This window comes from Schistocerca americana, chromosome X, assembly GCF_021461395.2.
Source record: "Schistocerca americana isolate TAMUIC-IGC-003095 chromosome X, iqSchAmer2.1, whole genome shotgun sequence".
Taxonomy (NCBI): Eukaryota; Metazoa; Arthropoda; class Insecta; order Orthoptera; family Acrididae; genus Schistocerca; species Schistocerca americana.
Window position 1 is genome coordinate 857,525,926 of NC_060130.1, and position 144,179 is coordinate 857,670,104.

A 144,179-nucleotide genomic window follows, 5' to 3' on the forward strand; every position below is an offset into this window, starting at 1 on the left:
CGTCGTTGCGCGAAAGTGGTACGGAGACACGACTTAGAACAAACAGACACCACGCAGAATGTTAGAACACTAGTGTGAGCCAGTGATTGGTCTGAAGTGTTTTTTTTTTTTTTTTTTTTTTTTCACGCTGCTTTCTCTCTGGGTACTTGGGTAGCATGATGCTAGTTTGGCGTGCGTTTGGTCCGTTATGTACTCTAGAGAAATAGTATGAAATTTTATTCGAACTTCTTCATACTTTACATACAGGCCTGTACTGATTACACAACTGTAGTGTAAAAATCTCAAGTCACTATCTTTAGTACTCTTCGAGATGTAAACTTTTGCCTAAAACTCATAATAACTTCTGTATTACGAAATTGATCTACGCACTATAATATATTCATCTACAGTATCAGCTGAAATTATAGCAGAAAATATTTAGTTCATAGAAGTTATTTATCTAAATTTTTCTTTAGTTTTATTGCAGTAGCTTGTGACGTAACAGTAACCACTTTCAAAAATTATCATTTAATTATCTTTTGTTGTATGAACTCCGCAGAGAGATTGCGAGAGTGCATGGAGGACATCTACATCTACATCTACATCTACATCTACATTGATACTCCGCAAGCCACCCAACGGTGTGTGGCGGAGGGCACTTTACGTGCCACTGTCATTACCTCCCTTTCCTGTTCCAGTCGCGTATGGTTCGCGGGAAGAACGTCTGTCTGAAAGCCTCCGTGCGCGCTCTAATCTTTCTAATTTTACATTCGTGATCTCCTCGGGAGGTATAAGTAGGGGGAAGCAATATATTCGATACCTCATCCAGAAACGCACCCTCTCGAAACCTGGCGAGCAAGCTACACCGCGATGCAGAGCGCCTCTCTTGCAGAGTCTGCCACTTGAGTTTATTAAACATCTCCGTAACGCTATCACGGTTACCAAATAACCCTGTGACGAAACGCGCCGCTCTTCTTTGGATCTTCTCTATCTCCTCCGTCAGACCGATCTGGTACGGATCCCACACTGATGAGCAATACTCAAGTATAGGTCGAACGAGTGTTTTGTAAGCCACCTCCTTTGTTGATGGACTACATTTTCTAAGCACTCTCCCAATGAATCTCAACGTGGTACCCGCCTTACCAACAATTAATTTTATATGATCATTCCACTTCAAATCGTTCCGCACGCATACTCCCAGATATTTTACAGAAGTAACTGCTACCAGTGTTTGTTCCGCTATCATATAATCATACAATAAAGGATCCTTCTTTCTATGTATTCGCAATACATTACATTTGTCTACGTTAAGGGTCAGTTGCCACTCCCTGCACCAAGTGCCTATCCGCTGCAGATCTTCCTGCATTTCGCTACAATTTTCTAATGCTGCAACTTCTCTGTATACTACAGCATCATCCGCGAAAAGCCGCATGGAACTTCCGACACTATCTACTAGGTCATTTATATATATTGTGAAAAGCAATGGTCCCATAACACTCCCCTGTGGCACGCCAGAGGTTACTTTAACGTCTGTAGACGTCTCTCCATTGATAACAACATGCTGTGTTCTGTTTGCTAAAAACTCTTCAATGCAGCCACACAGCTGGTCTGATATTCCGTAGGCTCTTACTTTGTTTATCAGGCGACAGTGCGGAACTGTATCGAACGCCTTCCCGAAGTCAAGAAAAATAGCATCTACCTGGGAGCCTGTATCTAATATTTTCTGGGTCTCATGAACAAATAAAGCGAGTTGGGTCTCACACGATCGCTGTTTCCGGAATCCATGTTGATTCCTACATAGTAGATTCTGGGTTTCCAGAAATGACATGATACGCGAGCAAAAAACATGTTCTAAAATTCTACAACAGATCGACGTCAGAGATATAGGTCTATAGTTTTGCGTATCTGCTCGACGACCCTTCTTGAAGACTGGGACTACCTGTGCTCTTTTCCAATCATTTGGAACCCTCCGTTCCTCTAGAGACTTGCGGTACACGGCTGTTAGAAGGGGGGCAAGTTCTTTCGCGTACTCTGTGTAGAATCGAATTGGTATCCCATCAGGTCCAGTGGACTTTCCTCTATTGAGTGATTCCAGTTGCTTTTCTATTCCTTGGACACTTATTTCGATGTCAGCCATTTTTTCGTTTGTGCGAGGATTTAGAGAAGGAACTGCAGTGCGGTGTTCCTCTGTGAAACAGCTTTGGAAAAAGGTTTTTAGTATTTCAGCTTTACGCGTGTCATCCTCTGTTTCAATGCCATCATCATCCCGTAGTGTCTCGATATGCTGTCTCGAGCCACTTACTGATTTAACGTAAGACCAGAACTTCCTAGGATTTTCTGTCAAGTCGGTACATAGAATTTTACTTTCGAATTCAATGAACGCTTCACGCATAGCCCTCCTTACGCTAACTTTGACATCGTTTAGCTTCTGTTTGTCTGAGAGGTTTTGAAGTGTGAAGTGTGGATGTTTTACTTCACTACAAGTATTGCCGCACGGAGTGGCCGCGCGGTTTGAGGGGCCATGTCACGGACTGCGCCGCCCCTCCAGCTGGAGGTTCGAGTCCTCCCTCGGATATGGTTGTATGTGTTGTTCTTAGCATAAGTTAATTTAAGTAGTGTGTAAGACTAGGGACCGATGACTTCAGCGGTTTGGTCTCCTAGGAATTCACACACACACATATTCACACACACACACACACACACACACACAACCACACACACACTCAAAGTATGTTAAGTATATGAGTGGGAAGATCTTTTAGCGAGTCATCCTGATTTAGGTTTCCCTTGATTTCCCTAAATCGCTTCAGGTAGATGACGGGATGGTTTCTTTGAAAGGGTGCGGCCGGAATTCTTCCCGACCCTTCCCTAATTAAATAGTTCAAATGACTCTGAGCACTATGGGTCTCAACATCTGAGATCATCAGTCCCCTAGAACTTAGAACTACTTAAACCTAACTAACCTAAGGATATCACACACGTCAATGCCTTAGGCAGGATTCGAACCTGCGACCGCAGCGCGGTTCCAGACTTAAGCGACTAGGACGAATCGGCCACACCGGCCGGCCCTTCCCTAATCAGATGGGACCGATGAACCCAATGTTCTGTCCGTTGTCCTCAAGAAAAAAAGAGTTCTTATGGACTCACGGTCCATGTAACGTATATATTAGTGTGCATGTTTTGGAATAAAAGCAGCCAGCTGAAATGCTAGGTGTCAAATAAACTAGTATTTCATTTCTTGGTATAATCCGTAACATGTTTCATTAAAATTAAATTGGCTATGGTAAACATAGAATCTCTTTATAAATTGCTCTCTTTAACGCTATTGGATAGGTTAGGAATCACAAAAGCGAGTGTTGGAGTGCTGGAACTTTTCTGATTTGCTACCAAAATCATCAGCCAATATAAGTTAAGCACCTCCCACGCTCTGCGCAGTGTTTTGTGATACGGTTCTGTTTCTCTAAGAGTTGCTCGTGAAAGCTCTCATTGTATAGATAAATGTGGAACCACAGCACGCAAATTTTTAAGATGAAAAAAAATCTTACGTTCTATAGAGTCCGTTGTCAGAATTGTAAAGCTACTCTAATTTTAAATATCATACTGAAAGACAGGAAATTTTAAGTGGATTTGTTTGGACGTTATTTGGATGTAAACTTTCTGGTCGTATTTGAAGTCCGCGTAGCGCGTTTCACAAACATCTCGGAACATTTCGTGAACAACTTCTTTCTAAGAAGATCTCTGAACAACTGGATGCAGTAATTTGCGAATAGCTTTGGGTCAGTGACTGTAGAGGACGTGACAGTAGAGGACGAGAAAACAATTCGTTTCGGACTAGTGATCTTCACCCCCCATAAACCATGGACCTTGCCGATGGTGGGGGGCTTGCGTGCCTCAGCGATACAGATGGACGTACCGTAGGTGCAACCAAAACGGAGGGGTATCTGTTGAGAGGCCAGACAAACACGTGGTTCCTGAAGAGGGGCAGCAGCCTTTTCAGTAGTTGCAGGGGCAACAGTCTGGATGATTGACTGATCTGGCCTCGTAACACTAACCAAAACGGCCTTGCTGTTCTGGTACTGCGAACGGCTGAAAGCAAGGGGAAAAACAGCCGTAATTTTTCCCGAGAGCATGCAGCTTTACTGTATGGTTAGATGATGATGGCGCCCTCTTGGGTAAAATATTCCGGAGTTAAAATAGTCCTCCATTTGGATCTCCGGGCAGGGACTACTCAGGAGGACGTTGTTATCAGGAGAAAGAAAACTGGCGTTCTACGGATCGGAGCGTGAAATGTCAGATCCCTTAATCGAGCAGGTGGGTTAGAAAATTTAAAAACGGAAATGGATAGGTTAAAGTTAGATATAGTGGGAATTAGTGAAGTTCGGTGGCGGTAGGAACAGGACTTTTGGTCAGGTGAATACAGAGTTATAAATACAAAATCAAATAGAGGTAATGTAGGAGTAGGTTTAATAATGAATAAAAGAGTAGGCTTGCGGGTAAGCTACTACAAACAGCATAGTGAACGCATTATTGTGGCCAAGATAGACACGAAGCCCACGCCTACTACAGTAGTAGAAGTTTATATGCCAACTAGCTCTGCAGATGATGAAGAAATTGATGAAATGTATGATGAGATAAAAGCAATTACTCAGATAGTGAAGGGAGACGAAAATTTAATAGTCATGGGTGACTGGAATTCGAGTGTAAGAAAAGGGACAGAAGGAAACATAGTAGGTGAATATGGATTGGGGCTAAGAAATGAAAGAGGAAGCCGTCTGGTAAAATTTTGCATACAGCATAACTTAATCATAGCTAACACTTGGTTCAAGAATCATAATAGAAGGTTGTATACATGGAAGAATCCCGGAGATATTAAAAGGTATCAGATAGATTATATAATGGTAAGACAGAGATTTAGGAACCAGGTTTTAAATTGTAAGACATTTCCAGGGGCAGATGTGGACTCTGACCACAATCTATTGGTTATGAACTGCAGATTAAAATTTAAGAAACTGCAAAAAGGTGGGAATTTAAGGAGATTGGACCTGGATAAACTGACTAAACCAGAGATTGTACAGAGTTTCAGGGAGAGCATAAGGGAACAATTGACAGCAGTGGGGGAAAGAAGTACAGTAGAAGAAGAATGGGTAGCTCTGAGGGATGAAGTAGTGAAGGCAGCAGAGGATCAAGTAGGTAAAAAGACGAGGGCTAGTAGAAATCCTTGGGTAACAGAAGAAATATTGAATTTAATTGATGAAAGGAGAAAATATAAAAATGCAGTAAATGAAGCAGGCAAAAAGGAATACAAACGTCTCCAAAATGAGATCGACAGGAAGTGCAAAATGGCTAAGCAGGGATGGCTAGAGGACAAATGTAAGGATGTAGAGGCTTATCTCACTAGGGGTAAGATAGATACTGCTTACAGGAAAATTAAAGAGATCTTTGGAGAAAAGAAAACCACTTCAATGAATATCAAGAGCTCAGATGGAAACCCAGTTCTAACCAAAGAAGGGAAAGCAGAAAGATGGAAGGAGTATATAGAGGGTCAATACAAGGGCGATGTACTTGAGGACAATATTACAGCACTGAAAGACCTGAGCCGAAACAAGGCCCCGGGAGTAGACAACATTCCATTAGAACTACTGATGGCGTTGGGAGAGCCAGTCCTTACAAAACTCTACAATCTGGTGAGGAAGATGTATGAGACAGGGGAAATACACTCAGACTTCAAGAAGAATATAATAATTCCAATCCCAAAGAAAGCAGGTGTCGACAGATGTGAAAATTACCGATCTATCAGTTTAATAAGTTACAGCTGCAAAATACTAACACGAATTCTTTACAGACGAATGCAAAAACTGGTAGAAGCCGACATCGGGGAAGATCAGTTTGGATTCCATAGAAATATTGGAACACGTGAGGCAATACTGACCTTACGACTTATCTTAGAAGAAAGATTAAGGAAAGGCAAACCTACGTTTCTAGCATTTGTAGACTTAGAGAAAGCTTTTGACAATGTTGACTGGAATACTCTCTTTCAAATTCTAAAGGTGGCGGGGGTAAAATGCAGGGAGCGAAAGGCTATTTACAATTTGTACAGAAACCAGATGGCAATTATAAGAGTCGAGGGACATGAAATGAAAGCAATGGTTGGGAAGGGATTTAGACAGGGTTGTAGCCTCTCCCCGATGTTATTCAATCTGTATACTGAGCAAGCAGTAAAGGAAAGAAAAGAAAAATTCAGAGTCGGTATTAAAATCCATGGAGAAGAAATAAAAACTTAGAGGTTCGCTGATGACATTGTAATTCTGTCAGAGACAGCAAAGCACTTGGAAGAGCAGATGAATGGAATGGACCGTGTCTTGAAAGGAGGATAGAAGAACATCAACAAAAGCAAAACGAGGATAATGGAATGTATTCGAATTAAGTTAGGTGATGCTGAGGGAATTAGTTTAGGAAATGGGACACTTAAAGTAGTAAAGGAGTTTTGCTATTTGGGGAGCAAACTAACTGATGATGGTCGAAGTAGAGAAGATACAAAATGTAGACTGGCAATGGCAAGGAAGGCGTTTCTGAAGAAGAGAAATTTATTAACATCGAGTATAGATTTTTAAGTGTCAGGAAGCCGTTTCTGAAAGTACAGGGTGATTCAAAAAGAATACCACAACTTTAAAAATGTGTATTTAATGAAAGAAACATAATATAACCTTCTGTTATACATCTTTACAAAGAGTATTTAAAAAGGTTTTTTTTTCACTCAAAAACAAGATCAGAGATGTTCAATATGGCCCCCTCCAGACACACGAGCAATATCAACCCGATACTCCAACTCGTTCCACACTCTCTGTAGCATATCAGGCGTAACAGTTTGGATAGCTGCTGTCATTTCTCGTTTCAAATCATCAATGGTGGCTGGGAGAGGTGGCCGAAACACCACATCCTTAACATACCCCCATAAGAAAAAATCGCAGGGGTTAAGATCAGGGCTTCTTGGAGGCCAGTGATGAAGTGCTCTGTCACGGGCTGCCTGGCGGCCGATCCATCGCCTCGGGTAGTTGACGTTCAGGTTTCATAACGAACCTTTTTCGTAGGACTCTCCATACAGTTGATTGTGGAATTTGCAGCTCTCTGCTAGCTCTGCGAGTCGATTTTCCTGGGCTGCGAACAAATGCTTGCTGGATGCGTGCTACATTTTCATCACTCGTTCTCGGCCGTCCAGAACTTTTCCCTTTGCACAAACACCCATTCTCTGTAAACTGTTTATACCAACGTTTAATGCACCACCTATCAGGAGGTTTAACACCATACTTCGTTCGAAATGTACGCTGAACAACTGTCGTCGATTCACTTCTGCCGTACTCAATAACACAAAAAGCTTTCTGTTGAGCGGTCGCCATCTTAGCATCAACTGACGCTGACGCCTAGTCAACAGCGCCTCAAGCGAACAAATGTACAACTAAATGAAACTTTATAGCTCCCTTAATTCGCCGACAGATAGTGCTTAGCTCTGCCTTTTGTCGTTGCAAAGTTTTAAATTCCTAAAGTTGTGGTATTCTTTTTGAATCACCCTGTACTTGTATGGAGTGTAGCCATGTGTGGAAGTGAAACATGGACGTTAAATAGTTTGGACAGGAAGTGAATAGAAGCTTTCGAAATGTGGTGCTACAGAAGAATGCTGAAGATTAGATGGGTAGATCACACAACTAATGAGGAGGTATTTAATAGGATTGGGGAGAAGTGGAGTTTGTGGCACAACTTGACGAGAAGAAGGGACCGGTTGGTAGGACATGTTCTGAGGCATCAAGTGCTCACAAATTTAGCATTGGAGGGCAGCGTGGAGGGTAAAAATCGTCGAGGGAGACCAAGAGATGATTACACTAAGCAGATTCAGAAGGATGTAGGTTGCAGTAGGTACTGGGAGAAGAAGAAACTTGCACAGGATGGGGTAGCATGGAGAGCTGCATCAAACCAGTCTCAGGACTGAAGACCACAACAACAACAACTAGTGAGCTTCTGGTTTTTTTGTGAAAAACTGTAATAAAAAGAGTAACTAAATTGCACCATTAATAATTTTGCCGCTAAATATGGACCAATAGCCATTTACAATTTGTTTTGAAAGTCAATAAAGCCTAATTAATGGAACTTTAAACCCGAGCACCCGAAATTTACGAACTTACGGATGGTGCTGCCGTGCTCGAGTTACACCGAATGTTCAGTCGCTGTTTCTCCAACGCTGCTTCCAATGGGATGAGTGAGTATCTGCTAATGCAGTGAGGAGGGGCAGAAAAAAAGAGCCATATCGATGTAGGTGGACACATACATCATACAAGAAGTAGTAATAACCCGCCCCGCCAGAAGATGATGAGTGTAACGTTCCAGAGGGTAATGGATAAAGTGCTAAGTGCCATATTAAAGCCTTCAAAGTTCATGCTATTAGATTTTAACCCTCATACGCTACGCGGTGGTTTCCCGAGCATGAATAATATGTGGCAGGTTTCAACAAGTAATGTCCACATGCTCTTTCCCTAGCACAGATGGAGGGCGTGGAGGAACCCCGCTTACTTCTTTTCTTGTAAACATGCCTCGTAGCCGTCGTCTCGGTTGGCTTCTTCTCTGTTGCCAGCAGGCTGTAACGTGCATGTAATAAACAGCGCATAACGAAGTGGCAAATGCCGAAGAATTAAGTTCGCTTATAAAATGGCATTACGAAACATTGGGATACCACTCGATTTTGAAGCTAATTATCGAATCAAAAAATCGAGAAGAAGGTTATGAGATCCAGTCACCACCATTCTTCGTGGCGAAGTTTCCAGATGCTAATTATTTATGGAGCACCGAAAAAGTTACAATAAAAAGCTCCACAAGATCTTAAAATACACACGAGAGTAACACACGCTCGCACGAGTACGTCATATGACGTAATTTTAGTAAATTATTCCGCGATAACACGTTTTACGCACGTATTCAGGTATTGTCTCCTCCGAAAACGATCACAGAGTAGTGGTGAGCTATGCTAACAGTTCAATCAGGGTGCGCCAGTGATTGGTCTGTAGTTTTCATCATTGACTTCCAATATTAAATAAATTTGAGTTTGGTTTTTACGTGTGGATTCAAAGTTACTGAAATTATTAATATCAAGCTACAAGTGTAAGTAACGTAAGAAGTACAGTTTTTTATAGTACAGGCAAACGTCACCAATTGATTAGAGAACTTAGTAGAGTAAATTTGAAGTACGTCTGAAAATCAAGAGATTGAAAAGAAAAGAAATTATATATAAATTAACAATGAGGACACGGCCAGTTAGTCAGTTCTTATATTCAGGTCAGTTGAAGACGGTGGTATGAACAGGCAAATATACTTTTAATAAACTCAGTAGAATATTAATAACCAAGCTCAAATGTTGTGCAAAATATAGTTTACAAACTTAATGTATTACTGGTTCTGTATGTTGCTCAGCGACCAACGAAGAACTGATTATAAAAAATTACTAGGAGGGAGTAGGAACGGTATAGATGTATGGGGAATAGATTGAAATTTGCGACGTCATAACAGCCGTAATCATAGCGAAATGGGGACCACCGTGGAGTTTGATCAGGCGAATAGATTGTTAATACACTGCAACAAAAATGTCGTTCGCTGAATGGCGAGACACTATAAAGCACTTAGACAAGGGCCTAATACAGGTGGGTAGATGACACTGTAAAATATGTCGAAGCAACTCGAATTAATTGTGGAAGGACATAGATGGAAGATGAGAATACTGTGAAAGTGAATAACAGCATCCGTCTGAAAACAGAAGACGACTGTTGGGAAACATAAGTGCTTCTCAAAGCTTCATTCGTTGACTGAGAGGTAGAGCCATGTTCTTACTATATCGAGTGTATAAATTCTATTGTCTGTATTTTCTAGCGTGAAAATATTAATGAAGTCTAAGAACGAGCAATGCAGTACATAAAATCTTCAGTGGCTGTAGAGTGAATACAGGAAAAGCAGATCTATATGTGGCCATACATCTTTGTTCATATTTCCAACAAAACAAGCTTGTTCTGATTCCAATTTCAACACTGAGATAAAGTAAACGGTTGTCTTCATTCAATAACTAACACTAGTGTGGGAGTCATATGTGTTACGGTACAGTATCATACACAAACGAGGAGGTCGTCTTTCAGACTGCCAATGAAAATTTGTCTATCAGAAAACCTCCCGAATTATCACAACATAGTTGGCACGAGATACAATATCTTATTAATCGTTCCCACTCCATCTCCGGCCTTCCTGTTTCAGAGTCAAATGGTTCAAATGGCTCTGAGCACTATGGGACTTACCATCTGAGATCATCAGTCCCCTACTGAAGAGCCCAGAACCGCTCGGCCACAGTGGCTGTCTGTTTCTGAGTCACGCAACCGTGTAGAGCCATATAACATTATCAAACGTGGTGTGTAACGAGGAGGGGGAGGAGGAGAAGTGGTAGAACACGCAGAAGGAAGTCATGTTATACTGTTTCAAACCTGCGCACTATGGGATGAGGGTAGAAGTAGAGAAATTTTGGTACATGTTGGAAGAGAGTACTCTGGTTCACTGTAAATGCAGTTCCGTTTTCAACATACAAAAATTAGCTAATGTTGAATTTTCTGCCCTATTCCCATTGAGCAGCCACGATATTTCCGTAATCTCATGTTTATTCTCGACTTTGTTCTCTTACATAGGACTAATGGCAGTATTATATTGAACATATGAATTTATGTGTTTCCATATGGGAAGCAAAGTGTGTATGAACTCTACCGATACTTCTTGTCAGTAAGTGGAACTACAGACATCTCTTTCTTCAAAATATGTTTCTTGTTGTATTTTTATTTGCGATGAGAGGTTATGAGCAGTTTCATATGGCACTTTTCAGTGTTTTGACGACATCTGGCGTGAGGGAGAACAGTTTTCCTTTAGTCCTACGTTTATTTTTCCAAAGTATATCTAGAATCTTCCTTCATCTCTAAATTGAACAATTTCACTTCATGAAGAATAAAGTGAAAGAACATACGTTTACCGCAAATACTCGCCTGTGCTCGTTGTTATAATAGTAAACTTAAATATGCTTGCTTACAACGTTTTTCGCACCGTTCTGGCCATAATGTGTGGAAAAAGCCTGTCCTGTAACATAGTGCCGACATGCCAGTCGTTCCTCGGTATTTCCATTACACGGCTTTGCTTTATTAAAAACGTGATTTCGACTTTCTGAGGCTGCAGACGCTGCACGTGGGGCAACATTTCTTTTCCTCGGCCTCAGTAGCCTCCATTCTTCCAGAGCTGGAATTCCTGCCAACAGCATCAGCGTTTCTGCCATGTTGGCATCCCGTTCCTATATCAGCTATTTGATTATACATCATCCGACCGTGGCTTAAAAATATGCCCGTTATCGATATTAAATACTTGTTAAGACCGGGAAAACAAAAAGGATTAGTTTTCAACGCAGACTTAAAATTGCTTCCTTGAATATAACATAGGTGGAACCGCACCTAGAATTCACTTTCAAAACGACAATGCAATAACATAAGAAAAGGTCGAGTCTTACGTATTGCCTGTGTTGTTGTACCTGCTGAATAATTTAAAATACATTATCTATCCGAGCTATAAAGGAATGTTGTCCAATAAAACCTTTACCTCCAGAACTTGTAAGAAAATTGCAGTACTTACTATGACTGAAAATAATACTGAAAAATAAAATCAGAGTCCATGAAACTTTCTCATGCACATTCTAAATCATCAGTTTCATCATTACAAACTGTCACTGTCGCTTAGGATTTTACTTCCTGTCAATAACATGGTCGCAATAAATGAATAATTGCTGTAGTGTTCATGTAAAAAAATGTTGAAGGACAGTGAGGAACAATCGCCTGCTGCTAGTAACCTCCGTACTCACAAAATCACAAAAATCGTAGATAACAACCTCAGAAGGTCGTATAGAATTTATTAATGGCTTGATTAACTTCGATTTACTGTTCAGATACACAACAGCTCTTCATAAATCCGCATACTAACAATTTCAGGTATTCAATATTACACATTTTCTTATAGATATTTTTTATTTACAAGTACTTTTAATTTCACTTACGAAACATATGCACCTTATAGTTGTAAAAATAGTTGTGTTAGGAGCGTGAAGAGTAACGAATTTCCACACATGAGTGACATATGAGAATCAGTCAAAGTGCAATAAATTTCGCCATAATGTTAGGTATTAACACAGAAATTAACTACTTTCAAGTTATGATCCCTTAAAAATATAGTAAGGACTAAACGAATCTTGACATTCAAAAGTTAGTTAAGAGAGAGTTCAACAGTGGAAACGATTTACACAAATACCACAGTTGTTTTAACAGGCGTACCGACTTACACGTTATGAAGATGACTATATTTCCACCAAGACGGACGACTAAACTTTTTGGCATGTAGGAGTGAAAAAAAGTATGTAATGAAACTATTGATCGCTTCTGTCGGCTTCCTGAAGGCTTTGAACCGGTTTATGTACCTAATTCCACGGTGAACGAACGGTAAAACACCTTCTAGCTTTCTGTATTATTTCAGTTAAACGAAGATTGTCACGACCTTTACATCGGGCGTACACTCAGTACTCGAAATGAACTATGTAAACAGAAATAGAATTTCTCTGCCTACAGATATTTAGTGGTACCATGCCTCAGCAGACGCTAAATAATAACTACTGTAATATACAAAATGAGACAATCTATGTTCGGATTTTTTAAATCAGATTCACACTATTGTTGTAGGTCATTTAGAATACACTGTATGATTCACCAGAGCTAGTTCAGTTTCAGTTTCAATTTATAAGCAAAAATTTTTGCCTTGTTATCTGGAAACTCTAAATACGTCGAACATATTCAATAATCATGTTGACATAACAATTATTTACATTTTGTATGTATGAGGGGCGTTGAAAACGAAACGAGCCGGAGTCTGGAATGCGCAAACCGGTGACAGGAGGGTAATATCGTGGCGTGTGTAACGAGGTATGGTTCCGTCCAGAGCGTGGAAGTTCACAGCCCGTCGCTAGAGGGCACGCGTGCACATCACGTGACGATACTGCCAGTCACTTTGCAAACAGTGATATGGAGGCGTCAACAGAAGAGCAACAGCGGAAGGAGTAGGAGGAACGGACATTCATCGACGCATGTCGCAAATGTACGGCGAACACTGTCATGTCCCTTGCAAGGGTCAAGGCGTGGCACAAGCGTTTCAGGAAAGGAGGGGTGTCGTTAGCCGATGATGCACGGTCTGGAGCATCACACTGCATTACCGATGACATCGTCTAGCTGGTGGATGCACTCATTACCCAGGACCGCCGAGTAACAGTGAAAGCCACCGCAACCGTGATCGGACAAGCGTCGGAAGTGTTCTCACCATCATCAAGGAATGACTGCACATGTGCAAAGTGTGTTCCTAATGGGTGCCCCACAGTCTTGAACCACACCAGGAAGTAGGTCGAATGGCCCACTGTCTTGCTCATCTGCAGCGTTATGCTCGGGAAGAGAATGGCACGAGTGGTGGCTGGAGATGAGGCGTGGCGTCATCACTTCGAACCAGAAACAAAACGACAAAGTCTCCAGTGGAAGCATCCAGTTTCACCACCACCAAAAAGAGCAAAGGCCATGCAAACGAGTGCAGTAAAGGTTATGCTGACGTTCTTCTTTGACCAAGATGGCCCCTTTCTGATTCACTTCCTGTGGCACGGGACAACAGTGAATGCCCAACGTTACTCGCAAACCTTGACCGTCCTCCGCCAAGGGATCAAACCAAAACGACCAGGCAGTCTCACCTAAGCGGTCATTCTGCTCCATGACAATGCAAAGCCTCATACGGCAAACACAGTAGCGACAATCCTGCAGAAATTCAAATGGGAGGTTCTCGGCCACCCTCCATACAGTCCGGACCTCTCTCACTGTGATTACGACATTTTTGGTCCCCTAAAAAGACTCTGAGAGGCAAACGATTCATCTCTGACGACGATGTCCAGCTGCATGTACGGAAATAGTTAACATCGCTGCCCTGGGAATTTTATGAGACAGCCATTCACCGCCTTGTATCACAGTGGGGCAAGTGTCTCAACAGCCAGGGTCAATACTTCTAACATACAGATCCTGTAATTATGTCTTCGGCTCGTTTCTTTTTGAATGCCCCTTATAGTCATAAATTATGTTAATAGCAACCATCTGAAATATCAGTGTAGAGATAAAACAGAAAATACAAAATAATAATAAATTAAACAACATAAAGTTAAAGCAGTTAACTCAAGTTACAAGTGAATAACTTCCAGCTTATATTATTAGATGCGTTACTGGCAGCCTCGGCCGGCTGGAGTGGCCGAACGGTTCTAGGCGCTACAGTTTGGAACCGCGCGACCGCTACAGCCGCAGTTTCGAATCCTGCCTCGGGCATGGATGTGTGGGATGTCCTTAGGTTAGTTACTTTTAAGTAGTTCTAAGTTCTTGGGGACTGGTGACCTCAGAAGTTAAGTCCCATAGTGTTCAGAGCCATTTGAACCATTTTTGAACTGGCAGGCTCGGAATATCTTGAGGTTTGCCGACTAACTTCAGTTATACCTACCGCTAAACCTATGCCACACATTGCCCACACTGGTATGTGAGTGCCTCAGCAATCCTCGAGTCTAGCCATACCTGTTTGGATGCCCATGGCACCCTTTCTATCTTTCTTTCTTTCTTTCTGTCCTTCCTTTTTATAAAAAAATTTCTTCTTTATTCATATATATCTGTATTTTAAGTTTTTCTTAATTAAATTTTTTGGTGTCTGTCATTATCTATAACAGAAGAAACGCTTTTGTGATCTGTTGACATTATTTTGATATACAGAGGGTCTACTTGATCTTATAGACTAAAAGTTTATCAGCTGACTTTTAAATGTTCAGTGTGTAATCACATATTAACTATAGTTCACAAGTTTTGTTCACTTACAACTGTTTGCAAACCGCAGCGAACTGTCCGCAGCCGGCCGAAGTGGCCGCGCGGTTCTGGCGCTGCCGTCTGGAACCGCGAGACCGCTACGGTCGCAGGTTCGAATCCTGCCTCGGGCATGGATGTGTGTGATGTCCTTAGGTTAGTTAGGTTTACCTAGTTCTAAGTTCTAGGGGACTAATGACCTCAGCAGTTGAGTCCCATAGTGCTCAGAGCCATTTTTTGAACTGTCCGCAGTCTCTCTGTACCTGGAAGAAAGGAAAACTGAAAACGACATGATCAGCGGAGCCATCTTCTCCACATTCAGAGATTGGTGTTTTACTACGTTCTACTCGACGCAAATGTTTGAGATTTGCACCGTAACCTGCTAATAGGTGCAGCATACCTCGAGTAGGGTAGACGTCTCGCAGTTTGAGCCTGTTCCTGGAGCTTGCGAAACTACTGTGAACCCACCTTGCAGTCAGACTGTCATTCAGCTGACTTCCAGGCTCTTCCCAGTGGTATGAGTTTCTGTGACCTCGAACACAGGACCATATTATCCACGCCCCAACCAATACGGCGCTGCCATGTAAGGTACTACGATATCCGTCGGATATTTACCGACTGGGGTATTGCGAAGGCACCTGCGGGCCGCAGAAGTAGGCTCCGCTGAATTCGTCGCAGTGTTGTTTTATAGCTGCCTAGTCGACGGCGATATGCCCAGACGCTGGCAGCGAAGCCCACAATGACATTCGTGGTATCAACGCAACACAGTCAATGGTGATTTGTAGTCAGCAGTGCTAGCACGGGCAATCTTATGCATAGTTTTAACAGCTTTCTGAGTAGCAGATTGTACATGTTCTAAAAAGTTTCTTTTCTCGTTTAGAAGAATGCCTAAATATCTAAAAACAGTGTTTCGTTTGACTGGGATTTCGTCAAGTTCTAGGGAGAGATTCTTGGCAAGAGATAGTCGTCCCTACAGAAGTATGGATGTTGTTTTATCAACCGCTTTAGACAGGTTGTTGCCCTTGCAGCAATGCTGGATCTGAGCAAGCACATCATTCGTAATTTTCTCATGTCTCGCCCCGGAGATTGCAGACAGAATTATTAGGATGTCATCTGCTTATGCAGCAACACCTTCAATAGCATCTGCCCTGTCTAACAGATATAATAGTGATCCAGTACTAAGAACCAAGAACAAGGGAACACTTACGGAACCTTGAGGACGGCCCTTGGTAACATTTCTCGTTACCTTCTTCTGCCCAGCAGTAAACTGTACGCTAAGTCCGGTATAATATTCCACAAAACTCTTATACAGACTTTTGGGAACACCAAGACCACGGAGGCGTGCGAATGTCGCTGGCCACCAGAGATTATAGAATATACCTGTGATGTTAATCACGAGCGTGACTGCACACTTCGCTGTGAAATTTTCTACAATATGAAGAGCTCTGCTAAGCGCATCATTTCCCTTTTCTGAATCCATACTGTCATTGGTTTAGCCCCAAGAGGTCCCTGTGGGGCTGAAACTGGTCACAGAGCAGACGCTCCTGAGCTTAGTCCAAGATGCTTTACAAGAAAATAGGTCTACAGTTTTTCCGTGACGCCAGGTCTTCATCGTTTCCCTTTTTAATCACTACTGATTTATCTGTTTTCAGTATCGCCGGAAATCTACCTATTCGCAATTCCTTGTTTAGTAATGCAGCCAAATGTGGCACTGTCATTGGACCTACCATCCGCAAGACCTCAGGATAAACGCTAGCCGGCCGGAGTGGCCGTGCGGTTCTAGGCGCTACAGTCTGGAACCGAGCGACCGCTACGGTCGCAGGTTCGAATCCTGCCTCGGGCATGGATGTGTGTGATGTCCTTAGGTTAGTTAGGTTTAATTAGTTCTAAGTTCTAGGCGACTGATGACCTCAGAAGTTAAGTCGCATAGTGCTCAGAGCCGTTTTTTTGATAAACGCTATCCTGATCAGGTGCCTTAACAGTTTTGGGCTTGGAAATTGCGAGAGCAACTTCTTCTTGAGCGTCTAACAATGCCACAACTTGCTAAGTAGGTTAGAAATCAGATTAATAATGTTGCTCATGCAGCATATGTTCGCTTTATCGGGCAACAACAAAGTCATTGACTGTGGATGGTATCGTCAGAATGGAAATAATGAAGTCACTGTAAAAAATTCATTAATTTTGGCACTTATCTTGAATGGATTCCCACGTAGATTTCTTCGAAGTTGTTATGGCTCAGCTTGTTTATTCTAGGGTGATTCCACTTTGACTGCTAGAAGGTCGAGTTCTGTATTTTAGCAATATTTGAAGACCTAACAAATGCGTTTTTCAGGAAATTCTTAATGATCAAACAATCCCAGATCGGAACAATGGTATGGTAGAAATAATTTTTGACTTGGTGTTCACGATCCACATTTTTATTAAATTTCTTGTTAATTCACATATAGTTCTTCTTCACTGTCACATCATCAAGAAAACAGTTTTGTATCAATCTTCATATATTAATTTGCCACTTTAACTAAACACAAGACTTGACTGCTCTTTTACAAAGCGAAATAGCAACTGAACTTCTGCAAAGTGAAACAAAGACTGCCCTGTGCGCATTCGCGCCAAAACGGTTACAAGCAAGTCAATGATTATGACAGAAATGAATACACACAAGAAACATATCACTATAATATATCGATACATCGGAGTACCTATACATTAATAAAAACAAATGTGAATATTGTCACAAAAATATGACTGTTACTTCGCAGAAATGTATTACGATATTACTGGTATCGAGTAATGGTGTTGGAGTGCCGTAATGGTCACGTAAATAAAGAACCATTACAAGCGGAAGGCATCATCAACATCCGATTGTCGTATCTAGTTCACTTCTAAGTTGTGCGTGTATTTCAGTATCTGAGTTAGTAGACCAAGTCGAGCTATTCAATCTCTGGGAAGGCTATGCACAGCACTGGTGGTGCAGACCACTTGAGCAGTCACTGCAGAAGTCTGCCACTTCTTCGTAATTCTACAATGACAAGTTTAAGCGACACCGCTATGAGAAACGCTAGTAATTGTATACGTGCAGGCACATTTTCATTTTAAATTTAGCTGGTATTCCTGTTCTCACTTACGTTTCGGCAATTGATGGCTTTGCCATGACTCAGTTACTTGGATGTCCTGCATGTATTTTCCTAAACCCTATCAGATCAATTCCGTTATAACGATCATTCCAAAACACTGTAGTTGATAAATTTAAATTACACCACGAGTTAACTTACAGGTATTTGTCTTCTCCTCCCTGCGACCTTTACTGCTCAGTTTGTGTCAACTGTTTAATTATCAGGGTTTTATGATCCGACTTTACTAATCTCCAGTGTGTCAGATGGGGAGGTTTTAGGATTTTTTTTATCATGTGCTGCCTCTCCTATGGAATATCTGGTAATAAGCGAGGTTTTATGTCACGGATATTTCTATACAGTAAACTCAGGTGAACCCCTTGATCCTCATAATCAGTACTACTTTCAACAAGAACCACACCCATGACTCACTTGTCACGGCCAACTCATTTCAGTCCATTTCCGTTGTGCGCCATTTATTAGATACATCTGAAATGTAGAGGAGCTATCAGCATATCGAACGGGTTCATTCAAATTACATCAAAGGCACTGTGTATGTTTAGCCATACCCGAGCGGTATCTAGCATTCAATTGGTGACCCTGCCTAGGATCTTGCCACCGAGTAATTTCCAGATCAGGTCAGACAAGTATCGCCTTGCATTAAACTGGCGGGGATACTGTTAAAGTTTTGGACCCAGCTACACTATGCGCAATTGTAGAACTTTCTTGGCGTGATTTTTAATCAGAAAATCTAAACATGTATCCCAAGAACGATGCAGCGTAAGCCTACACTAGTGAGTAACTCAGCACAAGACTGGAAGCCTTTCTCCCAACTCTTCGGAAACCCACCAGTGCCGAAGCGAGCAATTGCAGAATGCACACCCTCTGCCACCCCCTCCCCCCTCCTCGCCCGCCCGCAGACACCATTTAGCTTACAACGAAGTGCGTTCAAATTCCTTATACCAAGTGCCACCTCACAGGCCACAGACCTCTTAATTTATATAGTCAGTTACACAATAGCCACTACCATTCACCGACCACGCTGCGCTGTGTCTAATGCGCTTCTTCTTCTGATTAACGTTGGGATGCAGGATCTACCCTGTGACCCCCATACTCATGATTGAGAAATCCAAAGTCTCCTTCAGAATTTCCACATCGTTAACACATCCTACGTTGTGACTTTACACAGTAGTGTTGAGTATAGCCTGGCTGACTATATATACACTGAAGCGCCAAAAAAACTGGTATACGCAAACATATTCAAATACAGCATATGAAAAGAGGCAGAAGACGGCTCTGCGGTCGGCAACGCCTATATAAGACAACCAGTGTCTGGCGCAGTTGTTAAATAGCTTACTGCTGCTACAATGGAGGGTTATCAAGCTTTAAGTGAGTTTGAACGTAGTGTTACAGTTGGAGCACGAACGACGGGAAATAGCATCTCTGAGTTAGCGATGAAGTGGGGATTTTCCTGTACGATCATTTCACGAGTTTACCGTGAATATCAGGAATCTGTTAAAACATCATATCTCCGACATCACTGCTGCCGTCCTCAACTTGCTGCAAATTTCAATGCTGGGCCATCAACAACTGACAGCGTGCGAGCCATTCAATAAAACACCATCAATATGAGCTTTCGGAGCTGAAGGCCCAATCCTGTACCCTTGATGACTGCACAACACCAAGCTTTCCTTCTAGACTGCGCCCGTCAAAACCGACGTTGGACTGTTGATGACTGCAAACATATTTCTGGCTCGGACGAGCCTCGTTTCAAATTTTATGGAGTTGATGGAGGTGTACGGGTATGGAGACAACTCATGAATCCATGAGGCCTGCATGTCAGCAGTGGACTGTTCAAGCTGGTGGAGGCTCTGTAATGGTGTGGGGCGTGTGCAGTTGGAGTGATAGGGGACCCCTGATACGTCTAGATATGACTCTGACAAGTGACACGTATGTAACCATCCTGTCTGATCACCTGCATCCATTCATGTCCATGGTGCATTCCGACGAACATGGACAATTACAGCAGGACAATGTGACACCCCACACGTCCACATTTGCTTCAGAGTGGCTCCAGGAACACTCTTCTGAGTTTAAACACTTCCGTTGGCCACCAAACGCCCCAGACCTGAACATTAAGCATCATATCTGGGATGCCTTGGAATGTGCTGTTCAGAAGAGATCCACACCCCTCGTACTCTTACCGATTTATGGACAATCCTGCAGGATTCATGGTGTCAATTACCTCCAACACTGCTTTAGACATTAGTCGTGCCTATGCCAAGTCGTGTTGCAACACTTCTGCTTGCTCGCGTGAGTCCTACACAATATTATGCAGTTGTGCCATTTTCTTTGGCTCTTCGGTGTATACAGGGTGTTACAAAAAGGTACGGCCAAACTTTCAGGTAACATTCCTCACACACAAAGAAAGAAAATATGTTATGTGGACATGTGTCCGGAAACGCTTACTTTCCATGTTACAGCTCATTTTATTACTTCTCTTCAAATCACATTAATCATGGAATGGAAACACAGCAACAGAACGGACCAGCGTGACTTCAAATACTTTGTTACAGGAAATGTTCAAAATGTCCTCCGTTAGCGAGGATACACGCATCCACCCTCCGTCGCATGGAATCCCTGATGCGCTAATGCAGCCCTGGAGAATGGCGTATTGTATCACAGCCGTCCACAATACGAGTACGAAGAGTCTCTACATTTGGTACCGGGTTTGCGTAGACAAGAGCTTTCAAATGTCCCCATAAATGACAGTCAAGAGGGTTGGGGTCAGGAGAGCGTGGAGGCCATGGAATTGGTCTGCCTCTACCAATCCATCGGTCACCGAATCTGTTGTTGAGAAGCGTACGAACACTTCGACTGAAATGTGCAGGAGCTCCATCGTGCATGAACCACATGCTGTGTCGTACTTGTAAAAGCACATGTTCTAGCAGCACAGGTAGAGTATCCCGCATGAAATCATGATAACGTGCTCCATTGAGCGTAGGTGGAAGAACATGGGGCCCAATCAAGACATCACCAACAATGCCTGCCCGAACGTTCACAGAAAATCTGTGTTGATGACGTAATAGCACAATTGCGTGCGGATTCTCATCAGCTCACGCATGTTGATTGTAAAAATTTACGATTTGATCACGTTGGAATGAAGCCTCATCCGTAAAGAGAACATTTGCACTGAAATGAGGATTGACACATTGTTGGACGAACCATTCGCAGAAGTGTACCCGTGGAGGCCAATCAGCTGCTGATAGTGCCTGCACACGCTGTATATGGTACGGAAACAACTGGTTCTCCCGTAGCACTCTCCGTACAGTGACGTGGTCAACGTTACGTTGTACAGCAGCAACTTCTCTGACGCTGACATTAGGGTTATCGTCAACTGCACGAAGAATTGCCTCGTCCATTGCTGGTGTCCTCGTCGTTCTAGGTCTTCCCCAGTCGCGAGTTATAGGCTGGAATGTTCCGCGCTCCCTAAGTTGCCGATCAATTGCTTCGAACGTCTTCCTGTCGGGACACCTTCGTTCTGGAAATCGCTCTCGATACTAACGTACCGTGCCAAGGCTATTACCCCGTGCTAATCCATACATCAAATGGGCATCTGCCAACTCCGCATTTGTAAACATTGCACAGACTGCAAAACCACGTTCGTGATGAACACTAACCCGTTGATGCTACGTACTGATGTGCTTGATGCTAGTACTGTAGAGCAATGAGTCGCATGTCAACACAAGCATCGAAGTGAACATTACCTTCCTTCAATTGGGCCAACTGTCGGTGAATCGAGGAAGTACAGTACATACTGACGAAACTAAAATGAGCTCTAACATGAAAATTAAGCGTTTCCGGACGCATGTCCACATAACATCTTTTCTTTACTTGTGTGTGAGGAACGTTTCCGGAAAGTTTGGCCGTAACTTTTTGTAACACCCTGTATACACACGGTCTCAGCATTAAAAATTAGTTTACTCTCTCTAGGCTTGGTTATTATCTAAATCTCGGCTGAAGCTGGGGCGGATGTTACGTGTCTAGCTGTATTCTTGCTTATCTGTCTCACTCTCACTCTCTCTCTCTCTCTCTCTCTCACTCACTCACTCTCGAATCACCTAAAATTTGCACCGTAAATACTGCGAAAATGAAAAGTACTATTGACATCCCGTTTCCACATAATGGAATGGTAGTCAGGGACTCGCATTGTTAGCCAATGAACAGGTTGTAATAGTATTTTCAAAGTGTATTTTTGTGCAAACATACACTTTTTTAAAACTGAACAGTACCGATTGACATTAACAGACTAAAAGTACGGAAAATTATAATGTCAGTGGTGTTCGTTGCAGGATTATAGTGCGAGTCGTTTACAAGATTTCGTATTTTAAAAAGTTGCCACGCTGCCACTTGCACAATACCTGTGGTAGCACACAGTAAAGCGCACCACAAGTGCGTACACTAGTTATGTGGATTCTGACCAATAACGACCCGATTTACCTTACTGGTTGTGTTCAGAATAACCACCGGCAATGGCATTAGACGTTTCCAGTTTGGTGTGGAACGACTGCTGCACGTGCACTAGCATTTCAGTGCCGATGTTCGAGCAGGCTGCAGTAATACGTCATTGTATATCATCGGATGTAGTTTATATGTTTTTGTAGACAGCGTCTTTGAGCTTTCCTCACAGAAAAAAGTCTACAGGCGTCAAATCCGTGGTACGGGCCAACCATGTTGCAGGTCCTTTACGTCCAGTCGGACGATTTGGAAACAATTTGTGAAGACATGCTGTAGTACTTCGTGCGCTATGAGCTGGATAGCCATTATATTGGTACCACAGGCTCCTCCCAGTCTGTACAGGATCGTCTTATACCATCCGTGGAAGACAGTCTGTTAAGAGGCTGCAATACTCCTGCACGTTCAATGTTCAATCTGTGAAACATTGGCCTATGAGCTGATGGTTCACCATCCCACACACCACATTTACCTCCATGGACACCGACGTTCCACATGACAAGACAACGGGGATTGTCTACAGACCAGTAGTGCATGTTTCGGCGGTTTACCTGGACATGATTGTTAAATGTGGCTTCATCACTGAACAAGATACATGATACATCTCTAGTATACTGTCTTAATGCCCACGTACGATTCTCATAATCGTTTACATGCAGCTCTTCATGGAGAGAAAGATATGATAGGGATGGAAGCTATGTGGATGGAGAATGCGCAGGGCGCTTTCCTGACTCACATCACTTCCTCGTGCGATTGCGCAGGAGCTTGAGTGTGTGTGTGTGTGTGGGGGGGGGGGGGGGTTAGGATAATAACGTTAAAGTTGTTGGTTGTATTTTGTACTACGCCGTCTTCCTCACGCGAGGCTGGCAACTAATTTTGCGGTCAGGCATAAAGTGAAGGGAAACATACTGATCTTAGTTTCCAGTCTGTACGGCCACATTCTGGTCCAGCCCACTGAAATGAATGTTTCTATTCTTTTTCTCCTTAGCGGCACCAGGATTACGATTTTAAATGTAAGTATAAAATTCAAGTTAATACTTATATTGAGTAAACTTTCTGACGTACAGTACTTGGAAATTCACATTGTTCAATTGAAAGTAAATCTTGCTATTCTAACAACCCAACTAGCAGTTCAGAGGCGACCTCTACAGTACGTTCCTCCCAGAGTGTCTTTCGTTCTGACTAATAATACTAAAATGAAAGTTTACAATAAATGCTCTAAATTAATGCTCGCCACAAAAGTGGAAATAACAGTCACCACTTACCACGCGGGTTTGTAATTCCCACGGACTGCCCACCAACAGTTACTTAGGCGAATTCTAAGCGATCCAGGACGGTGTACAGTCCTCACGAGTTCACTATCCGTTTTTACCGCAAATACTCGATTTGAGACAGTCCGGCTCTGACGTCATCCGAGGCCGAACGCGATCCGACGTTTAACAGTGGCTGAGTGTGAAGTGAACCTTCCTACTGCCCGCTGCAGGAGTTGCTGGTGCATCTTGGGTTGCCCGGTCTGAAAGATAGACGTACAAGCCATGTAGCTACGCATTCAATAATAAAATGTATTGGAAATAAAAACATTGTACACATTTATACATCTTACACACACACATTCATTCATTTTTTACTTTTATTTTATTTTATTTTTGTATTTATTTTTTTATATATTAATTTTTTTAACTATATAAAACTACATAAAATATGAAAGATATGTACACAAGGTGTATGGTCTTGTTATTCTCGTAGGACATCTGGACGTCTGGTAGAGGCCTGGTAGTGGACCCTGTGTCCAAGTTCTCGCATAAGGTTGTTTTTTGAATTTTGTGTTCGTTAGTAGGTAGTTATGGCAGTGGTTCCCTCACGTAGGGCACCCCTGCGAGCTGGTGAAGCTCGTTCGTTGGGAACAGGTATGTCAGATGGAGTGCCCTTTTCAGAGCACGGTTTTGAATTCCTTGTAGTTGTTGTATGTGGGTAGGAGCAGCATTGCCCCACACAACAGCAGCGTAGTATAGGATTGGCCGCACCAGCTTAAGGTACAATATCAGCCCCAGTCTTGATGGTAATGTTGATGATGGATTTAGTAGTGGGTACAGCACTACCATCCTTCTCCTGGCTTTCTCTCGGATGTTTTCTGTATGGGGGCGCCATGTCAGACGCCTGTCAAGGATCACACCCAGGTATTTCGCTGGTTTTGACCATGGGACTGGAGTGCCCCTTATCTCGATGGGCTGGATGTTAGGTGGAGAAAGTCTTCTACAAATAGCTATTGCATGCGCCATCGTGGCGTTAAAGGACAATCGCCATTTCGTCGCCCATTCGCTCAGCCTATTACACACTTGTTGCAGTCTTACATGGAGGTAAGCAGCATTCATACTTCGAGAGTAGATGACTGTGTCATCGGCATATAAAGACAAATGTGTTCTGGCCGTCGATGATGGGTCAGATGTGTACAACGTGTATAACAGTGGTCCCAATACACTGGCTTGAGATATTCCTACTTTGATGAATCTGATGGACGCTGTACCATCCTGAGTGCGGACATGAAATGTCCGGTTTCCGCGGTTTTCGAGGTCGTTTTTCAGGAGTGTTGCGTGTGACACAGGGACACCCCGTCCCCTATCTAGAAGTTTATACAGGAGGCCCTCGTGCCACACGCAGTCAAAGGCAAGGCAGAAATACAGCCCCGAGGAATTCCTTCCTTTCCATGGCGCCGAATGCTTCCTCAACTAAGCGTAGTAGCTGCTGGGTAGTGAAGTGGCCTCGGCGGAAGCCGAACTGGACGTCTGGTATATCAGGTGCTCTGCTTCCACAAGCTGCTGAAATCTCTTTATATACAGACGTTCAAAGAGTTTCGATATAGCAGGTAAGAGACTGATTGATCTGTAGCTTGCTGGCGATCGAGGGTCCTTTCCTATCTTCGGTATGGCGACGACCTCAGCATGTTTCCATGTGAGGGGGAAGTCCCCAGTTGCCAAGATCTCGTTGAAAGTCGCCGCTATTAGTGGTGCTGCGGTGGGTGGTAGTTGTTTCAGCAGCTCATCTGTTAGGAGGTCTGGTCCTCCTGTTTTTTGTTTTCATTTAGTCCTTCGAGCTGTTTTGTTACTTCTGCTGTGGAAATCGGTTTGATGTGGTCGTCTTCAGCTCAGCTGGCGAGGAATCTTGGAAGGCGCTGGTTAACTAGGGCATTGTGGGCTGCGTCGGAAGGGTCGTTCATCGGCGAGGAATTTTTTGGGAATGCATCTGCCAGGGCACTAGCTTTGGGGTCTGGTTCGCTGATAATATTGTTGCCAACGTGTAGTGGGGGTAACTTCTGTCCTTTCCTTACATCTGTTGTCCATGACTTTCTGCATACTGCCGCAGCCTCCTAACGACCGCTTTCTCGGACACATAATCTTTAAAAACATAGTTATAAATTAATTTAGAAACTTCTTAATTTTTACATGTATTTAGATAAGGTGTTTGAAAGCAGAGAAAAAGTTTCAGTTTGCTTCAATAAAAACTTTGCCTTCTAGAATTTTTATAGTGGAACTAACGGTGGATAGTTATCTCTGAACCATACCTTTGCGAGAACTTGTATTGGCTGTTATTGATACTACAACTCTAAAATTTAGTACAGCTCTATTAATATGTAGGTTTTATTATCTGCTTTAACCAAAATTCTCTATCGTTAAAATTACAAGTACTTACTCTACTACAACTGGGTATATTTTAATTAGAAAATTGGTTTTTAATTAATTTTTCAAAAACTATAGGATTTAGCTTAGCGTGGTCTCTTAGTTATGATTTTTAGGGTGAACTGAAGTATAAAACAAATTTTTACGATTCTAAGTCCAATATTTAGCGCTTTTCATTTTTCCTAAAAATGTGAATTCCAGTGATAATTATCGTTCTTTGGTTTTGAAACTTGCACCACATTTTTATAAGCTCTGTAGGCACCTTCTGACTAAGTTCTGGCCTTCTAGCTCTATTATTTGGTGCCACTAAGTCTAGGTGCATAAAACGTGATATTTGGAACATTATTATACTAAAATATTTTTAACTAAGTTTTAAGCGTACATTATGATTTTTAATTTCATACTTAATTGTGGTGCAATACTTGCGTTAAGATGACGTGGCGCTACTAGCAGTGAACTGTGATAAGTCCCGGCCCACTCGCTCGCCTCTGTATGTTCACACATGACACAGCGCTCGCTTTGCTTCAAGCTAACGCGCGTATCAACTGCAACAGCAGCAAGAATATTAATATCTCCCTCTTCTGTCGTAACTTGTACCTTCTGTTACGTTGTCTAGGTGTTACACTACCGATTCCACATAACTTGTTGAAGAGGTTCATAAATAATTGCCGAGATGGTTGACGTCTGTTGGGACATCTTGCAGCATACACCGTACAAGATTGAACTACATTCTTCCTACACTCTCCATATACCATGTCCATGTCAGCTTTTTTGTCCATTGGTAAATCCCATCGTCCACTCACTAATTGCTGCTTGGAATGTCACACACAAATTGACGAGCAAGTCGCAGTGCACTTAAGGAACACCGAAGTACAATGTAAGCAAACATAACAACGAACACAAAGTGTTTGGAGAATGTGTAGTTAGCTCGACAAAAAATAAAGCTGAAAGATTTGGGATGAAGGTATGCAAACAAGAGGATGGAAATCAAGCAAAAGGAAGAAAGACAGATATCCAAAGCTGCAGAATAGAAGATAGACAGAAGAACTATAACACTTGCTTACAGTAAATCTTTAAATTTTACATCGAAACCATTGAATTTCATTTCAAAATCGTTTGGCATAACAGAATTATAGAAAGAAGTGCTCGGATTGAAACGGGTAGTTGTAAAAGTCAGCAGGATATGCATGTATAAGTATGATATAGACATCTGATATTTCCATGGGATTTTAAAATCATTTCAGAGGCAGAGAGATGTTCTTCACTAAACACGGACGTTTGTTTGGTAAGTGTTTTGGTGACGATTGTTGTTGTGAACAACCTCTATATCGAGGATCTGCTTTTGTGACTTATACTGCACTCCACGTAACAGTTTACGATTGTCGGTGGATTGAACATGCTACGTCGGATTCTTCTGGGTTTATAGAGGTATCTGATATCATAAGTTTATACATGATTCCCGATATTGCAGATGCATTCATATCAGAGGACTTTGATAGGTAATATACCACAAGAGTGCTCCTCAAACCAATACATTATGATTTGAGTCTTATACAGTAGTTTATCACACGGATGGTTATACAGTAAAATATGCTACAATAGTTACTGTAGACTTCTTGTCAATTTGGTGCAGTTGGTAGATTGATAGTGGTTGTTGTAGTTGTACATTAATTCCATAGACTTAAGCAGTAGGATCCTGATGGGGTAGTGTGACTTCTGCTTTCAAGCTTACATACGTCATCATCATCATGATCATCATCATCATCATTTAAGACTGATTATGCCTTTCAGCGTTCAGTCTGGAGCATAGTCCCCCTTATAAAATTCCTCCATGATCCCCTATTCAGTGCTAACATTGATGCCTCTTCTGATGTTAAGCCTATTACTTCAAAATCATTCTTAAACGAATCCAGGTATCATCTCCTTGGTCTACCCCGACTCCTCCTACACTCTTCTGCTGAACTCATGAGTCTCTTGGGTAACCTTGCTTCTCCCATGCGTGTAACATGACCCCACCATCTAAGCCTGACTGCTACATCTATGGAGTTCATTCCCAGTTTTTCTTTAATTTCCTCATTGTGGAGACCCTCCTGCCATTGTTCCCATCTACTAGTACCTGCAATCATCCTAGCTAATTTCATATCCGTAACCTCAACCTTATTGATAAGGTAACCTGAATCCACCCAGCTTTCGCTCCCATACAACAAAGTTGGTCGAATGATTGAACGGTGCACAGATAACTTAGTCTTGGTACTGACTTCCTTCTTGCAGAAGAGAGCAGATCATAGCTGAGCGCTCACTGCATTAGCTTTGCTACACCTCGCTTCCAGTTCTTTCACTATGTTGCCATCCTGTGAGAATATGCATCCTAAGTACTTGAAACCGTCCACCTGTTCTAACTTTGTTCCTCCTATTTGGCACTCAATCCGTTTATATCTCTTTCCCACTGCCATTACTTTCGTTTGGGAGATGTTAATCTTCAACTTTCAATCGAATCTGCCATCACAACTAAGTCATCTGCATAGGCGAGACTGCTTATTTTGTGTTTACATATCTTAATCTCACCCAGTCAGTTTATTGTTTTCAACATATGATCCATAAATAATATGAACAACAGTGGAGACAGGTTGCAGCCTTGTCTAACCCCTGAAACTACTCTGAACCATGAACTCAATTTACCGTCAACTCTAACTGCTGCCTGACTATTTATGTAAAGACCTTTAATTCCTTGCAAAAGTTTGCCTCCTATTCCATAATCTCGTAGAACAGACAATAACTTCCTTCTAGGAACCCGGTCATATGCCTTATCTAGATCTATGAAGCATAGATACAATTCCCTGTTCCACTCGTAACACTTCTCCATTATTTGCCGTAAGCTAAAGATCTGGTCCTGACAACCTCTAAGAGGCCTAAACCCACACTGATTTTCATCCAATTTGTCCTCAACTAATACTCGCTCTCTCCTTTCAACAATACCTGAGAAGATTTTACCCACAATGCTGATTAAAGAGATACCTCTGTAGTTGTTACAATCTTTTCTGTTTCCATGTTTAAAGATTGGTGTGATTACTGCTTTCGTCCAGTCTGATGGAACCTGTCCCGACTCCCACGCCATTTCGATTATCCAGTGTAGCCATTTAAGACCTGACATTCCACTGTATTTGATGAGTTCCGATTTAATTTCATCCACCCCAGCAGCTTTATTGCACTGCAATATATTGACCATTTTCTCCACTTCCTCAAATGTGATCCTATTTCCATCATCATTCCTATCCCATTGTACATCGAAATCTGACACATTACTGATCGTATTTTCACCTACATTGAGCAACTCTTCAAAATATCCCCTCCATCTGCCCAAGCCATCAACAGGATTCACAATATATATAAATGACCTAGTAGATAGTGTCGGAAGTTCCATGCGGCTTTTCGCGGATGATGCTGTAGTATACAGAGAAGTTCCAGCATTAGAAAATTGTAGCGAAATGCAGCAAGATCTGCAGCGGATAGGCACTTGGTGCAGGGAGTGGCAACTGACCCTTAACATAGACAAATGTAATGTACTGCGAATACATAGAAAGAAGAATCCTTTATTGTATGATTATATGATAGCGGAATAAACACTGGTAGCAGTTACTTCTGTAAAATATCTGGGAGTATGCGTGGGGAACGATTTGAAGTGGAATGATCATATAAAATTAATTGTTTGTAAGGCGGGTACCAGGTTGAGATTCATTCGGAGAGTCATTAGAAAATGCAGTCCATCAACAAAGGAGGTGGCTTACAAAACACTCGTTCGACCTATACTTGAGTATTGCTCATCAGTCTGAGATCCGTACCAGATCGGGTTGACGGAGGAGATAGAGAAGATCCAAAGAAGAGCGGCGCGTTTCGTCACAGGGTTATTTGGTAACCGTGATAGCGTTACGGAAATGTTTAACAAACTCAAGTGGCAGACTCTGCAAGAGAGGCGCTGTGAATCGCGGTGTAGCTTGCTCGCCAGGTTTCGAGAGAGTGCGTTTCTGGATGAGGTATCTAAAATATTGCTTCCCCCTACTTATACCTCCCGAGGAGATCACGAATGTAAAATTAGAGAGATTCGAGCGCGCACGGGGGCTTTCAGACAATCGTTTTTCCCGCGAACCATACGCGACTAGAACAGAAAAGGGAGTTAGTGATAGTGGCACGTAAAGTGCCCTCCGCCATACATCGAAGGGTGGCTTACGGTGTATAAATGTATATGTAGATGTAGGATTCACCAGCAGTTTTCCTGACCTGACCATTATACTTGTCATTTCCTTCTTGCCTCCCTTTCGAAGCCCGCAGCTCGTGGTCGTGCGGTAGCGTTCTCGCTTCCCACGCCCGGGTTCCCGGGTTCGATTCCCGGCGGGGTCAGGGATTATCTCTGCCTCGTGATGGCTGGGTGTTGTGTGATGTCCTTAGATTAGTTAGGTTTAAGTAGTTCTAAGTTCTAGGGGACTGATGACCATAGATGTTAAGTCCCATAGTGCTCAGAGCCATTTCCCTTTCGAAGACTGCTAATTACACTCCAGAATGGTTATCCAGCAGCTTGGCCCAAAGTCTCCAACCTGCTTCCGAAGTCTTCCCAAGATTTCTTCTTGGATGCTGCAATTATCTGTTTAGCTTTGTTTCTTTCTTCAACATACCTTTCTCTGTCTACCTGAGTTGTAGTATGTAGCCATTTTTGATACACCATCCTTTTCCTATTACAGGCTGCCTTGACTGTGTCATTCCACCAAGCTGTTTGCTTCATCCTACCTTTACACACTACTGTTCCAAGATATTCTTTAGCCACTTCTAGTACTGTGTCCCTGTACCTTGTCCATTCCTTTTCCAATGACTGTAATTGCCTACATTCAACTAACTGGTACCTTTCTGAGATCACTGTTATGTACTTGTGCCTGATTTCCTTATCCTGAAGTTTCTCCACTCTTATCCTCCTACATATGGACCTGACCTGCTGCACTTTCGGCCTCACAATACCAATTTCACTGCAGATTAAATAGTGGTCAGTGTCATCAAAGAATCCCCTGAATACACGCGTGTCCCTCACAGCCTCCCTGAATTCCTGATCTGTTATTATATAGTCAATGACAGATCTGGTTCCCCTGCCTTCCCAAGTATACTGGTGAATGTTCTTATGTTTAAAAAATGAATTTGTGATTACTAAGCCCATACTGGCACAGAAATCCAAGAGTTGTTTCCCTTTCCTGTTGGCCTCCATATCCTCTCCAAATTTAGCCATAACCTTTTCATACCCTCCTGTTCGATTTCCAATCCTGGCATTAAAATCACCCATGTGCAGAACACTTACATACTTCCATATGAATTCTAAATCATTTTGTGATGAATAATTGTACAATTCCTTCAACAGGGGTGCTGTTGTACAAGGTCTTTCGCTGTTCATGGCAATGAGTTTCAGGAGATGTGATCTGAGATGATCATAAATACAGATCTGGAGAAATTCTGCAAACCTGATAGGTTGTAGGATATTTAAATACACTCAAAGACAAGAAAAAGGTGCACCACAAAGGAATTAACCGAATGGGACAGAAATCGGTAGATGTGACGTACGTGTACAGACAAACAAATAATTACAATTTCAGAAAAACTGGATGATTTATTCAAGAGATAGAGCTTCAAAAATTGAGCAAATCAGTAACACGTTGGTCCATCTCTGGTCCAACAACTAGGAGTGATGATCTGGGTCGCCATTTCTTTTTATACCAGCACCCCTCTGGTTGTTATCCGTGGCACTCTTACGTCTACAATATCCTTCACCCCACTGTGTTACCCTTTTGGCAAGCCATCGTGGACTTACACTTCAGTAAGATAATGGCCCCTCACGCATGACAAGAGTTTCTTCTGCTTGTCTTTGTGGTTGACGAATGTTACCTTGGCCCAAAAGGTCGCCACATCTCTCCCCTATTGAGAATGTGTGGAACATTATGAGCAGGGCTCTTCAACAAGCTATGACATTCTAACGCACCAGTTGGAGACAATTTTGCATGAGATCCCTATGGATGACATACAACAACTATATCAATCAATGTCAAGTTCAATAACAGCTTGCATAAGGGAAAAGGTTGACCAACGTGCTACTGACGTGCTTAATTTGTGAAACGTCTTCGCGTGAATGAACTATGCGATTTTTCTGAAATTTTAATTATTTGTTTGTCTCTACATGTACATTGCATTAATAGATTTCCATCCTATTAAGATAATTGCGTCGATCGTTTCTATTTTAGAATGTATGTTCAACTGCAGAGAAATATTTGAAACATAAATGTAACTTACAGATACTCAAGGTTGTGGGATTTTGATTTCATTATTTCTACTCTCACATGTTTCATACAAATATTGGGCTTTGAATAATGTATATGATGTGGGAATGTTGTGAGATGTTGAAAAATTCATTCATTGATCTATGGAAACAACGTAACACTCCACACCATTGATGTACATGTTACAGCGAAATTGTAACAAAATTCCCCAGTAACAACAATAATTGTGACACACTGTTCTATGTAACAGTGAAATGTAACAAATTGCTACATGTTATAGTGACAGTATAACAAATCTCTTCACGCTCCAGTTGAGCTGTAACAAATCGCTCTATGTTGCAGTGAAAATTGTAACAATTTGCGCAATGTTGCATTAAAATTGTGGCAAATTGCTGCATATTACAGATAAATTTGTGAAGAATTAACCCATGTCACAGTTATATTGTAACAAAAGATCCCATGATGCAGCCAAATTGTAACAAATTACCCAACACACCACCATGTTACAGCTAATTTTGCTGCTTGCTTGCAAGCAGTTGTGTTCCATGAGAGCTTCAAGGCTGATCACAGGCCAACCCGGCAGGTTGGTACAAATGTTGTGTCACACATTAATCGTTTTGGTATAGATGCTATGAATAGATGCAGCATCGTAGCTCCCACAAGTGAGAAAGTAGGTACAGATGAATCATACGCGATGTCTGCTGGAGGGAGGGAGACTGCTATAATCAAAAAGAAACACTGTGTCTGGTCCTCCGTCCCAAGGACCACAGGAGAGAACCAAGGAGCCTTTGAAGGATTAACGGCGTAATCGTATTAAATTTTGTCTACTTCCTCTGGGATTATCCGTCATTCAGCCAGAGACACTCGATATGAATGTTAGATAAGTGGTAGATGATCCTTAGTGTTTATAGGGTGTTGTGAGCAACATTCTTCATCGATAACACTAAGTGTCCTCTCCTGCACTGGTTCAGCTGCCCGTAAGCATATACCTTCAGAGATAAGTTCGGGGGTTTATAGTCATAATTACGTATCTCCAAAATTGTCCATTTTCACATACCTGCCTAACCAATGCCAATGTTGAAGCTGGGATATTGTTCAAAGAATGAAAACACACCCTGCGAACCATGAGGTATCATGATTATTAGCAACATGAATTTGGTGATGACAGTGTTTTCTCGATTGCAAAATTTCTTTAACCTTCACCTCCAAACACTATTTTGTAAATACGTCCTTATGACTCTAAGCCTCTGAGTTGTGGCTGTTCATGACAATTAGTGTTCTAAGTTCTCCTGGACCATCGACAATGCTTATCGTTGCTGGCATGTAGATATCCTTAGTGAGCCTGAATAGTTTTTAGCAGTCAATCAAACTCGTCTTGTTGGTGATGATGGGATGACTATGTCTTCAGTAGCTAACAACTGCCAAGAACATTTCTTTATGTACTCGTATGCTTCGTGGAATAGCTTTATCAAGTCCTACCCGACCATAATGTTATGAGTACATTTTGTTAGAGCGGAAAATTCGAAGAGCTCTGATATTGGTAGCTATTCTCGTAGTATGTATTTCTCACTTCCGACTTTCAGCAATATCACTTTTGTATCTTGGAACATAGTTCTCTTCAGATGACAGTCATGATAACTCAGCATCACAAAGGAGGAAGGCCCCGAGTCGACTAGTACACAGACAAGTTGGCTGTTGATGATGACGTAAATGAGATTTCCTGACCTCATGATGACGATCATACCATCCATGGAGGATTTCTGTCTGTGTGGCCTCACCTCCATAGATGATTGCTTCACTTAGTTTTCCTGAATTTGCTGCTAGGCTGGCAACTGTTGCCTCTGTACAGTGGCAGGGAATGGCTACTGCATGATGTGAAGAGACATCGTAGAGGCCATGGAGATTGGCTTCATCTAGTAGGTCTACTATAATTGTCTGCAGTTGACTGATGTGATTAGAACTATTGTGATGGTTGACGTTAGGTGGCTTAGTAGTCATCAAAAACCTCTTTCTCTCTCGTAGTGCACAATGTGTCCAGGGTTTCCACAGCAGAAACACACTGATGTTTTGTCCTCTGTCCTCCAAACGTCTGTTCATCTACGGGCCATTATACTTGCTATAGGAGTTGATTGGGCATGCGATGCTTGTGTGCTAGGTTGTCGTTTGACGGATGTTGCGTAAGTCCGAGGTGGCCAAGTCCATTCTTCCTGGTAGATTCAGCTGGTAGAAGAGACTGGTCCTAAAGATAGATACATCACTTCAGTACCTCTATTACCTCCTGTGGGCCGGCCGGTATGGCCGAGCGGTTTTAGGCGCTTCAGTCTGGAACCGCGATACCGCTACGGTCGCAGGTTCGAATCCTGCCTCGGGGATGGATATGTGTGATGTCCTTAAGTTAGTTAGGTTTAAGTCGTTCTAAGTTGTAGGGGACTGATGACCTCAGATGTTAAGTCCCATAGCGCTCAGAGCCAATTGAACCTCCTGAGGGTTCAGTTGGATGTTTATGGCTTTTATGTCTTGGTTACTCTCTCCAACATTTCAGACTGTCATAAAGTGTTGTATCTGTGACAAGCGAAACTCTTTCGTCCGACTCTCTCTCTCTCCCTCTCTCCCACTTTTTTCATTTCCTCGATTCGCTGGGCTGGAACCACATAACTAATTCCTCTGTTGTTGTGACGTCTCCCTCCAGGAGAGCCTGATACATGTCTGTTACAGTTTCCTTCATTAAATATGAGATTTTGTTAAGCGTCTGTCCTCTTAGGATTTACAATTTGGTATAGAGCCAAAACATTATGAATGTGCGACTGCGTCGTTTGCCCACGACAGTGGTCTCTATTCTTTCATTGTTCTTTAGCTAAGCTATTTCGCTGCTGATTGTCGCCAATCATTCTCTTTATTTCAGCCTAGAATCTGTCGCAGTAATTGATCTTCCCTTCGTCGTTGTTGAACCATTGATGTAATGTCCCACCCAAGTAGATGTACACATCTCAAATATGGCATCTAACCAGCAGTGTACGGTAACTCGGCATCTCCAGAGAACACAGAGGGATGCGTCAAGTGCAGCTGACTTAGTGCTGACTTGGAATCCATTGGTCTCATGAGTACACTGACGAGGGAAACGATGCGCTGCCTGTTTTCTGGTTCCTGACCGTCTAGGTGATGCCTTTTACTTTGCCTAATTGGAGTCACAATGATGTAGACTTTCTGAAGCACCTGTTGTCTATATCAGACAACGTCAAATCAAAGCTGCAATCAAGTAAATATTCTAAGGTAGCATCTGAAATTACAAACAACTTTTAATACTGGAAACACGATTATTTGGAACACTAACGTTCAGCCACAACAGAACTGAACTTCTGTACGGAGAATTTGTGAAAACGTCGAACATGCCAGAACGCTGCTATTTATATAAATATCGAATTTTCCAGAATATACCAACATTAAAAAATAATTTATTTCAAGAACCTATCACAAATGATAAATTCTAAGCAACAAATAAGTGCTGGTGGTCGGATTTGAGCCTCAGATCAGCAGCCGATCAGCCAACAATGCTAACCACTACGCCACATCGCATGCACCATAGCTCACAAAATATTCTGAACTATATCGAAAGCATTATAAAGCCGTATTATCATCAGCTTTTAATAACTTAATGCATTGTTCCGCTTAAATTTTTATGAGAATTGTTGAATATTTGTCTGTCGTATGTATTCTTGAACATGGCCCATTCCACTTCTAGCATTTTAAAGTTACTGTGCAATATTTCTTAGTGACAGCGAATAACAGTTATTTTAATATCTAAGGAGAAAATATTAGTTCGTTACCAGAATATCATCCATTAAAAGTGATTATTTTGCACGTGTATGCTTTCTGCACACCTCACCTTCTTTTCTTTTAGGCCATGGACCAAGTCGTAGGCCACGGTAACGTGGCTTGCGTCCCTGCACTAAAGATCTTCTCTATACGTACCTTAGATCCAAATACGTTGGACGGATATTTGTTGACATTCCAGATTTACATATGATTCCTGAAGATGGGTGACACACTTTCCAGTATCTGCAGGGGCTAATTTCTGAATGATTGAGTGATCTGCCATTGAATCACTAGCCAAACTGGCCATTTTATGTTGGTGCTATGACGAGCTAAAAGCAAGGGAAACTTCAGCTGTTGTATTTATTGAGGACTTTTACGCCATTGTACGAATTCAATATGATGACATCCTCTTGGATAAAATACTCCGGAGGCAGAATGGCCCTCCACTCCGATACCTGTGTCGGGACTCTTGAGCAAGCAGTTGTGATTTGAAAAGATCTCAGACGTTCTACTGATAGAATCGTGGAATTTCATATCCACTAACTGATACGCTGGTCACAGTGCTAGACCATGGAGAGAAGGAAAAAGTATAGGACAATATGGAATTGAAGAAAGGATTGAAAGAGATATCTTTCCTCTAGAGCTCTGCACAGAACGCAATTTAATAGCTGCAAACACTTTGTGTAAGTTCTTCATTTGTGTGGCCATATTGTCCGTAGTTGCTTTACAATTCTTGAAGCTACTTTTGTTCTGTCGTTGCTACTACAAAAATTCGTGATTTTTCACCAGTTTGGCGAGAAAAAACAGTTTTGTAGTTGTAACGACAGAATAAAAATACCCTCAAGACTTGGTGTAAGAATCATAAATGAAGCTGAAGAGACCTGGAGACACTAGTGATTTTGAGGTAGACTGTATGATGATAGGATGCAGATTGCAAAATCAGATTTTGAGCTGAGAAATACTTCCAGGAACTAATATGGACTCTGTCCATAATTTATTTGAACTAGGATAAGAAAGAAGAAATTGGGTAAACATATAAAATTGAGAAGAAGGAACCTCGATGATCAAGTAGGCAAAAATACAAGCCCAAGAAGATATTCTTGGATATCAAGCACTGAAAAGCACCTCAGTGAGTCAACATGCTATCGGATATATTTGGCAGAGCCAGTCCCAGAAAAGCTATTCAATCTGGTGCACGATTAACACGAGCTAGGCAAAATACCGGGAGACTTCTGTAATGATGTAATAATTTCAAAAAGGCTTGTGGCGACATGTGGAAATACTACCGAGCTATCAGTATAATAAGTCACCGATGCAAAGTACTCTAACGAATTATTTAGAGAGGAATGGAAATATTGCTAGAAGCTGATCTCGGGGAAGGTTAGTTTGGTTCCCGAGAAATGTAGGAAGATACGAGGTAATACTGCTACTGTGATTTACGGTAGGAGTTAGACTGAAGAAAGACAGACCTATGTTTATGATATCTGTAGTGTTAGAGAGAACCGTTGACAGCATTTGACAGTGCTGTCTAGAGGACAAAATGGTTCAAATGGCTCTGAGCACTATGGGACTTAACTTCTGAGGTCATCAGTCCCTTAGAACTTAGAACTACTTAAACCTAACTAACCTAAGGACATCACACACATCCATGCCCGGGGAAGGATTCGAACCTGCGACCGTAGCGGTCGCGCGGTTCCAGACTGTAGCGCCTAGAGCTGCTCGGCCACTTCGGCCGGCATTTATACTACCTCATGATTATTTACTGTACAGCGTCGTCGCAAACAGACTGAACACCTTTAAAGAGTACTGCAGGACACGATGTGCCGGCTGTCTAGAGGACACTATTTTAAGTTCATAACGTAACGCGTGTAAAATACAGGGACCGAAGAATTATTTGAAGCTTGTACAGAAATCAGAGCGACGTTATTAGAATCGAACGGCATGAAAGGAAATCAGTAGTTGAAACGGAGGAGAAATTTCGGAAGCGAATAAAGTTGTAGGAAGAGAAAATAAAATTTTCAGCATGATGATAGCATTTTAATTCTGTCACAGGTGGTAAAGGGTTAGTAATATCAGTTTAATGGAATGGATAATGTCTTGGAAACACGCTATAACATGAACATCAACAAACGTAAAACATGGGCAATGGAATGTTGTAGAATTAAATCAGGCAGTGCTAAAGGAACTAGATTAGTAAATGAGACATTATACGTAGTACATAAGTTTTGCTTTTTGAGCAGCAAATACTAGGTAACGACCGAAGTTGAGAGGATATAAAACACAGACTGGCAGCAGAATTAAAACTTTTTCTAAAAAACAGAAATATTTTAACATCTACTTAATGCTTTTAATATTGGTAATTATGTTCTCTAAAAATGTGTCTGGAGTGTAGCATTGTACGGTGGACAGGAGGAAAACAGAGACTTTTTAAATGTGATGTTACAGATACAGTCGAAGATTATTTCTGTATACCGGTTAACTAATTAGAACGTGTTGAATTGAATTGGAAAGAAAAGAAATTTAGGACTTGAATAGACTGCAAGAAGGAATCGGTCGATAGAATGCACTCTGAAGCATATGAATGGTTAATATGGTAGTACAGGGAAGTGTGGGTGGTGAACGCTGGAGAGGGAGATTCGTGCTTAACTATGGTAAGCACGTTGCATCGGAGGTGGGTTTCTGTAGTCACATAGAGATGAAGAGGCATGCAAATTTAAGACTAGCGTAGAGAGTTAAATCAAATTAATATTTGATCTGCATATCACAAAATCGGTTAAGTCTAATATTCTTATATATTCAGTACTTTGCAATCAAGTAAGTTTTATAAAAGTTGAGGCGTGTAGTCGAAGATCGATGTAATTATGCTTAGGCGTGAGCTTTATACCTTTCTGGTAGAGAGAAGATGTATTTCGGAAATAGTTTAATGTGACTTCTGAAGTCTTCTTGGGAAGCTTCGAATAAGATATTGTAATTCCGAGAGCAAAAACGCTGAGGATTCCATTCTCCTGGAGTATAATCCCGAAAAGGGCATAACTGCCGTGGTCAATTGCTGCATCCGGTGGCCACAGACGTGCGTTAATTCTACCATTCTTACCTGACGGAGGTGATTAGGTCACCCGAAACATTATACACTAAAATAAAACAATCACTTTATGTGAACCCTGTAAAATATAACTTCTAGTGTGATGTCGTAACTTGCAAACTGGTTTGGACAACAGTGTACTTGCTTTCGTATAAATATTTAATACACTGTGCGGATCACCTATAAATTTCACTAACGACTGGTTTCAACTGAAAGACTTCCTGATATTGTTTTTCTATAATTATACAGCTATGTACATTGCATTTAGAAAATGTTTCAGTCCGTAATATCGACACAATATAATGAAACCTTAATTCCCAATTTTCCTATTTATTATTTATATTACTATTACTAGCTACGTACATTGCAGTTAGAAAATGTTTCCTCCGTAATATCGACACAATATAAAGAAACCTTAATTCCCATTTTTACTATTTATTATTTATATTACTATTACTATTATTATTTTTACTATAACCTAGTATCTTCAATTTTGCAAGAGACTAAATAATCCGCTACTTACACTGGTGCCGCATCTTCCTCGAAGTTACATTTCATAATCTAGCTTTTAGCAATAACTGGAAGTGGTTGCAAGGAAGTCGGCTTAAGCTCGGTTCAGCTCCAGCTTTAATCTAAATTCGCTCTGCCATAAGAAGCAACGCAATATTATGGGGCTTATTTTCTCCTCTTCCCCGAACAGCAAGCTCACGGACACGTCTACTACGTCCCCAACACTGCTCCCAGATCCTGTACTTGTTTTTAAAAATCTGTCAGTATCTAAGTCTTTGACAGATACTACACCTTTCGTCGACTACAAACCAAGATACGATAAAACGGAGTATCTTCTCAGATTTTAGGCTGTCTCGGTGAATACTAAATAAAGGGAAACTACAAAGCTATTCTATACATCGACTGTTCAACAGACAGGAAAGTAACAAAGGGTGTGACAAGGAAGCATGACAGGATCTTATGCATGTTATCAGTATAAGTAAACAGAATATGAGATGGGATTAGGAGAACTACGAGATTTTCCTCTGACAATGCTGTAGTCTTTGGGCGATCGAAAGGAAACGCGAGAAGTCATGAACAAAATTTCCACAGCAATTAGTGAATGACATGTCTCTTAAAACAAGAATAAATGCAAGGTAATGCCTACGATATAGTGGAAGGACCCGATTGTGTATGATTAGAAGATAGAGATCAGCATATTGAACACATCTCATCGTATAAATATTTAAGGGTATTAGGCCTACTAAGAATCGACCTGAAAGATATGATCACGAAAAATTAGTATAAGGGAAGCCGAGTGGAAGACTTGTTGGTAGGGTCTGGGAAAGTGCATTGCATGTATGAAGAAAAATACGAGAGCGTGCTGAAAGGTAATTCATCCGAAGTTTTGTACGCGAAAACTTTTAAAGCTTTTTAAGTGAAACGCCGGCCGAAGTGGCCGTGCGGTTAAAGGTGCTGCAGTCTGGAACCGCAAGACCGCTACGGTCGCAGGTTCGAATCCTGCCTCGGGCATGGATGTTTGTGATGTCCTTAGGTTAGCTAGGTTTAACTAGTTCTAGGTTCTGGGGGACTAATGACCTCAGCAGTTGAGTCCCATAGTGCTCAGAGCCATTTGACCCATTTTTTAAATGAAACGAACATTAATAACATTCTACATCCTTATTCTACATGTCTACGTATTTGCTTCCCAACACAGCCATCCTGGCGACGAACTTATTTCTCCCAACTAGAGACCAGTTTGTTGATTACGCTGCTGTAGAATGTTTAATTTTGTTGACGCACCCACAATCTAGCGGTGAGGTCTCACAGACCATTTTACTTAAATGCCTCTCAGCACTATGGGACTCAACTGCTGTGGTCATAAGTCCCCTAGAACTTAGAACTACTTAAACCTAACTAACCTAAGGACATCACACACATCCATGCCCGAGGCAGGATTCGAACCTGCGACCGTAGCGGTCGCGCGGTTCCTGACTGTAGCACCCATAACCGCTCGGCCACTTCGGCCGGCTTACTTAAATAGCCGTGAGACTTGCACAGAGCTGTTTAAGAGAAAAACTTCAGTTTTTTATGTGCGTCGCATTAATACCGTACAAAAAGCATATACAAATAAATTCCAAAGACGGAGAGAGGTGGCGCAGTGGTTAGCACATTGGACTCGCATTCGGGAGGACGACAGTTCAATCTCGCATACGGCCATCCTAATTTAGGTTTTCCGTGATATCCCTGAATCGCTGCAGGCAAATACCGGGATGGTTCCTTTGATAGGAGTCGGTCGACTTCCTTCCCAATCCTTCCCTAATGCGATGAAACCGAAGACCTCGCTGTTTGGTCTCCGCCCCCAAACAACCAAACCCAAATTTCAAAGCTTATATTTACGACAAAATCATGTAAACAGAAAATTGCACAAAATGAACATGACATTTCAAGATAATGTTAATACTATAAAAACTCCAGTAACTTGCATTCTAAATTTTACTTATTTCTATATTTTTAGTGTTTATTATATATATATATATATATATATATATATATATATATATATATATATATATCACAGTCAAAACAGGAAAAAACACCCTAAAACATCAAAATAAAGAAAAATACACAATTAATTGTTCGGTTTCTAATTTACTTCTCAATAGTTTTCTATGCACTCACTGCAAATTTTTTGGAGCATTAAAGGCAGAGTGGTCTCCTGCAACAATGCAAACATAAGACGTCTTCCTGTTTCTTGTTGGGTCACAGGAGGAGCATGCTTCGCATTTTTCCTATCGTTCTAAAACGAGTTCTGCTCTTGATTCCGTCACACCCAAAACACGGCGAATGGACCCACGAAGTTCAGAGGGTACGCGAGAGTTGTTCTCCCGGTTTCCTATTTGTGGTGTCACCAACGAACTTGGAAGCTAATTCAGGTAATTGAAGCGACTGACGTGAGTACCGTCTCTGTAGAAGTCCTGAAGGACAAACACATAGTTGAATAAAATAGTAAACCGAAAAATGTTTTTAGTGCTCATGGATCAGCCTCATACCAACTACATCGATCATTTTCAATCTTTTCTTTGGTTATTTTTACATTAGTCCATTTCAACGTGATTCTGAAAATTTCGTTAGTCATAAGCAAATTCCAAACGTTAAGATCTGGATTATTACCTACTTGAGGAAATGGTCGCACTGTTGGTAAATGAATGATATTATGTTACCGAACACGAGATTGCTTGAGAAGAGGCTTCGACGACCAGAGATATTTGTTTCGTCCAAATATATAAAGCCTTTAGCTAAAGATCAGTCTCTTCACTTCTGTCTATATCATATGTTCATTTTCAGTTTCATTGTCACAATCTTCTCCAGTATCACTCCATAAACTGTTCTCAAACCATTTTAAACCAATATCCTCAAAGTCGGGGTCTGTAACACGAGCAGTAGACGAAGACCTGTCTATTGAATAAATAACGCAAAGTCCCAGGTTCGGTCTCAGAGACCGCTAGCACGAAAGTAGCAGTAATAGTTTCAGCCCACATCACGTTCAAGTGGCTGCTGACAAAGGAAACCCCGACAACTTCGGGAAAGAGAAACTAGAGAAAGCTCTAATCTCCTACCGTGCCTCTATGCATTAGCAACAGCGTAACAGTAAACGCTAGCGGTGCGTGAGACTGCACCTGGGACGTTAAGGACCGAGCATGTAGCGCCTGAAGCTTTCTCTTGTTGATTTACTCTTAGGGCCACCTATTACAAGACACTAAAAGTAGAATAGAACCATCGGACGAACGCGAAATCCCCAAATCTGGCGATTTCTTATAGAAGCTTCAAATTTAGCTCGGACGTCTATGACAGATGCTTATAATAGCTTCCACAACCAAACTTTGTCTCGAAATCTGGCAGAAAGTTCAAAGTATTCAAGCAGCAATATACAATAAATACCTTCTCTGGGTTATAGCAATGGACATACTATCGATGACAGTGCTGCAAAAGGAGAGTTACTAAACGCAGACTTCCTATATTCCTTCACCAAAGAAGACGAAGTAAATATTCCAGAATCTGAATCAAGAACAACTGCCAATATGAGCAACTTAGAAGAAGATATCCTCTGAATAGTGAAGGAACTTACAACACTTAATAAAAGTTAAGTCTTTCGGCCCAGACTGTATACAAATTACGTTCCTTTCAGAGTATGCTGTTGCAATAGCTCCATACTTAACAACCGTGTTAAGCCGCTTAGCAGGTTCGAATCCTGCCTCGGGCATGGATGTGTGTGATGTCCTTAGGTTAGTTAGGTTTAAGTAGTTCTAAGTTCTAGGGGACTGATGACCTGAGAAGTTAAGTCCCATGGTGCTCAGAGCCATTTGAACCATTTTTTTTAAGCCGCTAACTCCACGAAAGATCCAGAGCCAAATACGGGCAATGGGAGTAATCCATTCAATTACAGTCATATATCATTAACGTCGATACGCAGCAGGATTCTGGAGCATATACTGCGTTCGGACATTATGAATTACCTCGAAGAGCACTGTCCTATTGACACACAGTCAACACGGATGTAGAAAATAGCATTCTTGTGAAACACTAAACACTACTAACTCTTTACTCACACGAAGTGCTGAGTGCTATCGACAAGGAATTTCATATTTATTCCACATTTATAGTTCTCCAAGATGGCTTTTGACACCTTATCTCACAATCGACCTGTAATCAAATTCCGTGCTTATGGAATATCATCTCTGTTATGCGACTGGGTCTGTGATTTCTTTTCAGAGAGGTTACAATTCGTAGTAACTGACGGAGAGTCATCAAGCAAAACGGAAGTGATTTCTGGCCTTCCCGAAGGTAGTGTTAGAGGCCCTTTGCTGTTCTTTATCTATACAAACGATTTAGGAGACAGTCTGAGCAGCCGTCTGCTGATGACGCTGTCGTTAATCGTCTAGAAAAGTCGTCAGAAGACCAAAAATTATTGCAAAGCGATTTAGATAAGATATCTGCATGGTGCGAAAACTTGCAATTGATCCTGAATAACGAAAAGCGTGAGGTCATCCACATGAGTGCTAACAGGAATCCGTTAAACGTCGAATAAACGATATGTGAATCAAACCTTAAGGCCGCAAATTCAACTAAATACTTGGGAACTACAATTACGAGAAACTTAATGCAAGAGCACGTACAAAATGCTGTGGGGAAGACTAAGCTAAGCTTGCGTTTTGTTGTCAGCACACTTAGAAGACGCAACAGATCTAGAAAGGAGACTGCTTGTCCATCTTCTTTTGGAAAGCTGCTGCGCGGTGTGGGATCCATAACAGATAGGATTAACGGAGTAAATTGACAAAGTTCAAAGAACAGCAGTAGCTTTTTGTTATCGAGGAACAAGGGAGACAGTGTCACGGGCGTGACACAGGATTTGGGGTGGACATCATTAAAACAAAGGGGGTTCTCACTGTGGTGGGATCTTCTCACGAAATTTCAATAATCAGCTTTATCTTTCGCATGCGGAAACATTTTTTTGACGCGACCTACTTATGAAGAAATGATAAACATAATAAAAAAAATGGAAAATCAGAGCTCTAAAGGAAAGACGCAGGTCTTCGCTTTTTCCGTGCGCTGTTCAATAATGGAATAATAGAAAATTATTGCGAATGTGGTTCGATGAACCCTCTGCCAGACAGTTAAGCGTGATTTGCAAAGTAGCCATGTAGGTATAGATGTAAATGCAGATACTAAAAGGGGCCTACTACTGCATGCCGTAACACGAAACTGATCACTCCTCACTATCTTATCAGTCATTTTTAATCATTTGTCTCTCATATTTTGTTTTTAAGGTTTACTGTTCGATAAATATGATGGGAGATGCTGTGTTAGTGAAGAACTTTGACGTGGCCTTGTTCAATGTACCATCTTGAAATAAAATTAGATGACAATAAGTGGATCTAAAGTATTATCCACGAATCTTAACGGCAGTGCCAACCTGCTCGAGAATTTACTCGATGCAAGGATGTGTAGATGGTATGTGTAGATACTGAAGAAATGAAGTTTATACTGCAAATGCTAGTGACAAAGATAGTGAACAACGCCATATCCAAATTCAGAATACAGAATGTGTGAAATCAGAATGGTAGAGTAATCATTAAGTGCCTAGGGAAAGCGAAAAATAATACTGAACTGAGAAACGTAAAAGTCTTTCCAGCCAAATATCAAAATTAAAATTACTTACTTCGCTTTTCATGTGTCATTTTAGACGCTACTACTACGTCTACATTAATGTATGTTTTTCTGCGTGTCTCTCTCATTTTAATAGTCACTAATGATGAATTCTTTGATTTTATGATACTGATGAGTGTATTTAGTTTCTTCTTGTGTGGCTTTTAATTACAGTAAGCCTATCGAGAATCACCTGATTTAGAAAGAAAAACTGACCTTTTAAGGTCAATCGATGAGCGAGTTCTTTAGAACGTTATGTACTTGCGATCAACTTCCGACCGCTCCAAAACATCAAAGCAATTCATGTAACTTGTATGAATAGTAAACACGAAGATAGATATGTTTTAACAGTGAATTGCTGAGAAATGGAGTGGTAACAAATAACCACGAAGCCACAATACATGGTTAAACTAATACAGCAACTAAACAACTTACAATAGTCTGCAAATATCACGCCACTATACACAAAATCCGAGTATGAACAACTTCACATTACTTTCTAACAAAGGAAAATAAACGAAGTAAGTTCTATGCTCAACTTCTAGTCGATGATGAGGTCGTTAGTGACGGATCACAGGTCAGATTGAGTAAGGATGTGGATGAAAATGACTTGTCATTTTCAGTGTAACATCGTGAAATTCATCTTAATCGATTTAGGGGAAACGACGGTAAAAAGATCAGTGTGGTTTGTTAAAACTTCCACCCCATTATTCGAAAACGCGAATCCATATAGTAGGCAGTGCTGATAACTGAAATACATCAAATAATGAACTACATGGATGCTAATTATAAACTTTTCAATTGAAATCCGTTGTCTATATGCTATGAATAATATAGCGAAACCCGGAACTGAGCTAAGTACAGTATGAGCACTGCAGAAAATTCGGAAAACTGTTTCCATTGGCTGCACGGATACGAATTCTGCTAGTATGTGGAAGAAATAGTAGTCTGGCCTTTTAAAATTAAAAAAAAAAATCCAAAATGCGTTTTGAATTCTCATATGACAGACTCTAGAATTTACTTTCGGCGCGTGTCAGTCCCCACGGAGCTATAAAATGAGACACACAGATTCGCGATACTGTTGCTTGGGTTGGTAGGGACCTCAAGATAGTCATGTGAGTATGGGATCGCCTGAGGGACGAACATATTTTTCGCTTGGCCGTACAATATCCTACAACCATGTCACGTACTTCGTCTTAGACAATGGGCTTGATTTCAACGAGACAAGTATGCACGTGGACTATGTGACGTAGATCGGAACACCAAGGAGTACCAGCAAGGGGATCCCTCTTGCGACTTCCCCTGACGTGGCAGCAAAGAGAGGTGCACCGAAAGTGATGCGGCAGTATACAATACTGGACACAACAGAGATACCACGCCGCAATTTCAGATGTGTCTCAGTTATGTGTACAGTATAACATTGGGCGTATCCACGAATCCAGACTCCGAGGAGAATGGGCTTTGCCAGGTTGCATTCGAAATCAACGTAAGTGCCCAGCACCAGCCTTGACGGTGTGTATTACTATTGAGTACACAACACTGTTACCTCAGGTGGGGTAACTTGGACAGCAGGACTTACATTTCTGACTTGTTAAGGCCAGTGGCGAGGCCCACGAGAAACACAGGTCTTGACGGTTACGTTACAGCACGTGACACTGCAGGTCTTACTAGTGCCAGCAACCGTCTTCCCCCGGGTGCGAGGTAGCGGTAGGAAGGGCATCCGGCCATCTCTTAATATTAACCTTGCCAAATCCGATACTAACCATTTCAATTACAAATGCGTCTGCAGGCTGTGTAGTACATCTGCTGGTTAAAGAAAACGGGAACGCGCTAATTTCAGTTTGGCTTATTCTAGTGACGGCCAGTGCCTCCTCACACAAGTAAGTCCCTAACCAACTATAACACCTAAATAATATTTATGTTAGCTGCCATAATTTTATTTCTAAAATTCCAAATGAGCTTAAGATATTCACATCTTAACTTGTACTACGGAACAGTGTAGGCCCTATATACACTGAAGCACCAAAGAAACTGGTATAGGCATGCGTATTCAAATACAGAGATACGTAAACAGGCAAAATAAGGCGCTGCTGTCGGCAATGCCTATATAATACAACGAGTGTCTGGCGCAATTGTTAGATCGGTTACTGCTGCTACTATGGCAGGTTATCAAGATTTATGTGAGTTCGAACGTGGTGTTATAGTCGGTTCACGAGCGATGAGACACAGAATCTTCGAGTTAGCGATGAAGTGGGGATTTTCCCGTACGAGCATTTCACGAGTGTACCGTAAATATCAGGAACCCAGTAAAACATCAAATCTCTGACGTCGCTGCGGCTGGAAAAAGGCCCTAAAAGAACGGGACCAACGACCACTGAAGATATTCCTTCAACGTGACAGAAAGGTTTCCGCAAATTGCTGCAAATATGAGTACTAGGCCATCAACAAGTCTCCGCGTAAGAACGATTCAACGGGACATCATCGATATGGGCTTTCGGAGCCGAAGGCCCGCTCGTTTACCCTTGATTACCCTTGATGACTGCAAGACACAAAGCTTTACACCTCGCCTGTGCCCTGTTGATGACTGGAAACGTCTTGACTGGTCAGACGAGTCTCGTTTGAAATTGCATCGAGCTAATGGAAACAACCTCATGAATCCATGGAACCTGCATGCCAGCAGGGGACTGTTCAAGCTGGAGGAGGCTCTGTAATGGTGTGGGGCATGTGCAGTTGGAGCGATATAGGACGCCTGACACGTCTAGATATGATTCTGACAGGTGACAAATACGTAAGCATCCTGTCTGATCACCTGCATCCATTCATGTGCATTGCGCATTCCGACGGACTTGGGGAATTCCAGCAGCACAATGCGACTCCTCACACTTCCAGAATTGTTACAGGGTGGCTCCAGGAACACTCTTCCTAGTTTAAACACTTTCGCTGGCCACCAAACTCTCCAGATTTGAATATTATTGAGTGTATCTGGGATGCCTTGAAACGTGCTGTTCAGGAGGGATCTCCACTCCCTCGTGCTCTTATGGATTTATGGACAGCCCTGCAGGATACATGATATCAGTTCCCTCCAGCACTGCTTCAGACAGTAGTGGTGTCTGTACCACGTCGCGTTGCGGCACTTCTGCTTGCTCGAGGGAGGTCCTATATTATATTAGGCAGGTATACCAGTTTATTTGCCTCTTCAGTGTATATTGCTTCTCGAATATATTTTTCGACTGTTTTCACATTTTATTTTTCACTCAGTGAACATGACTGATTCCACTATTGCACAACGTTATTTCCCACCCTGAGACTTCCTTAATTTCTCAAAATTCTAGATTTATTCTTAGCGTACACTTCCCATTGTTCCCACACATACTCTAGTGATATTGAAACTGTAATTAATTTTTAACTATTGAAATTTTATGTGTTTCTGCGTAACGACAAGCGCCGGCACGACGATAAAGAACAGAAGAGCAGAGAGGGCTGTGAGAAGACGTCAGCCAATAGTACGCTGAGTAGGATGACACCAACACAGGAACGGCATCTGTACGAAGAAATTACGCCGAGCCGCGTAGCCGCGGCCGGAGTGCAAGACCGGCTGTCATACAAACGCTACAGCAGTGACTTATAAACTGAACTGTTTTGCTTGCATTGAAATTATGTATACCGAACGACACTGATTATTTGCATGTTGCCCATTGTTTGCGACACACATCTGTGAATACGCAAAGTTATGTATTGGCAGCTGAAATAACTGTAACCAACTCGGTTAATTTGCTTGAACTGTTGTCTAGCGATCCGAGAAAACAGCTTCCTAGGCATCCTATATTAGATGAATGGGCAGGATGCTACATTATGTTTTAAAGAAAGTTCTATATCTTCAGAACTGCGGAAGAAATTGACTTGCAATTCATGTATCAAGCATACTTTCATATAATTGTACAGTACAAAGTTTCATTAATATTGGTTCATGGGAACGGACAAAAATAGAAACAGCCTGTAGTACGGCTAGTTTCTTGCTACATGTCAGCATGCTGCATCCCGCTAGATGCATTAGTAGCATAGGAATCTGCCACCTGAGACCCTCTCCACACTGCACCTGCAGGCGCTTAAAACTATCTCTAAGAACGTACTACGTACTGATACGCCACAGGATCAACATGAGTTCAAAAACCTATAGAACATAATGCTTAGTACATTATCACATGACGCACTTGGAGTCACACCTGCGTTGTTTTAAGTTCGCAAACCCTCTTGCTACCTTCTACAAACACAGGTTATCTTCTTTGTATCATAAAATACGATGTGGCAATACCTACCAAATTTTTATATCGCTGAAATCATTGTTCTGTTTTGTACTTTTTCCCGGCTGGTTCACATCTTACTTGCAGACTAGACGTAACGGTACGTTTCAGCTACATGGCGAATAAACAGAACGTTTACATAACGACGTGTCTTACGATACCATTTGGAGATACTGAAGCTTTAACTGCATGTGTTGAGACAAAAAGTGATGTTTTATGCATTTATTAAGTAAAATAAAGTACTTTAGCAAATGCACTAAATTCTTCAATCTTTTAAATGGGTTTCAGTGACTTACACTAATACGACACTACTATGACTCCAGTAGTACGTTAAATAAAGCGTATCACAAAAAAGTTCAGAGTAAAAAAACACAGAAGTAAATGTAAAAACCGTTTGCAAACAGCATAAATGATTTATTGTAAATGAGATACTCAGTATGATTTTCATCGACATAGATGCTAACATGTAAATTTTTATGGAGAGGGTGAAGAACTGACTGAAGAATTTTCGCCTGAACATGACTGCAGGCGTCGACATAAAATGTATTCATGTCAACAAGTTTCGTTTCTGATGCATGGCACACTGAAATTCTCAAAGTACCATATAGAAAAGAAAGCAACTGTCACAAAATCAGGGGTTCCTGCAAACAACCTAAACAAGGCCGAAACATCCTGTCCTTCTTTTTGGATGCCGCTCACACAGTAGCTGCTGTGGTACTGAAGTGAAATAGTTAGGTGAGCCATCATGCAGAACTAATGAGTTGTATTTTACGTAGTATTAGAGACATATTTTGAATAACTGCTGGATACATGATTTGACAACATTGGTCTAAGTTTGCGTGGTTAGAGTCTTTTCAACGTTACGTTGTCGAATGATATAGTCATTGAGGATTCCACACCACACATTATGCTCCACTGTCACTGAAATTCAGTTTTCTGGAGCGAGGAAAGCCTCTAAATGAAATAATATCTGGTTCAGGAAAGTTCTGTTTTTCTTCGTAAACGTCAACATAAATGCGTTGTACATGAACACTACCGTCCAACGAGGTAGGGAGCAGTGGTTAGCGTACTGAAGTCGGATAGTAAAGGGCAGTGGTTCAATTTTCCATCCGGTCTCTTTAATTTCGTTGTTTCATTGAATCAGTAGGTCAAATTCCAGGACAGTTCCTTTAAAAAGGTCACTGTCAACATCCTTCCGCACACTTCCTTATATTGTGCTTCTAATGACATCGTCGTCGACAGAACGTCAAACCCTCTTCTGACCTTTTGTGTATCTAACATCCTTACTCAACGGTATTTAATGATATTTACTGTTTCTGTCATTGGGCAGAACCCTACTGAGTACCGTGTTCGCCTTCAACCGCAAAGAACAACGTCTTGTCGCCTGCCGTGGCACCAGTAATTACAGAATTAAAGAATCTTGTTTTAAATTACACTGAAAATCGGAACAAATGGTGCATTAATGGAATAATTATTTCTAAAGCTTCGAACGTGGTTAACAAAATGTATCATTTCAGTAAAAGAACATTGTTGATTCAATCTTCCGTGGAATAAAAGAGCAACAACTACATCCCAAGAAAATAACAAACAAGCGCGCAGCATGAAGGAATTATTCGAATGGGATGTAAGTGGCTAGATGAAATTTACATGTGCAGACAAACAAATGATAACAATTTCAGAAAAATTGGATGATTTATTCAACACAAAGAGCTTCAAAATTTAAAAAGACAATAACGCCTTGGTCTACCTCTGACCACTATGCAAGCAGTTATTCCGCTTGGAGTTAACTGATAGAGCTGTCGGAATGCCTCCTGAGTGATACCGTGCCAAAGTACAGGGTGTCCGAAAAGTCTTTCCCTAATTACAGGCTAGAAGTAAGATGCAAATATGAAACTTGTGTCGAATTGTTTACAACCACCAAAGTTTTTTTTTGTGTTTTAGGTTCGCATTATGTAAGTAGTGGATGTGGTGCAGTGCCCAAGAAGCCATGTTAACCAATCGGGAGAAGACACAGTGTGTCCTGTGGTACCATGAGATACGATCACCAACCACAGTGTAGAGACGCTTCCAGACAACATTTGGAAGGAATCCACCTGATGTCAAGAGCATTAAAGCCTGGTATGAGAAGTTCAACATCACAGGATCGGTTGCTGACCTTCCGAGGTCTGGTCGACCAAGAACCTCAGCAGATAGTGTGGAAACTGTAACACAGTCTTTTCTGCGAAGTCCGAGGAAATCGGTGCGCAGGGCCTCATGTGAATTACAGATGCCAAAAAGCTCTCTCCATGACATTTTACACAAACATTTATTATTTCGTGCATACGAAGTGCAAATCGTTCAGGCCTTCTTGCCCAATGACTTTTCCGACGAAGCGACCTTTTTTGTCAGTGGAGTAGTGAATCGCATTAATGTGCGCATTTGGGGTTCACAACCCCCTGGCGAGGTCATGGAGTGCACCAGAGGCAGTCCAAATGTGAATTTTTGGTGCGCGCTATTGCACGATCGAATTATCGGGCCATTCTTCTTCGCTGAGGCTACCATCACATCTGCAGTGTATCTGGACATGTTGCAACTGTATGCTGTTCCTCAGCTGCTTCAGTATCACCCCAATGTCTTGTTTCAGCAAGACGGTGCACCGCCTCATTGGGGTTTGGACGTCCGTGCCTATCTCGATATGACCTTTCCAGGGCGATGGATTGGTCGTGATGGGCCAAGTCGTTGAATCGATCCCTCCAGTGATGTTGGCTAATGTGTGGACGGAAATTGAATATCGCCTAGATGTGGTACGTGATACCAAGGGTGGTCATGTGGAAGTTTCCTTATGTGTGAAAAAAACTTTAATAGTTTGGAAACAATTAGACACCAGTTTCATATTTGTATCTTACTTCTAGCCTGAGTTATCAATTTATGTCATCAGGGGAAGATTTTTCGGACACCCTGTACGTAAAACTGGTGCGTTAAACTGTCAAAATCTAGACTGGTTCGGGTGGCACTCCCCATAATGCTCCAAACGTTCTGACTGGGGAGAGATCCGGCGACCTCCCAGGCCGAGGTAGCGTTTGGCAAGCACGAAGACATGCAATAGAAACTCTCGCCGTTTGGTGGGCACGCATTACCTTGTTGAAATGTAAGCTCAGGATGGCTCCCCATGAAGGGATACAAAATAGGGCGTAGAGTTTCGCCCACGAACCGGTGTGCTGTAAGGGTCCCACGGATGACAGCCCAGATGGTCCTGTTATGAAAATAAATGCTATCCCAGACCACTACTCCTGGTTGTCGGTCCATATGGTGGGCTATAGTCAGGTTTGTATCCAACCGCTGTTCTGGACGTCTCCAGACATGTCTTCTGCTTGGAATGGCTCTGAGCACTATGGGACTTAACATCTTAGGTCATCAGTCCCCTAGAACGTAGAACTACTTAAACCTAACTAACCTAAGGACATCACACACATCCATGCCCGAGGCAGGATTCGAACCTGCGACCGTAGCAGTCCCGCGGTTCCGGACTGCGGTGCCTAAAACCGCACGGCAACCGCTGCCAGCTCTGCTTGGAATCTCATTGTCTTTTTCCAAAGCTGTTTCACAGAGGAAGACTGCACTGTAGTTCCTTCTCTAGATTGTCGCACAGATGACAAAATCGTAGATATCGAAATAGACGACAGAGGGATAGAGAAACAATTAAGATCGCTCAAAAGAGGAAAGGCCGCTGGACCCGATGGGATACCAGTTCGATTTTACACAGAATACGCGAAGGAACTTGCCCCCCTTCTTGCAGCGGTGTACCGAAGGTCTCTAAAAGAGCTTAGCGTTGCAAAGGATTGGAAAAGGGCACAGGTCATCCCCGTTTTCAAGAAGGGACGTCGAACAGATGTGCAGAACTATAGACCTATATCTCTAACGTCGATCAGTTGTAGAATTTTGGAACACGTATTATGTTCGAGTATAATGACTTTTCTGGAGTCTAGAAATCTACTCTGTAGGAATCAGCATGGATTTCGAAAAAGACGGTCGTGTGAAACCCAGCTCGCGCTATTCGTCCACGAGACTCAGAGGGCAATAGACACGGGTTCATAGGTAGATGCAGTTTTCCTTGACTTCCGCAAGGCGTTCGATACAGTTCCCCACAGTCGTTCAATGAACAAAGTAAGAGCATATGGATTATCAGACCAATTGTGTGATTGGATTGAAGAGTTCCTAGATAACAGAACGCAGCATGTCATTCTCAATGGAGAGAAGTCTTCCGAAGGAAGAGAGATTTCAGGTGTGCCGCAGGGGAGTGTCGTAGGACCGTTGCTATTAACAATATACGTAAATGACCTTGTGGATGACATCGGAAGTTCACTGAGGCTTTTTGCGGATGATGCTGTGGTATATCGAGAGGTTGTAATATTGGAAAATTGTATTGAAATGCAGGAGGATCTGCAGCGAATTGACGCATGGTGCAGAGAATGGCAATTGAATCTCAATGTAGACAAGTGTGATGTGCTGCGAATACATACAAAGAAAGATCCCTTATCATTTAGCTACAATATAGCAGGTCAGCAGCTGGAAGCAGTTAATTCCATAAATTATCTGGGAGTACGCATTAGGAGTGATTTAAAATGGAATGATCATATAAAGTTGATCGTTGGTAAAGCAGATGCCAGACTGAGATTCATTGGAAGAATCCTAAGGAAATGCAATCCGAAATCAAAGGAAGTAGGTTACAGTACGCTTGTTCACCCACTGCTTGAATACTGCTCAGAAGTGTGGGATCCTTACCAGATAGGGTTGATAGAAGAGATAGAGAAAATCCAACGGAGAGCAGCGCGCTTCGTTACAGGATCATTTAGCAATCGCGAAAGCGTTACGGAGATGATAGGTAAACTCCAGTGGAAGACTCTGCAGGAGAGACGCTCAGTAGCTCGGTACGGGCTTTTGTTGAAGTTTCGAGAACATACCTTCACCGAAGAGTCAAGCAGTATATTGCTCCCTCCTACGTATATCTCGCGAAGAGACCATGATGATAAAATCAGAGAGATTAGAGCCCACACAGAAGCATACCGACAATCCTTCTTTCCACGAACAATACGAGACTGGAATAGAGGGGAGAACCGATAGAGGCACTCAAGGTACCCTCCGCCACACACCGTCAGGTGGCTTGCGGAGTATGGATGTAGATGTAGATGTAGATGTAGACTGGATTAGAATTGTGTTCACTGATGAGCCCCACTTCAAAATGAGACCCCATGGCTAGTGAACACGTGTGTGGAGACGTTCTGCACAGCGGTAGGATACCAACCTGACATATTGCCCGACAACTAGGACTGATGGCTTGGGGAGCCATTTCAGTTCATAGCAGGACCTCTTTGGTACTCATCTGCTGCACCCTTACAGCATAGTGCGATGTCAAAGATATTATACGCCCCGTTTTGTTGCCCTTCATGGCAAGCTATCTCAGGCTTACATTTCAGCAAGATAACGCCCACCCGCACATGGTGACATGATGAGAGTTTCTACCGCTTGTCTTCGTCCTTGCCAAAGCTTAACTCCCCAGTTGAAAACGTTTAGAGCATTATGATCTGCGCCCGCCAATCAACTCGGGATTTTGACAATGTAGCGGGCCAATTGGACGGAATCGGGCACGACGTACCTCAGGAGGGCATCCAACAACTCTTATCAGTCAACGTCAACCCGAATGACTGCTTAGATAAGAGACAGAGGTGGACGCACACGTTATTGGCTTGCTCAATTTGTGAAGCTCTCTCTTCTGAATTTTTTCAGAAATTGAAATCATTTATTAGTCTGTACATGTACATCATATCTACCGATTTCCATCCATTTCGGATAATTCCTTCGTGGTGCCTCGTATTTCTTCTTTTTTCTCTTAGAGTTAATTAACATCAGAGTACATTACATGTTTCTCTACGTAGTATCATTTGTCAGATACGTGATTTCGTAACTTACAGCGGTTTACGTTGTGGCTATTACGTGTTTCAACCTTTACAGCAGAGATTCTGTAGCGGAGACCGCGGACTGGAAATGACTATCGCTACTGTTAAACCGCGCGAAATTCCTGTACGCACAATTCAGGTCGCGTGCGCAGCTAGCTCTGATTCACTGTTCCGTGTGGAGTGAGAATGTGGAATTTGGTCCGACCAAGTGCGGCGGCGTACTCTATAGTTATGCATGACTCACTTGCGCTTCACGTACAGGATCATTTCACCACTGCATACCCAAGTCAAGAAGAGAAGTCTGGTTCATTTTATGATATTGATACGCGTGATTATGATGTAGTGTGATTGACTGTTCCATGATACTGGGTATTGATAGCTGCAACATATAGTCCCAAAGCTGCAAAATCTCCATTTAGTTTACTGTCAAATAACAAAATTAAAATTACTAGCTTGATAATCGGTGCAATTTGGTAACTATCGAAATGGTGTACATTTTTTTAATTGGTGTCAAGCAAGTTAAATTTCACCCGTTACATATACGTGATATACTAATACATATAATACATTTCTCTGACTTCACTACAAAATATTAAAGAAAATCTGTTTCGTAAAACCACATTAGATGAAGGTAAGCAAACAATAATTTGAAATAAGTAGTATGACTACACCATTGTAATCAAAGACACGAATTTTTAAAGTTACGTCTTTGTAATATGAGCTTTAAGATTTGTCACTATTTCCTATATATTCGTCGCGAGAGATTCTTCAAATATATAGTTACCCAGCTTCTTTACGATATGACTAGTTTTGATCATAGTTGATCATCTTCAGACCCAAGTAGTTGTAAAAACAGCCCGTCATTTCCGTAGCGAATTATACATAAGAATTTCTTCTGCAACGTTATTCATAGTTCTAATTTCTATCCCAGCTTTCACAGATGATCTGGAAACACTACATCACGACAATGCGACACCAATTAAACAGACAGAAACTCTCAAGGAATGCGCTGAAAGAATTTCTCTCTTGCTATCCTTCCAAAAAATGCAGTACATCTTCCCAAACTATCATACTCAAAAACCGGTAGCAAAATATGGAGAAATGGGGAGAGATTCATATTTGAAATATTTATGCAAAATCCTTGAACTTGCAGGGGCAGAGAGAATGGCCAGGAAAGTCAGAGTGTAAGCATTAGGAGGAAATAAGGGTAAAATCTACTATATCAACAGCAAAAAATATATGTCCACATGCATGACAATGTCGCACTATAACACAACTATCAAGGCTCAAATCTTAAGCAGTAGGGAAACCTTTACAATTTACAAGAAAGGTAATCTGGAACGTATTCTGAAACAAGAAAGCATAATTCTAAGAAATGTACTCTGTCCCAAACAAACAGAAGAGGGATACAGACTACAATCCAGAAAAAAGTCGACAAACTATCGAATCTCTCTGTATACATAAAAAAGAACAATGTAATTTTGTGGAGATATCCTCAGTCTCCCAACAAGTATATCCACTCACAAAACTGCGACATACGCAGAATATCTCAAATCCGTTTTCTGAATCCAACAGGTCAAAAATGATCAGAAAACGCAAATATAAGCCCGTCAGACATTCTCAGCAGACACTTATACAAATAAAAAATTAGCAAATGGGAAGCACTTCCCGAGAATGGACTCTGCACCATACCTGGCCCAAAGTGGATTGAAGAAAGAAAAAGAATTCACAAAGAAAAACAAAGAGAACGTCTTGAAAACTTTGAAGTTTGAAGCCTAATATTTGTGTGTGATCCGATAGGATCCTTTGTATTTACTACTACTACTAATAAATAATAACAATTATTATTATTATGTGCGATTAGACTCTGTTGGATCACGCAAAGCTTCTAGATCCTTTTTTTCCATACTATTCTCATTTTTTGTGCATGGGCTCTCTTCCTTTGTTCTGTAAATTTTTTTCCTGCTTTCTTCGGAGCTTCATTCCCTGACTTAACTGCCCATTTATCAACTTTCTGCTTGAATACCTTTCTGCCCAAAATATCTGAATATTTTATCTGAGCTTTTTGTTGGTCCTTTTTGACCTCTTGAATCCAGGATATAGTTTTAGGTCATTCTATGTATTTGAGAATTATGTGAGTAAGTCTCGCTCTGGGAAGCCTAGAGACGAGCCCATAAAATTTTCCTTTTTCTAATGTCTGCTGCAAGGTTGGACAATTTAACAGTTGTTTGACGAGACTCTAGTCTATAGCCCTCTTCCGTTTTTTTCGGCCCTAGTATCTTTCTGATCATTTTACGTTCTTCCTGTAATGAGTTTTCCAGCTCACATTATTTGTGAGCTTTCAGGGTTTCACTGGCATACAGGACTTCAGCTTTTAATACTGTATTATAGTGCCTAATGTTAATGTTTTTGGACAAGTATTTTTATTGTACACCTTGTTGGTCCTTCTGTAGGCTCTCTTTACTTTTTGGAGGAGAATGTTTTCGCTGTTTTCTCTCGCCATATTGGTTCAAGGACTTCACATAAGTATTTAATATATGAGACTCTATTGATATGATCGTATTTTGTAGTCAAGCTTTAGGTGTCAGTTTTTGTGGAAATGAACTCAGACTTTAGGAAAGATATTTGCAGACCAACTTTCTCGGCAAATTCTTTAAGGGTTTCAACCTGTTCGATTGCTGTTATCTCATCCTCCGCTAGCCGTCAGCTGAAGCCAAACATGAAATTCTTATGTCATCCTAGACTCGCCCATCTGTATAGGTTTCGAGCAGTTTTTATTCTTCAATTCCTTTTCGCATTCGCGGATGACTACTGCATCACAAAGTGAACTATGCCTGTCAGTAAAGACTAACCGTTTTGTGTCCACATGTTCACACTTTAAAACCTGATCTGCTACCCTGGAGAAAACAAACTTTAATTGCTTGCTCTTGCCACATGTACTTGCCACATTTACTTGGAGGTGCTTACCAACCAAAAACATACTACTAGTAATGGCTGTAATTAGCAGTCGGATAATGACGTAAATACTGATGTAATGTTGCTCACTACACCGCTCTCCATCATCAATTTAAATATCTGCACTTGGACCCGTTACACCATGCGTACACCTGTAATCCCTACATATTCTATAGTCTAGTAATTAACGTACATTTTTATGTACACAGGGTGTCTCATAAATGTTGCAACAGACTTCGAGGAGCTGTAGAGGGTATGGTGAGGAGCAATTCGAGGATAAGAATCGGTTCCCATCAACGTCATTCAATGACACTACAGAGCGTCGAAGTTACAGGCTCCCTGCCAGAAGGCCACGCCTTTGGCAGCAAACGTGACTCCGTACGCTGACGGAATGTGGGCAGAACGTCTAGTAATGTTGATTGTTATTCAGAGATGTCGGCTGATGGCCGCTGTCCCCAGTGGAGAATATGGAGCTTGAAGCTGCATAGGAAGACATTGTGTCATGTGATTGCCACGCTCTGCTTTGATAGATGACAGTTTCGGACGGGGGCTCCATCTTCCGTTTATTTTTCTCCTTTATACCGAAAAACATTGGAGATTTTGGAGGGCTCCAGGGCAAATATACACTCTGAGCGGAAAACTATGTCAGAAACCATCATCCACTCAAGAAACAGAGGAACGCATCCATAGGAGACACGGCCTTTTTACGTAGCAGCTAGCTCCGTCTTCTCCATTGGCGATCGCGGCAATCAGTCGCATTTGCTGAATAGCAAATAAGACTGCGAGACGTTCCGCTTATGGTCTGTCAGCATACAGTCACGTTCGTTGCCTAGTGGTAGACGCTGGAGCCTATACCTTCGACATTCTGTAGCGTCGTTGGGTGATGTTTCTGAAGACAGGTTCCTATCCTTGTTTCTATTCCCAAGTCACCCTCTACAGCCCCACGAAGTTTTTCGCAACGTTTCTGGGATACCCCCATAAACGTACGTTCCACATCAACTCCTAAACCACTGGAGCGAATTCAACCAGACGTGGAACACAGATCACTTACTATCTGGAAAGAATTATTTGGTAGCCAGGATTAAAAAGAAGTGTAGCCCTCGACGCATGAATACCCAAACTTTATTCACCCAGTATTTGGCAATGAGAGCGCGTAGAACTTTTTCTCGCTGACAACCCCACAAAATGATGAATAGAAAAAGTTCATCACTTACTATATTTTCGCTGTTCATGCATAAAACAGCCGCATCAGACATGACGTTATAAAAGATTACTTAATTACTACCAAATGTATTCGTGACACATTTTGCAAACAATATTCAAATATACGAGTAAATGTAGATGCCAAATTATATCTCTGTATAATGTATAGTTGAGATGTCATAATCACTGGGACGCACTGGAAACTACCACATCATGCCTAACGTTTCAATCTATTACCTACTTTCTACTAACTCTATTTGCAACCCATTTCCCTCGAAAGTATCCCCATTTGCCTCTGAATCTACCTACAAAATAACATCACTGTACAACACAGTGTTCAGGAGATACGACGTCATAAGCACTGAGCTGCGTGGAAACGAAAATGCAAGGCAAAGTTCGCTTGAGATACGCGTGAAACAAGTGTACAATGATGTGTGAAATATATTAAATAGATGTAAAATATAAATGGCATGCGTGGGCAATATGTTGGATAAAACCTACTCTAGAACTGATTGATCGATTTCAACTACACTTGTTATACATTTTATTTACTGTCTAGGAACAAATACCGTGAGTACAAGAATCAGCAACTCCCTAGGCGGGGAAGGTGATAACGTGGAGACAGAAGGTGGAGGAAGAGATGAACTGACACAACGCGAGAACAAGCATATGGACACATACAATATGTGATCAAAATTATCTGGATACACCCAAAGACATACGTTTTTCATATGAGATGCATTGTGCTGCCACCTACTGCCAGGTAATCCATGTCAACGACCTCAGTAGTCATTAGACATCGTGAGAGAGAAGAATTGGGCGCTCCGCGGAACTCACGGATCCGAACGGGGTCAGGTGATTGGGTGTCACTTGTGTCATACGTCTGTACGTGAGATTTCCACACTCCTAAAAATCCCTACGTCCACTGTTTCCGATGTGATAGTGATATGGAAAATTGAAGGGACACGTACACCACAAAAGCGTACAAGCCGACCTCGTCTGTTGAGTGACAGAGACCGCCGACAGTTGAAGAGGGTCGTAATGTGTAATATGCAGACATCTATCCAGACCATCACACAGGAATTCGAAACTGCATCAGGATCCACTGCAAGTACTATGATAGTTAGGCGGGAGGTGAGAAAACGTGGATTTCATGGTCGAGCGGCTGCTCATAAGCTACACATCCCGCCGGTAAATGCCAAACGACGCCTCGTTTGGTGTAAAGAGCGTAAACATTGGACGATTGAACGCTGTAAAAACGTAGTGTGGAGTGAAGAACCACCGTACACAGTGTGGTGATCCGATGGTAGGGCGTGTGTAGTGACAACAGTAAAATTCGGAGGCGATGGTGTTATGGCGTGGTCGTGTTTATCATGGAGGGGGTTTGTACCGCTTGTTGTTTTGCTTGGCACTACCACACCACAGGCCTACATTGATGTTTTATGCACCTTCTTGCTTCCCACTGTTGAAGAGCAATTCGGGGATAGCGATTGCATCTTTCAACACGATCGAGCACATGTTCATAATGCACGGCATGTGGCGGAGTGGTTACACGACAATAATATCCCTGTGAGGGACTGGCCTGCACACATTCATGATCTTAATAGTATAGCACATATTTGGGATATTTTGGAACGCCGACTTCGTGCCAGGCCTCACCTACTGACATCGATACCTCTCTTCAGTGCAGCACTCCTTGAAGAATGGGCTGCCATTCCCCAAGAAACCTTCCAGCATCTGACTGAACGTGTGCCTGTGAGTGTGGAAGCTGTCTTCAAGGCTAAGTGTGGGATAATACCATGCTGAAACCCAGCATTAGCGATGGAGGGTGCCACGAACTTGTAAGGGATTTTCAGCCAGGTGTCCGGACACTTTTGATCACATAGTGTATGCAGAGGTCATGGAAAAATAGAAACGAGAGGGGAATGGACAGAATAGGAAAGGAAGGGAGATAGAAAGGAAGAGGGAGACAAGGAGGTGGACAAAGAGAGGGGAGGAGGAGATAGAGAGATGCGGAGGAAGAGATGGGTGGAGAGAGGGGGAGGAGGAGATGGAGGTGAGAATAGGATTAGATGGAGAAAAGGGGAGAAGCAGATGAGAGAGAAAGAGTGGGGAGGAAACTGGCAGCCAGAGAGAGGGGGAGAAGCGCATGAACAGAGAGAGGTAGGAGGAGGAGAAGTACAGAGGAGGAGGCGGAGGGGGAAGAGAGTGGGAGATTGAGATGGATGGAGAGAGAGGAGGAGGGATTGGTCAGATAAAAGGGAAGGGTGGAGGAGGAGGATAGAGAGATGGGGGGAGAAGGAGATGGACTGAAAGGAGGTTGAAGGAGATGGGCAGAGGCAGGGCGTCGAAGGATGACTAATAGAATTAGAATAAACTCACATACGCCAAATTCTGGCTTCTGAGCTGTACAACTGTATATATTGTTACACGACAGATTACTAAGGAAATGGAAGCGTAAAACTTTCGAAGTTCGAACAGCTGGCATTCAAAATGGTTCAAATCTCTCTGAACACTATAGGACTTAATTTCTGAGATCATCAGTCCCCTAGAACATAGAACTACTTAAACCCAACTAACCTAAGGACATGACACACATCCATGCCCGAGGCAGGGTTCGAACCTGCGACCGTAGCGATCGCGCAGTTCCAGACTGTAGCACCTAGAACCGCTTGGACACTCCGGCCGGCAACAGCTGGTACTGCCCAACCACGCAGAAGTATCGACAGCTGTCAGCTGGGAAAAGTTAACATTTCAGCACCGTTACTCGATCAGGAACACAGCAAACTAGACAGTCCTCAGTAGGACTGCGAGCGATCTTAGCAGAAATCGTTAGAGGTGTGCAGACGGAACTGTGTTCGTAACCTTATGTGAGAGACACTACGTAGGAGGAAACATCACCTAGCAGGTGTTTGACTCATCAGTACAGACACTAACAAATTCGTTAAGAAAATCTAGCGGAACAGAAGACCGCTGACGACTCAGGAAGCCCAGAACCAGTTTGGTTATTACGAATGACACCTTAGGGCGGAGCCTTACTCCACACTCACGAGCCTAGAACACTCGATCAATCTACCAGACACGAATTGAGATAATGTTATAGGATATTATTAACGTAGCTAGAAGCAGTTACAGAATAAGATCCAGTTCTGTCACACAACAATGTGGAAGATTCGAGGCCACTCCCTAGCAAGAATAATATAAATGTATATCAGACATATTGGGTAGTTAAGGCATACTGCTGATTCAGCAAGTTCATCTCTACTGAAGTCGAACGGTGTCATGAGAACCGAGGAAATCGGCCACCCCAACGTATAGACAACAAAATGATGAGTAGCCAGTTTTCTCTTCGAACTGCGTTCATTTATTGTGGTTGGTGAATGAGGGAGATTGTCTGAAAGGCCGGTATTAGCTTTCTCTCGTGCCCGAAAGATTTACGGCATGCTGGCCGCCTTTCCATTCTATTGCTCCCAGTTCACATTTCGCGCTTCATTTCGCAAAAATATGAAGCCGGTGCTATCATTGCGCAGCACTTCTCTCTCTCAAACTTGTTCCCATTTATTTTTGTTCTCAAGAAAACACATTAGGTATCATTTCATTACGCACTTCAAAGCGTTAGTTCCCTGCTGGATTTAGGTTACTGGCACTCTACTAAGATATTTCACTTGTAGCTCCACGTATTAACTTAAGAGCAAAAATTCACAATAACTGTACAATATTACATATTCTTTAGACAAGTGTCAAATCTTTTGGGTAGATATTAACCAAACGAAAAGCTACCGCAGTCTTTCAACAGCAAAATAAGCAATTTAATTTGAACTTTATAGTTATCAAGCAAGCGTGTGAAGTTAACTGCGGATGCAATTACAATCAGACGCACACGACAACGAGATATCATCATGGTAATAAAATGTTCAAATTAATCATACATATGTCTATTGAATCCGAAGAGAACTGTTACGTTAACGACTCCAATGGCTAACTTCTAGTGGAGAAATAATTCCGTAAACGATCTAACGTCGAATTTGACTAAACATTTCACTGTAGTATCACAGAGCAAAATAGAGGCACCTGCCTTTTGGTTTAATATTTGCTGTGTTAACTTTTTCATATATATCTACGGTTTCCGAACAAAAGTGTGGGTGAAATTACAGACATGTTACTGGGACCTTACGTTAATCTTTCACTGCAGATTTGAAAAGAATTGTCTTGGTTACTTTGCTTGCGGTTTTAGATTTATGCTCCAAAAGCGCTGACTGACCGGAATTCTTATTTTCAGCAATGGCTCTACGCTATACTTGAAAGATATTTTGGAAAGCATCTGCGAGTAGATAGTGAGGTATGTTGTTCATTATACCATGAAAAATGCTGGGAATAAAAATGGTTCAAATGGCTCTGAGCACTATGGGACTTAACATCAGTGGTCATCAGTCCCCTAAAACTTAGAACTACTTAAACCTAACTAACCTAAGGACATCACACACATCCATGCCCGAGGCAGGATTCGAACCTGCGACCGTAGCAGTCGCGCAGCTCCGGACTGAGCGCCTAGAACCACGAGACCACCGCGGCCGGCTGCTGGGAATACTTGTACCACAAATGATGAAGTGAGGTATCGATATTGAGCTTATTCATTTCGACAGAAATAATAAAATACTAAATTGTAATTGACTAAGTGGTTTTGGTTTAGTTACAAGACTAAACACAGTGATAGGCTACACGTGTCGTAATTTTTTAGCTGTACTTTCAGCCCCTTCTCCTCTTAACGTGAAGCATCTGTTGCCAATAGAGGAGAGACCTATGTTTCAAGAGACTAAAGTGCATGCCATAGACTGTATTACCAGTAGAAATAAACAGTAAAAGCCACAAGAGAATATTAAAGGGATGCAAAATACAGTTATCTGATTAATATCCACGAAATCTCCTGTTACCTTTCCTCTTTCGGACACAGTCACAGAATATAGTCAATAATGACTATATTTACAGCTGCAAGATAAACTGAAGAGCGTTTTGTCTCGACCGCTGTGGAAAACACATTCCCAATTTCTCAATGGAGAAACTGTGTCCGATAACAAAATATCTCGACAAGAAATGCTAAAAAGAAACGGAAAGCAAAGTTTCGATATTGCAGCCTGGTACGGAAGTACAAGCGACTATAAAAGGAGGACCTGGTCGTAGTATACTACAATAGGGATGTGAAATTAGCCCTGGTTTGAAACTTCCTGGCAGATTAAAACTGTGTGCCCGACCGAGACTTTCTAGCCCTGGTTTGTTTTTCAGGTGATTTAGGAATGCACATTAAAGAAGAGAGCCGAACAGGGATTCAAAAACTGGTTCAAATGGCTCTGAGCACCATGGGACTTAACTTCTGAGGTCACCAGTCCCCTAGAACTTAGAACTACTTAAACCTAACTAACCTAAGAACATCACACACATCCATGACCGAGGTGGGATTCGAACCTGCGACCGTAGCAGTCGCGCGGTTCCAGACTGCTGCGTCTAGAACCAACGGGGATTCAAATCACTCTCGTTTCATATAGCATCTACACTATTTCGCGGTAAATACGCTTTACGTACGTGACGTAGCCGATAGCACTAGCCCCCATCTTTCACAAGGGAAGTGAAGTTAATACTGTTAGATGCTTTATCAAATACACGTTTCAACATTCTAATCTTTGTCGTATTGTACACACTTGACAGAAACAAAAGGGGATACTACTAAATGCAACCAACGTAACGTAGCTGTGTCGCAGGTCATCTAGATGACAAAATCGTATGGTGTACCGTCGTTTGACTATGCATAATGGTTACCAGAAGAGACTACTAGAGACCACTGCTCATTATGGCAGTCGGTCCAGACGCTAACTAATACCGCGATACAACAAATATTAGAAAACACGTTATTAGAGATGAGACACTCCTTAACGCTTGTAAATTCAATTTCATTGCAATAAGTGACACCATATCGCAGTCATCAAATGCAATGACAAGTTGTTATTAGTGATCTGAAACTGAACCCACTGTTACCCAAACAAAGCTTGTGTGACCGCTCGGGACACGAGAAGATATAACGAGATGTAAGATTTCGAAGTGTTCACCGGTATCAGTTTACAAAGCTGAATGTCCGAACATGGAAATAAATGACGATACGTTTAGCAATGTACTGTGGACACAGAGAAGCTTATATATACCCCTGAGAAATAACCACGAAAGGTATGTAATAAAGTGCTATGCACTAGTGTGAAATACCATGAAGTAAAGTTGTGGTGATGGACGGGTGTATAACATACTACCTATATGAATTGTTAAGTTAGCACAGTCAGATGTAAAACATTAAATGTGATCACCAACAACGTGATGTTGGAACCTGAGACAATGATACAAACGATTTTTGCCCGACAGGGATTCGAACCTGGCGCCATTCGCTATTGTCTTACAGCCACAAGATGTGCACATGTTTGACTAGAGGTAACGCAACCAATAGTTTTGTTCTCCCTGGGACTCCAATTACGCGTACATCGTCGTTGTTGACCCCACACGAAGAGGTGGCAACTATCAAAATCTCTTTCATCTTTAGTTAGGATCGTGCCTTTCGTAGAGACCTGGCGGAGCTTGGCATCCAGAGGAAACAACGAATTGATGGGACGGTATCACCTCGAAGCGTTCAAATCCAGAGAATAATTGGAACTGGATCTTGAAACCCAGTCCAGTGCCAGAATTTTCAAAATCTCAAGGTCACTTAAAATAAGAAATGAAGATCTTATGACCTTACTGACGATTGGTTCGTGAACTGAAATAACATTACAGGTGTAAGAAAGCATACTAGAGTCAGGGTTTCTGCAAGCAGCGGCTTCCACCTCTGACAGCCAAAACTTATGTAACTCTGTTCCAGTAAGTAGCGATCGGACATATTAAATGTCGATCTGGAACCACGGCGCTGTCATGCATTATTTATTTGGCGTTGTTGGAGTTGGGTATGTTTGTGGCTATTTAAAACTGGTACCACCAGCGGGAATCGAACGCACACCTTACCCATCACAAGCTACCTCCTGTGCAACCAACCACCGAATTTCACATATGTTAGCATAATGTTCTTGTCATAATGGGGTACACAGGAGCGTCGTTTACCCATTTGAAAACGAAGTCTAAAACGAAGTAAAGTCTAACATTTGTGACTTTGTATTCTGTTTTTGTTTAATAAAGGGTGGAAGCAGTGAAGGGAATTCGAAAAACCTGTGTCCTATATGGAGTGAGTGCTTTCGAGAAAGTCAGGTTGTATGGTTCAAGTACGATGGTTGTGAGATAAATTAATCACCTCATTCAGGTTGACAAACAACTGTTGATGAAGTACGTTTCTGACACTTACTACTATGTGTATCCAATAACTGGCAAGTGCGACACTTGCCTTCAGTAGTCATATTGACGTTAAAAGAAAGAAAGGAGGGTAAGAGTACAACGTCTCGTCGAAAACGACATTAGAAACCAAGCAGAATCTCGAACGGGGCAGGATGGGGAGGGAAGTCGTCTGTGCGCCTCCAAAGGATTTATACTGACATATGCTGTAATAGATCTAAGGAGGTCAGCGCAAACCTAAATCATTGTGGCCTGTTGGGGATTTGAAGTACTGTATGGTAACCCCATAAGGAGAAGGCAGTGGGTAAGCCATAACAAATATCTCAACCGATGCCTCTACGCGTCTACAAAATGTATTGTTATTGATCCACTCATGTACGAAGGTGAAGAAAAACCGACACCAAAATCTTTATGTACGAGTTCTAATTTCTCTTGCGTCATTACAGTCCCCCAGCTCACCCCTCCCCCCTCCAACATCTTGGGAAAAAAAAGAAAACATCCACTACACGATCCCCATAACTCGCTATACTACAAAATCAGCTGCCTTCTTTCAACGTTTTTGATGTCCTCCATCAGTTCCGTCACGTAATGACAGCACAGCTTTCAGCTGTATTCCAAACGAGATCGAACAACTGTAGTGCTGGCAGTCTCCTTAGTAGACCTCTTGGGTCTTCTAAAGGTTGTCAGTAACCCAACATCTGTTTCACCTTCTACACAGCATGTTATGTTTTCCAGTTACGTTGTTTATTTTTGCAACCTCCAGGACTTTCGTTTCATCTACAACCCTCAAAATTGTTTTATCGATCGATTTCTCTAAATTTGAGCAAATGTTATTAGTAATCATGTGGACCACCTCATACATCTTACTGTTTAGGGTCAATTGTCACGTTTTGCACCATGAAGATATATTTTCAACATCATTTTGCAATTCGCTCCGCTCTTCTGAGGTGTTCGCTAGACGGCAGCATTACCTGCCACAAATATTATGATTGTCTGTTATATAGTTTCTACATACTATAACCAGCAGAAGGTCTACATCACTTCACTTGCGGATTCACGTTCATCACTTCCGTTTCACTAAATTACCTACCACCAGTTACTGCGAACTGTGACATTTAAGACAATAAATTACGAATCCAGTCGTACAACTGCGACGGTAGTTCACAGGAGAGCAATGTGGTTGGAAGGCGTTTGTGAGGAATGATATCAAAAGTATTTTTGGAACTCTATAAATACGTCGTGTGAATAGAGTACCAGCTGGGTCTCACAGGAGTCACACTTCCCATATTCATCTGGTTTGATGTCAACAGGTCATATATTTCGGAGTAATTCGTAACGTTGGAACGTTCACACGTCCCACTACTTGTCGATGTCAATGAAATGGATCTGTGACTCAGTGGATTACGTTTATTTTCTTTCACATATATTACGGTGGTCTGTGGAACTTTCCAATCCTCTCCCTCACCATCGATATTAGAATACCCCTCATGGCGTCGTAGGAAAAGTAATTAAGCCCTCTGCATCGTTGATGCACAAGATGCACTCAAAAACTGTTAACCCGCTCGAGAAAGACACTGCCTGTAGAAATATAATCGTCCTGTTACGCCCATGATAGGGTCATGACAACATAGTGGAGCATGTCTGGTGACGCAGTAATAGTTTTGTTACATCCTGCAATGACAGAGAGTTATCTTTCGAGATTTTCTTGATATGTTCGTGGTATACTGATCCAAGATTATCGACTTATCACACAGATGTTAACAGACAGGGGAGATTACTTTCACGCAGCAACTACAACTATTATCTTTGTCTATACTGCGACTTATCTGTATCACCTATCATACTGGCAATGAGGAGGCGATGAACGATAAAGTTGGTTGCTTGCTCCAGTAGCTCTCAGTTCCAGACAGGCGCGAGAGTAACATTTTATCTCCTGTGTGATAGAACAACAAAAAGCTCTGTTGAACTCAGAACGACATGTTCAGAAATATTGTCATCGTAACACGTCTCGCTACATACAGTAACCTGTATATCTAAAGGTAAGAACACAAAGTACTACGGAACTGTTACAGAAAATACATAAATCCATTAACTAAATGGTGTTGCTGAATACTTAGTTAACTGTGTTTCATTCAGCAACTACTCTAACAGCCTCATCGACGTATTTACGCTATAGTCCGATAAAGCTACTTGAGTATGACAAAAGACTTCACGTTTACTTAAGACAGCTGTTTGTTGTATGTTATTATGATAATACACCAGTTGTTTTAGTGCATTGCATGCTAATAGGTTTGCCCGTTAGTTTACTGAACAAAACAGACACGAGTAACAGGGAAATTGTCAAAAATATATTCCACGTCGTTATCGGAAACCGTATGATGATGTGCAGGTAGTTTTTCGATCCTACACATGTATCGACTTGCTGATTCTGGGTTACGTCACATTTAAGGCACAATCGCCAAACAAAATAAACAAAAAAAAAAAAAAAGAAAACAAAAAGTAACTATCTTGGTGGTTGATCGGTAAGGGGCTATAAAGGTAAACACATGTCGGAGCCAGAGTAGAAGACGTGTGATTGGCGTTTTTGCCAAACAAGCAGCTTGGTGCGGTCTTCCAGATCAAATTCGTTACTCTGGACTGCAGGGCATCTCATTTGGTAGTAACAAATGTCAACTGCGAAGGACCCTTCCCTGTCAAGCAGTTCGTTACACAAAACACCTTCTTTATGCCACCAGATGTATATCAATAACGATACATTTGGAGGACGTATACAGGTCATCGGTTGACATAATGATTGTTACGGCTTACCCACAGTTTTCTCCTTATGAAATTACCATACAGTACTTCAAATACCCATCAGGCCGCAATGATATAGGTTTACGGTGGCCTCCTTAGATCTACACTCCTGGAAATTGAAATAAGAACACCGTGAATTCATTGTCCCAGGAAGGGGAAACTTTATTGACACATTCCTGGGGTCAGATACATCACATGATCACACTGACAGAACCACAGGCACATAGACGCAGGCAACAGAGCATGCACAATGTCGGCACTAGTACAGTGTATATCCACCTTTCGCAACAATGCAGGCTGCTATTCTCCCATGGAGACGATCGTAGAGATGCTGGATGTAGTCCTGTGGAACGGCTTGCCATGCTATTTCCACCTGGCGCCTCAGTTGGACCAGCGTTCGTGCTGGACGTGCAGACCGCGTGATACGACGCTTCATCCAGTCCCAAACATGCTCAATGGGGGACAGATCCGGAGATCTGGCTGGCCAGGGTGGTTGACTTACACCTTCTAGAGCACGTTGGGTGGCACGGGATACATGCGGACGTGCATTGTCCTGTTGGAACAGCAAGTTCCCTTGCCGGTCTAGGAATGGTAGAACGATGGGTTCGATGACGGTTTGGATGTACCGTGCACTATTCAGTGTCCCCTCGACGATCACCAGTGGTGTACGGCCAGTGTAGGAGATCGCTCCCCACACCATGATGCCGGGTGTTGGCCCTGTGTGCCTCGGTCGTATGCAGTCCTGATTGTGGCGCTCACCTGCACGGTGCCAAACACGCATACGACCATCATTGGCACCAAGGCAGAAGCGACTCTCATCGCTGAAGACGACACGTCTCCATTCGTCCCTCCATTCACGCCTGTCGCGACACCACTGGAGGCGGGCTGCACGATGTTGGGGCGTGAGCGGAAGACAGCCTAACGGTGTGCGGGACCGTAGCCCAGCTTCATGGAGACGGTTGGGAATGGTCCTCGCCGATACCCCAGGAGCAACAGCGTCCCTAATTTGCTGGGAAGTGGCTGTGCGGTCCCCTACGGCACTGCGTAGGATCCTACGGTCTTGGCGTGCATCCGTGCGTCTCTGCGGTCCGGTCCCAGGTCGACGGGCACGTGCACCTTCCGCCGACCACTGGCGACAACATCGATGTACTGTGGAGACCTCACGCCCCACGTGTTGAGCAATTCGGCGGTACGTCCACCCGGCCTCCCGCATGCCCACTATACGCCCTCGCTCAAAGTCCGTCAACTGCACATACGGTTCACGTCCACGCTGTCGCGGCATGCTACCAGTGCTAAAGACTGCGATGGAGCTCCGTATGCTACGGCAAATTGGCTGACACTGACGGCGGCGGTGCACAAATGCTGCGCAGCTAGCGCCATTCGACGGCCAACACCGCGTTTCCTGGTGTGTCCGCTGTGCCGTGCGCGTGATCATTGCTTGTACAGCCCTCTCGCAGTGTCCGGAGCAAGTATGGTGGGTCTGACACACCGGTGCCAATGTGTTCTCTTTTCCATTTCCAGGAGTGTATTCCGCAAATGTCAGGATCAATCTTTGGAGGGGCACAGACGGCTTCTTTCCCCATCCTTCCCCGCTCGAGATTCTGCTGGCTGGCTGACAGCGTTGAAATTGGTCTTACCATGACAGACACCCACTAACCCTTTCACAAACTTGTTTCCGCATAATTTTTCTGTTACTAGCTGGTTAAAAATGAAAGAAGCTGTCGCTGACCTTATATCACACTGATGCTCTTAGCAGACAGACGGAATGTGGCTTAAAAAAGAAAGGAGCAGAAAAAAGAACTGCATGACGTTGACTACAAGACCGTGAATAGACTATTCACAACAGCTCAAGTTGAAGTCAGCACTTCTCGGCCCATGTTTTGTGTACCCCATTATGACAAAACCATTATGCTAACACATGCGAAATTCGGTGGTTGGTTGCACAGGAGAAAGCTTGTAATGGCCATTGTATCAGTGATTCCCGCTGGTGGTACCAGTTTATAACTGCTGCAAACATACCCTCTTCACCTTCAGTAACGCCAAGTAAAGAATGCAGGACTGTGCCGTGGCTCCAGATCGACATTTAATATGTCCGTTCGCTGCTGACTGTAACAGAGTTGCATTAGTTTCCGCTGTCAGAGGCGGAAGTACGGCCTTGTAAACTCATATTGGTCAAGACCTCTCTTTATGCTTAGCCGAGCCTCGATCAGACACGCAAGCTTTGTTTGGGTAACAGTGGGTTCAATTTCAGGTCACGAGCAGCAACACGTCATTTTCCTTAAAGAGTGTGATAAGAGTTCATTTTCTAAGGAAATTTAATTTACACACATAAAGGGCTGTCTCACCTCTAATAACGGTTTTCCTAATATTTGTTGTATGACGGTATTGGTTTACATCTGGTCTGACTGCTATAATGAATAGAGTTCTCTAATAGTCTCTTGTGGTACCCATTGTGTATAGTGAAATGAAATGAAATGAAATGATCGTGTGGCATTGTTGGCCAGGAGGCCCCATCCGGGGAAATCTTATTTCAGTCGACCCCACATTGGGCGACTTGCGTGGCAGTCTACGAGCGGAGAAAATCTCCAACCAAAATATGAAATAAAGCTTTTCTATCAAAATGAAAGGTATTCGAAATAAGTCTTTACAGTAAAATTAACAACAACACGCTGCTACCATGGAAGAGATATTCCACCGTTGTTTAAGGCTCTCACCGATTACATTTCGGCGCAAAGGTTTACATTAGGTATATTATACATTCTGCCATTTTCTTTCAGGTTATACATATTCAATTCCGTCTTCTTGTACTAATAAATGGTTGTCTTTTGTTTCATAGAGAGGATGGTGTTTCATATCGCGGTCTCCCTACCCAGATTTAAGTTTTCCATCATTTCGCATAACAGCTTAAGTGGTGGGATAGCTTTCTCGGAAGGACACGGCCGATTCCCTTTCATATTCCGAGCTAGTCTCTAACGGTCTTGCTGTCGACGGGACGTTAATATATTATTTTACTTCCTTTTTTACTTCTGTCTGATATACTATTTTGAATTTTATGAAAAGGCTTTACCAGTTGTCTACAACAACAATTTTATGATATGGGGTGGTTTCCGTTTTACACAGAAAAAGGTTTCCTTACGTTCCCATTCTGTGTAAGCAGCATTATTGTCTATGGAAGGAAACGATCCCTCGCGAACGAATGTCCCTATCACGTTAAATTTACAAGCGTTGCGACCAGTGTTCGGCTGCGAGGAAAGAGCCGCGAGATAGACCGCCTTGCTCTACTGAGCCGCATCTTTCGTCCGGCGATATACTCGCACTGATGAAATCGTGTACACTCAGTTTGCGTTGAAAACCAGACAAGGCGCTATTTCTAAGCGCCAATGAAATTAACAAGTCATGTGTGGCTTTCAGTATAATACAAATATTTCAGTCAGACGCCATTTTCATGGCTTGCTGTAAATTTCATTGTTTTTTCCAGCTGTTTTATATTCGGCGTGAAACGACTGCGTGGATCCTGGTTCAATTGGCTCTGAGCACTACGGGAATTGACTTCTGAGGTCATCAGTCCCCAAGAACTTAGAACTACTTAAACCTAACTACCCTAAAGAAATCAAACACATCCATGTCCGAGGCAGGGTTCGAACCTGCGACCGTAGCGGTCACGCGGTTCCAGACTGTAGCGCCTAGAACCGCTCGGCCACTCCGGCCGACCGTGGATCCTGTTCCAGGCCTTTTCACAACAGAGGACTCTGAGGTGGTCGTATGCAATCGTACCCAGGTCCTTCTCGTCGGTGGTGCGCACCACTAACTCCTATATTACAGAGGTCATTTCAGATATTCGTCGGAGGTGCTCAGAAAGCAACCAAGCGGCAGATGACTCTTCGATTCTGGCACTTCAAACATTAATACACCAGAATGTTATCGAAGGACCTATCACAAAACCAAGAGAAATTCTGGTCGTACACTGCCGGAAAATGCAACGGTCTCAAGGACTGTGTTCAATGGTATTTGCATTCTGAGGGGATGTCATCAAAGGACCTATCACAAAACCTAAAGAAAGTCTGGTCGTACACTACCGGAAAATGAAACGTCCTCAAGGACTATGTTCAGTGGTATTTGCTTACTGAGGGGATGTAGAGTCAGAGATTTAATTGTCTCGTTCATCGGCGAACAGATGAAACTCGTGAGGTCGGTCCGTGCACCCTCTGTCTTGGTTCATTGTGGGCTTGTGGGGAAGTGGGTTGGACTGTTGGGTTGGGTTGGGTTGTTTGGGGGAAGAGACCAAACTGCGAGGTCATCGGTCTCATCGGATTAGGGAAGGACGGGGAAGGAAGTCAGCCGTGCCCTTTCAAAGGAACCATCCCGGTATTTGCCTGGAGCGATTTAGGAAAATCACGGAAAACCTAAATCAGGATGGCCGGACGCGGGATTGAATCGTCGTCCTCCCGATTGTGAGTCCAGTGTGCTAACCACTGCGCCACCCCGCTCGGTCAGGCTGGACTGTTCGACGGATTTCTGCGCGTGTTGGGCACAAATACTGATGCAATGTCACTGCTTTCAGTAGGGGGCTGTGGAACATTCCCACACCCATGGACGACGTTCTCGACGTCCACATAATACAGGCGCTCCTCACTATCGACTCATCCTGCTAGCAGCAGTGGCCAACCGAACATCCTCCAGATAAGAACTCCGGTCACGTGTTGCACCTGCTGTGTCTGCAAGGACCACTGACATCCGACTACTCGCAAGCAGGACTAATTTCACGAGTGTAGTGCCGAACGAACGAAAGACTTGAGACATTCCGCGCAGCATTGTAGTTGGTCCTAGCAAGCCTAGATTCACTTGTTTAGGACGTCAAGCGGTTACAAAAAATCACACAAAGTATTAGATCACTTTATTAAATTATTATCTTGGAAACAATGGTTGTGGATAGTAATGTCAAAACGGATTTATTACTGTCGCTTTGTCACTTGTTAAAATACAGATTGATAGCCTATCTCTGATTTAACAACTGATTGTAAACTTTCATAAGAAGTTCTGGCTTCTCATACAGCTCACGCTGCTGGACCTGACGTAAGTCGATGCAGTCCTCATAAGCGAAGATCGCAGAATGACTGAGCGATATAGCTCTATCACGCAGAGGTAGTCTTCCAGCAGCGGCAGCGTATGGAACCGCCTGAGTACATGTCTACGCCGCCATCTCTCATCCGTCGCTGTGTCTGGCAGCGTTTGTCCTTACTTGTGGTTCCGTAGAGAGGCTCCAACTTTGGCGTGGGACCTCGTTCTTCGTCTAACACTACAACGTATGTCTCTGGCTAGGCTATCACTGACACCACAATACAGCCAAACACGGCTAATCAGGTGACGTGGAAGAGCCGACTGGAGAGTGTGATGGTGCTCTTTTGTTTTCAGTGTTGGGAGTGCGTTCTGTCCGCATTCAAATGGTGGACGTACACCTACTAGGTGAACTGCCTGCTCTGGCGTGGATTTGTCCACTACAAAGAGGTCTACGCCCGCCTTCATAGTGTGGGAGGCCATCAGTTACAACTCGCAGTAACGCTTGAGTTCCTGCAGGGTAATGAAGCCAGTGCCAACTATATTACACAGGTTGTTAGCCCCATGCTATCGCCGTTTCTTCGACCGGAAGATGTGATTTTGTTTCTGGAGCAGGGCAGTGTACAGTCACATACGGCTGCTGCGACACCACGTGCTCTTCGCAGTGTACAACAACTGCCGTGGGAAGGTCAGATCTCTCGCCAAAGTAACACGTATGAATCATGATGAGGTGGGAACTTCCACATTCTACAGAACTTGCAACATCCATCACCGAACTGTAACATGGGCCCCAAGTTGCTTTCCACAATCTATCACAGGATGCCAGTCAGTACATTTATGTAAGGATTGCCGCCAGAGCCGGTGCACTGTGTACTGTTGCGACTGATAGGCAGCCTTTACTGTGACACGTATGTTTCATTTAGTCTGAATTTCTCATCATATACTTCTACAATGATGTATTACCTTCAATAAAATGACCCTGTCCCCGAGGGTTTTGAAAATATTTCCGGCAGTATACGTTAAGGATGTCAGTGGTTGCAGTAAAGTTAGTGTCCAGACACTCATTGACTCCCGAACGCAAGAAATTAGAGGGTAGCAAAACAAAAGCAAAAGCGCTGAGTTAAGTTTCCAAATGTTCCTTTAAAAATGCAAATCCAGGGGTACTGCCCCAAATTTAATCCCGGCACCACTGCAGACTGTGTAATACACAGTATGTTCCAGGAGGAATGGTCAACATTCACGAACGCTGTTTTAAAAAAAATCGTCATCTGCACATATGCCCTAAACCGAAAGGATTTCGAGATAGGAAACAGTTAATATCCATTGTTTTTTAATTGAATGTGCATTGTTATTTAAGGAACTGATGGACTTTCACACAACGGGCATAAATAGTACTTAACAAAAAGAATGCAAAAATTTGCGCTAAGTAATTCAAACAATGTGAAAAATGCAGGAAATGTTTGTGACTGAGGGAAAAAAATTTACAAAACAGGACCCACAGGGCTTAGTTTTGTGTCCACTCCTGGTTCCTGTGGCAGGAAGACATCCCGAGCAAAGTGGTTGAAAGCAAATAGGTAGGTTGTGCTAGAATAAAACATCAAAGTGCGCACCACTCGCCCAAAGATAAATGTACAAGAAATGGATTTTACCTCGGAAACCATTCAAATTAGGACATATGGCCATCATTTTTTTTTTTTTTTTTGCTTCGAATGAGCGTTACTCTCATATCCATGAATACTGACCATTCCTCCTGGGACATCTTGTAGATATTAGTGTCAGTAGTGTTGAGAAACAGCTGAAATCGCTAAAACTGAATTAATCTAGAAAGACCGATGGAATCCTTATCAGACTCTATAACGAAGTTTCGGCTATGTTATTCCCTGTTTTAAACACAATCTTCCGTTGATCCCTAGGAAAAAAAAAACTATGCCCAGTAGATCAAGGAAAGCACAGGTCACAACCGTCAATAAGAATTTTAGTAGGAAATATCGACAAAACCTCACGTCCATTTGTTGTAAAATCTTAGAATATATTTCAAATTCAAAGAGGTATCTAGAACAGAATGACCTCCTCTATGCCAACAAGCATGGACTCCGGAAACATCGATAATGTGAAACCCAACTCACAAATTTCTCACATGACGTCCTAAAACCCATGGATTAAGGCAATAAAGTTGATGATTTTTCTCGGTTTCCGAAAGATAACACATTTCTGCCTATTACCAGTAGTATGGGGTCGTATGAGGTATCAACCAAAATTTGTGGCTGGACTGAGGTTTCTTCGTAGGGGAGAACGCACCACATTATCTTGGCTAGAGAGTCATCGACAGATGTGGAGGTAACTTTGAATTATATATTAATGAAGTTGAGGACAATAATAATAGTAACCTCAGAGTATTCGCAGATGATGTATTCATTTATAATGAAGTGCCGTCTCAAAAATGTTGCACAGATATTCAGTCTTATCACGATAAGATATCAAAGTGGTACAAATATTATCAAGTTGACTGAAATATTCAAAAAAGTGAAACTGTGCAGTTCAAAATACGGAAAGAACATATTATCCTATAACTAAATTATCAACGAGTCACAGTCGGAATTGGTCACCTGATGCAAATATCCTGGTTTGGCACTTTGAAAGGATATGAAATGGAACAATCACATACTCTCAGTCATAGGTAAAACTGGTGACAGACTTCGATTTATTGGGAAAATACTACTGACCGCAAACATTCTACAAAGAAGTCCTTGAATGGCCTACTTCTCGTGTGTGTCGGACCACTACCAGATAGAACTACGGGGAATACTGAATTTAAACAGACAAGAGCAGCACGAGTGGCCACAGTTTTATTTGAACCTTGGGGGAGTGTCGCAGAGATGCTGATGAAACTGAACTGGTAGACGCTTCAAGACAGACGCAAATTATTCCGACAATGCTTACTTACTAGGTTTCTAGAACCGGCTTGAAATTACGGCCCTAGAAATATATTACAACCGTGTGTGTATGGCTCCCATAGTGATCGTGAGAGGCATTTAAACAGTCATTCTTCCCGCGCTCCATGTGTGAATGTAACGGGAAAAGACTGATAGAGTGGAAACTACTCTCCGCCATGCACTACACAGTGGTCTGCAGACTATGGTTGTAGGTATAGATAAAGACTGGGTATTCAAATCACCTTCCTACGTTCACGACCAGGAGGCACTTTTAGGAGAGCTTACCACTGCGCACCTGTCGGCGACACGATAACACGCTGTTGAAGAACGCGCTGCAGTCTAAATATGTTTGTACACGCACGTTACTGCCGACCAGTTTGTAAGGGTTGCGTGCACAACGAGCGGGAGAGGACCAGCGTGTCGCTGAAATGGCGCGCGTTATCACCGCCGCGGCCTTAAATTTTAGCACAACAAACAGTCCGGTCGGGCACTACAGCATGTAAAATGGATTAGGTTGCAGCGAGGCGAACACGGCGGGGTTTGTCTTTGCGTGAAGGGACACGGCCGCGAAATGGCAGGGCAGGTGAGCGACGGCCGGCCCTCTGCCGCGGGATTAACTTTTGAATGACACGCGGATGAATGGACTTCGTTACCCCCCCGCTAACTGCGGCAAAGCCCGAATTGACGAACTGCCGATCCGCGCTGCGCAGCGCGGCGCTGCACTGCGCTCGCCAGAGTGCGCGCCCCACCGTTTCATTTTGCTGCCGGCAACGGTTATTTCTTCGGGGCTCCTGCGAACACGATGAATGCACGCTAAAAGCCTGTTCTCACCCACTAGTCGGACTTTTGGACATTTGGGCAGTTCACACGAGCGAAATCGCATTTTCTAGGTTGACTGCAGAAAGATTAAACTCTGGATGTTCAAAAAAGTTGTTAACTTTTCTGGAAGTTACATTTCCAAAATTACAACCAATTTCATATACCGTGACAGAAAATTCTTCGTTAATCAACGGTCTTATCAACTAAAAGTAAAATAACTGTGTGGACTATCTTCCACATTAACACCTCCAGCGTCCGGCCGGGGTGGCCGAGCGGTTCTAGGCGCTACAGTCTGGAACCGCGTGATCGCTACGGTCTCAGGTTCGAATCCTGCCTCGGACATGGGCATGTGTGATGTCCTTAGGTTAGTTAGGTTTAAGTAGTTCTAAGTTCTAGGGGACTGATGACCTCAGAAGCTAAGTCCCATAGTGCTCAGAGCCATTTGAACCAACACTTCCAGCAGGGGAGGTAATGTGACGTGCAGGCAGAACGTACTTTGTACCATACAGGCTGAGACACGTAACTAAAACATTTATGGTCTCGTTCTTGTGCACACTTTGCTAGCTACCGTACGAAGAGGAAAGAAGTGTACACGGTATACTACTTCAGTGGATTGTGCACGGGAAGATACATTCTCGGTACATGTTTTCATGACCATGTATTTATGTAATTTGATAGTCATGGTTAATACAGGCGCTCTACATCTAAATCCGTTCAAACTAGCCACCTTATGGTGTGTGGCAGAGGGTACCTTGTCTACCACGGTCAGTTTTCCCCTTCCCTATTCCAGTCGAGAATCGCACACAGGAATAAAAACGCCTCTGTTTCAACTGTAATCCTTCTAGTTTTACATTCATGGTCCTTTCGTGAGATACACGTAAGAGGAAGCAATATGTTGGCTAACTTTTCTATGGAGGAAAACATACACAGAATTATAACAGTAAGCCAAACGGTGATGCACAACGCCTTTCTTGTAATGTCTGCAGTGGCGTTGGATGAAAAACGTACCTAAAGAACCTGTGACGAAACGCAATAATATTCTTTGCGTTTTGTTTGTATTATCTACCAACAATTTCTGCTAGAGATCCTCACTGGCGAGCAATTTTAAGTATCGGTAAAACAAGGGTTTTGTAAGCTGCCTTCTTAGTGGATGGGCTATATGACCTGAGGACCCGCCATCCTGCCTAAGTCAACCTATTACGGAACGTGGATCTCTTTCTTGAAGTTTTGGCTGCACGAGTGGCTGAATTTACAAAAATGCATGAGAGACCTACCTGGTCAGCCTAAATAATCAATAAATAAATATTTGAATACAATAATAAATAAGACGAACAGTAAATATAAATATTAAATCAGTATTATTAAATTATTGTCGGTTTGCTGACACAGGATTAATAAGAAAGTATTTATGTTAGTATGATAAGAAATAAAATATTACAAGGTATGTTATAATTTTTTTGATTTGCAGCATGTTAGATAACTTTTCCAGTCTAATCTTCGAAGATGCTTGATGAATCTTTTTGATGGTCTTTCAGTGTCTGCAGTCTTCGGATGTTTGCAAGACTTCCACAACATGTCATGTCATGTAAAATATTCTTTTGGAGGCGTGCGCTGTTGACTCTCTTCGCCATATGACGACATATAATTTATTGCCCTAATTCCTGAAGGTTTTTTTACCAGTTCTACCATCCTGGTAAGTGATATGTTGTCGTGAAAATGAGCATATGGTATTTATGGCTAGTATATCCACTAAATTGTACTTAAGACAAAATGCCATCCTCTTACTTTCTCTTGCAACTGTATATACGTGATTTCTCTTTAAGGGTACCATCTCCTGACTTCGTTCTGTCATTAAATAAAACTATCTTTGGCTTACTTTTACGTTCTTTATTCCCTGATAATTTAGCAATATTACACATTTGTTTCTCTGGGCTCTAAACCCAAGTTTGTCAAATTGCCTTTGCAACCAAATGAGAATAAAATATCTATGCACTTGCAATTCTTCCTTTCAGTTGGAATTTCCTTAAAATTTTCTCTAAAATTTTACGCTGCTCTAATCTTACCTTCCAACACCTCATTAGATAAAAGAACACTCGTGGAAAATTGTTCTTTGTTATACTTGTTGAAGTTGGACTCCTTGTCTTCGTTAGTTCATTTACTCTCGTAGAAGCAACGTGCTTCGTCTTGCCTGATCAGGGACTGTTTTGGATACCAACAATAACTTACTAGGCGTATGACGTCAAAGTATAGCAAAGCCCTAATATTGTGATTCCAGATTTCCCTGTCTTGCTGGGACTATAGCGAATAAAGTTGTAGCGGCCTTTGAAGTGGAGCTCCTCGTTCATAGTTAGAGTTTCGTACAGATGCATCCTTTTCCGGCAGTCTTCAATTAAAAGTTTCAAAAAAAAAAAAAAAAGGAAATAGTTTCATGTAGCCACTATTTCTCCTCTTGGTACATCGTCAAATCTGTAGATTAAAATTGTGGCCAAATAAGTATGGTTGACTAATATAGAGTGAAATTCTGATAGGTATGTCCAAATTTCTGCCAATACATCAATTAACAGTAATCCACAATATGCATTAATTTGCTCAAACATAACGTTTTTTGTGAGAATAAATCCCAAGGGTCATTGTAAGAGACAGTTACAGTACCTTTTAGGAGACCAGTCCTATTTAAATTGTGTACTCAAATTCTACCAATATGACAGCGGTTTTCTCCACTTAGTTTCATCACACCTGATAAAGGAAATAGCACTTCTGGGGTCCGTCGCATCTGATTCTTCTCTTGGGACACTGGAATACACGGCTGCATTATCCTGGGAAACAGCAGCGCCTAAATGTCTTCCTAATCAAAATGAATTTAATTTTCAAGCCATGCATAAACTGAACATGCTGTATTTGGATCGTTTGTGCTGACTTCAGATCAAGTTCTTTTTTGTCTCTTTGGGCAATATGGTAAGTTGCTGTAAGTAGCGGATAAAGGTATTTCACATAATAGTTTTGTTTATGAAACAAAACCTGTGCATATCTGAAACGACTACGACATAAGAAAATACGCTTATATTTGAAAAGAATACTCGACTGTAGCATCGATAATACTTGTGTCTTATCAACAGTGAGTATAACTGTGCCGACTTGCTAATTGTTGTTAGAAAAGCGCCATTCAGATAAACTATCAATAAACTATTCAAAATACGACATGTTCGCTAAGGGATTCTAAAAACCGGTGTCACACATTAAACCTTTAGAATTACAAAATTAAAAGCGAAAAATAATTAATAAGATTTGCATCAAATAATGTATATCTCAAACAAAGTCTGTTGTATTTCGTAGGACTATACATAGGATAAATTAATTTTAAGACTATTTATTAAGAAAATGAAATGATACCGGGTTCCAAAAACCTCTGTTACGGGTTCAAATATGAAACTTTCTTTATTTCTGCCTCTAGCTAATATTGTAAGAGACTCAGACCGTCAAACCAAGCCAATGGTTTGTTAGAAAAGCGACATTCAGATAAACGTCTTTCTTCCATGAACGAAATTTCCCTCCATGAATGTGAATCTGTCGTCCACGTTTCCCACTACCTCGAGGTCCGGTGGATACTATCTTCGCTTCTCAAGGTGCCTCTCCATTACGGACGACATACTGTGTATTTTTGCTTGGAAGACTTCGCGTCAGTTATATTCCCGTATGGACGTTCTAAGTATGCTAGAGGAAGATATGGAACTATAACGAAGCCTTTATGGAAGTCGAGAACCACGACATGAACCAGGATGAAGGCTTTTACTCTAATCTACATTTCATGGACCAAATGAGTAAGCTGGGTTTTCCACAACCGGTACTTGCGGAAACTGTGTTGATTCCTACAGTTAGACCACCAAAAACACACAATGCGCGAGCGCCATGTATACACCAGATGTAGTCTATGTTTCATAAATTTCATGCACCATGGATAACACCACTTTGCTGATTTGGAACTGAATAATGCTATATTTTGGATACTGAATATCTGTTCATTGTGAGATACATGTGCTGATATAGCCCGTAATCATGTCTGATGTGAGTTAAATTCAACTTAGATTTTTTTATTGTTCTTACGGCAGTTAGACCGATCAATGATCTGATAGTTTACGGAAAGAGACATTACTATTCAAGCAGAGAAAATGCAGTCGAAGTAAGAATTTTATGAGCGTAGAACGAGAGGTAGCGCTGTTTGCAACTGCAGGAATATAATCACAGTCATGTCCCACTACATTAACAGTTACACAATAGACCAGTCCGACATAACGAGACAGTTATTTTGAGCAGAAATCATGGTTATCATCAAATGAGTTGCATAGAAAACCGAGAAACATGCATTAGTTGACGACATGCATGGCTGTCCATTAAATTACAGCACCAGGGATCACATAAAATAATGAAGTTTTAAGCGTTGTGCGTATACAGTATTGCAGGAAGAAAACATGAAATTTGTAGGTTATTTCGGGTATGCAGGGATTGAAATTCAGTACAGAGGTCGGACACTTCGGGCACAAAAAATTGTTGTAATGTGGCTAGGCAGCGAGTTGAACTGAGACTGGATGAAAGATATAGGTATGTTATTCCATTTTTCTATACGCTAGATTTCATAAGTCACAGTGGTTTTTGGGTGTTGACTGCCAATCTGTTAGAAGATGGGTGAGATATCTTACCAGGGCAACAGTTGGACATGCACTGTATCAGGGTATAGTAGGATAGTACAGGCGAGATGCAACCTTGCGTTATCTTTTTGAAAGATAATGTCATGGAGTTCTCGAATGTGATGCACAGCCACGCATTAGAAACGTGATGCATGCTGGTAATATTGCGGACTATGTGAACCTCAGGTGAGTAACGAAAAAAAAAAATAAAATGCAGCTTCCATTGTTGTCATGTCTCCTCCAAGGTCAAGGTTAAGGTCCTCTCCTCTCCCATACCTATCCTCAGCCGGTCGAAGTGGCCGTGCGGTTAAAGGCGCTGCAGTCTGGAACCGCAAGACCGCTGCGGTCGCAGGTTCGAATCCTGCATCGGGCATGGATGTTTGTGATGTCCTTAGGTTAGTTAGGTTTAACTAGTTCTAAGTTATAGGGGACTAATGACCTCAGCAGTTGAGTCCCATAGTGCTCAGAGCCATTTGAACCATACCTATCCTCACCCCATTCCCCACCATCCAAGCCAATTGTGTAAAATACAATTGCTGGAAAATTAAAAATTGGGAGATGGGGTGTTGTCTATTAGCTGGGGCTACTACAGCACTATACATGGTTGCCAGATTTCCCTAGGACCCTTTCCAGGTAATTCGTTACAGTTTATTAGCCAATTAGTGTCTTTCATGACTCTGTATGTCCACCAAAGATTATTTTCGTTCACCAGCTCCATCACCCCCACTCCAAATGTATTTCTGTGTCAGTTTGTGTGGCACTGCAGGCGCCCCCATCATTCCATCATTCCTCTAGACATGGTAGCCATCAGATAGATTCGTCACTCATCCTCTGTATTTTGTACTGTAATGTCTGTAATCAAGAAGCTTCTGCTGAAATCTGCCACCACTTCCAGACAGGATAAAAATAAACTGATTTGCGCAGTATTAACCCTCTCCTCTGTCTCATATATAATATGTGGTCCTCATTTATTATTATTTCTCCCTAAGTCAACATCAAAATGTTGCAGTGGTGCTGAAATCAGTGCTATGTGATGTACTGAAGGAGAGTACAAAAATTATAGAAGCCACACTCTGCATCTATAGGGAGAAATAATAAGTCAAGTCTATTTGCATACTTACATGCCAGATGTAAGAACATAATTATGTCCTCACTTAAGGATGCGCATATATCCAACTAAATGTACAGTTCATAATTTAAAAAGTGCAAGAGCCGTATGTTTCCGCTTTTTCTGTATAAAATCCGTTGTACATTAATGTAAACTTACAGTCATCACTAAGTCAGATGGGAAAAAACATGTTCATCACATGGACTTCGTAATAAATGACGGTCCTCCAGTACTACTGGAAACAAGAAGAGGAAGTAGAAAGAGTAGAATGGAACACTCTTTCCTGATAATATATGAGCGATAATTACTGGAGTATCAGGGTGTGGCATGATGAAACTTACGATGTTACTGGGAATGCATACACATGGGATTCGCTTCGAGCATGCACATGCATTTTGAAAACATTCTATCAGCCAAAATACCTGCTTTTCCAACACTTCGTTTATATTTGACTATGTTGATGTGGAGAACTAGGAACATATACAGGAATATTTCTGCTACAGTCATCATATAGAAATTCGCTTATTTTATTTTGGTCAAATGTTTTCTAGGATTCTGAGGTAGTTGGTACGAAACAATATGAATTTGAAACACACTTACCAAGCAAATCTAAGAACTGCGATGACATTTAGTCAATTTGTAACCATATGCGATGATTGCCAGACAGGTTTTTCGTTAATGATAAAGCAAAATTGAACGACAGGTAATGTAGATGAATCTTCCAAGAGTTCCTTTTTAGAAGATCATGTACCAATATGTGTCTCTCTTAACATATTGCATACCATGGGCAAATTCGCATACTTCACACATTCATTCTGAAAAACTGACACACAGGCAACACATCCATTAGTAAATTGCTGCAAAAATTGAACCTATCAACGAATATATTAAAAATTATTCTACAGAAATGCAAACAATGAGTGCTAATACTGAAAATCAAAATCTGAAAATTCAATCAACTAACTTTTCAAACCGCATTCAGCGAGGATTACAGTGTTTAGTGACAGTATCAGATCATATAATACAAAAATTCTAAAAAATTATACTCTCACCGAAAATCTTAAACGTCGAAATATGAAATGTCTTATGAACAACGAATTTCTTTTATTTATAGCTTACTTGTACTGATCACTGAATGACTTAAGAGTATAAATGTTTGAGGTGAAAACAGTACAATAAGAGTTTAGAATCACATGACAACTATAACTTGAAGTGTGGTTAAATTAAAAGAAGTTAGATGATATGATGAAAACCCTCAAAAATTTTTTACAGATAATAGTAATATTTTGAAGTCAATCGAAGTATTAAATTCAATTTGTCAACGATATTGCGAAAATCTTAGAAATATGTAAAAATCGATGGATAAGCTGCAAACTATTTCAAATCCTGTTTATTACCCAACAGCATGTTGACAAAATACAAACTTTTTAAGATGTTTAAGATGTGAAAGACTATTCAGCGATGATTATTATAGCTAAAATTAGGACAGATGGAATCACATACTCCCACCTGAGAAGTTGGGTAGAGGCAATTGAGAAGAAGAAGAAGGATATACTATTATAGTTTCATTAACCATCTAGGGGATAGTGAGCTAGATGGAAAATATGCAGTCAGGAGGGAACAACTTTATATACTGTACACGTAGCCTATAACTGAATCTTCAGAATGCCGGGGCTGAAACAGGTCTGCAACTTCTATGTGGCAACAGTAACTGTTAGCGGAACCGTCTTAAGTTGTGTACGAAGTTTAATACATTTATCTACGACTAATATTGAACGGTTTTTACATTATCAAATCATCCATGTACGTAATTCTTGCATTACAATCATACGTACATGTAAGGTACTGGCCAAAAACCATATAAAGATGGCCGTATACAATGTAGCATTACACATGAACATAGCTGTATGTCAATACGTAAACTTACGTTTAGAAATATAGCGATGTTTATGTGTGGAGGCTACATTATAAAATGCATTCTTTACATATTTTGTGACCAGTAATTTACATCGACATCTGGTTGTAATGCAAGACCTGTGTACACAGTTGATTTCATTATCGACAAACTATCCGAAACTAGTCATCAATAAATGAAAATCCCAAACAGTAGGAAATACAGGAATATTATTAACCCTTGTTAGCTGGTATACATGCCACAGGAGAAAGTACCGAAAATGAACAGAAAGGAATGAACAATCGATCTCCGCCACATAAAGAGTTGTTATAAAGTTTACTTACTTGAGAGGACCCCATGAAAAACTAGAGATCGTAAGACAATGAAACTTTGATGAAACATTTGTAAGGACATGTGTAAGCGGAAAAACAAATAAACCATTGAAAGAAATACATTCCAATTTCCACTTGAATGGCTAATATTTCTTAAATTCATGCCATGTTTACGTTCCGGTTGCAAAAGTTACTCAATGTGACGACCATATTCATCCACGACAGCATGGAATTCCACTGGCGATACCATTTCACATTTGTTTGCAGCACTTTTCAGACGCTGGACCATGGAATGTTGAACTGTCGTGATGAAGCTCATACTCTGCTTGAAGGCCGCACATTGCGACCAATATCCTCAGCCATGGCAAAAGTAACTTCTGCAACAATTTGTGGCGCAATTGGTCATTGACTTCTCCCAGAAGCAAATTCCCAAATCACCAGTTAATTCAAACTTATGAACAGTAGTCTCCAATCCTGGTGTGGAAAAAGGACCTCTCCATATTTCATTAATGCATCGATACTCACGAAGAGCAGCAGCTCTGTTTCTGTTGCTTTGATAAAACAGCTTTACGAGTAAACTGCCGCTCACCTTATCCAGATGCACGTTGACTGTCTGCAACCGTAATTCACTGTGATGCTTGTATTTCAACCCTACATCCCTTTATTAGAAACGGTGCCTAACGGCAAGTCATGACACTAATAATGTAAAAATTTCACCACGCAGTCTGTATCACATTCCTGTGGAGTTAAGTGGCCTTATGGTGGTTCAAGCAGCGAAAGTTGAATTATAAACACCTCATATATACTAGTATGAGAGCAACAAAATATACAACGGTTATGAATGTACACAGCATCAGCTGCCACCTGGAATATGACTCACAGTGACAAATCACATCACTCCATTCAGAATTTCGTCAAAGACAGATTATTGAATAATTAGTGAATAATAATGGAAAGAAACACGCTAGCCTAGAGTTGGGCTGGTATGTTTCGTAGTTCTTTTTGTTTCACCGATTTATGGAAACCAGTTTCATTATTGTGACAATTTATAAAAATCGGCTAACAATAATGGTTTCAAAGACTGAGCTGCTGACATCCATCTCATTTCATTTTTTTATCTATGAATCTAACTCTACGATTCTTTATTTAATGAAGTACATGTCCTGCAAAACATGAGCCATAGACCAGACAGTCTGGAAAGCCGTGTGCAATTTTTCCTTGTCCTAGCGATGGGGCGATTTCTAAAAGGAGGTTCATCTGAGGAAAGGGCGGTGCTCTGAGTATTTTCTGCATGTACGTTCTGTCAGCAATGCCACTTTGTCACAGTGGTGCTGGATGGTCGCTTCTGGCTCTAGGACCTTAGAATTGCAACCATCCTCCGGCATGGCAAGGGTGACTTCTGAAAACACTCCGCCGGGCGGAGTGGCCGAGCGGTTCTAGGCGCTTCAGTCTGGAACCGCGTGACCGCTACGGTCGCAGGTTCGAATCCTGCCTCTGGCATGGATGTGTGTGATGTCCATAAGTTAGTTAGGTTTGAGCAGTTCTAAGTTCTAGTGGACTGATGACCTCACATGTTAAGTCCCATAGTGCTTAGAGCCATTTGAACCATTTTGAAAACGCTCCATTTGCAGCCATACTATCCATCCAGGCAATGAAAAACGATTTTATGACCTGATATTTCTTCTTGTTGCGTTTTGGCTGGCGTGCTTCCTGAGAAAGATGGAGGACGCTCTCGTAGATGGAAGATAGCAATCTCGCTGTTTCACATGCAAAAGCTATGTGGCAGTTACAGCTACAATTATTCTCATTTTTGTCAGGGAAGGATAAGTAATAAAGAATATTAATGGAATAATAAATTACCTGGTAAGGGCCCTAGGGAAATCTGGCAACCATGCCAGCTGTCCTAGTGCCCCTATCCAGGCCCAGGATAAAGGGGGAGAGGGAGCATGGGAGCATGTTGGAGAGGGGATGGTCTTGACCTTGACCCTCTGGGAGGTCTGTCCATAGTGCAGGCTGTCTTTGAAACAGCTTTGTTCCATTACTGAATTAATGATATTGTGTATGCTGTGTAACCCCTTACCAGAAAGCCAGGTGCTGGGCTCATATGATGAAGATGGATGATAATCTATAGTCTCGATAGGCCACCACTGTATGGCTGCTATCGAATTCCTGCATGTCGTGGTAACACATTTTTCACTTTTTACGTGACTCATAACATGATCTTCTCACAAACAAACAATATTCAAACGTAATTTCTGAGTGAGAACATGCTACGCGATTTTTCCTTACATAATGAATGCAGATATCGTAGCTTCTAACTACTTTGTGTGGTTTGACTGAAGTACTAATCATCTTTTCGACAAGTGTTGAGTCAAAGACACTGAAATTCATTCGTATGGCTTGACATAAGAGCAAAACATGTATCGGTTTTACTACATTTATGGTACCTGGAATTTTATAAATAATATATTGTTATTATTGAAGATGCGTCTTAGAACATTCGCAAAACAGTGTAGCTTCATCTCAGTGGATTTACTGCCGTAATTCCTTAGTAAATTCACATGTGAGGAAGAACAGACACCAGCCAAACGTAAATATATGTGGCTTGACGGCCATTAAGTCACGTGGAATGGCCGCGCGGTTAGAGGCCCATGTCATGAATTGCGCGGCCCCGCTGGAGCTTCGAGTCCTCCCTTGGGCATGAGTGTGTGTGTTGTCCTTAGCGTAAGTTAGTTTAACTTAGTTTAAGTAGTTTGTAAGTCTAGGGAACGATGAACTCAGCAGTTTTCTCCCTTAGGAATTCACACACATTTGAACATTTGATGGCCATTAAAGTCATTTCAGTGCAGATGCGCTCTCTCTGCTGGAATCTGCGAGAATCCAGTGTATTACAGCGAGCAATGAGTATGATGAACAGGGGTTGCTACTTAAGTAGTGTGCGTCAAGTTGGGAATTTTGGTCGAGCGGAAAGTGTTCTTGGATAACCAAAGCATTTAAGGCGACCGCTCGCATATAGTGGAAAGTCAGGGTTCGGTTACCGGTTCGCTACAAATTTTCACTATCCCCACTGAATGCATTTCAATACCCAATTGCGGCCTATGTCAGAATTTACTTAATTTAATCACGAATATGACAGTTTTATGGTACAAGCTGTCAATTCTTTCTCTAAACATGGTATTAAATATAACTCTCCAACATAAGTCAATCCATTTAACCTGTGTGCAGCTACATTGATGGCCTTGCACATCCAATATCTTTTCTGCTCATATATTTCTCCGTTTCGAAAACCATTAGATGCTAGCTAGCCCTGGAGGTTCTTAGTTCAGTCCTGTATAAGGGCGAGGATTTTCCTCGTTCCAGTCCGTCTAGGACGCCCGAGGTCAAATAAGTTTGCTGTTAAATGAGTAGCTTTGATATTTCCCACGGTTAAAGGCTGTCGGCGAGATGGGCCTACCACCCATGGGGCTCGCCACCCTCCCCCTAGTAGTGCCACGCTGCACTCTACCTGCAGTCAGGCCAATAGCTGTGTCACGGGTATGCGCCACAGACCTTAATTTTTCAGCTTTTATACATTTATAAATTCAATCGCAGAATACGAATTCCTTGTCGTCAGTTATACTAGGTATAGACCTACTACCCAATAGTGCCATATGAAAATTTATACTGGACCGGGACTGGAACCCAGATTTCGCGCTCATCACGAATGATCGCATTGAAGACCGTAGCTATCCATGCACGCTCCGCGGACCGATCCAAATTTCCGTATGTCACAGAGTCTGCATCATCATATCGTAGTTAATTCACATTCAGCCAATTAATTTCGAATTATTTCATACAGCTGTGGATCGCAATCAGTTTCCGACATGTATGTTATTTATACGTATTTGCTACGAATATCACTTACGAAATACATTAACAGTCATAGGAAAGTACAGACAAGAAGCACTGCAATGGATTCCCACGGCTACTTCCCATTTTACCGCAGATTATCATAACTGAATAAAGCACACGAAAAGTCTGTTAAGCAAAGTGTAAAATCAAAATTCGTCAGTCTTTAAATGATAATATGGCGGACATTTACTCAATTATATATATATACACTCCTGGAAATTGAAATAAGAACACCGTGAATTCATTGTCCCAGGAAGGGGAAACTTTATTGACACATTCCTGGGGTCAGATACATCACATGATCACACTGACAGAACCACAGGCACATAGACACAGGCAACAGAGCATGCACAATGTCGGCACTAGTACAGAGTATATCCACCTTTCGCAGCAATGCAGGCTGCTATTCTCCCATGGAGACGATCGTAGAGTTGCTGGATGTAGTCCTGTGGAACGGCTTGCCATGCCATTTCCACCTGGCGCCTCAGTTGGACCAGCGTTCGTGCTGGACGTGCAGACCGCGTGAGACGACGCTTCATCCAGTTTCAAACATGCTCAATGGGGGACAGATCCGGAGATCTGGCTGGCCAGGGTAGTTGACTTACACCTTCTAGAGCACGTTGGGTGGCACGGGACACATGCGGACGTGCATTGTCCTGTTGGAACAGCAAGTTCCCTTGCCGGTCTAGGAATGGTAGAACGATGGGTTCGATGACGGTTTGGATGTACCGTGCACTATTCAGTGTCCCCTCGACGATCACCAGTGGTGTACGGCCAGTGTAGGAGATGGCTCCCCACACCATGATGCCGGGTGTTGGCCCTGTGTGCCTCGGTCGTATGCAGTCCTGATTGTGGCGCTCATCTGCACGGCGCCAAACACGCATACGACCATCATTGGCACCAAGGCAGAAGCGACTCTCATCGCTGAAGACGACACGTCTCCATTCGTCCCTCCATTCACGCCTGTCGCGACACCACTGGAGGCGGGCTGCACGATGTTGGGGCGTGAGCGGAAGACAGCCTAACGGTGTGCGGGACCGTAGCCCAGCTTCATGGAGACGGTTGCGAATGGTCCTCGCCGATACCCCAGGAGCAACAGCGTCCCTAATTTGCTGGGAAGTGGCTGTGCGGTCCCCTACGGCACTGCGTAGGATCCTACGGTCTTGGCGTGCATCCGTGCGTCTCTCGGTCCGATCCCAGGTCGACGGGCACGTGCACCTTCCGCCGACCACTGGCGACAACATCGATGTACTGTGGAGACCTCACGCCCCACGTGTTGAGCAATTCGGCGGTACGTCCACCCGGCCTCCCGCATGCCCACTATACGCCCTCGCTCAAAGTCCGTCAACTGCACATACGGTTCACGTCCACGCTGTCGCGGCATGCTACCAGTGTTAAAGACTGCGATGGAGCTCCGTATGCCACAGCTAAATGGCTGACACTGACGGCAGCGGTGCACAAATGCTGCGCAGCTAGCGCCATTCGACGGCCAACACCGCGGTTCCTGGTGTGTCCGCTGTGCCGTGCGTGCGATCATTGCTTGTACAGCCCTCTCGCAGTGTCCGGAGCAAGTATGGTGGGTCTGACACACCGGTGTCAATGTGTTCTTTTTTCCATTTCCAGGAGTATATATATATATATATATATATATATATATATATATATATATATATTTCTTGCCTGAGGAAGAAGTAAATTTGCTCCTTGTCTTTTCTTTTTCTTTTCCTCGATTAAAATATGAAGCCACATTGAAAATGTCATATAATTTTGGCACGCTGTTCCATGATTCCTTTATTTTGCGTTTCACATTTTTCTGTTACCCGACTGAAAGACGAAGTCAGGTACTTTTATCATTCTTTTGCATTTTTTTCTTTTCTTCCGTCTATTTGGCCCCGTTGGATATCTTTTTTTTAATATTTGTGAATTACACAGGGTGTTACAAAGAGGTACGGCCAAACTTTCAGGAAACATTCCTCACACACAAAGAAAGAAAATATGTTATGTGGACATGTCTCCGGAAACGCTTACTTTCCGTGTTAAAGCTCATTTAATTACTTCTCTTCAAATCACATTAATCATGGAATGGAAACACACAGCAACAGAACCTGCCAGCGTGACTTCAAACACTTTGTTACAGGAAATGTTCAACATGTCCTCCGTTAGCGAGGATACATGCATCCACCCTCCGTCGCATGGAATCCCTGATGCGCTGATGCAGCCCTGGAGAATGGCGTATTGTATCACAGCCGTCCACAATACGAGCACGAAGAGTCTCTACGTTTGGTACCGGGGATGCGTAGACAACAGCTTTCAAATGCCCCCATAAATGAAAGTCAGGAGGGTTGAGGTCAGGAGAGCGTGGAGGCCATACAATTGGTCCCCCTCTACCAATCCATCGGTCACCGAATCTGTTGTTGAGAAGCGTACGAACACTTCGACTGAAATGTGCAGGAGCTCCATCGCGCATAAATCACAAGTTGTGTCGTACTTGTAAAGGCACATGTTCTAGCAGCACAGGTAGAGTATCCCGTATGAAATCATGATAACGTGCTCCATTGAGCGTAGGTGGACGAAACTAAAATGAGCTCTAACACGAAAATTAAGCGTTTCCGGACACATATCCACATAATATCTTTTCTTTATTTGTGTGTGAGGAATGTTTCCTGAAAGTTTGGCCGTACCTTTTTGTAACACCCTGTATATAAGAAGCACGATGAAATAAAGCGAAAACCGAGCGAGGTGGCGCAGTGGTTAGACACTGGACTCGCATTCGGGAGGACGACGGTTCAATCCCGCGTCCGGCCATCCTGATTTAGGTTTTCCGTGATTTCCCTAAATCATTCTAGGCAAATGCCGGGATGGTTCCTCTGAAAGGGCACGGCCAACTTCCTTCCCCATCCTTCCCTAATCCGATGAGACCGATGACCACGCTGTCTGGTCTCCTTCCCCAAAGCAACCAACCAACCAAATAAAGCGAAAGAAAACAATGTGAAATGTTCTTATTAATGTAATGTATGTGTATAAAGTAGGAAATACTTGACCAACTTATGAGACCCCTTGTGAGCGGAAGAGCTTTTATCAGGTAAGCAAACGAATGCGCAGGGAGCTTGGTCGCAACCGCCGGCGGACGCAAAGTACACTCAGAACGTAGATCTTGTCTCAGCAGTATGCGAGTCACAGTTAGCAAGACGCGAATACAATTACTTCCGTTTGAAGTTTTTCAAACGACCTCTGGCATTCAGTTGATCGCAGTATTCAGATGTGTAATTTTGTCCATCCATTTACACAATTCTCAGTAATTCTCCTTCAACAACTGTCCTCGTAGCAATAAATCCAAATAAGAGCAACAAGTCTCGTTACAGGGTTATTTACACTACTGGCCATTCAAATTGCCACACCACGAAGATGACGTGTTACAGGCGCGAAATTTAACTGGCAGGAGCAAGAAGCTGTGATATGCAGATGATTAGCTTTTCAGAGCATTCACACAAGGTTGGCACCGGTGGTGACACCTACAACGTGCTGACATGAGGAAAGCTTCCAACCGATTTCTCATACACAATCAGCAGTTGACCGGCGTTGCCTCTGGTGAAAAGTTGTTGTGATGCCTCGTGTAAGGAGGATAAATGCGTACCATCACGTTTCCGACTTTGATAAAGGACGGATTGTAGCCTATCACAATTGCGGCTTATCATATCACGACATTGCTGCTCGCGTTGGTCGAGATCCAATGACTGTTAGCAGAATACGGAATCGGTGGGTTCAGGGGGGTAATACGGAACGCCGTGCTGGATTCCAACGGCCTCGTATCACTAGCAGTCGAGATGACAGGCATCTTATCAGCATGGCTGTAGCGGATCGTGCATCCACGTCTCGATCCCTGAGTCAACAGATGGGGACGTTTGCAAGACAAAAACCATATGCACGAACAGTTCGACGACGTGTGCAGCAGCATGGACTATCAGCTCGGAGACCATGGCTGCTGTTACCCTTGACGCTGCATCCCAGACAGGAGCGCCTGCGATGGTGTACTCAACGACGAACCTGGGTGCATGAATGGCAAAACGTCATTTTCTCGGATGAATCCAGGTTCTGTTTACAGCACCATGATGGTCGCATCCGTGTTTGGCGACATCGCGGTGAACGCACATTGGAAGCGTGTATTCGTCATCGCCATACTGGCGTATCACCCGGCGTGATGGTATGGGGTGCCATTGGTTACACATCTCGGTCACCTTTTGTTCGCATTGACGGCACTTTGAACAGTGGACGTTACATTTCAGATGTGTTACGACCTGTGGCTCTACCCTTCATTCGATCCCTGCGAAACCCTACATTTCAACAATATAATGCACTACCGGATGTTGCAGGTCCTGTACGGGCCTTTCTGAATAGAGAAAACGTTCGACTGCTGCCCTGGCCAGCACATTCTCCAGATCTCTCACCAACTGAAAACGTCTGGTCAATGGTGGCCGAGCAACTGACTCGTCACAATAAGCCAGTCACTACCCTTGATGAACTGTGGCATCGTGTTGAAGCTGCATGGGTAGCTGCACCTGTACACGTCATCCAAGCTCTGTTTGACTCAATACGCAGGCGTATCAAGGGCGTTATTATGGCCAGAGGTGGTTATTCTGGGTACTTATGTCTCAGGATCTATGCACCCAAACTGCGTGAAAATGTAATCACATGTCAGTTCTAGTATAATATATTTGTCCAATGAATACCCGTTTATCATCTGCATTTCTTCTTGGTGTAGCAATTTTAATGGCCAGTAGTGTAATAAGTGTGAAAGCACGGAAGTGCTCAGCCAACTGCAGTGTCAGGCGCTGCAAGAGAGGCTTTCTGCATTAGGGTGTGGTCTATTATTAGTGTTCCGAGAGTATACGTTCCTAGAAGAGTCAACCAATATATTGGTTCCGCCCACATATATCGCGAAAATTCTAAGAAGGTAAAATGAGAGAGATTCGGATCTACAAGAAGAGTGTGCCTGCATTTTACAGTTAGGTGGGTTGGTTTCTGCTAGACGTGGTGCACCGGCAGAAGTCGAGTGCATGTTGTATACAGTTCAGTTATCTATGAGCTATCAGCACAGTTGCGACGCCGTAAAATCCATTTAACTCGAATTCAAAAGACCCATAACCTAAATTACTGACATTTGTAAATATTAATCTTTGTGTCTCGTATTTCATTTTTCCACCTTTCTTCCTATTCCTTATTTTTTTAAATTTCTTTTGGCCACAAGAACGCCTACTGTCACTGGATTACCGTTGCATTGTTCGGGTCACCTCAGCTAAGATACGGCCTTGTTTAATGGAACCTTCTTCATACAGCAGTCGAAGAGAACTTCTTTTAGTAGCTGATGAACCTTCACAATACTCAGACAAGTAGAATTCTCTGCCACACATTTTTACGAGCAGAATAATGAGCGTTTGCTCACTTGGCTAATATCTCCTTAGCTTGACCTACTTCTAGATTCACAGTTATCATGTTGTTTCGAACATAAGGATGTACCGTGTTTTCATAGAACATGGGTGTACTGCGGCTGTTCCCAGAGTGAGACTGGTAAAAAATTTGTTGTTAAGTGGCGAAGCTTTCGCAGTACAGTGTTCTACAAAGTAACACCCCTCTCATTATACAAGATGAAACTAGAAAGTAAAAGTACCGAAATTCACATTGAAAATATGTGGGAATGGTAGATTAAACAGACCTTGACCATCGAGAGATGTAGCAGCAAGCAGATACATTTTGTCAAGTAGCTTTCAAGATGAATGAGTCTGCGAACTCGAATGGAAATAGCAAACGGAGTCGTTTGGCTTAGATAAATAATGTGGGCTCATAGGGCAAACAGGTTGGTTTGTTAGGGTTAGCTAGCTACTTAAATACTTAAATGTTCCATGATTCAGTTGCGCGATTCTATCGAAATGATGTGAGATGCATCCTTTTACAATGCATGTATTCATTTTTTGTGTGTTTGACTGTATGTTTGTCATTTGCGGATTAAAAACAGCCCAACGGCTTCAATGTAAAGAAATATATTATTTTTTGTCACTACTCAATATAAGACAACTTTAATACGAAGGCTAACATCCTTGTCGAATCTACTACATTTTTAACGAGTTTGTATTTAAAGATTCGTCTACAGAATAGAAGAAGTTACCTAGAAGACATGATTTTAGAATTGTTTTAAGATTATTTTGCTATCCGTCACACACTTAACGTTATTCTGCAGACTGTCAAAAATTTTATGAAGTCATACTTAACTCCCTTCAGACCCACTGACAGCTTCAGTAGTGGACAATGAACGTCTGAATGTCAGTTTTTTCCGTCTTCTAATGTTTTTGCTGTGAAAATTACATTCGAAGGTAGTCGAAACTCGATAGCAGGGAAATATTACTGCCATAGGCCATTGGTAGGCACTGACATCGATTCGATCAATATCGATCAAGAAAATCACCCGGCTTTTTCAGATAACTGCCTCGAATCTAGCCCAATTTCCCTTATCTAAAGAAAAATTTCGGACTTCCACCCACTGGCTAAGAAACATACTTAAGCATTAAGAAGGAGCTATTTTCGAGAGTGCCGCCAATACGAATCATTTCAAGAGCGATGGTATCCATACTTATAGATATTCTCAAGGTAGCTGGAAGAGGTTTAGTGTCTCTTAAAGTTTATAGTGAGCTTCTAAAAAACGGACTTAATAGGCGAACAAATAAAATTTGGTTGACATCTGCAAAAAAAGCAGAATAGTTGTGATGGTATGTCAAGGGTATAATAAACCACGCTCTAGATAAATACGTAACAAGTACAGTAACAAAAGATGGCAAAGTTCAGCAAAAAACTACTGATATCATTAAGAGGTTATTAGAGGTGGAGAAAAGTTTCAGACTGGACGAAAATGGGGACACAGACTTGGGCGAAACTTGTTTACGAAATAATCCCAATATTTACTTTGACCGTTTTAGGAAGACTGTGAGCAATAGGCGAAGAGATAACATAACGAAAACTGAAATTTTAAATTTTGCTTTTAAGAAATCATTCACTCAGGAGAACCGTAGGAAAGTACCTCGGTTGATTATTGCCGGCCGCGGTGGTCTCGCGGTTCTAGGCGCTCAGTCCGGAGCTGCGCGACTGCTACGGTCGCAGGTTCGAATCCTGCCTCGGGCATGGATGTGTGTGATGTCCTTAGGTTAGTTAGGTTTAAGTAGTTCTAAGTTCTAGGGGACTGATGACCACAGATGTTAAGTCCCATAGTGCTCAGAGCCATTTGAACCATTTTTGATTATCGAAGAGACTGCCGTATGAACGACATAGAAATAAGCATTCCTGGCGCAGATAAACAACTGAAGGGTTGAAAACAAATAAGCCGCCAGATCCGTATGGACTCACAATTTGGGTTTACAAAGAGTATTCTACGTTATTGGACCCTTAATTAAGTTGCATTTATCGCAAATCTTTCGCCCAGAGCACACTCCCAAGCTACTGGAAAAAGCGCAGGTGACTCTTGCATATACGAATGGCAAAACAACGAACCCATAAAATTACAGACCAATATGCTTATTAATGTCGGTCCGTTGCAGAATGCTAGAACATAATCTCAATTTAAATATCACATATTTTCTTCAGGTCGAGAGGCTTATGTCCACGAATCATCACAGTTCTGAAAGCATCGCTTGTAGGCAACTCAGCTTGTCTCTTTCTCACATGATATACTGTGAACTATGGATGAAGGGCAACAGATCGGTTCCATATTTCTAGATTTCCGAAAAGCATCTGATACAGTATCTCACTGTAGACTCTTAACGAAGTAACGAGCTTAAGGGGTACTCGTAGGTTCGCATATTCTCGAGTGGCTCGATGTCTTCTTAAATAAGAGAGTCCAATACGTTGTCCACGACGGAAAGTGTTTATAAGAGACAAGGGTATCGTCAGGAGTACCAAAGGGAAGTGTGACAGGACAGCTATTGTTATCTTTGCACTTGACTGATCTGTCGAACAGGGCGGTGAGCTATCTGCCGATGTTTGCTGATGATGCTGTGGTGTCCGGTAGGAGGTCGTCGTTGAGTGACTGTAGTAAGATACAAGATGACTTAGATCAAATTTCTAGCTGACCTGATGAATGGCAGGTAGCTCTAAATGTAGAAAAATGTAACTTAATGTAGATGAACAGGAAAAACAAACCCGTAATATTCGGAAACAGGATTAGTAGAGTCCTGCTTGACAGAGTCACTACGTTAAAATATCGGCACATAACGTTGCAAAGCGATATGAAATGAAATGGTGACTGTGGTAGGTAAGGTGAACATTCGTCTTCGATATACTGGGAGAATTCTGGGAAATAGTGGCTCAACTGTAAAGAAGACCGCATGCAGCACACTAGTGCGACCTGTTCTTGAGTACTGCTCGTGATGCAATTCAAAGGCGGACTGCTACGTTGGTTACCGGTAGGTTCGAACAACAAACAAGTGTTACGGAGATGCTTCGTGAATTCAAATGGGAATCTCTGGAGGGAAAGCGACGTTCTTTTCGAGGAGCACTGCGGAAAAAATTTACAGAACCGGCATTTGTAGTTGACTGCAGAACGGTTCTACTGCCACAACATACATTTCGCGTAGGGAGAACGAAGATAAGATATGAGAAATTATCGCTCATACGGAGGCATACATACAATCGTTTTTGCCTTGCTCTCTCTGCGAGTGGGGCAGAAAAGAAAATCAATTGTAGTGGTGGCTTGCAGAGGATATATGTAGATGTAGAAGGGATCTATTACTGGTCGATTACATCACTCGCGAAAAATACCTGGAAACAGCAAATATCTTAAAATACTGCTAGGAACCACCTAATATGGAATCACCACGTAAAATCAATAACATTAAAAGAAGATGACAGGCTGAGACTGAAGGGAACAATCTTAAAGCAATGTAGTTCACAAGGGTAGAAGTGGTTTGCAACATACTAGATCGACCGATTCCTCAGTATTGTTCATCGGTCAACTACCTTTTATCAATTAGGGTTAACGGAAGAGAGAGAGAGAGGGACGATCCTACGAAGGGCGGCACGTTTCCTCACAGAATCGTTTAGTAGTCGTAATAGCGTTACCGAAATGCTCAACAAGTTCTAGTGGCGGACAATATAAAAGAATAACGGAGAGGTTTACTGTTGAAGCCGGCCGGTGTGGCCAAGCGGTTAAAGGCGCTACAGTCTGGAACCGCGTGACCGCTACGGTCGCAGGTTCGAATCCTGCCGCGGGCATGGATGTGTGTGATGTCCTTAGGTTAGTTAGGTTTAAGTAGTTCTAAGTTCTAGGGGACTGATGACCTTAGAAGTTAAGTCCCATAGTGCTCAGAGCCATTTGAACCATTTTTCTTTACTGTTGAAATTTCGAGAGCTTAAGCTCGAGGGAAACTCGGACAGCATTATAACTGCTCCCACAGATGCCTCACGAAATGACCTCAGCGAGAAGATCAGAGAAATTAGAGGTGTTAAGGAAGCTTATCGATAATCGTTGATCCATGCGGAATTCGCCAATGAAACAGGGAAGGGAAAAAATAATAGTTCTGACAGAAGTTCTCTCCGCCATACACCGTAACGTGGTTTTGGGAATAGAAATGTAGAACCTAAATCAAAATGGTCTCATTCGGAATAGAGCACCACGCTGCATTAACACGTATGTTTTGCGTTTTAACCACGGCAATGCGTCGTCCAGATCCAAAAACTCATCGTTCTGTCTTGCTGGTAGTCACTAACACTTTGGCTGTTGCGGGATGTTTCAGAGAACTTCAATCTGAACTGCCGCACCTGAAGGAATAACGTTTTCTCACACAAAGTTGTGTTGGTTTCAGAAAATTTGTGTGACTGTACAATTGGTTAGCAACCATACATCCTAAATTCTTTATATATCATTTATTAATCCCAATATTGACCTAGTTACTTTTTTGCTGTTGTACACGTGCCTCTTCAAAAATCAAAATTTGAGTCTTTACTGGCAATTTTTCGCTGTATTGTTTCGCGTTTTATTCTCGCGTAAGAAATATATTTTCTAGTTACGTAGATAATCGTCACACAAATTTTACCAAGCCACATGACAGTAGTTACCTCATTATCGTAAGCAATCAAAATATTAAAAAAAATATAGAAATGTAACTGTCTGATAAATTACAGTACACTGATCCCTGTTGTTCACCACTTCAAAAATAGAGGGGAAACGTTGCTGTGCGTCGTATTTCATCTGGTAAAGACTGCTACAGAAGTTATCGACCGTCTCTGGTTTACGATCCAGTAACGTACGCCAGCTCTCAGGATTAGTTGCATAGATTCCAAACAAGACCTGTTCTGTAAGAGGCGCGTTAACTGAAGTTTAAAGAGCTGCCATCAATTTCATGTACAGTTCGAATTTAAATGTTGATGCCAACGACGTACGAGTTCCAAATGCTTTGCCTACATTATATGTGTAGTATATCTTCATCTACGCCACTACACAAGGAAGGGAAGTTAATACTAATGATATGTTCTCCGAGTATAAGACCTATCTGATTATAACATTGTATTAAGCACCAAAACAGTTGTGTAACACCTTTAGTTTAATTCGACAGAGATTTTGAATCTTTTCACTTATCTATCGCGCCAGGCTGTCCTGACATCACGGACGCACAGCTAATGCAGTCTTACATCATGAGTGATTTGTAGTTCATGACAACGAGTTGGGCGGGCTGCTTCCCACGCTGCACAGGATGTGGCGAATGAGGGGCGAAGGACGTGACCGTCGTACCCGCACCGCGTGTACTAGCTGACCAAGTGTCTCAGCGCCTGTGCATGCTCCATCCACATGTCACACCTTTCGAACAGATTCTGTATCAGTCTGGCAAAATGACGAAATTTCATTAGCTTCCTTTCCCGATTTCAAAAGATCTTCTCTGGTGAAAAGCTAAAGCTACTATTACAATGTTCAAATCACTGTTATACGTAATCAGAAAGATCTATAAAGGTACATAGCATTCTGCATCTACATTTACATGACTACCGTGCACTTTACACTTAAGTGCTTGGCACTTCAAGACTATTTCTCTACCGTTCCAGTCCCGAAAATCACACGGCGGAAATCAATACATAAATTTTTCCGTGGGAGTTTATTTCTCTTACTTTATAACGATGATCGTTTCTCCCTAAGCCCTTGAACGCCAACAAAATATTTTCACATATCGGAGGAGAAAGTTGGTGACTGAAATTTAGTGAAAAGATCACGCCGCAACGAAAACAGCCATTGTTTCAATGACTGCCACCCCAAATCGCATATCATATCCGTGACACTCTCTCCCCTATTCCGTGATAATACAAAACGAGCTGCTTTTTTTTTACTTTTTCAGTGCCCTTGGTCAATACCATCCGGTAGTGTTCTTATATTAAGCAACAATAATCCAGGAGAGGAGTGACAAGTGTAGACAGTCTCTTTAGAAGATCTGTTGCAACTTTAAAGTGCCTTGTCAATAAAACGCAGTTTTTGTTTCGCCTTCCCCATAGTACCTATGTGACGGTTCCAGCTTTGGTTATCCGTAATTGTAATCGCTATGTACGTAGTTGAATCAACAACCTCTATATTTGTATGATTTATCGTGTAACCGAAATTTAACGGATTCCTTTTGGTACTGACGTGGAAGATTCACACTTTTTATTGTTCCCACTCAGTTGTCGCTTATCACAACATACAGATATCTGTTTACATCATTTTGCAATTAGTTTTCATCTTCTCGTCACGTTACGAAAGAATTATCTGTCAAACCTCTAAGATGGCGCCTCAGATTATAAGACGATTGTGAGCTTTCTGGCGTGCTGCTTACGTTGGTGGATTTTTTTTCGATTAATAGATTTTGAAGTGCGTGTTATGTTGCAGGTCATGGATATTGTACCCTGTTTTACATCTCCATTTCTAATAATCATTTGGCGATTGTATAATGAAACAACAAAAATAATTCATTGTTGCATCACTGCCATTATTTATTATCCTCCGGTAATTAACGGATTACTTTATGGAAACAAACTGAATCGAGTCTCCCCTGTTATGGTTTCAGGTTACCACCAGACTAGGATTGGTCAAGTCCCATTGCAATTTACATTGTTCCACTTTAAACTGCAAAAGCAACTGATTATATTACAAGTCGTCACACTTGGTCTTACATTTCTCTGAAATAGTTATTTGGGAGTATGTCGTGACAAGGTAAAATTTGTGGCATACCAGGACTCGAACCAGAATTTACAGCTTTTTTCGAGCTGTCATCTTCAGTCCCATCTCATTTTCACTGCTATTTGCTAGCACCACAGCAAGAGCTTCTCCCATTAAATATTTTGGAACTATCGCCTCTTGGGTCGCCTGGGCGAACCTAACAGTTATGATAACAGATAGCGAATAGCTCTACATTTGGGATCGAGTAACGGTTTGAAACAATATATAATTTTTCATGAGAAACTACTGCGTTACGGTTTCTGCATGTCTCCGTGATTTCTGCTAATGCCATTTCAAATCTCCGCATTCCTGTTCATTAGATCCCTTTATCTACACACAGTAACACAAAATTTCCATGCGTAGTTATTTATACTCGACGTAAATATACAACACACGCTTCGATAAACTTCATGTATGTGAGTGTTAATTTATTAATTTCATTTTTTCATATGTTACATTCTCAACTACAATAGTCACTCACTCACTCGGCCACTCACTCACTTGGGAAGATGAATGGTATATGGTTTACTCTAGTAGTAAGCAAGAAGGGGTTAATGGTCCAGGTCTAAATGTCACACCGCACTGATTGCTCTCAGAAATATCGCTGCTGGATTAACTCACTTTCAGTGCTCCACGTGGCGGGAAATTACCAACTTCGCAATCAGTTTATACACATAGAAACTTTTCCTTTTATTTCTTGAACTGAAATATGCTGACTGCATAACACCGAGTTCTCAAGTGCACCTCAGTTACGATTATATTGCCAATGGACATAGTGACCGTGAGTTCTTGCGTTTTATTTATTTCAATTTGAACACTGCGTCAAACAATATAGCTCAGCAAATGGATGCAAACTGAATATGACAGAATTTGGAATAAAAGTCAGCCACATTGTAGAAGAAAATATAGTATGATTTGCTTAATTTCTCATCCGTACTAAGGTTCTCAGAGACAAAGTACAATCTTGGTCGGACTAGAAATAGGCTCATAGCTTATTTAAGGAATGAGCAAGATTTTAACCCCCGCGTGTACTGAATGAGTAACATCAACTTCGTACTTTTCAGAAAGTAACCCAGCAGGCTGGGAGTGCGCTAGAGGAATTTCCAATAAGGAACGATTAGGAGGGGAGTCCCAGTTCCAGCATTCACGTTGAAACCAAGGAAAACTCCTGAAAACCTTGAACAGGACTGCCGGTTGGATTTATTTTAGTTTATTTCTAATAAAGTGTTGTCCACTGTCCTACATAAAATAAACGTGTGTGTGTGCTCGCGCGCGTATGTGTGTGTGTGTGTGTGTGTGTGGGTGTGTGTGTGTGTGTGTGTCTGTGTGTGTGTTTGACATGGTGACGCGGCTGTCGAGACACTGTATTAATAGTGCGGAGAAACTGTTTCAAATGCCCTGCAGAGTTCTCGTTTCGTAATTTCTTGAATTTTGTAGTGGGGATTAAGTGATATATATGTGGGAGGGGGTAATGTGTTGTCCGACGCTTTCCGGAATGTGCTCTCTTGAAATTTCAACAGTAAACCTCTCGTTGATGCACAACGCCTCTTTTGTAACGTCAGCCATTGCAATTTGTTGAGCATCTCTGTAACGCTCTCGCATCGACTAAACTATCTCTTGACGAAACACGCCGCTCTTAGTTGGATTTTCTCTGCCTTTTCTATCAGTCTTACCTGATAAAGATCCCATATTAATGAATAATACTCAAGAATCTATAAGCCGCTTCCTTCGTGGATGAGCGCGAATCGATACTGAGTTTTGTCGTTGCTACTTTTTTATAAACAACCGCATCGTCTGAGAACAGTCGCTTTCTACTAGATCATTTTATACAATGTAAACAGTAACGGTCCTATCACACTTTCTTCTGGTGCTCCGGAAATTTACACCAGTCGATTATGTTCCGCTAAGAGCGACGTGTTGAGTGCTATCGGCAAGGAAGTCTTGAATCCACTCGTAAATCTAGTCAGAATGACGCGGCGAAGATCCCTTTAAAAATTATACGGCCGGTATCTTTACTTGTCCTAGTCCAAACTGAGACTTTACTTCTGTTTTAAAGGCCTCGACGGAACATTAAACTCCTTCCTTCCACAGCTGAATTACGAGGTGAAGGAAATGACGAAATGGTTATTAGGAACTACAAGTCATACTCCATCGAATCACTGTATATTGAATACGTCTGCTGAAACTATCGGAATGAACTGTTTGAGCAACATTTTCCTGCTAGAACTGAAAACTGTTAGCAACAATTAACCCGCCAATGAAACAATCTCTGCTGAAGAATTTTGAGACGCTGCTGTTATTGCTTTATATGAAACACATAAAAAAAACATTTGATTGTCTGCATCAACTTACCGGTGTAACGCAATATTACGCCTAGGCGTTGCTAGGTAGCGCAATAAAAGGCACTCTCAGCGTAAAGAGGAAAACGTTTACTTAGTTCCCTTCCATCATTTTCATTTTACCTTTCAACATCTTGCATCTCATTTTTCTTCCCTTTCCACTACATGCTCCTCCCACTGGCAAAAATGAAGAAGCAGTCAAAATTGTGAGAGGCTTTTGGCACGTTCCAGTCACCGATCTTTTGCGTGGGAACACGACGCCGCGAGGCTTATCAGACTCACTGTTCTTCTTCTGTTAACAACGGACCAATAAGAACTGTGTCGCACGCATTCAGTCAGCGGGGACTGATGACCTCAGATGTTAAGTCCCATAGTGCTCCGAGCCATTCAGTCAGCTATGATACTTACTAAATATTCTTTTTGTCTTGGCGTGTTGCAGCATTTTAAATGGTTGCCAACAATGATAAGACAAAGAAATCCTCAATCACAAGGTTGGTTTCAACAGCACAGCATTTTAATAGGTTTGGTCCTACCTTTAGGAATGGTGTATCATTTACCTTCGTTTGGATATGCAGGTTGAACATTAATAAAACCGACAAACTGCAGGGATGGATTCCTGACTGGAAATGAAGAAAAAAAGTTCCTATGAACACCCGAAACGCATCGTTGGCGCGGTAAATGCTGCTGAGGGGTGAAAGTTCTTCCGATCATGTGCCGTGTGATCCTTGTGTGTTGCAGACTGTGCGATTGACGCAGAGTACTATAAGCAGCAGAATGGTCCTGTACTCATTTCGGGAATAAGCCGAGATGGTGTTGAGGCAAAGCAGATGGAAACTATCGAGAGGCAGCACGGCTGTACTGGAAGAAGTACCCTCACAGACACCAACACATAACACAACATTTAAAGCCGTTTCTTGGCGTCTGTGTGATCACGGGTCCTTTCAGACAGACTAACGTGTACGGAGGCGGTGGACTGTGCGTACATCAGATTTTGAGGACAGCGTTCTATAGGCTATCGTAAAATGAAAAAATCTTTTCATCCATTGAAAAAATTGGCTTTATTATCAGCCGCAGTATACACGCTATACACAAGATCCGTTTGGAAAGCCCATGAATTTACGATCATGATGTACCTACCTAAGCTCAAGGCAAGTGGACCAGCAACATGGTGTAGGCCCGCATTCACCGAGGCAGATGGAAAACCGCCTAAAAACCATCCAAAGACTGTCCGGCCCACCGGACCTCGACACAAATCCGACGGACGGATTCGTGCCGGGGACTGGCGCTCTTTCCCGCCCGGAAAACAGTGCGTTTTAACATCACAGTTACCTATGAAATAGCAATTTTAATATGTAAATTGAAGATGGAGGGGGGGGGGGGGAGGAAGGAAAGGGAAGATAAGCGACTACTTATATCAGCTGCACCGGACTTCAAGTGGAATCAGCAGTGATGAGTAAAAATGTGTGCCGGACCGGGAATCGAACCAGGGGTGTCTGTCTCACGAGGCAGTTGCGTTCTTTTCTTAATTGCATTTTGTTCGTAGCATTTGTTTGGTGCAGACGTTCCATGACAAGCGCCCATGCTCGTCCTTGATCCAGTCACTCAGTTTTATTATTACAGAGATCAACTAACCCTCTGACCGAACACGCTGAACTACCGCACCGTCACAAACGCTCCGCCACCCGGACTCAGTGTGTAGTTTCACTGTGCTGACTATTCCTGCACGCCTCTCGGCCGACCCACACTCCCACGAGCGTCACCTGTCCGTAGTCCCTGTCCATGCTCGCTACTTTGATATTCCCACAGGAGATCAGACGTTATTGTGCATTCGCACTGAGAAAGAGGATTCGTTGCCTATCGAGGCGAATCAGTTATACAAATCCGTGGTGTCTGTTCTTTTTGACATGTCCGAAACAACAGACACCACGCATTCATGTAATGAATTTTAATATGGCAAGTAGTGTTAAAAGGTGTGAGTGTCTACAACGACAATGTGAGTAAATAATACGTACTATGAACTAATAAAACTAATACTGGCAATATTTCTATTACTCCTGCTGCTGCCACTAATGATAATAATAACGACAATAATAAGAACCATTATACTGATATCTTGCATCATAGATTGAAATAAGTTAACCGACTCGTGATAAAATGACAGTAAATCACGCTAAACTCGATGAAAGAGTACGGTCAACCGTTGATGAAGTAGAGATTGTGTTCAGCTGCAACGACGACACAGATCTTGATCCTGCTGCAGTCATGCACTGTGATGCTGGTCCCGGCGGACGTTCTAGTCCTCCCTCGGGGATGGGTGTGTGTGTTTGTCCTTAGGATAATTTAGGTTAAGTAGTGTGTAAGCTTAGGGACAGATGATCTCAGCAGTTAAGTCCCATAAGATTTCACACACATTTGAACATTTTTTCTTGATCCTGATTGTAAAAACTCACTGTAAGGCACTAACTCAGCTCTTTTAACTGTGTTTACCTTGAAATGTTAACAACTGTTGAGTATGTGTGTGTGTGTGTGTGTGTGTGTGTGTGTGTGTGTGTTTGTTTGTTTGTTAGTGTTTGCTGTTTACGTTCGCTCAACGACGAGGTTATCAGCGTCCTTACCGAAATTATTACAAATTAATGAGTTTAAGATCGATAAAATGTCACAAAAAAAGAAGTAGGAGATTCTAAATAATTACGCTCACACTCTCCAAATCTCAGCCTGTGTCATCTGCACTATCACAGAACCTTATCCCTACTGGTAACGTGAAATGGGTGAAATATTCTAAAACTAGTAATTAAACATAAGTAATAAAAGAGAAAATCTAAAAGAACTATACAGGGTAACATGACACGAAAACTACTTAGCATCCGCATCACACATTAAAAGCTCACACATTAAAAGCTTCTCCCATAAATTTTATGGAACCTGTCGGACATTTCATAAAACCTGAAAAGATGCACTACATTCATTTTATTGTCAGTTACAACAGAGCGCAAATTGGTCAGTAAATTAGCTATTGTCTGAATATAAAACATAATCTACTAAAATATGGTATCCTGTGATCCATTCACCATCAGCACCACACATGGGAAGGCCCCCCACAGGGGCAAGAACCCATGCGACATCGTCATAGAACTGTGTCCTACACGAAGACGAGTAAGAAGGACCTCATCTCGTCTGCGTGGCTGGATGTAAGTACGCAAAGACCAAGCTGCTGATTTTACTAGTAGCACCTTATTATCTGTCATTTCCAGCCACTTTTCACATCCGCTTATGACCCTTACTTCAAAAGTGAGGTGATAGCACGTAAGGGGATGGCACGATGAATTATCTGATTATCGCAACACATCTCCCTGGCTGCTGCATCCACCATTAAATTTCCCTTAATACCCACGTGCCCTGATACCTAGCAGAAAGACACCTCCTTTCCAGAGCTTTGCATGTGGAGGAGGGCGCCCTGAATGTTATGGACCACTAGATCTGCTGCGTAAAAATGTTACAGACATTTACGGGCAGCCGGCCGATGTGGCCGAGCGGTTCTAGGCGCTTCAGTCTAAACCGCGCGGCCGCTACGGTCGCAGTTTCGAATCCTGCCTCGGGCATGGATGTGTGTGATGTCCTTAGGTTATTAGGTTTAAGTATTTCTACGTTCTAGGGGACTGATGACCTCAGAAGTTTAGTCCCATAGTGCTCAGAGCCATTTGAACCATTTACGGGCACTCAGCGAGTCGGAACACCCAAAGAATTTAGCAGTCGCAACTCATCGCATCTCATTCAGTGCCCTCAGGATCGCGCATAGGTCACGACTGAACACAATGAATTCTTGAGGCAATCGGACCTTGAGGGCACGATCAATGAAAACAACAGAGCAACCAATGAAATCCCCCGGTTTAGAGCCATACGTGGTTACAGGTATAGTTCTGGTTCTAAATCTACATCTTCATCATTACTCTGCCATTCACAATTAAGTACCTGGCAGAGGATTCATCGAACCACCTTTAAGCTACTTCACTACAGTTCCACTCTCGAACAGCGCGCGGGAAAATCGAGCACTTAAATCTTTCCTGCAAACTCTGATTTCTCTTATTATATTATGATGATCATTTTATCCTATGTAGTAGAGTGGCAACAGAATACTTTTACAGTCTGTGGAGAAATATTGTGATCGAAATTGCAGCGAAAAACGCCTTAATGTTATGGAGTGCCACCGCAAGTCGTGTATCGTACCCGTGGCACTCTCTCCCTTATTTCACGATAATACGGAACGAGCTGCCCTTCTTTAAACTTTTTCGATGTTCTCCGTCAATCCTATCTGATGCGGATCCAACATCGCAGAGCAATACTCCAGAAGAGCGTGGAGAAGCATAGAGTAAGCATTCTCTTTAATAGAAATGTAACTGTTAAGCAGGAATGTAACATATTCTAATTGTTCTGCCAATAAAACACAAAAGTTTGTTTGCTTTTCCCAAGACATTATCTATGTTATTGTTCTAGTTTAAGTCATTCGTAGGTGTTATCCCGAAGTATTTAGGTGAGTTTACAGCCATTAGATTTGTGTAATTTATCGTGTAACTGAAATTTAGCGGATTCTTTTGGTAATTGGTGACTTCACAATTTTCATTATTTTGAGTCAATTGCCACTTTTTGCACAGTACAGGCATCTTGTCTAAATCATTTTTCTATTGGTTTTGATCATCTGATAATTTAACAAGACGGTAAACGACAATATAACCTGAAAACAATCTGAGGTAGCTGCTCACATTGGCTCCTAAATCGTTTATGTTTATCGGGAACGACAGAGTACCTATGACACTTCCATGGTGAAGGCTAGATATTACTTCTGTTTCACTCGATGACTTTCCATCATTTATTACGAACTGTGACCTTTCTGACAGGAAATCACGGGTCCAGTCACACAAGTTAGACGATATTCCATACGCACGTAATGAAATTGGACGTCACTATTGACGAACGGTGTCAAAAGCCTTCCGGAAATATAAAAATATGGAATCGGTTTAACATTCCCTGTTGATAGCGCTTATTACTTCGTGAGAACAAAGAGCTAATGGTGTTTGACAAGAATGATATTTTCTGAATCCGTGTTGGAGATTTGTCATCAAATCATTGTCTTCGGAGTAATACATAACGTTTGCGCACACGTTATGTTTCAAATTCATACTGCAAATCGATGTTAGTGATATGGGTCTGTAATTCAGCAGATTACTCCTATTTCCTTTCGTGTGTACTGGTGTGATGTGCACATATTACAGTCTTTGGGTACGGATTTTTAAGCGAGAGAGCGGTTGTATATGAATGCGAAGTATGGAGCTGTTATATCAGCATAATCTGAAAGGCACCTGACTGGTACGCAATCTGGACCAGACTCCTTCCCTTTCTTAAGTGTTTTACGCTGCTTCGGCGAACCGAGGATATCAAATTCTAAGTTACTCATGTTCACAGTTGTTCTTGTGTCGAGTTCTGGAATATTTATTCATCTTTTTTCGTGAAAGAATTTCGGAAATCCGTGTTTAGTAACTCTGTGATAATGCCATCAGCAACATAAATTGTTATAGCGCAGTGAAGGTATTGGTTCAGTCTGGTCACTGGTGTACTTTAATACAAACAGAATCTATGGGTTTTCTGCCAGTTTCCGAGACAAGTTTTCGTTGTGGAAACTATTTAAAGCATCTCGCATAGAATTTTGAGTCAAATCTCGAGCTTCTGTAAAACTTCCCCAATTTTGGGCTCTTGTGTTGTTTTAAATTTGACATGCTTATTTCGCTGCTTATTTAGTATGTATCTCTCAACTGCCGTTGATAATATATCTTTGAATCTGAACCACATCTGGTATACGCTTACATAATAGACTGGAAGAAGTGGGGCCGGCCCCGTAGGAAGGTGTCAAGCAAGTTTTTATCTGATTTTTTAAATAGATGTACTTTGCGTTTTTTTTCGTGGGTTTCGATGACACAGCTTTCAGTTTAGCTACAATAACGGTGTGGTCACTAATCCCTGTATCTATTACGGTGCTCCCTATCTGCAAAGAGGTTACGAATGTTTTCGCAACCATTTGCACTTCGGGGGGGATCTTGAACTATCTGTCAAAATAATTTTCTGAGAAGGCATTCAGTACAATTTTGGACGACACCTACCGCAAACTTTAAACATGTATATTCGCCAACATATGAAGGATACGTTGAACTCACCTCCTACTATAATTTTATGAGTGCGGTACATATCTGTATGAGACTCAAGTTTACTTTGAACTTTTCCGCAACTGTATCATCTCAGTCGGAGAGTCGTCCTTATACCACACTAAATATTGTATTTCACTGAACCTCTGCAGTAATCTGGATGGCAGTCGTTTCTAGCCCTGAATTTAGGTGTGTACCTACCGCCCATCAAGTGACCACAGCACATGATGCACACAGATGCAAAACGGAATGGTTGTAAGCGGAAAGTTGGAGAAAAGATGTTCCATAGCTGGACGAGAAGCAGTATGGCACGCTGGTGGACTGGGAGCCGCGATGATACACTATGCGATCAAAAGTATCCAGACACCTGGCTGAAAATGATTTACAAGTTCGTGGAGCCCTGCATTGGCAATGCTGGAATTCAGTATCGAGTTGGCCCACCCTTAGTCTTGATGACAGCTTCCACTCGTGTACGCACACGTTCAATCAGCTGCTGGAAGGTTTCTTGTGGAATGGTGGCCCACACTTGACGGAGTGCTGCACTGAGGAGAGGTATCGATGTTCGCCGGTGTGGCCTGGCACGAAGTCGGCTTTCCAAAACATCCCAAAGACGTTCAGTAGGATTCAGGTCAGGACTCTGTGCAGGCCAGTCCTTTATAGGGATGTTATTGTCGTGTAACCACTCTGCCACATGCCATGCATTATGAACAGGGGCTCCATCGTGTTGATAGATGCAATCGCCACCCCCAAATTACTGTGCAACATTGAGAAGCAAGAAGGTGCTTAAAACATCAACGTAGGTCTTTGCCCTGATAGTGCCACGCAACACAAAAAGGGCTGCAAGCCCCTTCACGAAAAACACGACCACATCATAGCAACACCGCCACTGTTGGCACTACAAACGCTGGCAGATGACGTTCACTGGGCATTCGCCATACCCACACCCTGCCGTCGGATCGCCACACTGTGTACCGTGATTCGTCACTATACACAACATTTTTCCAACGTTCGATCGTCCAACGTTTAAGCTCTTTACAGCAAACGAGGCGTCTTTTGGCGTTTACCGGCGTGAAGTGTGGCTTATGAGCAGCCGCTAGATCATGAAATCCAGGTTTTCTCACCTCCCGCCAAACTGCCACAGTACTTCCAGTGGAACCTGATACAGCGTGGAATTCCTGTGTGATGTTCTGGAAAGATGTCTGCCTATTACGACCCACTTCAAATGTTGGCCTTCTCTGTCAGACAGCAGACGAGGTCGGCCTGTACGTTTTTGTGCTGTACGTGTCCCTTCTCGTTTCCACTTCTCTATCACATCGGAAACAGTGGACCTAGAGATGTTTAGGAATGTGGAAATCTCGCGTACAGACGTATGACACAAGTGACAGCCAATCACCTGACCACGTTAAGTCCGTGAGTTCCGCGGAGAGCCCCATTCTGCTCTCTCACGATGTCTAATGGCTACTGAGGTTGCTGATATGGAGTACCTGGCAGTTTGTGGCATCATAATGCACCTAATATGAAAAACGTATGTTTTGGGGGGTGTTCGGATACTTTTAATCACATAATGTATAATATGCTTGATGCATCATGAGGAGTTCCCGCCAGATGGTGAATGGCTGTTCCCCAGCCTCAGCAAAGGGACTGGGAACGAGATTCGTCCCGTAGGCACCCGTGGCCAGGACGTTGCCCTCATACTGAATGGGTTCAGTGGTGTTCAGGGAAGAAGGCCTCACTGATCAGTATACTGTGCACCCACAGAGTAGCCGCGATCTCACGTACGCACTATAAAACTTGTCCTGACTCTCTCCTGAGACCTGTGATTAAGGAACATTAAGATATTAAGCGCTTTCTGTATCCTTGCCTTCAGGTCATTTAGATGTGCTAACCACGACAATTGGGAAACATAAACGAGTCCCAGAAACCTCACTGACTCCTTATAATGTTGAAGGCGTTCATCAAGCTCAAATCAAGTAAATCATAAATACGACGAAAATGATCAAAATTATGATATACGTATTCGGTACATAAAAAGTGTTTAGGTAAGAGAAGGGGAATGACTATTGGTATCTGAGCACGAAAGCCCCATTCTTGGAGCTATTGTAGTGTACTGTGCCTCCATGTAGTCTCGTACGCCTTATGGATGTGAAAAAATATCCCTATACTATGACGTCCATTAGAGAAAGCAACTGGATACCAGCCTTATGCAGCATTTAATATTTTTTTGTGGAATCTAAAATTTAAAGAACCTCTCTCACACCGGCCTGATTTAGCTTCACTGATCAGGATAGCAAAAACATGCATATATTAAGGGAATTTTCATTCTCAAAGCAGGCTTATCACATTCACACAGTTCAATACTGTTCTATCCTGATTAAATTGAGCTTAACTTAAATTCCATAACGCAGTGAAGCAATTTCGAAGTCTCGGTGCGACGAAAATTGTCAGTCGATGTCCTGAAAACATTTGTAATAATTATTAAGTTTCGGTGATCACATGGGGAAAACCGGAGATCTGCTGGTAAGAACGTGTTAGCCTATTATTAGGAAGTAATAACTGGATATCTTGAGCATACGAAACGGCAGGTTCATCCAGTATAAATCAGACGTTCCCCACTGATCCCGTGCAACACAGCGTAGGAAGCAAACACTGTCATTAATAATCAGTTAAATAATACGCGAACACACTTACTTCAGTTTAGTTCATGTATTAAATTCCTTCTCATACAGAATCTCATCAGGATGGCGACTAGCTCAACAATACATACATATACATCCTCTTTCTTTCACGGCTAATCGGCAAGATCTCCTCATTCTTTTTCATAAGAGAAAACATAGATAGCAGAGAAGCTATTCCATGGAGTAAATGGACGCTCCAAGGAATAATAGGGCTTGAAATTACTTTGTATTGATAATCATCGTATATTAAAGTTTTGGAATCGGTAATATAAGAAGAGATATTTCGAGATATGTACTGAGTTATATAATTTACAAAATTTCTGAAAATATCGCGGAGAGATCGCTGCAAGAGACATTACAAGCATCAGGTTGTCCACATCGGATCGACATCTTCTGAATGCACACCGAGAGCGGCTAAGGAGCTGCTAGCTCTCCAGAATAGAGACGAGACGACATCTGAACATTCGCTCCAAGTTCTCTTCAACACAGCTAGTTCAAATGGTTCAAATGGCTCTGAGCACTATGGGACTTAACTTCTGAGGTCATCAGTCCCATAGAACTTAGAATTACTTAAACCTAACTGACCTATGGACATCACACACATCCATGCCCGAGGCAGGATTCGAACCTGCGACCGTAGAGGTCACGTGGTTCCAGGCTGTAGTTCCTAGAACCGCTAGGTCAGCCCAGCCGGAACACAGCTAGGTAAGGGGACGCCCCCGTACTGCTCTGACACGTCCCGTCCATCCCTCGTTTAAGGTGAGGTATGAAAACTATACTCCAAGCGGTTCTAGGCGCTACAGTCTGGAACCGCGCGACCGCTACGGTCGCAGGTTCGAATCCTGCCTCGGGCATGGATGTGTGTGATGTCCTTAGGTTAGTTAGGTTTAAGTAGTTCTAAGTTCTAGGGGACTGATGACCTCAGAAGTTAGGACCCATAGTGCTCAGAGCCATTTGAACCATTTCTTAATGAAAACTATCTCCCTCCATGAGTTATAAAATTGTCCTGTCTGCCACATTCTAGGAAGATTTCCTTTGACACGGTTTGCCAGTGTCGCAGCATGCTATACTGCACTTAGTCGTGACCGGGTGCAGCATCACGAGCCTCAGACAATGCCGAATCCAGTTCCCTCAGGTGAAGAGGCAGTGGTAAGACTCCGAATGAAAGGATGTGAAGTCATACTCATTCCTCTCCTCGGTCGCATGGTAGTGGCATTACGCTGGATCTTGGGTGATAGTGGCAGTGGCCGTCACAGAGTGCTATGTATGGGTGATGTCTCTAGGCATTGTTTGGACAGAGCACCGTTTCAGCACCGCTGCTGTAGACAGTCGGTTGTTTTATTAAAAAATCCTCCAGATGGCTTCCGATACAAGTGGAGCCACTCACAGAATCCAGTTACGCGAGACGCAGCCTTAGCTTGCTCTTCTTGATTATGCACCGAGTTCTAGGTCTCGTTACTCGAACGGGTACGATGTTTTCCGCTGTTGGGTGGCACTTAAACCGTCACAGAGTCGCACGCCTGACCAGCTTTGCTGAGAAGCATGCATCAGTTCACGACGATAGTTGCTGCCGTCGAAGATGACCTGAGGATTTCTGGATGGCTCAGTTGGCCGCATGGTCAATCACACATATGGTGTGGACCCCCCATTATTGGATGCTGCCTCGGCGTTCAAACGCAGCTGGTTGCCAGAAAAGTGTCCAGGTAGGACTGCTGGTCATCCTTTTTGGTGAGACCCTCAAATCTATCGTATCTTGAGGAGTGTGTGTGGTTTCAGGTTTTCGGGCTTCTTGTGGAGGTAAATACAGTGAGCATAAAGTGATCCTCTGACTCTCACGAACTTCAACTGCAACTTCTCGCAGGCCGGCGCCTCATTAATGTACGAGTACAAAATAAATGACCAGTCATTGGAAGCGGTAACGTCTGTCAAGTATCTGGGTGTGACTATTCGAAATGGAATGATCAGATTACACAAGTAACGAGTAAGGCGAACTCTAGATTGCGGTTTATTGGTAGAATCATGAAGCGATGCAGTCCGTCAACAAAGGAAATTTCTTACAATACGTTAGTTCGTCCAGTCTTCGAGTATTGTTAGTCCGTATGGGACCCTTACCAGTTGGGTCTGATTCAAGAGATTGAGAAGGTCCAAAGAAGAGCGGTGAATGGTACATTTAGCCATCGCGAGAGCGTTACAAATCTCATAGAAAGTTTGAAGTGGGACACACTTGCACATAGACAGAGCGATAAACAGAAGGAGCTGCTCACTAAATTCCGGAATCCGATCTTCACCGAGGATGTAGAGGTATATTATTACCACCAACTTTCAGATCGCGCAAGGATCACCATTCAAAGATAAGGGAAAGAAGAGTTCATACTGAGGTGTTCAGACAGTCGTTTTTCTCGCGCGATCTGCGAGTGGAACAGAGGTGGGGGGAGGGGGGAATATGACTTTGAGCGAATTTTGCCCTCCGCCACACACCGCTTGGTGGCTAGAGGGGTATACATGTAGATGTAGAACCAATGGTACAGCAGAGGAACTGTGTATGTTATTGCTGAACCCAGACACCACATCAGTACGAGGTCGAAAGGTCAGTCTTTAGTACTGCTCATTTGAAAGTGTAGTGTTAACAGTCGTAACAAGAAAAATATTAGGTCTAATCACTCACCATGTGAATCAGGAAGGTGACAGAAAGTGAGTGTTCCGGAGGTGTAGAGCTCAACCTTCTATGGCATGCATATATTACACTTCACAAAATGGACACTCTTAAAAAATACACGCAGAATCATATTGGTCTAACAGGGTGATGAGACCCGATGGACTGTGATTGCATGCAACCAAATGCGGACAAGTCCGCCGTGGAGCTTATCATGTTTCATGATCATCCTTTCAAGGATGACTATCCTTTCAAGAAGATAGTTCGACAATATTTTTTATAATCACAGAAAAAGCGAATATCCAGAGTCTGAATCTGTCCAGCGGTTCCATGTCGTATGAATTTCAATGTCACACACTTTTCAAGAGGGATAACTTGATCTAAAGGAGTATAATTTTCACACGCAAACCAGGAATCAAGCAAATACAAGCTGTTTTGGTCAGCTATAGGTCAAAATCAGTGCTCATAACATAGCTGTATTTCCCTTACGCCTATTTTCCCACACTTGCTTGTTATCACGTAAATATTCCCAACTGCCCTTGTAAGAGAAAAATCGTAAGGGGCTGAGCGCTTCCAAATTCTCGCAGCACAAAAGATAGCTTTCCAACCAATTTACTACCCAAATCAACAGTCGGCGTAGATGTACACGAATGCGTTAAGACCTTGGTGGCATTTGATCTTGATACAACCTCTTGATACCTCTAATTTTCAGGTTTATTTCCATATGCATTTTCTCTTCAAACCCCGGTTGATTGGTGTTGAAAACAGATTCCTTACTGAATGATGGGATAAGTTCGTTTATCTCATCTACAAATTTTCGGGCCGAAAACAATTTGCTGGTCACCGTCAAGTGGACGCTTATCTTACGTCTCCATTTCTGAAGCACTGTCTGAAGTTACGCAGTCATCCACCGTTTCCCTTGAAAGCACTGTAATCTATGTCGCGCTCAATCTGCTGTGCATTAGGCCTGCCTAGTAAGTCACTATCGTGCACGTATTGCATATTGTGTCGAGCATCTTTGAAGCACGCTATCAGAAACTGTTCATAATGGTTTTTAGTATGCTGCGGATGATCTTCCATGTATGTAATTATGTTTAGTACCCGCTCATTGGGCGACGATTGTCCCTTACCACGTTTCACTAGACACCGGAATTGTGGCTCCTTGTCCGACAAGAATGATGAACTTTATGGCTCGACACCGGCTTCAATATCACTTTCAATAGCGAAACACCTATCGTTATCATTGTACAAATCATGTACATAATCTGTACAGTCGAGCGTATACAATACCTTACATTCCACTGATTCATCCCACAGAAAAGCTAATATTTCACCTGATACTTCTTTCTCACTCTACGAAATTCCTTGCGTTCCTCTCTGACGAAATGTGAACTTCGGCAACTGTTGTTGTAAATATGATGCAATGGTTCCTTTGTTTGCCGTTGTCATTTCTCTGCTTTGTATCAACATCACTAGCACTGTTGACAAAGCAGTTAAACTAAGCTCCGTAGCCCCACACCAGATCCACCTAGTAATATGGCTTCTACACTCTCTTTAATATTGCTCGTGTCGTAAGAGCTGCGAGTCATAAGAAACAGAGCGAGATTAGCAATGTCGGTTGTTGTTTCTCTGTTGTGGTATGAAGACTGTTAGCCTGAATACAGAAGAAAGTTTAATCGTTTTATTTAATACTCCTTTAACATTTAACCGCGCCACGTAGATGTTGTATGCCTGCTTGCAGAGGCAATTATAATACTCAAGAAAGAGACAGTATATTCCATTTCCCACGTGATAAAAATGCAAAGAGAGAATGGATAAGAGCAGATCACCGAGATAATTTTACACCTACAGATGACTCTGTGGTAATCAGCAGCTTTCGTTAATAAATCCGTTAAATACATTAGTGTCCATTAAAATTGCTACACCACGAAGGTGACGTGCTACAGACGCGAAATTTAACCGACGGGAAGAAGATGCTGCGATATGCAAATGATTAGCCTTTCAGAGCACTCACACAAGGTTGGCGCCGGCAGCGACACCTACAACGCGCTGACATGAGGAAAGTTTCCAACCGATTATTCACACACAAACAGCAGTTCACCGGCATTGCCTGATGAAACGTTGTTGTGATGCCTCGTCTAAGGAGACAAAATGCGTACCATCACGTTTCCGACTTCGATAAAGGTCGGATTGTGGCCTTTCGCGATTTCGATTTATCGTATCGCGACATTGCTGCTCGATTGTTAGCAGAATATGGAATCGGTGGGTGCAGGAGGGTAATACGGAACGCCGTGCTGGATCCCAACGGGCTCGTATCACTAGCAGTCGAGATGACAAGCATCTTATCCGCATGGCTGTAACTGATCGTGCAGCCACGTTTCGATCCCTGAGTCAATAGATGGAGACGTTTGCAAGACAACAACCATCTGCACGAACAGTTAGATGATGTTTGCAGCAGCATGGACTACCAGCTCGGAGACCATGGCTGTGGTTACCCTTGACGTTGCATCACAGACAGGAGCGCCTGCGATGGTGTGCTCAACGACGAACCTGGGTGCACGAATGGCAAAACGTCATTGTTTCGGATGAATCAAGGTTCTGTTTACAGCATCAAGATGGTCGCTTCCGCGTTAGGCGACATCGCGGTGAACGCATATAGGAAGCGTGTATTCGTCATCGCCATACTGGCGTATCACCCAGCGTGAGGGTATGGGGTGCCATTGGTTACAGGTCTCGGTCACCTCTTGTTCGCATTGACGGCACTTTGAACAGTGAACAGTGGACATTACATTTCAGATGTGTTACGACCCGTGGCTCTACCCTTCATTCGATCTCTCCGAAACCCTACATTTCAGCAGGATAATGCACGACCGGATGTTGCAGGTCCTGTACGGGTCTTTCTGCATACAGAAAATGTTCGACTGCTGCCCTGGCCAGCACATTCTCCAGATCTCTCACGTCTGGTCAATGGTGACCGGGCAACTGTCTCGTCACAATACGCCAGTCACTACTCTTGATAAACTGTGGTATCGTGTTGAAGCTGCATGGGCATCTGTACCTGTACACGCCATCCAAGCTCTGTTTGTCTCAACGCCCAGGCGTATCAAGGCCGTTATTACGGCCAGAGGTGGTTGTTCTGGGTACTGATTTCTCAGGATGTATTTACCCAAATTGCGTGAAAATGTAATCACATATCAGTTCTAGTATAATATATTTGTCCAATGAATACCCGTTTATCATTTGCATTTCTTCTTGGTTTAGCAATTTTAATGGCCAGTAGTGTATATTTATTTAGTTCGGGCGTTAACTCTAATTTATACACATTCACTATATACAGAATCTGTTTTGTGACACTAATGTAGCCCAATCTATTATTTTTAACAGATTTGTGAGCGGCACTTTCATGCAGACGATATAGAAAGAAGTACATCATCATATGACGCTAAGACTGGAAAAATAAGTTACAACACCTTTTGGCCTTCCACGGCTACGGAAAGATTGGTTGGGTGTTTACTGACTTCGTGTAGGGATGTATAATGATTTATAAAGTAAGATAATGGCAGCTAATATATTTGTTATAGATGAAGTACTATCACTATTACCTGGATGTCTTGGATATCTACACCTCCAACATCAAGAGAACCTCCTGAGGACCGAAGGCAGCGTTTAGAACATGCTTACATCAATTCTCCTCTATAGAAAAATTTGACTGGTCATGAAGAATATATGAAGTCTGTATCATTCTCTTCCCTAAACGAATTATATGATAAAATTAATACTTGTGATTTGAGTGTGGATCGGTGTTAAAATGTCACTGATGGATATTTCCTTTTAATTAGTAAAATGCTATTCTAAAAGTTCTTTGTTATCTCACAATTAACGCAAAGTTAAGCCTCATAGCTCACGTAAATGATATTCTGACTGTTGAAATAGAGAACTTCAAGTTTACAGTAACTTTAAGCAATACAACGCACTTAACTAATATGGCCAATATTGTGAACTTAAAATTTAGCAACGTAGAAGACTAGGGAACTACTGAGAGTACCGGTATCGATTTTGTATTTACTATTCTCAATAATTTATCTGATAAATGTCCAGATAAACAAGAAATGATTAGATCTGGAAATAACACGTTTAGGTGCTAAAATATAAAAGAAAGGGGGCAAGATATTGATAGGATATTTTAGTGTTATGGTCATTAACTCATTCCATTTCTCTTCACTGTTATAAGGTTTTAAGAAGCAGTGGAATAATGACGATTCCTAGCCCTGCTACTCTGACTAGAATATATGGTTGATTTTCTAGTAGCCCTGTTTTTGAACAAGTTTCTTCGCATGTTCTAGGATGCATAGCTAAGAAAGTGTCCTTTTAACTGAACAAGAGGGAACAGTTCTTTTCTTGATAGATGAAATCCATTTAAAGTCATAGTGAATGTGCATATACAGCCTATGTATTCATGGTGCGAAATTTGGATACACAGAATACTGATATAGCTCATATTCTGCCTGTCAGCGTCATGCAGGTCCCTGCTCTTTTCATCTTCCTTAACAATACTGTATTGAAATTGGACAGATTAGGGTTTGAAATTGTTGGTATTGTATCTGCTAATGCCATCAATAAGAAAGCTGTATCATGTTTCAATGATCCACTAGAACTTAAAATTAAATACCCACACTCTCCTCCAGGTGCTGGATGTAGGCCTTTGTATTTTCTGTTCGATAGTGTGCACCTATTGAAATATATACATAAGAACTGGTTAAATCAGAAAGAAGAACCCGATTTTAGCAATGAGGTTGATGGTGGTTTTGCATCTTTCAGTAGTTTGAAATCTCTTGATACGCTTTAAAAGGCCAATTTATTTAATTAGCCAACAAACTGTGTCTTAAATCACTGAATCAAAAAAAATGGTTCAAATGGCTCTGAGCACTATGGGACTCAACTTCTGAGGTCATTAGTCCCCTAGAACTTAGAACTAGTTAAACCTAACTAATCTAAGGACATCACAAACATCCATGCCCGAGGCAGGATTCGAACCTGTGACCGTAGCAGTCTTGTGGTTCCAGACTGCAGCGCCTTTAACCGCACGGCCACTTTGGCCGGCGAAGGCAGACTGTAAAACTTGCTCTCAATGTTTTTCACCATACAACAGCTATTTCTCTCTGGGAATTAGATTCTTCTACAATACTGAAAACTGGAATGATACTGCAAATTTCACTTAAATAATTTGCAAGTAGTGGGATGCAGTCAGCGTCAGAAATTTGTTAAAAGGTTAGAGGTTATTAAATAGGTTTCAAGAGCCAATAACCGGGAATTGTAAACAAGTAATAGAGTTCTTGCACCAGTTTGCAAATTGGTTAATGATGGAAAACTTTGAAGGTAAGCGTGCAGTTGGTCTTAGCAAACAAACTCATTTAGCTCGTAGACATACCACTCTTGTCTTGATGGATCTGCTGGATACTGGCCCAATGAGGAAGAGCGACAATACTGCCTAACAGGTAAGGTCCAAACTGATGCCTGGAAAACAGGTTTCGGAAATACTTTCAGCTGGATGGTAGTAATTACATGTCTCAATCAGACAGATTTTTGAGACAGACAGTAAATTTAGGGTGCACAGCTCCGCATGCCTTATACAACTGAGTTTCTTTAGGTTTCCCAGACGTTGCCCGCTAACGACTGTTCCGCCTCAACATTCACGCATCTCAGCGGCGCGCAGTACACCATAAGGTTAAGGTTTCTTGTACACAGGTTTGTACAGTTTCGTGACCCTGGCTCTTAAGCCAAGATCCCTATTTCTTGTGGCACACAACGTTCAGCTGCCGCGAAGCACGCTGGTCGCTGAAGCATGCCCAGAGCTTACAGTTACGGAGAATTTGATCAGGAAACACAGGCTCGAAGCCCGTACCCAAAAACGAGGTGCTCACCGTTTAGAACGACCCACGAGCTTCATCGAAGGTACCATAGACGCCTCGAGCATTATACCTGAAAACTATTTAGATTAATCTGATTATAAGAGCTTTTTGTCAGTTACAAAGTTTTGAAATAAAAAAACGGGTTACTCATGACCCCACCAAACCAGTAGGGCACTAAAACTTCACCATACTCGTTACCTGTCAAAAGAGTGTATATTTATATTTTATCTATTTTTCTCCAAAACCGGTGATGTAATACACTTCGAAGGATTGTATTGAGCACATGGATGTACCCACAGGAAAATTCAGACTCAAATATTATTTGCTGTCACAAGATTTTATCAGAAATTTGTTATTCAACTATCATGGATTTAGCAACAGTGCGTTTGTAACACCTCATGATGCTTTATACGATACTGCTTCTGAGAATGGGAATAAATACTAAAGTATCTTGTTAACTGATTCTTCAGTCGCTTCTTGGTAGAACAACACATTTATAATTTAATGAAGTATCTGTCCACGATGGAAATCCAATGCGAAAATGTCATGTTTATGTTCAAGTGTTTTGTGGTGAGTTTGTATGTTTTGTATTCAAGGAAACTGCATTTATTGCACTCAACGTACACGGTCGTGCCGCTGTAGCGTAGTTGATGGCCTTCCTCTCACTGAAATGGCTAATCAGATAAAATGCTCGCAAGTTACCTAGAAATCATTACAGCATTTCGTGAACCGCTGTGGAGATACTGTATTAGGACATGCGCCGGGGCGGATTAAAATTTCTCATCCCTAACAGTTCAATTTACCCACCTTGATAGGCTTCTTGCTGGCCTTCCATTTCACGCTGTGTTCACAGGTATTGGTTCAATCGACAAAAGGAGCGCTGAAGGAAAATCGGATAAATACCTAACAAGAAAGCCGGCCGAAGTGGCCGTGCGGTTAAAGGCGCTGCAGTCTGGAACCGCAAGACCGCTACGGTCGCAGGTTCGAATCCTGCCTCAGGCATGGATGTTTGTGATGTCCTTAGGTTAGTTAGGTTTAACTAGTTCTAAGTTCTAGGTGACTAATGACCTCAGCAGTTGAGTCCCATAGTGCTCAGAGCCATTTGAACCATTTTGAACCTAACAAGAAAAGGCATCATGACATAAGCTTGGATGCAGCATCTGAAAGTCCGTAATATTATCGGCCTTTCGGGATTGTAAATAAATTGCTTGAAAAGTTTTAAAATTAAATTGATTAGTCTTTATTTATTGTAAAACATATGAATGGCTATCAAGTCTATATTTACTGTCAAGCTAATACTGGTGCAAGTTAACGCCTGTTTTACTACAAGTCCTCCACACGAAAGCAGCCAGAGCTTGTCAGTCCGACCCGAAAAATTTTAGCCTTCCATACGGTCACTGATCCACAGTCATGCAAGAGTTACTACATAACGTCGTTCAGTGGACTTCTTAGAAAGAAGCGCTCGCTCAAACGTTCCTAGGTGTTACAGAAACGAAACACACGAAGTTTAAGTACACTAGAGAGTCCATGCGCAAATAACTACTAACAAATTCATTCAAAAATTCCAGAATTTCATTATAATGTACAAAACTAAAGCCGGTTTAAAATTATGATTACATAATTGACAGTACGTGAGATATCCTTCATCTCAAAAAAAAATCGGATGTAGCGGTTCCACATTGATCTGAACAATAAGACAGTTCACAGGCGACTCCCAAAGATACGGAAAAGTATCATAAAGCACTAAACAAAGAACGGGAAATGCTTAATTCCTAATGGTTGATGATTAAGGCAGCATATCGGAACAGCTCCAGCACTCAAACATTCGCAGTAATCCCTGAGTCATCCAACAGAATTACTAAAAGCAATTTATAAATGAAATTCTGTATTTGCGGACTAATTCAATGTAAATAAAACAAAGAACGGTTTATACTCGAAATGAAATACTAATTGAATTAATACTTAACTTCTCTCTTATCTGCTTTCATACAAATGCAAGCAAAATGGGACATACGTTACATACATGAGATGATATGTAAATTGAAGGTGGAGGAAGTAGAAACGAAACGAAATGGAAGGGATTACTGCTGTCAGCCGCGTCGGAACATTATACAGAATCAGCGGCGACGAGTGAAAATGTGTGCCGGACTGGGATCCGAACCCGAGATCTCCTGGACATTCGGCATGTGTGTTAATCAGCGCCGCACCCGCAACACTATTCAGAGCCACTGCGTGGACTACCTAAGCACGCCTCAAGCCCTACCCACATTGCCACCGAGCGCCACCTACCCGCAATCCCTGTCAATTTCCTCCATGCTCGCTACTCTAAGATTCCTGTAAGAGGTCGGAAGTATTTTTGCATCCGCACTGAAGAAGGTGGATTCATTGCCCATATAGACGAACCAATTATATGATTCCTAACTACACAATAATTTCCCACGTATTATTTTACACATTTTTCAATTAAATGAAACATCTACACTTCATGTATATCCTCCACTCACTCTCTCTGTCTCTTCACAACACTCACACAGAAAAATATAATTAACTAACAATTGTTGAAAGTGATTTCTGTTTAATGTGAAATATGTTGTAACGAAGTAAAGAAATTCTAGAAAAGATAACTTGCATGAACTGAATCTTTTTAGTTACAGTTTCAACTTAAGTTATGAACGAATACTTTACAATCCCCAGCTCAGTTTAGTAACAGCAGAAAAGTTACTACGCGTTTCAGGTAAAAATTTATATCTCGAAAAGTATTGGAGATAATGAACTGAGATTTTAGCAGTATAGTTTTATTATCCATGCAGGTCTGTATATGGAATATGAAAAAGATTGTGTAAATTCTAATGCTACCTATTTCGATTCATTGGGACTATGCGTAACGAAATGTATGCATGCGATAAGCAAACACGTTGGACTTGTGGCCACCGACAGCCGGGCTGACGTGAAAAAAAAAGAGAATAAAAACTGCTCTCGTCCCGACTATATGACACGACACACTTCAAGATCGCTTACTTCACTGCACACGGGAAGACTCGAAATTATTTGCTATGTTACAAACATTGTGAAGCTGCTAAGAGCCTTCGGTAATGCTCGAAGCAATGTGATGGTTAAATTGGCACAGTCAGAGAAAGCATTTTACAATGCCATAGGGGTCAAGAGGAAAGGAATACAAAATCTGAGAAGCCAAAAGTAAACAATAAAGAAGAATATCAAAAACGAGAAAAAAGCACCATTAGATTCATGATATTTACATTTAGAAGGAGAAATCCTGTCTGCAATGACTACTCTATACAAATTTTTAAGTTACGTAAATAATAACTATATCTGACATCAGAAAACAGCACCTGCTTTGGTTTTGGTTACTTACTTCCAAATCTTCTCTCACCTTTAAAAGTCGACGCACTTCTTTTCCAGCCACTTATAAGTGCGCTGCTTCTGTGTTGGCAGCGCTGTCTAGCGCTTTGCATAAGATCTCTGACTGCGCTTTCTTTGTAAGAGACTCTGTGGCTGGTTGGACTCGCTGTTGGAAGTTACTCGCCAGTAGTGTTGGGCAGTTGGAAGTTAGTCGCCAGCAGTGATGGAAGTGCTGTTGGGCAGTTGGAGGTGAACAACCGGCAGTGATGGTTGTTAAATGTGAGAAATTAGCATTGATGGAGGGTAGAGGAAGTATCCGACTTGGAAATTGAAAATTATTCATCATTATACATCTGTCACATTATTAAGGTAAAAAGTACATTATTTGGTTTGCAACAAAATATTTTCTTGGCTAACCATATGCCTATTAGTAGCTAGTGGCTTTAGTAGTTAGAATCTTTTATTTAGCTGGCAGTATTGACGTTCGCTGTATTGCAGTAATTAGCATAATGAAGATTTTTGTGAGGTAAGTGCTTAGTGAAATGTGTGGGTTATTGTTACAATTTCTTTTTAGTCAGGGTCATTCTTAATTATTTGAAGTCAGGTTGTAATTTTTTTAAGCAGTCAGACTGCATTGCGCTAGATTGTTGTGGGTCAGTGTTGACATGATAAGAAAAAGTAAAGAGGAAGTAGGCTCAGTACGTTCAGTTTTACTCAGCTGTTTCACAATCAAATAACGTAGAAGCTTCATCTTCTGAGTCATTCTGCAATTTAAGTACAGAATCACTCATTTAAATAAAGAAGTTTCACACTTAGCGAGTACCGGCCAAGGAGGTGTGGTAGTTAAGACATTGTTTCGAGAGTGCGTGGTTCAAACCTCTATCCACCCATTTAGGTTTTCCACGGTTTACCCAAATATCTTAAGGTGAATTCCACAGTGAATTTCTCTGCAATGTGTACAGACAGATTCCTTCTCCATCTTTCCATAATGTTAGCACAAGCACCCCTGTGTCTTTCCGTCTTTAATTGTCTCGTTCTCGTAGGAACTTGAAAATCAAATCGTTCTTCATTCCAGCTATATAGTAGTGGTCGATCAATCACAGCACATAAGTAAACACCAGCCATCATAATAGTTAAATTTCTATTTGAAGAAAATTATATTTATGGACCATCAGTTACTAAGGATTAAATATATCTTCATTTAGCACAAATTTCGATCAGTTGGTCAACATTAGAAATCTCTTCAGTATTTTCACTTGCCTGTTTGATATTTTTCTTGCTGTGGCGTCAGCAAATAAAATAAAAAGCCATGATCCGTGACTGAAAGGGCCGCCGATAGTAACATAAATTAAAAATTGTAAATTAATCTTAATACATTGTCCATGAGGTACAAGTAAATTAAATTAAATATTTCCGATTTTGGCTATGACCTACTCTAAGAACTTTGCCCTTAATAAACCGAGAAAAGTTAAGAAGAGAAAAGAAAGAATGATGGTAACTATATTTTCACGCACAGAAATTAATTCTGAAATGCCGCACACGTTTCGACGAGAGTCGTGTACCGTAAACGAATTTATACACGAACTTGTTAAAATTTAGTTGAAAACCTCGAATAAATAGTAGCGAATTGTTTCAGAATTGTGTTTATGAGAAGAGATCTAAATCCACAGCATATTCCGCTCATCAAGTTATGCGCGTCCTCCGGGACTGTTTATTGGTGGTTTTTGCGCTTTTCTGTTTTCGGATCCAACAACGTTTGTCAGCGACATTGCGCGAATGCAGAGAGCCGTGGGCTGTTATAACATTCGAGTAAATGCAGTTAAGCGGAACACTCGACTGTTTGCGAGTGCTGGTGGTGCGGTGGCGTTTCTGTGCACGTCTGTGTCCTATGTGCAGTTGGCCTATGTTGGTGAATGGCCGCCGGCGCAATAGGAGGGCCACACAGTCGTTGTTTGAGTTCGTCCGTGACAACGTACTTCCCGTCGCGTGTTTCAGCCCGCTAAAGGCTATATTTTCAACCCCTACAGACATTTTTACGGACTGTCATGTGTAAAGCAGGTAGGCATTATCAGTTGCGATCTGAACCGGAAGACCACTGGCGATGGCGGTGCAGATCAATAACGATGCGATGGTGATGCTTAAAAATTCTCTAGCGGAATTTGGTGTTTCCCTAATTATCAGGTGTTTGAATCACAACTGCGTCTGTCTTTTAATAGATTAAATCGCTTTTTGTAAGACAAATTTCTCTGCATCCAGTTGGATTGACGAATCTATTACACTACCAAAACTTCTAGGAGAAAACCCTAATCAAAGCAATGCTTGTTCAACGGAAACAGATGAAAAACGAAATCTGCTTTCAATGCATGTCATATCGTGTGGGTCTTAGACAGACACAAGAGCACAAATATCTATCCTCAACCTATTTTTAAACTTTATGTGCTAAATGTGGGAATGGGGCGGTTGTTAGAGAAGTGGAGGGGGCGAGGGAGAGGAGGTGACTTAGAAGTTCAGACACATGAGGTGGAAACACAGAAATTAACCCGGTTGGATTATATAATAAATGATACAGCATACATTATAAATCCAAAAGGAATATATTTTAGTATATCACCGTAAACTCAGTTTTTGGAAGTAATTTGCATTACAGCTGGATCAACAAAGAAAATATGGAGGGTACATAAAATCAAATAGTTTTGAAAAGTTTTAAGCCCATTCCACTTTCACTACAGTTTTTAACACGATTTGTTTAAAACCTGTATCCGCAAGATTTATTTACCCTGCTAATAATTGCAATGCGTTTACCGGAGGATATTTTTTATTGAGCCATTTATCAAGCTTTCTTTCGGTTTCACTCACAGGTGGAGTCAGTGTTGAATGATGACAATCATCTGTGATGATGGTCATTATGTTCATTTAAAAATTAAAAATTCTTTCTTCTTATAACGGAAAACGATGAAGAGTTTCACACATACATAAGAGTTACTTTTCATAGCTGTCCGATCAGCAATTCTACGACAGTCGCCGCGCATGGTAGCCGCGTGGTCTCAGGCGTCTTGTCACGGTTCACGTGGCTGCCCCCCCCCCCCTGCCCCCCTCCCTTCGGAGGTTCGAGTCCTCCCTCGGGCATGGGTGTGTGTGTTGTCCTTAGCGTAAATTAGATTAAGCAGTGCGTAAGTCCAGGTACCGATGACCTCAGCAGTTTGGACCCATTGAAATTTACCACAAACTTCCAATGTTAACATCACAGTCGCAGCGCTTCAAGTGGTTTCGTGCTATTGCGAAAACAGTATTTCATTCATGGACAGACAAATCTAGCTTATATATGATAATGAAGAAGCAATCTGAATGACAGGATAAATCCTTGTAAAGACATATCACTCATTATGATGCCTCAATGGCATTGAGGAGGATGACACAGAGGTCAGAAAGTACAATTTGTGTTCTATACTTTTATGTTCACTTCTTAATTGGCTGATCAATTAACTGATGCCCCCTAGACCTATTGCCGGCCGGAGTGTCCGAGCGGTTCTAGGCGCTACGTCTGGAACCGCGCAACCGAGTTGGTCGCAGGTTAGAATCCTGCCTCGGGCTATGGATGTGTGTGATGTCCTTAGGTTACTTAGAGGTTAAGTCCCATAGTGCTCAGAGCCATTTGAACCCTAGACCTATTCACTGTGAATTAAATGACTAAATCCAATATTTACACTATCATAAAATATCCAAAATAATTATGTATGTTAACTTTGAAAAATTTAGAATCTTCTTAAATACACGAAGACATCTTTTCATAGATAAATTTCTTTAAAAAGACTCGACATAGAGAAAACATCGGCGGCTTGTTATGAGGAATGACAAATTAACTGATGGTGTTCCGTTTAGAGAAGCTGCATGAGAAGCAACAATGTGACAACTGCTGTTTGGCGTAGGCACCAGGCTGAGGCCCTAAGGGCCGGTGACGCAGGGAAGAGGAGCTACTAGCCCGCACGTAAACGGATTAGTGGACAACTTCCTGTGGCCGGCCACAGCTGTTCCTTCGTACGGCCGCTGCTGTCGCCAAGGATACTGTCCAGCATGTTCTCATGACGCTTCACTGGAGTCCATCGATGAAGACCTGCAGCGCAGGGAGTGCTACCCTCACAACTTTCGCAGAGGGAGTAATAGCCAAATTGTTGAAATACCTTCCGATATAAAAAAAAGTGGTACGTGACTCCAAAGAAACAGAGCAACTCATAGTTCTGAAAAAGAATGAATAGGAGGATCGCAATACTCTCCACGTACTGACACTTTAGATTATTTGGTTCTCTCACTCTGTGATCTCTTGATAACAGCGTGTACGTATCGTGTTATACATACGCCAATCATAAGTCTTGCCCACCAAGTGACAGTGTTCACTACGCGATGCCCTATCACGAAATATGAACTTTTTTTCGCATAAATTATTTGGGTAGTTCTGTAGATGTCAGTACATAGTTTGACTGGGCTATGGTAATAAACTAATATACAGTCAACGGAAACTAATTAAGAAACACCTATCTACTAGCAACGAACATCGTCCTGGTAACAGTGGTAATGCGTCATGGCACGGAAAGGACTGGCAATCGTCGTGATCAATAACGATCCAGTCAAGAGTCACAGAGATTGGAGAAGCTCTTGCTCGATGCCATCTTGAATGTGCTTACTAGGACTGAGTGTCGGTGATCTAGGGAGCAACGTAAGTCTCCTTATGGAGCAACAGGGTGATGTACTGAGGCTTGTTTAGGTGAACGAATGGAAATGCAGTATCGATCATGATGTACCTGCATCGTCCATCAGTGAGAGACGAGGGGTCTCACAGGGCAATTCCATCCCGTTTGTAACTGGATTGACCATTTTATGTGGTTTATGCCATGTTCATAGCTTCCCATCGCTATGAAGTTCAGCGCACTGCTATCCAACCGCCAAAACATCTTTAACCATGCTTGAGCGGCGCTATGCGGGGTTCTTGGAAAGCCAGCATCGCCATTCTGGCCATAGACGGGCCTGAGGCATCGCCGTGTAATCCTCTGCTAATGGCGTCATCGAGATACGGTGTGGATGAGCGTGGAATCAGCATATCTCTCTCTACATCTACATCTACGTGATTACTCTGCTATTCACAATTAAGTGTCTGGCAGAGGGTTCAATGAACCACCTTCAAGCTGTCTTTCTAGCGTTCCACTCTCGAACATCGCGCGGGAAAAACGAGCACTTAAGTTTTTCTGTGCGAGCCCTGATTTATCTTATTTTATCGTGATGATCATTTCTCCCTATGTAGGTGGGTGCCAACAGAATGTTTTTGCAATCGGAGGACAAAACTGAAATTTCATGGAAGATCCCGTCGCAACGAATAAAGCCTTTGTTTTAATGAATGCCACTCCAATTCACGTATCATGTCTGTGACACTATCTCCCCTATTTCGCTGTAACAAAAAACTATCCGCCCTTCTTTGAACTTTTTCGATGTCATTCGTCAGTCCCATCTCATGCGGATACCACACTGCAGAGCAATACCCCAGGGTATGGCGGACAAGTGTGGTGTAAGCAGTCCCTGTAGTAGATTTGTTGCACCGTCTAAGTGTTCTGCCAATGGATCACAGTCTTTGATTTGCTCTACCCTCTACACTATGTGATCGTTTCAGTTTAAGTTATTTGTGATTGTAATCCCTAAGTATTTAGTTGAATTTACAGCCTTCAGATTTGTGTAACATATAGCGTAATCAAATTTAGCGTATTTCTTTTAGCACCCATCTGAATAATTTCACACTTTTGTTTATTCAGGGTCGACTGCAACTTTTCGCACCACACAGATATCTTATCTAACTCATTTGGCAATTCTTTTTGGTCATCTGATGACTGTACAAGACAATAAATAACAGCATCATCTGCAAATAATCTAAGATGGCTACTCAGATTGTCTCATATGTCGTTAATACAGATCAGGAACAATAGAGGGCCTACAACACTTCCTTGGGGAACGCCGGATATTACTTCTGTTTTACTCAATGACTTTCCGTCTATTACTAGAAACTGTGACCTTTGCTACAGGAAATCACGAATCCAGTCACACAACTGAGGCAATATACCACAGGCACGCAGTTTGGTTAGAAGACGCTTGTGAGGAACGGTGTCGAAAACCTACTGGAATTCTAAAAATCTGGAATAAATTTGACATCCCCTGTCGATAGCACTCATTACTTCATGAGTATAAAGAGCTAGTTGTGTTTCGCAACAACGATTGCTGACTATTTGTCAATAAATCGTTTTCTTCAAGGTAATTCATAATGTTCGAATACTGTATATGTTCCAATACCCTACTGCAAATCGACGTTAGTTATATGGGGCTGTAATTCAGCGGATTTCTCCTATTTCCCTTTCTGGGAATTGGTGTGACTTGAGTAATTTTCCAGTCTTTAGGTCTGGAACTTTCTGTGAGCAACCGGTTGTATATAAATGCTAAATATGGAGCTATCGCATCAGCATACTCTGAAAGAAACCTGACTGGTATACAATCAGGACCGGAGGCCTTGCCTTTATTAAGTGATTTATGCTGCTTTGCTACACTGAAGATATCTACTTTTATGTTTCTATTCTTGGAAGTTTTTCTTGATTGGAATTCATGAATATTTACCTCGTCTTCTTTGGAGAAGGAGTTTCGGAAAACCGTGTGTAATAACTCTGCTTTAGTGGCACTGTCGTCTTGACTTCGCCGTTGTTATCGCGCAGTGAATGTATTGATTGCGTCTTGCCACTGGTGTGCTTTATGTATGACCAGAATTTCTTTGGGTTTTCTGCCAGAGTCTGGGACAGAGTTTTGGTGTACAAATTATTAAAAGCTGCTACTATCGGGCTATCATACCTGATGTTGCTACTACTGGTTCAAGCGGCTCACCAGCTGGCATCACGAGGCTGAGTGCATCCTACTCCAGTCCTCCCACCAAGCAAGTACGCGGAATCGAATCCGAGTACCCTATATGGCAATCGGCTTGTGAGACGGACAGTGTGTTCTTGACCACATGTCAATTTCTGTGTCGTGTGACATGTGGTAACCCTTAAAAAATATGCACATATTCCTACAAGAGAGGGTATTCATGAAAACTATAAGTAAATCTTATGTATCATTTCATTACCGTATGTCTGTTACATAGAAGAAGACACTGTAGGTAGTACTGCATGTGGTTACCACGCATCCTTCAGCTCTCCTTCGCAGTGCATCACGCATCCTTTCCAACACACCTGGCTTCATTCATTTTGCGTCACGTGCATTAATCAGTTGCTCCTATAACGTCTGAAAATTGTCGTTGGGCTGGTGTTACACCAGTGCCTCAAATGACCCCATAGCCGGCACTCTAACGGATCCAGGTCCACTGAAGATCCGACGAACGGGGAAGCAATGCTGCTGGACTTGCTTTACCAAACTATAGCCAATTAAACGTTGCGGTGAGCTACTGTGGCACGATCCGTAGGAAATGGGCTCATACGCCGGCGAAGGGTAACGTTCTCCAGTAGCGCTAGTAAGTCACCGGGCTGAAATCAGCTCTATACACTGCACCTGTTAGTCTGTTTGGTGAAGTGTAAGGCTCCATGAGACTTTCACTGACAATTTCTGCCCATACGTTTATATTGAAGCGATCCTGATGACTCATCTCCATGACCGAGCGAGGTGGCGATACGTTGCGCACATTGGACCCGCATTCGGGAAGTGACGGTTCTGATTCACGTCCGGCCATCCAGAGTAAGGCTTTCCGTGATTACCCTAAATCCCTCGCGCAAACGCCGAGATGGTACCCTTTAAAAGGTACAGCCACATTCTTTCCCCATCTCTGAAACATTAGCAGAGCGTGCTCCGTCTCCAGGGACCTTCCTCTTCACTTCCATGATTTCTCGAAAGTTTACATCTTCCTTCATATGTTTATTGTGGTAATTTAATATGCCAAATCTTGAGAACCCTGCTTCATCTGTACACCGAACACTACACATTACTCTCCAGAAGTAAAACAGCCCATATCTCAACAGGTATTTTGATCACATACGCTATGTGATCAAAAGTATCCGGACACCTGGCTGAAAACGACTTCCAAGTTTGTGGCGCCTTCCATCGGTAATCCTGAAATTAAATGTGGTGTTGGCCCACCCTTAACCTTGATGACAGCTTCCACTCTCGCAGGCATACGTTCAATCAGGTGCTGGAAAGTTTCTTGGGGAATGGCAGCCGGTTCTTCACCCGAGTGCGGCATTGAGGAGAGGTATCGTTGTCGGTCGCTGATGCCTGGCACGAAGTCGGCGTTCCAAAACATCCCAGAGGTGTTCTATAGGATTCATTTCAGGACTCCGTGCAAGCCAGTCCATTACAGGGGTGTTATTGTCGTGTAACCACTCTGCCACAGGCCGTACATTATGAACAGGTGCTCGATCGTGTAAAAAGATGTAATCGCCATCCCCGAATTGCTCCTCAACAGTGGGAAGAAAGAAAGTGCGTAAAACATAAATGTAGGCCTGTGATATGATAGTGCCGCGCAAAACAACAAGGGCTGCAAGCCCTCTTCATGAAAAACGCGACTACACCGTAACACCACCGCCTCCGAACTTTACTGTTGGCACTACACACACAGGCCGATGACGTACACCAGGCATTCACCACATCCACAAACTGCCATCTGCTCGCCACATTGTGTATCGTGATTCGTCACTCCAAAAATTGTTTTTCGACTGTTTAATCGTCCCATGTTTACGCTCCTTACACCAAGCGAAGCGTCGTTTGGCATTTACTGGCGCGATGTGTGGCATATGAGAAGTCGCCCGAATATGAAATCCAAGTTTTCTCACCTCCCGCCTAACTGTTGTAGTACTTGTAGTGCATCCTGATGCAGTTTGGAATTCCTGTGTGATGGTCTGGATAGATGTCTGCCTATTACACATTACGACCCTCTTCAACTGTCAGCGGTCTCTGTCAGTCACCAGACGAGGTCGGCCTGTGCGCTTTTGTGCTGTACGTGTCCCTCCACGTTTCCACTTCACTATTACATCGGAAACAGTGGACCTAGGGATGTTTATCAGTGAGGAAATCTCGCGTACAGATGTATGAAACAAGTGACACCCAATCACCTGACCACGTTTGAAGTACATGAGTTCAGCGGAGCACCCCATTCTGGCCTGTCACGATGTCTAATGATTACTTAGGTCGCGGATATGGAGTACCTGGCAGTAGATGGCAGCACAATGCACCTAGTATTAAAAACGTCTGTTTTTGGGGGTTTCCGGATACTTTTGATCACATAGTGTACAGGGTGTTACAAAAAGGTACGGCCAGACTTTCAGGAAACATTCCTCACACACAAAGAAAGAAAATATGTTATGTGGACATGTGTCCGGAAACGCTTGCTTACCATGTTAAAGCTCACTTTATTACTTCTCTTCAAACCGCATTAATCATGGAATGGAAACACACAGCAACAGAACTTACCAGCGTGACTTCAAACACTTTGTTACAGGAAATGTTCAAAATGTCCTCCGTTAGCGAGGATACATGCATCCACCCTCCGTCGCATGGAATCCCTGATGCGCTGATGCAGCCCTGGAGAATGGCGTATTGTATCACACCCGTCCACAATACGAGCACGAAGAGTCTCTACATTTGGTACCGGGGTTGCGTAGACAAGAGCTTTCAAAAGCCACCATAAATGAAAGTCAAGAGGGTTGAGATCAGGAGAGCGTGGAGGCCATGGAATTGGTCCACCTCTACCAATCCATCGGTCACCAAATCTGTTGTTGAGAAGCGTACGAACACTTCGACTGAAACGTGCAGGAACTCCATCGCGCATGAACCACATGTTGTGTCGTACTTGTAAAGGCACATGTTCTAGCAGCACAGGTAGAGTATCCCGTATGAAATCATGATAACGTGGTCCAATGAGCGTAGGTGGACGAAACTAAAATGAGCTCTAACATGGAAATTAAGCGTTTCCGGACACATGTCGACATAACATCTTTTCTTTATTTGTGTGTGAGGAATGTTTCCTGAAAGTTTTCCTTACCTTATAAGGGTGTTACCCTGTATAATTGTGGAACTTGTTTTCTACTTGTGACGATTACTATCTCTTGTAGAACCGAGCGAGGTGGCGCAGTGGTTAGCACACTGGACTCGCATTCGGGAGGACGACGGTTCAATCCCGTCTCCAGCCATCCTGATTTAGGTTTTCCGTGATTTCCCTAAATCGCTTCAGGCAAATGCCGGGATGGTTCCTTTGAAAGGGCACGGCCGATTTCCTTCCCAATCCTTCCCTAACCCGAGCATGAGCTCCGTCTCTAATGACCTCGTTGTCGACGGGACGTTAAACTCTATCCACCACCACCATCATCTCTTGCAGGAATATGTGCCAAATTATTTAAATGCTCTTCACAGGTTAAATGTATGAATTTGAGACAAGGGACCATGGTCGGGACACGACCGAGTTATAAACGAAAACAGTTCTGATGCCTTGGAAGGTAGCTATCCGATGTGCTATGATAGTTCTGAGTATGTGATGGACCACAAATATAAGTAAATCCGTAAATTTGATAAATGTTTTCAAACACTGTAATATCGACATCTTCAATTTTTGTAGTCCTGTCTTCCTCAGTTGCGTGTAATATCACGGTATATTGATAATTTTTACTTAGGGACCGTCTGGCACAAAACGTAGGATACGCCACAGTTTTCGTGGCACTAGTAGAAAAAACTGAAGACAACAAATACCCAGCTATGAAACATTTACAAAACAAACATAATCAGAAGATAATGAAACTAACAGTAAAAAAGACGCAAAAATACATATACATTTTAAATGTGAAACCACATGAACACCAACACACATTCCATCCACGTTTAGTTAACCTAACAGAGACAGAACTACACGAAAATGAAAAAATTCTCTTGGGAAAAGGTTTGAAACACTGCACCAATAGCAAAGTGAACAATCAATACATAGAAAATCTCAAAGTCGAAACTGAACACATCCTTACACGTGAAGAACAACAAAATAATTGTGAAATAAACATGGGACTGACAAGAGAACTAGTAAAAGAAGAAATAAAAGGCATAATAAAACAAACACAGCAGACACACAATAAGAACAACCAAACAGAAGCAACCACTATGAAAAGGTTAAAACAAAAGTTAAAAAATAATAAAATATTAATAACAAGAGCAGACGGGGGAAATGTAACAGTACTCATGGATAAAGAGCAATACATCACAAAAACCAAGGAGTACATAAACACCAATGCCATACAAAAACTGATGTCAGTTCTAACTACACGAGCCGGCCGAAGTGGCCGTGCGGTTAAAGGCGCTGCAGTCTGGAACCGCAAGACCGCTACGGTCGCAGGTTCGAATCCTGCCTCGGGCATGGATGTGTGTGATGTCCTTAGGTTAGTTAGGTTTAACTAGTTCTAAGTTCTAGGGGACTAATGACCTCAGCAGTTGAGTCCCATAGTGCTCAGAGCCATTTCATTTTCTAACTACACGATTCCAGGCAAACGTGAAACGAACACTGAAAAACATTGAACACACACTCACAGACAAACAGAAATACTACGTAACACAGGAAAACCCACATGCACCAACACTCCGCAGTCAACGGAAAGTACATAAAGACGGAATGCCAATGAGAGCTGTTATCAACTTCAAGAAAACCCCAACATACCACACAGCCAAACACCTCCAAAAGTTAGTTACGAAACACTATAAAGCAGAAAACAACAGAACAGTGATAAACACAGGAAACCTAATAGAAAACATACACAACATACAAGTCCCACACACAGCATCACTGATTTCATTCGACATAGAAAGTATGTATACCTCCATCCCTATCACAGAAACAATAGAAATCATAGAACAAAATCTCTCATCCCACAGCAATCTCACCACAGACGCAATAAAAGAAATAACAGATATGCCCAGACTGACAACCGAACAAAACTACTTTCAGTTTGAGAAAAAATATTATCTACAAAGAGATGGACTGCCCATGGGATCCCCAATATCAGGAACACTACCAAACATTTTCATCAGTCACCTAGAAAATCAGATATGTGAAAAGATAACAACTAATGAAAGTTTCAAAATCATATATTGGTACAGATACGTGGATGACATTATTTGTCTGGTAGCTGAGCAAAGTGAAAAAAATAGATGAACTCCATTCGGAAATAAACAAAGCTCATCAGAACATAAAATTCACACTTGAAAAAGAACAAGGAAATCAAATAAATTTTCTTGACATTACAATAAAAAAAGAAAATACCAAACATACATTTAACATCTTTAGAAAACCAAAAGCCACAGACACAATAATACGTTCCAAATCCAACCACCCCCAGAGCCAGCAACTTGCAGCACTAAGACACATGTTACATTGATTAAACAGAATCCCACTCAGCAAGAGAAACTATGAACAAGAAATGAGTACGATCATACAAATAGCTACGAACAACGGGTATGACAGACATTTGGTACACAGGCTCAATCAAAAATAAAAACACAAATACAAAACAAACACAACATTTCCAGAACACAGAAGTACTCACAAACTGATAACTTACAAGCACACTCAATGACAACACCACACAGAAAAGAACCAGATGGTACACCATGACCTACACACATAAACTAACACACAGAGTTGCAAACTGGAAACATCCTAAAGAGACAGGGCTTCAAAATAGCATATAAGCCTGGGCAAATCCTCCAATCACACCTAAGTCAGCCAGCTACCAAGAGGGACAAATTCCAACAATCAGGAATATATAAACTTGAATGTCAAAGTTGTGATGCAGTATACATAGGCATGCAGGAATTTTGAAACAAGATACAAAGAACATATCAGATGTTTGAAGTATGAAACAAACCATTCCACATTTGCAGAGCATTTAAAACACCATAACCATCATCCTACAAACATGTAACAAGAAATGAAAATAATGAGAATAAGCAACCATGACAAACATCTTATACAAATGCAAGAAAACTTACACACACAGAAAGCCATAGCAGAAAACAAACATGTGATAAATGAACAAACACACGTCAGCACAGGCTCCCTACTACACTTAATAAAGGAAATGATAACATAAAACAAAAAAACTTTTCCCCACACCATCTGGACACACACACACACAGAGACAGCCCACAAAAAAAAAATACCACACCAAAATACACACACACACACACACACACACACACACACACACACACACACACACAAGCAGAGCAAAAAAAAATATATATACCACACCATAAAACACACACACACACACACACACACACACACACACACACACACACACACACACAAACGCATGCACGAACAGATCACAGATACTTCAATAAGTACATTCGAAAGTTTTGGCAATAACATTCGATCTTTGGCCAAAACATTTGACAGTCGGCAACAGAAACCAAAACATTGCATTGAAACAAGCGTTCAGTTCATAGTGCTGTGGAATGTGGGGAAAAAAACCGCAAATTGGCATTCATAAGAAGAAGAACAACACCAAAAATGCAACAGAAGCGTAATATGTAAGAAATTGTTCACGCAACCTGTAAGAACAGTTCAAAACATTACTACTTAATAGGAAATACCACCAAAACTGTTTATAACCTATAGGCACAGTGACAAAAATGTAAATTAAATAGCTAACATATGTACATATTCCAGGCCACTGATGATGCCTTGCAGAAAATAAAGGCGAAACGCGTTGGTCACTAAAATTGTGTTTTATTCAGTTGCTGTCAGATGGTGAATAAGTAAAAAAAATTCCATATACCTGTATTATCGCTTCACTATTCCATCTATAATTATACGCTTTGGAACTACGTGCGAGACCAGAGATGTTGTTCAGAGAGGTTAGCTTTACATTGTCAGAGTCAGAGTGTGCTAGTAGCAACTGTGTGGTTGTGAACTTGGTTTGAAATGGACAGAAGCTGGCCTGCCCTGGAGTGGAGGCAAAATTTTTTGGAGCAATTATTGTAACATGATGTTTGAAGAGACATATTAACCAGAAGGATTATACACTCCTGGAAATTGAAATAAGAACACCGTGAATTCATTGTCCCAGGAAGGGGAAACTTTATTGACACATTCCTGGGGTCAGATACATCACATGATCACACTGACAGAACCACAGGCACATAGACACAGGCAACAGAGCATGCACAATGTCGGCACTAGTACAGTGTATATCCACCTTTCGCAGCAATGCAGGCTGCTATTCTCCCATGGAGACGATCGTAGAGATGCTGGATGTAGTCCTGTGGAACGGCTTGCCATGCCATTTCCACCTGGCGCCTCAGTTGGACCAGCGTTCGTGCTGGACGTGCAGACCGCGTGAGACGACGCTTCATCCAGTCCCAAACATGCTCAATGGGGGACAGATCCGGAGATCTTGCTGGCCAGGGTAGTTGACTTACACCTTCTAGAGCACGTTGGGTGGCACGGGATACATGCGGACGTGCATTGTCCTGTTGGAACAGCAAGTTCCCTTGCCGGTCTAGGAATGGTAGAACGATGGGTTCGATGACGGTTTGGATGTACCGTGCACTATTCAGTGTCCCCTCGACGATCACCAGTGGTGTACGGCCAGTGTAGGAGATCGCTCCCCACACCATGATGCCGGGTGTTGGCCCTGTGTGCCTCGGTTGTATGCAGTCCTGATTGTGGCGCTCACCTGCACGGCGCCAAACACGCATACGACCATCATTGGCACCAAGGCAGAAGCGACTCTCATCGCTGAAGACGTCACGTCTCCATTCGTCCCTCCATTCACGCCTGGGGCGTGAGCGGAAGACGGCCTAACGGTGTGCGGGACCGTAGCCCAGCCTCATGGAGACGGTTGCGAATGGTCCTCGCCGATACCCCAGGAGCAACAGTGTCCCTAATTTGCTGGGAAGTGGCGGTGCGGTCCCCTACGGCACTGCGTAGGATCCTACGGTCTTGGCGTGCATCCGTGCGTCGCTGCGGTCCGGTCCCAGGTCGACGGGCACGTGCACCTTCCGCCGACCACTGGCGACAACATCGATGTACTGTGGAGACCTCACGCCCCACGTGTTGAGCAATTCGGCGGTACGTCCACCCGGCCTCCCGCATGCCCACTATACGCCCTCGCTCAAAGTCCGTCAACTGCACATACGGTTCACGTCCACGCTGTCGCGGCATGCTACCAGTGTTAAAGACTGCGATGGAGCTCCATATGCCAAGGCAAACTGGCTGACACTGACGGCGGCGGTGCACAAATGCTGCGCAGCTAGCGCCATTCGACGGCCAACACCGCGGTTCCTGGTGTGTCCGCTGTGCCGTGCGTGTGATCATTGCTTGTACAGCCCTCTCGCAGTGTCCGGAGCAAGTATGGTGGGTCTGACACACCGGTGTCAATGTGTTCTTTTTTCCATTTCCAGGAGTGTAATATTGTATGAATTAGAAAAGGTAACATTTAAAGGTAGCGAGGTCTGTTATATCTGTAATTACTTAGCATGCTGATTGTTATAACTGTGGTTGTGGTTTAGATTTGCTGTGAGGTTTTTTGTAATGAAATAATATGGTCCTGCGTGTCACTGCAGTGATAAACGCTAAAGAGACATTTTGCGAATTAGTTCATGTGTGAGAAGTGTGGAAATGTTTTGTTGCAATAACTTAATGAAGCTCATATGAAACTATGCATTCATGGATCTATTTGACTCCACACCCGCATTGCATATCGTGCTTTGTGTGCTGAGCAACAGTGTGGGTATTCATGAAATCCCACCTCGCAGTACGCATCGCGAGTACGGTCAGTGAAACTTAATTTTGATAATCAGATCATTATTTTACATAAAAAACAGCGTTACAGAACAAACCAGCGGACCATTGCGCACAGGTAAGGCATAAATGTAATTACCATTGTAGATCACGTTCAGAGTCAGGCACAGTGAATGTCAGAGTGCCTTAGGAGAATCATATAAGTTCGGAGGTTAAATGCGGATGAAATATTTTATGAAGGTGCTACATTGGGATTTCAAACAGATTTAAGAGATAAAGTCAAATATCTTTCACTCAGCGATCATTTTTTGTGCAATTACGATAACAGTTCTGGTGCAGTAGTTGTTTTCTAAACTAACTAAGATTCGCAAATTCATTTTTATAGAGTCAGACAGCATACGTAAATTTTCTTGAGAACAGATTTCTTTCTCGCAGTCGTGTTGTTATGGACCGACCGGTTACTCTGGATTGAACATTTTGTACCGTGAGCTTTAAGTATTTCCATCTCAAATAAGCTTAACATTCCCAGTCAACATTTCTTAGTTTCTTAGCTTTGCGTATTTAACCGTCTGACTTCACAATTATACTAGCATTAAAATATTTTAAAGGATACTTCCAACCTCATACAGTGGAATACACGTACCGGTACTGTTTTTTGGCTACGACTGGAGGGTGGGCAACTTTGAGACCAAAAAACGGAAAACAAAGAAAAACCTCTAGTAAACATTGGCTCTAAAATGCATACGTTAAGAGGTAAGAGCACTTGTTCACCTGCGTTACTGTGAAACACATCTCTTCTACTCAAAACGTTCTCGCAGCTTTTAAGATATACACTTTGAGACCATATTTACTAGATTTTTTTGCTTCTTTTGGCCCTTACTACCACCACCTTAAGTTACCTATTCCACAGTCTTAGCAACAAAAGTATCGGTATATGTATTCCACTATAAGATATGTCTGGACGATTATCGCTTGTAACTTTCGACTCGGTCGCTTACCTCAGATTGATACTTGTGCCCTTGTCCATCACCACTGATAGTATGAAACACCATCACGCAATCACCATGTATTTACCCCACAAACCACACCACAGGGAATGGTGGAGGGAGCAGCGTGAGATTACAATCGATTTTCTTTGCTATTGTATCTGCATACTGACCGAGGGAAAAACTTCTGCCTTTGTGCATTTGTACGTGTCCTAATCACTATTACCTTAGTGTCATGATTCGTAAACGAGATGTACAAAAGTGGCAGCATAATAATCGCATCGTTTTCTTCGAATATGGATTTCCTAATGTTACCCAACACGGTTTCATGAGAACTACGTCGTCTTAGCGCCAGGGATTGCTATTTAATTTCTCTGAACATTCCTGTAATATAAATAACAAAGAAAATGACTGTGTTAGAAATAAAAAAAGGGAACTGACGAGCGGGACTCGATCCAGCGACCCAACGATTACGGAGCTTGAACGCTAACCACTTTCCTTTCTCATTTTGTTCTCTTTCGTTCGTTGTATCTGCTTGGGGCGGACGTCGTTAGACACCCGTTTTGGTTCGTTGTAGATCGCCAAACTCAGTTTTTTTCATTACAAAGGGCAGCTAAACCTCTGACCGAACACGCTGAGCTACCGTGCCGGCTGACCAGGCTGCTCCCGGCGCTTCCTGGAAAAGATGTCCTCACACAGGTGCAGATATTTGACGACATTTGACGGACGAAATTATCTTGCGATTTTCTCAATAACGCTTGAGAAGTACGCGCTATTGCTTACTCATTTTGTTGTCCCAATGGAGTACTACGAGTATACGAAGTTTGCAGTAAATCCGCGTTCCAAACGTCGTGGCCTCCCCTTGAAAGTCACTAATACGCCTGCTTCAGTACTGATTTCACGAGATCTTCCTCTTTCATATAACTACTTAGCATTACCTCTAAGTTGTAACACGATGTCACGTGTTGACGATGATCGCCACTAATCTTGTAGTCAGGTTCAAATGGTTCAAATGGCTCTGAGCACTATGGGACTTAACTGCTGAGGTCATCAGTCCCCTAGAACTTAGAACTACTTAAACCTAACTAACCTAAGGACATCACATACATCCATTCCCGAGGCAGGATTCGAACCTGCGACCGTAGCGGTCGCGCGGTGCCAGACTGTA